The 144,179-nt window shown below is 40.8% G+C and overlaps 1 protein-coding gene and 4 long non-coding RNA genes across 11 annotated transcripts; 3 read left to right on the top strand and 2 right to left on the bottom strand.

Moving 5' to 3' along the window:
* Window positions 1–4,069: 4,069 nt before the first annotated feature.
* LOC118565027 lies at window positions 4,070–23,315 on the bottom strand. Its single transcript, XR_004932125.1, has 3 exons — window positions 23,162–23,315; window positions 8,133–8,232; window positions 4,070–4,110 (listed from the first exon to the last, which is right to left on the bottom strand). It is a non-coding gene; the product is annotated as an uncharacterized LOC118565027 (long non-coding RNA).
* A 4,059-nt stretch (window positions 23,316–27,374) lies between these two features.
* Window positions 27,375–102,459, top strand: LOC105934800 (anoctamin-1). Of its 7 annotated transcripts, XM_012874951.3 has the most exons (25): window positions 27,375–27,667; window positions 34,683–35,012; window positions 39,408–39,506; window positions 40,832–40,983; window positions 46,707–46,761; window positions 47,676–47,724; window positions 50,562–50,617; window positions 51,518–51,556; window positions 57,967–58,031; window positions 59,305–59,439; window positions 65,518–65,678; window positions 66,675–66,757; window positions 67,457–67,468; window positions 70,342–70,416; window positions 70,900–70,968; window positions 71,077–71,278; window positions 82,581–82,692; window positions 82,800–82,857; window positions 88,947–89,047; window positions 90,112–90,254; window positions 91,735–91,887; window positions 92,028–92,080; window positions 96,427–96,611; window positions 98,543–98,648; window positions 101,727–102,459. In XM_012874951.3, exons 1-25 carry the CDS (start codon window positions 27,572–27,574, stop codon window positions 101,982–101,984), a joined length of 2,847 nt encoding a protein of 948 aa, XP_012730405.1. In that variant the 5' UTR covers window positions 27,375–27,571; the 3' UTR covers window positions 101,985–102,459. The 7 variants fall into 7 exon arrangements, 5 of the variants coding, with proteins under 5 accessions (XP_012730405.1, XP_012730406.1, XP_036001354.1 ...); XR_004932290.1 differs by lacking the exon at window positions 96,427–96,611 and having other exon boundaries at window positions 101,727–101,744; XM_012874952.3 differs by lacking the exon at window positions 67,457–67,468.
* An 11,178-nt stretch (window positions 102,460–113,637) lies between these two features.
* On the top strand, window positions 113,638–117,366 carry LOC118565249. Its single transcript, XR_004932289.1, has 3 exons — window positions 113,638–114,024; window positions 114,151–114,237; window positions 114,327–117,366. It is a non-coding gene; the product is annotated as an uncharacterized LOC118565249 (long non-coding RNA).
* A 17,349-nt stretch (window positions 117,367–134,715) lies between these two features.
* LOC105921151 lies at window positions 134,716–136,492 on the bottom strand. Its single transcript, XR_004932288.1, has 3 exons — window positions 136,350–136,492; window positions 135,808–135,931; window positions 134,716–135,373 (listed from the first exon to the last, which is right to left on the bottom strand). It is a non-coding gene; the product is annotated as an uncharacterized LOC105921151 (long non-coding RNA).
* A 93-nt stretch (window positions 136,493–136,585) lies between these two features.
* Window positions 136,586–139,690, top strand: LOC118565246. Its single transcript, XR_004932284.1, has 3 exons — window positions 136,586–136,720; window positions 137,623–137,765; window positions 139,217–139,690. It is a non-coding gene; the product is annotated as an uncharacterized LOC118565246 (long non-coding RNA).
* The last annotated feature ends 4,489 nt before the right edge of the window (window positions 139,691–144,179 follow it).

Here is a 144,179-nt window from a genome sequence, read left to right as displayed (position 1 = left end):
CTCTCTACTAAGCTGCTAAAGAACTTCTACAGAGCTATCATAGAGAGTGTTTTATGTATCAGCAAAACTGTATGGTATGGGAACTGCACAGTCCAGGAGAGGAAGAACTTAGCACAGGTTGTGAGAACAGCACAGAGGATTGTGGGATGACAGCTACAGGATCTGGACTCAATTTATGCAGAACAAGTCCAAAGAAGGGCCAGAGACATCTCCACTGATTCCACCCACCCAGGCAATGGGCTGTTTGCCCCTCTCCCATCAGGTAAACACTTCAGAAGCCTCAAAGCCAAAACAAAAAAGCTTAGAAACCACTTCTTCCCAAGAGCTGTGAGGGCAATCGCCCCCTGATGGGAGACTGCAGTCCAGCGCATTTACCCCACTGTTACTAGCCCATCATACGTTACAATCACCTTAATGTTATTGCTTATTGCACACTATCATCTCATCATTTCTGTAAAAGAAGGATCAATTATCATTGTTTAATAAGCACCTCCTACCTCCTTTTCTTTATCTGTGACTTTCCTGAATGCTAAAAAACACCGTTTTCATTTCATGTTTGTTTGTCAGGTTTTTTTTGCCTTCATCATATGTAATGTGAACTGTAATGTGAACCGGAGTAGCCAAAAGAAATTTTGCTGTGATGACAAATAAAATATTCTTGATTCTTTTTCTTCTTCTTGATTGTTATATATTTGCATCTTAGCCTGCAGCATAAAATTTGAATCCAGTGGGAGGAGGATTAGGAGGAGGAGATCTCGGAGGAGCTGTGGGATGCTATTTGTGTCACGTTCACACTCGTCTCTTTGTGCAAGACATGGTCTTCAGATGTTCTGAAGATTTGCAGTGAGTTTAGTACTGATAAAACTGGCAGGTGTTATTTAAGCTGTTGGTACGAGTTCAACAGTCTGTTCATAATCAAATGTTGATGTTTTGACACCATGTCTTGTATTCAATGTACAAGTCTCGGCCGTGTCCTTCAGAAGGATCTAGGATTGATGGTTCTGTGAAGTTCTTCAAGGGTGTCCTCATCCAGTGGGCACTTGGCCTCAGGGAACACAACTGCACTGTTGTTTTCTTGGAGCACAACACTCTCCCAGTAAATTCCTGGGTCCCGAAGGTCCTTCAAGCCCAGACACAGGAGCAGTAATCAAAACGATGACAAAAGTGATTTCTTTGAATTAGTTTTTAGCGTCTATTTGTGTGTTGTAGAAATGAATGCATCAGAAAAGCACCTACTGTGATGTTTTACTTAATTTTTGTTATTTTTGAAGTTTACAGCATATGACTGTTTTGATTTGTTACATGCCTACATCACCACCGTTTAATTGAAAATAATTATTTATTTTAGATTAAGAAGTAGACCACTTCTTTTCACCTAAAAGTTTACCAGACAAATTGATGCAGACATTGTGGTTTTTGAGCTTTAGACAAAGTATTTGATACAATCACATGTCATCTTAGTTAACCACAAAGTAATTGCATGACTCATCAGATTCAGATCCTTTTTAATACCATCATTAATGTAAAACATGTAAGACACCTGGTTTAGTGTAAAAAAAAAAAATATATATATATATATATATATATATATATATATATATATATATATATATATATATATATATATATATATTTATATGTATATATAAAATGCATTTTTAATCCATTAATTAGTACAGCTATTGAAATTATTAGCATTTACCTCAAGCCTCTCTCCCTCATACTGATAAAACTGGCAGGTGTTATTTAAGCTGTTGGTACGAGTTCAACAGTCTGTTCATAATCAAATGTTGATGTTTTGACACCATGTCTTGTATTCAATGTACAGGTCTCGGCCGTGTCCTTCAGAAGGATCTAGGATTGATGGTTCTGTGAAGTTCTTCAAGGGTGTCCTCATCCAGTGGGCACTTGGCCTCAGGGAACACAACTGCACTGTTGTTTTCTTGGAGCACAACACTCTCCCAGTAAATTCCTGGGTCCCGAAGGTCCTTCAAGCCCAGACACAGGAGCAGTAATCAAAACGATGACAAAAGTGATTTCTTTGAATTAGTTTTTAGCGTCTATTTGTGTGTTGTAGAAATGAATGCATCAGAAAAGCACCTACTGTGATGTTTTAGTTAATTTTGTTATTTTTGAAGTTTACAGCATATGACTGCTTTGATTTGTTACATGCCTACATCACCACTGTTTAATTGAAAATAATTATTTATTTTAGATTAAGAAGTAGACCACTTCTTTTCACCTAAAAGTTTACCAGACAAATTGATGCAGACATTGTGGTTTTTGAGCTTTAGACAAAGTATTTGATACAATCACATGTCATCTTAGTTAACCACAAAGTAATTGCATGACTCATCAGATTCAGATCCTTTATAATACCATCATTAATGTAAAACATGTAAGACACCTGGTTTAGTGTAAAAAAAAATATATATATATATATATATATATATATATATATATATATATATATATATATATATATATATATATATATATATATATATATTAGGGCTGGGCAAGTTAACGCGTTAATTTCGCGTTAATTCATTAGACTATTAACGGCGATATTTATTTTATCGCGCATTAACGCATGTTGCTCACATGCTTTCAGTCAGTGTCAGTCAGCAGGCGCGCTGACTGCAGCCTGCTGTCACGGCAGCACTCTTCCCCCCCCCCCCCCCCCCCCCCCCCCCTCCCCTCTCGTACATGACTCAGCGGCGCCAGCCAATCAGCACGCAGGCTCAGCCTGGCCCGCCCACTCAGCTCTCACACAAATTTAACACACAAACAGCTGAGAGAGACCGCAGCAGCGAAAAAACATGAACAGAGGAAGTAGCACCGTTTGGCTTTATTTTAATACCGTAAATGAAATCAAGCTGTATGTTTTGTAAAAAGCCGGTTCATTTCAGTGGAAACACAACAAATTTATCTAAGCACGTGAAAAAACATGAAAAGGTCGAGCCCCAGAAACGGAGAGAGGAGACGAAACTTCTCTCATTGCCCCGACAGACCCACAGACTGACGTCACTGACTGAGGCGTTTCAGTCCTCCAGGGAACATCCAGGTAGATCAGTGGATGGATGGATGGACGGATGGATGTTACTGGAGCCCACACATAACATGTAATTAAGACCTTGAAAGAACCCAGTACATATATTAAAAAGTGTTATTTAAGATAAGATAACATTAGCTAATCCTTTTTTTATCCCACGACGGGGAAATTTAAAGGATTAAAGCAACAGGCAGGTGCACACAACACAGACAAAATTACATAAGGATTGAAATATATAAGAGGTGGATTAGCGAAAAAACACTGAACATAACATTATTATTATTATTATTATTATTATTATTTAATTGTAATAATAAAATAAAAACCACAAAACCCAAAAGGTCAACAGTTTCATGATACATCAAGCTTAGGATTATATATATAAAATGCATTTTTAATCCATTAATTATTACAGCTATTGAAATTATTAGCATTTACCTCAAGCCTCTCTCCCTCATCTAGATCTTGGAGATGCTCCAAACTCCACAGCTGTTCAGGGTTTAGTCTTCCTTCTGTCAGTAAAGGATGGTTATTCCATCCTTCCATAAAGGTTTCAAGGTTTACCTTCAGTCGTGGGACAAAGATGTAGTGCACACCAAATAGCTGAAGAACATCAGAAGCGTCGAGTACACCATCCTCCTCGAGAGAATGTGATGGTACTTTCTGGTAATTGCAACACAGACATCTCTCCAGAGTCGTTCAATTCTGTAATTATTCATGCGATTAAAATATTTATGTAGCTTTGCATTCCCAACTGTAAAGTCAGTTGATTTTTAGAAAAATATCCTGTGATTATAAACATCCTTTCGAAAGATGAAGCTTGCTCTTCCTGTTCTCAGTTTGGCAAACATAAAACGTGGAATGTCCACATTCTCAACACCCTGAAATGCTCAAACTAAAATAAAAATGAGATTGTATGCCATTTTGTCAGATTTACTGCAGCTTGAAAATATTAACTGCAATGTTGAAGTATATAAATCAGGGTATAATACCTTGATGGTAATCCATAATACTGTGTTTGCTCTGTTGTCTGTTGCTGCATCCAAATACAAAATCTGCAAGAGAATAATATAAAAAAATATGAAAATTTTTAAACCATTATGTTGTAAATCGTTTTACATATTGCCTTGTAGTTAATCCTTATTTTCTGCTAAATTTAATTGTTTTAGTTGATCAAAAATACAGCATAAGGGCTGTGCAGTAGTTGCGTGGTTAGGTACATCTTGGGTAGGTTGCTGCCTCAGCATCCTTTAGATGTAGGTTTTTCAAAAATTACCTTTCCTCATTTCATGTCGGTCTCCACATGTATAAAGAAAGGCAAAATGCTCTCAGCAAAACTTAAAGAGATCAGTTTAAGCCATTGTGATTTGCACAGTCCTGCTTTAATACTTAAAGAATGATACATTTTATGGTGAAAAATTACCTTTCTAGAGTAACCATCCACTCCACCAAAGATCACAATGTTATATCTGTTCCAGGAGGGAGAAGACATTTTCCTTAGTATTTACTACAGTTTATTTTTTCTTAAGCTCAGTTTTGTATGTCTATATCTACTTTACTTAAAATTAGGTAAAAATGGTCTATTGCAACTATCTTCTGTCATTATTATTTACATTATTTACATTATTCATATGCTTATTATAAGCATATGAACTGACCATTAATATTATTGACAGTACACAGGACATGGTTTACTGTAGTCCATGTCCTGTGTTTACGTCGCATACATTGAGCGCAGCACTGTAAAGTGCTTATTTTAATTTCATCACTCATTAGTCAGGACATTATCAAACTTACATTTTTTTCTGTACTAGAATAAACAACTGTGATGTACACATATATTCATTTCTTTAATTAGTCATAAACGGGGAGAAAAGCTGTATTGGCATTGCCAGCTCATATTTTACAGAGACGCTCTCTGGAGCTTGCCACTGTCAATAGTCCTGAAACATTTACTATCAACTCAGCTTTTCACAGTTGGATTTTAAAAACACTTGCATTAAGGTAATAGTAAGGTCTTCTTTTTTGCAGAATTGCAGCAAGTATTTTTCTGCATTTTTGAGAACCTTAAATAAATGCTTCATTTTGAAAGTGTTCGCCACTGATGGTCGTCTCCTCACTTTAGCCAGTTGTAAACATGTTATAGCTGTGGCAAATTGTGATTGATAACTTTGGTATCAAAAAGACGTACTAGAAGTGTAAAATACATTTATTACTAAGTGTATGAATGTAATCACACATTGTGTGTATTGTTCCTAAGATTTTAACCTGACATAAGCATTTTAAAGTTACAGGCCCATTTGTGCTGACAGGAAGAATGCAAATCTTTATCAGTAGGATAGCTATATTTTCATTGTGAAGTGGTTGTTGTCTTTTGACAAACTAATCACTGAAGATAATACATTATACTCATTGGTGAAATTGAGATGGATTGAGTAAATATATTTGTCGACTAAGGATAAAATCAAGGTACAATGTTTTAAAAAAATATATATATTGTATATATTATAGTCTATATTTGCAGATAAGAACATAAGACATGGGCTTTCCTCTACTTTATCTCAACTCACTTTATAATATTCTGAAAGCACAGCTGCACAAGTGATTTGTCCCAGTAGTCACATATTGCTCAGAAGTTGTATCCAATACTCCATTCCTTCTTTGTGCAGCAGGCCCCAGTAACTCTCCATCCTTTCATTTGCTGTGTTTGTGATATTTTCCATGCAATTGGTAATGGATTTGACATTGTAGTATTGTGAAAACCCTAGTTCATGGACATAATTTAATTTAAAGATGTACACATGGAACCCCTAAAGCTATTTATTGGCTATGCTGATGCCCACAGATTTTTAATTTTTTTTACTCCAATGTCTACACCAAGGGTCACCAACATGGTGCCCACGGGCACCAGGTAGCCCCCAAGGACCATGTGTGGTGCCCTCAAGCCTATTCTAAAACTAGCACAACCCGCAAGTGAGTTGCATCTAAAATGTTATTGTAGTCTGTTCTACTTTTGTAATCACACTTGCATTTATATAGACTTAAAAATTACAATAAAAACCCTTTGTGTGACACAGTACCAATGAAGTAGCTCTCAGTTTCAAAAAGGTTGGTGACCCCTGGTCTATTCCTATTCACGATACTGCAACTTACAAATACTTTGAAGAAAAGCAGTTATGCATAAACCAGTGCTTGATGCAAATAAGACATCTCCCAAATTAGCTCTCTGACCCAATATATAACTGCTGTGTTCTTTGACATTTTTCACCCTTTCAGTTTTACATCCATATCCTACTAGCTCTTGACTGAGTACCAGGAATCCAAAGGTATTTCCCACTGATGACTAAAGGCAATCAGGTATAATATTTTCATCTACTCAATTTCTGTCATTGAACCTCCCAGCCAATATGTGAATGTGGGCTACATATGGATTTGCTCAGCTTCTTATAAGAGATCCACTGAAGATGACTAAATACAATCTGCATCAACAAAACCAGCTGTAAACTCAGTGTAGTTAATAGCTGCACCTCAAATGAATATTAAGATAATCGGCTCATGTGCTAAAAAAATTTTCTTTGTCAGACTTCCTCAGCATATTCTCCTTACTGATTAGTATGCTTAAACGTTGTGCAAAGCAAGCTGCAAAATCACTGCCACAATTCTGTCTGTAAACTTCTAACAGGTAAATCACACCCCAGTTTCCCAGATCCCCAAGCCAAGACACATGTAAACAGTAAAACCTCCACATTCTGTGGCAGGAACCACAAACACAACAAATATAACACTGTGAAAACTGTCAGACTTTTTTCCCATTGGATTTATCAGAACAAATATGTCAAAGAAAGCAAACAGATAAAATTTTAAAGATCGTCATGATCAAGATTTCTCCACTTTTATGCATTTAACTGAAGTGGACTGACTGTAATAAATAACGTAGCTCTAAACCTGGGCTGTGAGGCTGTTGATTGACACAGCTGCACAGATTGAGCAAAAAGAAATGTTAAAGCTCAAGTTTATCTAACATGTAAGCAGAAGAACAATGGTAAAGATACTGTTGCACTATTGTTAAAATGTTCTAGTTTTAACTCATTTACTGCTTGGGACTGTTAAGGGTTTTAGTTATTTAAATGTTAGTCCACCATCTAGTGGAGGTAAATGTAAACTGCAGGTGTGTCAAATCCTACAAAATGAAAACAGGCACAGGTTAAAATAAAATATCAAAATAATAATATTGACTATAATGAATATTTATCTATGTGATTTGACTAAAGGTTGAGCTAGAAATTAGTCAGTTATGCATTTCTTATACATGTGTAAACAATATAATGACATGTTTGCTCAAAATACAGCAAATAAATAAAATAACAGGGCAGAAGAGAGGGGCTTCACCAGACAAAGAGGTGTGTTTGTTGCAGGCTGGTCTTGCAGTACACACAGATGTACTGTGTGTATGTGCACGTATGTTTTATTGACATGGTAATTACACAGATGAAAATACTTTTAAGTTAACTGAAAACCACTATATTGTGCTACCATTGTTTTAGTTTGTTAGTAATTTGTTATTTTGTTAGTTGTTTATTTTGTTTATTTTGTTAGTTTTGTTAGTAGGGGCAAGTGCATATTAAATAATTCAAATAATGTTGGTTATGTGTTTAGTTCTATTGCGTTTTTGTGTCCACATGTTGGGACCTATTTGGCATTATCCATGTTTTGATGTGTAGTTTGATGTAAAAGTCAACACATGTCAGGACAGTAGCGTGGAAGTCTCAATGATTTTATTGAAAGCAACATTGTCTATAACGTATTGTTTACTTTTTTAGATTGTATGAATGACTGCTGTACAAACTAAGCCACACTCATTGCATTTCTATTGAAATTAGAACAATAAAAAAACTGGCTTACATTTCTGTCTATATTATATACAAAGTCATGAAAATAGTTTTGTTGTGTATTTGACAGTCTTGCCACTCTACAGATCACCCATGTTCTTCAGCGTGATGTAGTTTTCTACAGCAGCTTCCCATTGAAGAGGTGGCGACAAACCACTTTGTTGTTGCAGTTCCGTCAAGCAAGTTACCTGTTCATCATGACCTGGAGTTGCTGGCTAGGGCAGGAGGACGTCAAACTGGCTCAAGGTTTGTGCAGAAGTAGGGAATCCACAATTTCTGCCGTGTAATCTAGGAAGAAGTATAAAATCAGCATTCACTGAAAATCACAAAAACTAAGCCTACTTTCCTTACATGCACAATTTAGTTCTAATGCCATTCCATCCATCTCCATTGTTAGTCACAGGACAAGGATATGCAGAGACCCTTAGATGACTTCATATTAATTATTATTAGTCATTAGCATCTGAAGTAACAAAACAGCGCACAGTATTACTAATTGTTTTTGTTGTTTGCAAATCTGTAGTTTCAGTGGCAGCAAGGTATTTCAAAGAGACCAAAGACAGAAATGTCCATTCTGGTAGTGTTGACATTCATTTTGGAGTGTTTGCTTAATGGTATGGGGACAAAGACTGGCAGTGCGAAGAGTTACTGCGTGTGTGCACTATGCGTGTGTGCATTTCGGGTTTAACATCAAAATGCAATACTCACCTGTAAGGGAGGTGATACATAGCCTCTGGTTTACCACATGGACAATGTGATTGGCGAACAGGACTTATAGAGTGACTGTTCCACAGCTGCTTGTATTTGTCCAGTTCTCTCTGCAGGAAGCAGTATCGCACCAAAGTTGTGTGTTGTCTGTTGCAATAAAACAGGTCCTTTCCCTGAAGTCAATGAAACGATTCACCCAAAACTGACTTCTTGTTAAAATACGCACATCTTATAATGTTGGAGTTTTGCCATAAGAAAACACTCAACAATGGTTAAAGTTGATTTAAAAATGTACTGCAAATTAAAGAAGCTGTTCTGTGTGAGCAATTTTAAAGTGAGCACAAGTAGTGTCAAGTTGATGCTTGTGTATATGATAAAGCACCATGTAATTGTGAGTATAGCTCAACAGTACAGTCACATGCAATAAATACAGAAATGTCAAGTAAATGGAGGATAAATCAATGATAACTTAAACAATGAAGGATTGTTATGTGACCGAAACCTTTGTTTCCGAAAGTAGGACCACCAGCTTTCAATATGTTACCTGGATGTTGAAGTACCTTACATTCGACTTTTGACTCCCGTAAATGTGTCTGTATGCAATGATCTCAAGGAACAGTGCGTAACTGCCATCAGTGCATTTTCTGTGCCGCAATCTGTGCAGAGGCGCATTGGAAAAACTCAGAACTATAATATATATTTCATGTAATTTTGAGCAATGATCCTAGGATATTTATTAGACTTTCCACATTATTTTTCTAGAGAGCCCATCAATGCAGCCACTTATTGCAATTCATTAGGGTGTTAATTTGTCATACCCATTAATGTGCCAGATTCCTTTGGATCCCACTGAATGATCTGCTCTGCGGACAAGTCTTCATCTATGAATTTCTACTCCAGATGTATCCAATTCTCGCATTAGGCGCATCACATCCCCTCTTCTATCTACAATAGTTGCTTCTGTTTTAGTGCCTGTCACATCCTTCGGTAACCCAGGAGTTGGCCTTAAGTTGATCAGAAATAGTTGCCCGGCCGCACAGTAGCAATTGCTGTGTAATTTGTCCTCCTGGCCAGTCCTAAATCTTGTAGCCTTCTTTTTAAAGTGCTAAGACTCAGTGAAATATTGTGTTTGGCTGAAAGGAATTCTATTATTACATCATAACTGTGGCCCTCTGCGAAATACTTCAAGATACGTTCATCTGTCGTTGTGGTTTCAGCATCTGAAGGGAAGGGATGAGACACTAGATCTAAGAATAGAACATGCACTGTATTCTGAACTTTGTTTTCATCTATATTTACTAAATGGTGACTACATAGCACAAAGTCAGTAATTTATATAATATCACCAGCTTTCAGAGCAAAACATACCTTCAAAACTGAATATTTCTTCCACATAAGCCACAATGTGAAAGAACAGGTTTAAGGTTTCCACCACAAAATGGACAAAACATGAGCGGATAAAAGACGAAGCAGTCACTCTTTAGGCAATCTTTGCATTATGCAGTTGTACTGGTATAAAACCCACAGTGTATTTGCAACATGATTATAAATAAGGTACACCATAACACTGAATTCCATCTTGGCTTAAAATCTTGTGTTCCGTACATGGCACAAACCTGATTTATAAGGCACTTAACACACAAAGGAAAAAGTTGCTTTCAATGAAGACGCTGGACTGTAAAAAACAACACAGAGAGTCTGTGGTTACCATGGCTTCAACAGTTTTGCCAAAGCATACAATGAAGTTGAACTTCGAAGCGAACAATGAAGCGATCACATCTGTTTTGTGCTCCGTACTGTCACTCAGCTAAGTAAGTTATCAGAAATGGCTTAAGTCATTTCCCTGGTAACCATTGACTCACAAATTGAAAACACATTGTTTCCCGCTTCCCAGGGTTAAACATCTTGCAGTGTTTATAAACCCACTTTGTCAGATAGTAGTACACCTGTATCATCATTAGCTAAAGAAAAGTATTTCTCTTACTTACCAAACAGGCAAAACTAAGCTCTTCTTCCCACAGTAAAGTATTCAGTCCCTCTGAGTCAATCTTTTTTTTTTTGAGTCAACCTTTTTGCTGCAATTACAACTGCAAGTCCTTTGGGGCAAGTCTCAACTAGCTTTTTATATCTAGTGATGTTTGCCCATTCTTCTTTGCAAAACAGCTCAAGTCAGTCAGATTAGATGGAGAGCATTTGTCAACAGCAGTTTTCAGATCTTGCCTTTGATTCTCGATTGGGTTTAGGTCTTGACTTTGACTGGGCCATTCTAACACATGAATATGTTTTTCTTTAAACCATTCCATTGTACCCCCGACTTTATGTTTAGGGTGGTTGTCCTGCTGGAAGGGGAACCTCCGCTCCAGTCTCAAGTCTTTTGCAGACTCCATCAGGTTGTCTTCATCTCCATCCATCATCCCATCAACCCTGAGCAGTTTCCCTGTCCCTGCTGAAGAGAAGCGCTCCCAGAGCATGATGCTGCCACCACCATATTTGACAGTTGGGATGGTGTGAACAGAGTGATGTGCAGTGTTCGTTCTCTGCCACACCTAGAGTTTTTAATTTTTACAAAAAAGTTAAATTTTGGTCTCATCTGACCAAGCGGATGTTTATGGTTTTCTTTTAACAATGTCTTTGCTTTTGCCACTCTTCCATAAAGACCATGTTTGTGCAGTGCATGACTAATAGTTATCCTTTGGAGAAATTCCCCCACCTGAGCTGTAGATCTCTGCAGTTCACCCAGAGTCACCATGGACCTCTTGGCTGTATCTCTGATCAGTGCTCTCCTTGTTGGACCTGTAAGTTTGGTGGAGAACCTTGTCTTGGTAGGTTTACAGTTGTGCCCAACTCTTTTCATTTCCAGATGACAGATTTAACAGTGCTCCATGGGATGTTCAAAGCTTGAAAAAGTCATGCTCACAGAGCAGCTGTATTTGTAGTGAGATAAGATTATACACAGGTAGACTCCTTTCAGCCATTAGCAATCATCCGGCAAATATTGAAGGTGACTGGTTGCACCACAAAAGGGGGCTGAATGCTTTTGCACACCACACCTTTTTATTTGGATTTTTTTTTTTAAATCATGTATAATTATATTTCTACTTCACAAATGTATACCACTTTGTGTTGATCTTTTACATAAGATTCCATTGAAAATATATATTTTTTGTGGTTGTATACTTTTGGATGTGAATACTTTTGCAAGCCACTGTATAACACTGTTCCAGACACCCTTTCTGGAGCTCCATTTAGCCGGTGTGCAAGATCTGCCTTTTCAATAACTGCTTAACATAGATCTTCCCAATTAAAAGGCCCCAAAAGAAATGCCAGAATGTCAGATTCTGTATCAAAAATTCTAGGTTAAGGAAGAGTTTGCGTGTCTTCACAATTTCTTTCCAAATTAAGGAAGAACTTATGTATCATGATGTGACACTTCCTTACAAAACCTCTTACCAACAATGCATAACTGACAGATTTGGTATTACTTCATTGAAAATCCTTTCTCTGGTCTCCAGGAAAACAAAAAAGCCCTCAGACAACTTCTAAACGTGGTTTACTATCCAAAGTTAAGCTGGGGTGTCCAAAATTGTCAAATGTATCAACAAGCTGTGATTGGAGGAAGATAAAGGAGAAAGGTATATTGGTCCCTGAATCATGGCGCAAATAGGCGGACTTTGTGGATTGCAGCAGATCCATACATATTTTTCTCTCCGCGTCTACGCACCAGTCTGGAAAGTGAGAAGCACTCACTGCAACAATAAAAAGCGAGGAGATGTATAGAACTAGCAAACTTCTAGATGACCATTTAAGCTACTGGCATAATTATGCAATACAGAAAATACTTTCTCACCTCTTTATGTTATTTGTAAAGTTCTTCACTTTTTATCCATAATTATTCAATATTTTTTCTAATATTTATTTATCCGCAGTAAAAGTGTGTTACAAGAGTCAGGCTGTCAGGCTGATGAAACTAATTAATTTCCGTCTACGGGGATGATAAAGTTTATGCGTTGCATGACTATTATAAAAAAAAATATGTGTTCATTTCCTCCACTGTTTAGGTGGTGAATCAGCCAATCAGTTCTCTCTGCTTCCACCATCTTCCCTTCTTAAGACACTCAGGGGCTCACTAAGAGTTCTCCTTACTACTCCTAACATTTTCTTTACTTTAGAAGCTCTCTTAAGGACTAAGATGCTTTGTAAATAACTTTTATCTTACCGAGGTATAGTTGTAAAATGAATAAAATAATTCTTTATGAATGTGGGCACTGGACTTTCATTCTTGTAGTTGGAAACATTTCGCACTTCATCCGAAGGGCTTTCTGAAATCAATGCTAGTGAGTGAGATATTCCAGGCTTGTAGCTAAAATGTTTTCAAGTAATGAAAGAATAATGGTTAATGAAAGAATTCAGATTTTTTCAACTTTTCCATCGCCTGTCAGAAAATTGTCAAATTTGGTCCCTGGCTGATTGGCTAGTGCATTAGTAATAGCAAAGGAACTAAACATTGTTTATTAAACAATGACTTGAAAAGCACATTAGGGCATGTTATATTTAATTATCTATAACTAGTTATAATAAAGTGTCATCACATCACGCTTCATCCATTTAATGGTTATGACACACAGAACTCAGAGTCAATTGCCTTTTTCACATGGACTGTTAAAGGATTCCCCAGGAAAACTGTCAGACATATGTTTCAATCTATAAACAATCGAGGCATGTGACTACAAAAGGTTTAGAAGATGATGTCTCATCTTCTAAACCTTTGCATGTTTGTTCATTCTAAATTTAATAAGCATCTACAACGTAAATTATTAAATGTGTATTTTGACAACTGTAAGCAAAGCTCGAAGAGCTGCTGTTTGAAAATTTAAGGAACTGTATGTGAACACAAACACAACTTTGTTTACTCCACTGTGAGAATTGACTTTTGAACCCTCAATGTTGCTTCTAGTCAAACATATGTTATCCTTTGGGAGCCTGACAGCCTGTGCTCCGAGGTCTCCACTTCCTTCCTTTGCATGATTCTTTAAAAGTCTAAAAATATACTGACAAGCGGATGTCTCTGCTGTGTTATATAAGCTTGGAGGATTAAAGTGTTAAGAAAGAGAGGTTGCACAGAAATTTTCTGGATATTGTTTCTTGTAAAATAAACAGTCTTTAGCAAATGGAACAGTTTCCTGGAACTGTTTCACAGAAGAGAGTTTATGTCGTTTAATGTTTTGGTCACTTTTTAATACACTTGAGGAACGTGTTTTTGGTTTCTCATGGTTCCTTTCAAAAGCTAATATAAAAAAAAATGTTGTCACTTGCTGACATTGTCACACTAAGGAAAAGAGCATTGTAGTTAAAAAGCAAATTTTCCTCATAATGTCTTCACAAACTCTTTTTTCCACATTCTTTACCAATGTGGGGTTTGTTTCATAGTACTGCTGTATGATGATGTCTTTGTATGTCTTTTGTAACAACTAAATATTAAGGACATATTAAAATGTGGTGCATGTAATTAAATCAAGAAGGTTCCCATTTTGGCTTACAGTCATGTGAAAAATGAGAACACCCCAAACCTTGACGTCAAATCTTTGCTTTTATATATCTCTGGGAAATAAAGTGATTTAACAGTGGATAACCACCAAAAATGACCCCTATTTTAAGCAAAAGACATCTACAAAAAAGTGTTTCCTAGTTGAGGAACAAATCTATCCCCTAAACTTGTGTTATCCCCTTTGGTTGAAATAACTTTAGTGACAAGCTTCTTGTGGCTATTTGCCAGTATCTGACATCAGTCTGAGCACAATTTGTCCTACTCCTCACTTTGAGCTGGGAGATATTAGAGCCCTTTCTTACATGTTCAGTCTATTTCAGGTCAGACTTCAGTATCACATTTAAATCAAGATCTGGACATTGACTCAGCCCGAATTTGTATTTCTCACAATACTAGATTCAATATCCAAACTTGAAACTGGCCCCAAGAAAAACACTAGATAATCTATGCCATATTTGATACCACAACAGCATATTTTGAGGGCACAAGGTTAGCTGAGAGCAAAAAGTGTGATTAATTACAATAAAACATATTTTTTACTTTATTGATAAGGGGGAAACCAAAAAGTAGAGGACAATGCAACCCTTGTTTAGAGAAATAGATTTATTCATTTAAGTATCACGTCCCTGTTTGGCTAAAAACAGCAGATAACATTATAAGTGTTAATATCCTTTTATTGAAGTATGGTCCTCAGTTGTGCAATTATTTTATTTTATTATAAATGCTTATATTTAGTATGCAACAGTGTGCTTCCATTTGCCTTTCAAATTGCTATTGATAGAAATAAATGTTAGTACTGAGGGACAAATTAAGACTAATTCTAAACTAAAATAAACAAAACAAACATGGATCTGGAGCTTACAAAACATTTTTCACAGCGTAACTAAGGATCTGGTCCATGCAAATATTATCAGCAATAGCACTTGTAAAGTTTTTGTCTTTCTAGTAATTTTGCATTATGTTTTCTTTAGTGATCAACTACAACAGACAAACTATGACAAAAGATTAGTTAGGGAGTTCGTCTTGCAATTGGTGTGTTGCCGGTTCAATCCCCTTCAACTGTCTCAGTCAATGTGTCCTTGGGCAAGACACCCAGATTGCCTACTAACAGTGGTCCTGGGTGAATGGCTGACTGGAGCGTAAAGCACTTTGGGGTCGTCGGGCTAGATACAGCACTATACAGGTACAAGTCATTTACCATTTGGCTGTTGTTGCTATGTTAGTTTAAAACTTCTAGCAGTAGTTAATTCTATTGAGCAGTTACAGGGAGGGGAGTCTCTCTCATTCAAGTCCTATTGCAGCACTCGCTGGAAGTGTAACAATTGGGGCAATGCAGATCTGGAGACTGACTAGGCCACTCTGGGACCTTGAAATGCTTTTTTCAGGAGTCACTCCTTTGTTGCCCAGCATTGTGTTTGGGATCACTGTCATGCTGGAAAACCCAGCCATGTTCCGTCTTCAATGTTTTCACTGATGGAAGGAGGTTTTGGCTCAACATCTCTTAGTCTGTGTCATTGCTCTCATCCTAGCTCCTTGCATTTTCAGTGTCCTCTTTAACTTTTCAGAACGTGATTTTGTTTCTGCCTGAAGGCATTACTACTAATGCTTGCTGCTCTGCTCCTGATTCCAACAACGCAGACATTTTCTTCTCTTCCTTCCTAAGCCTTTGGGAAGAGATTTATCTCTAGCAGCTGTAAGGAGGTCTATTTCCTGTTTATTTTATCCACAGCCTCTTTGAAGTAAAACACTATACAAATTATTTTTATTTTAAAGCTTAAGGTTATTCACTCAAGGTGTTTAAGATTTACCTTATAATTTTTGACCTTTTGCCCTGTTTTACTAATGACCTGTTAGCTAATTACCTAAATTGTGATAACCAGATTAATGTGTTTTGTCTCACAGAAACCTGGCTGGAGCAAGAGAAACAGGGCCATTCTGTGTCTTTTTGCTGCTCCGGTGAGACGAACAAAATAACACAAAGAGCCAAGAACTGGAAGCCACGTCCTCAAAGACCCTGCTGATAACTGATGAGACCTCCTTAATCCCACCAACACGTCTTCCATTGCGGAAGCAGAGCCTGAGGACTCTGGGTCGGGTTCCCCCATCTCTGGTGCTGAGGTTGCCGAGGTTGTTAAAAAGCTCCTCAGTGGCAAGGCTCCGGGGGTGGATGAGATCCGCCCTGCGTACCTTAAGGCTCTGGATGTTGTGGGGCTGTGTTGGTTAATGCGGCTCTGCAGCATTGCGTGGACATCAGGGGCAGTTCCCCTGGATTGGCAGGCTGGGGTGGTGGTCCCCCTATTTAAAAAGGGGGACCGGAGGGTGTGTTCCAACTACAGAGGAATCACACTCTTAAGCCTCCCTGGTAAGGTCTATTCAGGGGTTCTGGAAAGGAGGGTCCGATGGATTGTCGAATCTCAGATTCAAGAAGAGCAGTGTGGTTTTCGTCCTGGCCGTGGTACACTCGATCAGCTCTACACCCTCGGCAGGATTCTGGAGGGGGCATGGGAGTTTGCCCAACCAGTCTACATGTGCTTTGTGGATCTGGAGAAGGCATTCGACCGTGTCCCCTGAGGGATCCTGTGGGGGGTACTCCAGGAGTATGGAGTACAGGGCCCTTTAATAAGGGCTGTCAGGTCTTTGTACGACCGGTATCAGAGTCTGGCCTGCATTGCCGGCAGTAAGTCGGACTCGTTTCCGGTGAGAGTTGGACTCTGCCAAGGTTGCCCTTTGTCACCAATTCTGTTCATAACTTTTATTGACAGAATTTCGAGGTGCAGCCAAGGTGTTGAGGGGATCCGTTTTGGTGGCATTAGGATTGCGTCTCTGCTATTCGCGGATGAGGAGCTCCTATTGCCTTTCATCAGGGCGTGATCTACAGCTCTCACTAGAGCAGTTCGCAGCCGAGTGCGAAGCGGCCGGGATGAAAATCAGTGCCTCCAAATCCGAGACCATGGTCTTGAACCGGAAAAGGGTAGAGTGCCTTCTCCGAGTTGGGGAGGATGTGCTGTCCCTAGTGGAGAAGTTCAAGTATATTAGGGTCTTGTTCACGGATGAGGGGAAGATGGAGCGGGAGATCGACAGGCGGATTGGTGCAGCGTCTGCTGTGAAGCGGGCGCTGTACCGCTCCGTTGTGGTGAAGAGAGAGCTGAGCCAAAAGGCGAAGCTCTCGATTTACTGGGCGATCTACGTTCCTACCCTCATCTATGGTCATGAACTTTGGGTCGTGACCGAAAGAACGAGATCCCGGATACAAGCAGCTGAAATGAGTTTTCTCCGTAGTGTGTCTGGGCTCTCTCTTAGAGATAGGGTGAGGAGCTCAGTCATCCGGGGAGGACTCAGAGTAGAGCTGCTGCTCCTCCATGTCGAGAGGAGCCAGTTGAGGTGGCTCAGGCATCTGATTAGGATGCCTCCTGGACGCCTCCCTGGTGAGGTGTTCCGGGCACGTCCCACCGGGAGGAGGCCCAGGGGAAGACCCAGGACACGCTGGAGGGACTATGTCACCCGGCTGGCCTGGGAACGCCTTGGGATTCCCCCGGAGGAGCTGGCCCAAGTGGCCGGGGAGAGGGACGTCTGGGCCTCCCTACTGAAGCTGCTACCCCCGCGACCCAACCCCAGATAAGCAGAAGACGACAGATGGAGGTTATAATCAGACTATAGAGAATAATAAGTATATGAAGAGTATTTACGAACAGGGGTTGATTACCAATACTAAGTACATTATCTATACAGTATTTACAGTAGTTGTGAGCTAACAGGTAGAAGTGCAGGCAGGTAGTTGTAAGCGGTGGTTAAATCCAGTGGTGGCTGGCCATTAGATTTCCCTGCCTAACCCAGTAATAGTAATAGTAATATCACCTTTATTGTCATTGAAACATACATTACAATGAAATTTGTTCTCTGCTTTTAACCCATCACCCTTGGGGAGCAGTGGGCTGCCATGTGCGGCACCGGGGGAGCAATCTGGGGTTAAGGGTCTTTCTCAGGGACCCAGAGTGCAGATGCTGGGGATCGAACCGGGTACTTGCATGTGTCCCCTTTTTGGGCTGCTCTTTGTCTGGTCCCTCACCTAGGACCTGTCTGCCTTGGGTGACCCTACAAGGGGCTTAAAGGCCCTGACAGCATAGCTCCTAGGACCATTGGGACACTCACACCCGTCCACCACGGTAAGGTGGCAGCCCAGGGAGGGGGCTGCCACCTTACCGTGGTTATAATCATAAATATGATTATAACCATAAATCATAAATATGATTACAACCTTTCATATTCATATCCTGTTCATAATTTGTGCATGCTTAGCCTGTATATATTCTTACTTACAGTTATAGTACACTCATAGCCTCCATATATTTATATTCATTTATATTTAGGACTATAGCACAATCACAATGTTGTTGTGCACTACTGAAGCCCTTGTGGGTGGATGCAAACTGCATTTTATTGATTATACTTGTGACATGTGCAATGACAATAAAGTTGAATTCAATTCTATCATATTCTTTAAAGCACAATCGAAGACACAATAATGTTCTATACATCCATAGAAATCCAATTTAATCTGGAAAAATAGTCTACAGTAGAGAAAGTATCTGCAAAGCTAGAGCAGCATATTTTTCATCATTAATAGAGGACAATAAGAATAATCCAAGGTTTTGTTTTTAGTATAGTTGCCAAACTAGCACATTGTCATAGTTCTGTTGATTCATCCATTCCTCCAGCTCTCTGCAGTAATGACTGTGGAATTATTTATATACAAAATTGATTCTATACAAAATAGAATCAGCTGCTTCTCCCTGAACATGATTATTTCATCCTCAGTAGTAAGGCAGGATTGAAGGTCTCTATAGGGCCTGATCTGTGCTTGGACTTTTGTGATCCAGTTAAACTTTACTTTTTTAACATGTCCTGTCTGGTAGTGTAGCACTAAGAACTGCTTTCTTAGGGCCAAAGAGAGCCTAACATATTTACTTTCACAAGTTGAGCATTGCTGCTTTCACAATAGAGCAGTTGATACACATGCAAAAAACTTTATTTTGGACATTATTTTGGGATTATTTCAAGTTCAATCGACAGAAAAAGAAAGGTAAAAGAGAATGAATGTAAGAGAGAAAGGTGAGGCAAAATGTTAAAGGGAGAGAAGTGGACAAAAATAAAATAGAGGTAAAAGAGAGTGCAAGCTAACATCTTAGGAGTCTGCTTCTACACCTGCAGAATGGGATATAAAGAGAACAGCAAAACAAACTGATAAAGTATTACAGGTACAAACAATAAGTGGCTTGATACCATCACTGTATTAAATATTACACATTATTATTTAATACAGGATGTATAAAGTGACAGCTATAGCTATTGATGGGGGGTTTCTGTATAGAAGTGAACCTGTAAGCACCTGAATCCAACCACCTGTAGGTGTTTGCGAAAGTGCACTTGTGTATGCAAGGTTTATCCCAAAGAAAATTGCCCTGTAGTGGTTGTGAAAAGCCAAAGGAGGCAGACACACATGAAACAAGAACCCCAGATGTCATTAAGCATACCCAGAGCAAAGGTGCCCAAGAGGGACCAACACAGATATAGCTGCCTCTCCCATTGCAGGGGAGAGCAGAGAGCAGCCCCAGGGCCCCCCACCCCCAACAGCCACAATGCCGAAGCCCCTACAAGCTGTGGCGATGAGACCATGGGCTCCACCAGCAGTCAGCTACTCTGCAATGTATCCAACCATGGGCCCAGAGACCTGAGGTCCAGGGGCGCCCTGCCCCCTGGCAGGGCCCCGACAGGGGGGAATGGGCTCTACACTTGGTGGAGCCCTGAGATGTTCCAAGCTGCTCCACCTCCTCTCTAGTCCTGGTCGTGTCGTCTGCAAACTTCACAATGTGATTGGTCGTGAACCCGGGGACGCAGTCGTGTGTCATCAGAGTGAACCACAGGGGGCTCAGGACGCAGCCCTGTACTGAGGGTGATGACATCAGAGGTGTTCTGTCTGACATGGACTGACTGAGGTCTGTTGGTGAGGAAGTCTAGCAGCTAGTTACAAAGGGGTGTGCTGAAGCCCAGATGTTCCAGTGTTCTTCTCCTCCAGGTGTGCCAGGCTCAGGTGAAGAGCAGAGGAGATGGCGTCCTTAGTGGAGCAGTTCACTGGAGACCATTTGTTCTTTTACTAGCCTTTCAAACCACTTCATCATGATGGGAGTCAGTACAATAGGCTGGTAGTCATTAAATGAGGTGACTTAAGGTTTCTTTGGCACGGGAATGATGGAGGCAGAATTAAAGTATGCCGGCACGGTGGATTGGTCCAGCGAGGTGTTAAAAATGTCTGTGAGGACACCAGCCAGCTGACCTGCACAATCCCTGAACACCCGCTCAGGTATGTTGTCGGGGGCCTGGGGCCTTCCACGGGTTGGCTCTTCTCAGGGTGTTCAACACGCCGATTGTGTCAAGGCAGAGTGCCTCCTCTTCCTGAAAGGGAACAGTTTTCACTGCTGAACTGCTATTTTGTGCCTCAAACCTCCCAAAGAAGTTATTTAGTCCATTAAGGAAGTCAGCACCAACTGCACCCACCGGGGGGGAGGGTGTGTTGTAGTCTGTAATCACCCGTGCCTTGTGCATGTGCCTTGCCACATGCTCCTGGTGTTGCTGGCGTCGTGAAAAAGATCCTGGATATTTCGACTGTGGCTCTGCTTTGCTAACCTGATGACACGGTTCAAGTTGGCTCTCGCTGTCCTCAGTGCCTCCTTGTCACCAGAATTGAAGGCTGAGTTCCGTGCTTTTAGTATTTGTCAAACCTCCTCAGTAATCCAGCGTCGTTGGTTGGCCCGGGTGATGATGTTCTTAGTGGTACTGATGTCCTCAGCGCATTTGTTGATAAAGGTTGACACAGACATGGCATACTCATCAACGTTGATCTTGTTTTCACATGTTGCTGCAGCTTTGAACGTGTCCCAGTCACTGGGACTCAAAACAGTCCTGGAGTGCCTCCATGGCCCCCTCAGTCCACACCCTCTCCTGCCTGACTGTAGGTTTTGCTCCGAACAACAGGGGCTTGTATGCAGGAATTAGCATTAAGATAGGTGGTCTGACGAGCCGAGGTGGAACCGGGGGGCTGCTCTGAATGCATCTTTTATATTGGTGTAAACCAGGTCCAGAGTGTTCTTTCTCCGAGTTGCAACCACGTGTTGGTTGAAATGAGGGAGAACAGTATTCATATTAGCCTGGTTAAAATCCCCAGCAATGATGAAAACACCCTCCGTGTGTGTAGATTGCAGCACAGTGATAATAGGATAGAGAACACTCATAGTCTCTTTAGTATTAGCGCTGGGAGGCACATAAACAGCAGTGATGCTAACAACAGTAAACTCCCAGGGCAGGTTGAAAGGTTTGCAGTTAACGGTCAAAAACTTGATGTCCGGACAGCAGTAGCTGGCGAAGGATCTAGCATTTTTAGAGCAGTTGTTGTTGATGTAAACACACAGCCCGTCAACTCGGGATTTGCCGCTGAGACCGTTGTTTCTGTCAGTATCGATAAGTTGAGCCATGTCTCCATCAGGATGAGAGCACAGCAGTTACTAAACTCCCTCTTTGCAGAGAGTTTGTTATGTTCTGAAAACGGAAGACCCATGAAGACAGCCAAAAACGTTAGTGGCGTTCAAACACGGATTTTATTCACACAAAAGAAGAGACCGGAGCAGCGAAAAAACATGAACAGGGGAAGTAGCACCGTTTGGCTTTATTTTAATACCGTAAATGAAATCAAGCTGTATGTTTTGTAAAAAGCCGGTTCATTTCAGTGGAAACACAACAAATTTATCTAAGCACGTGAAAAAACATGAAAACGTCGAGCCACAGAAGCGGAGAGAGGAGACGAAACTTCTGTCATTGCCCCGACAGACCCACAGACGTCTCTGACTGAGGCGTTTCAGTCCTCCATGGAACATCCAGGTAGATCAGTGTTCATCTTCAGCAGCAGTTCATGTTAACTTTCAAAGTAGATATTATCTATCATATGTTACTGGAGCCCACACATAACATGTAATTAAGACTTTGAAAGAACCCAGTACATATATTAAAAAGTGTTATTTAAGATAAGATAACATTAGCTAATCCTTTTTTTATCCCACGACGGGGAAATTTATAGGATTAAAGCAACAGGCAGGTGCACACAACACAGATAAAATTACATAAGGATTGAAATATATAAGAGGTGGATTAGCGAGAAAACACTGAACATAACATTATTGTTATTATTATTATTATTATTATTATTTAATTGTAATAATAAAATAAAAACCACAAAACCCAAAAGGTCAACAGTTTCATGATACATCAAGCTTAGGGACTGGCTAATATACAGCAGGTCAAAAAAGGCCATATTTTGGCTGCAGTGCTTGCTGTTCTCTTATGAAGAAAAGATCAACTAGTGCACTAAATTCAATAGATGGGTTGAAAATATCCAGTATAAAATAAGATAAGTGCTACAAATGTTACAACACTTTTGTTCATAGGGCAGCAGAACATTAAAATAAAAGTGCTCTTTACACTACTTTTGAATTAATTCTTAGAGTTTGCGCATACAATGCGATTAATCATGATTAATCGGGCAAATTATGCGATTAATCGCGATTAAAAATTGTAATCGTTGCCCAGCCCTAGTTTTGGGTAGTGCTGACAAGCTTCTTAAACCTCTCCATTAGGATCTTTATTCATTCTCCACATGCAGAAGAGGCTTCTGATCATTCATTTTCTGTTTTGTTGTTATGCTGCACTCAACCCATTTGTCATGATGCAGCCTGTTCTGCTACACCATGCACAGACTCAGACACTTTCCACCTTCCATACAGCTCCAGTCTCCGGTTCAGTAATCATTCACACCTGTCAGCTACTAATCAGCCAGCATTCAGCACACCTGTCAGCCTCACTACTTAAGCTCACTGCAGTCTGTCATTCCTCGTCGGTTCGTTCTGTTTCCCTGCTTACCTCTGTTTTTGCTGCTCACCTCATCCAGTCTCGTCCAGTCCATAGTTCCTCCATTCTCTGCCAGCCTGCTGTAGTTCTGGTTTCAAGTCTCCATTCTGTCGTGCTGTGAGTCCAACCTGGTTCCAAGTCTCCATTCTGTCGTGCTGCTGGCCCAGCCTGGTTCCAAGCCTCCATTCTGTCGTGCTGTGAGTCTAACCTGGTTCCAAGTCTTCATTCTGTCGTGCTGCTGGCCCAGCCTGGTTCCCAGTCTCCATTCTGCTGTGCTTCTGGTTCTGCTGCCTCCATGCTCTGTCTCCGTCCAGCTTGCCAGCCTCAGCTACTAACAGCCTCCTACTTCTGTCTGGTCTGAACTCTGGTCTTCATCATCTTCAATAAACTCACTAAACAGAACTCTGTGTGTGGTTGTGTTCGGGTTCATCATAAAAACATGACACCATTAAGATGTAATCCTAGACAGGATAAATACATTTTGACACACTTATAATTAATAAATCCTTAAAAATATTTTTTGTTGAGGAGGTGGTTAAATATTTGTGATTGCCACTGTATATTAATATGTCTTGTCATGATGTGAGATTTATTGTCAACTTTCCATTTGTGTTTGTGTGTCTCAATTTAACATTAGCAAACTAACATTGTTCATTGTTTTTACAGAGAGGGGTTTGAAAGATGACCACATACAATGCACAGTTGGAGTCTGCAAAAACATTGTGGCATCCTTTTCATACTCTTGGAAGAAAAGGGGGGACCTGGCCATGGCTCAGGATGAGCTCGGTCTTCCAAAGCACATACTCACAACTGTGACACCCACCATGTGGGGATCACATTAGACGATGATACAAAGAATACTTGAGCACGAGAGAGCAATAAGTCAGGTTCTGAAAGCTGATAAAAAAAGTTGACAAGATATTGATGTCCTGGAGGCTGTCAACAAGGTGTATGGATGTTTTTTTTTCTTTTATGTGCTCTTCTTTTTACAGTTATTTTAAACATAGCTCTTTTTTCTATTAATTTTCTAATCTGCAGTGGATGCACTTGTTTAAATGTATTGTTATGGACATAACAGTATTCTCTCTCTCTCTCTCTCTGTCTGGCAGGTGTTGAGACCCTTTCATGGATTTCACAGATGCCCTGTCTGGAGAGCGGTATGTCAGTATGTCCTACGTCAAGCTGATAATTCATATGTTCAACACCACCATTCTTGCTGAGGAAGAGAACAATACTAAACTAACCAAGGATGTGAAGAGAAACATTCTAGCCTACTTGAACAAGAAATACTCAGATCCAGACACAGATGACCTGCTCGATATTGCATCTCTCCTTGGTCCATGATACAGAACCACCTACACAAAGAAAGAAAAGATGGAACACATAATTTCCATGGCGAAGAAGTCGAAGAGATCAAGTCCCTAAAGGATCGACAGCAAGACCCTTCCCTAGGGCTTCCTGGTGCCGCCACAGCTGGGCCTGTTGCTCCACCTAAGGAAAAAAGGAAAAAGACCTTGTCCAGCTTTTTCAAAAAGCACAGCATCAGCAGCATGGGTGGCAGTGGTGAACCACTCTTGAGCTGAAAGTCTACTTGCAGACCACAGAGATTGATATTGAAACAGACCTTTTAAATTGGTCGAGATCTCATCGGGCAAATTTCCCCCATGTTTTAAAAGTACCTCGACAGTATTTATGTATACTTGCCTAAATACTGTCAGGACTCAGCCGGCAGGGCTGTGCAGATCGCTGCTGGTCCTGCCGCCTCTGCCTTTTCGCAGGTGTTCGTGGTTGGCTGGTGGGCGTAGCACACACAGCTGCTGGTGGTTCTGCAGCACCGAGGCCGCGCTATAAAGACTGCGCTCGAACAGTGGGAGGATGCCAGAGTGTTACCGTTGTGGTATGCCTATTCAGCTACGGCCTCTCGCCAGTTTTTGCTCTCACGCTAAAACCAACCATTTTGTGTCTCTCAGGTTACCTCCTCGTGCTCCGACGATTCCTCTCGAGCTTCAGTGTCACCTCTCGTGACGGCTCCTTACCGAGTTCCTCTTGTTCCTTCCGAGTCGGTTCCCTCGTCCCTGGACACAAGGCTCCCTCCGACGTTCCCCTGGTTCCTCCCGCTGTTCTAGATCTCTGGATTCCCCGGTGCTGCTCGGACCCACCCTTGCCTCGCTCACTGGTCTCCCGGACATCTGCCGCCATCACCAACAGGCTAAGAGCTGAGTCCACACTGCCTTCCTCCCCGGTCGGGTTGTCTGCGCTTCGTGGTAAGCTTACGCCCCTCGGTTAACTCCACTAGTCTCACCTCAAGGACTAATCATCTCTCTCACCCCTTTAGACTGATCCGGTCCCCTGGTTCGGTGCTCCCGCTCGAGCTGTTTCCTGCTGATGCAGATTCGCCCTGGGACCCCGCCTTTATCCTGAGTCAAATAAACCTTTTGAAACTTTATCTGTTGTCACCGAGTGTATTGTGCATGTGGGCCCGACATCTTAAGGCAAACATGACAGTCACGTGCCACAGAGCTGCACTTAAACCAGATGCTATGGGCCGTCTGGTTTTCCTTGCTCAAAATTTGTAATTGCTGAGATGCTTAACTTGTTAAGCTTGTCTATAAAGTTTAGACGTGTACATATTGTTTCTATGCTATAGGATAATCCTGTAAGAGAAGTTGCACTTGTTTTATAGCTCATTACTTGATTACTACGTACTGTGCCTGGGCTTGAGCAACAGCATTACTAATGCATGCAAGTTGTATACTTTTAGTTTAGGCTACTATTCATTTGTTTATCCTATATATATATATATATATATATATATATATATATATATATATATATATATATATATATATATATATATATATATATATGGTACATTTCTTTCAAAGTTGACTCCTTTTAGTTTCAGGCCACACATTCCACTATAATCATCCACTGAATTCAGAAACAGATCTGATTCCACATTTCTACATTTTACTGAAAAATAATCAAATTCTGACATGAACAAGAAAAACTGAAACATAAACCGAAAAATCGGAAGTCGGAATAGTTTTTCACTAAAATTAACTTGGAGATTACAGCAGGCCAGTAAAGCCCTGTTGTAATGGCAGGCATTAAAAATCCTAAACATGATACAAACAAGAGCATGCCTTTAAAAGTGCATACATCTTATATTAAATAATACTGCATATTTTGCAGTGATGTTATCAAAGGTGTTGATTGTGTGTAACTGTGATACTTTTTTGGTTAGTCTTGCTGTTCTTTTTATATCTCTTTCTGGTGGTGTAGAACCAGACTCCAAATATGCTATATTGTACTCTCTTTTTCCTCTGCTTCATCTTTGTCATATTTTCTCCCATTTTAAAAATCCAACCCGGCTATCATTGCAAACAATGTTTTAGCTGATAAATGGAAATAAACAGTAATATTACTTTTGTAATATTTCTGTCTTCTTGTTAATCTTGCAGTGCAGCACATACATTTTTTTCCCTACTGCTTGTCAGAGAGTGACAATATTTATTTGGTCATGTGGATGACTTTTCCCCTGCATGCATACATAATGTGTTATTTTGTGAGCAAACTGAATGCTTTCATCAACAGAACAATTTGAGGAGATTTCTTTTTCCTCTGGAAACTGGGGTTTGGATGTTTTGCAGAAATTACTTAAATTAATAAATTTTTCTTTTACCATAAATTGGTAAATTACACAGTAATGTATCAATGTAATTGGTAAATTACAATGTAATGTACCAATGTAATTGGTAAATTACAATGCAATGTACTATTACATTGTAAAGCAAGAGAGACTTTATTTAACAGTTGAAAAAATGCCTCTTTTAATCCAGCAATAAGATCATTAAAATTAAAAGCAGTAAACTTGCATCTTGTATACCCTTTTTGGGGTAAGGATTCTTCCCTGAAATTTATATTTATTCTTCTTGGGTTTTAGGTTCAAATAGCTTTTTAAAACATTGTGGGTTTTAGTGGAATTTCTTTTGAAAGTGATGCTCACATCCGACATCCCATTTGAATGACATAAATTCACACAATGAAGGAAGTTAGCTTTGAATTAAGGTGTTCGATCCTTTAATTATTAGGCTGAGAAAATACAGAGAGACTGAAGGAGGGAACTTTCTGTTCAGAGGTTTATCGTTGTCTAAGTTTAGATCTTGGCTCACAGACAGTGTCTCAAGTAACAAGGCAGGAGGCTCACTTCTGCGACTTCACATTCCAGATGGAAACACAGTCACACGGAGAGCTAAAGGGAGACAAGCACAGAAAAGTTGCGAGTCAGAAAAAAGGGAGTACTTTTCATGCACGATACTGTAACTGGATATTTTACACGGGTGACACATCAAGCACAACATAGATTATATGCTCTGAGACTCCTTCCTGTTGGGTTTATGACTCTATGTTGCCTTAACTATGGCAGAGGAACCAAACTCAGAACTTCAGCAGCCTTCAGCCTCTGGGTACAGGCAACATTTTCTACGAGATGTCATCTTTCATGGCAAGTTTAGGGTGAGTATCCCTTTAAATAGTGAGAACAGCAGCAATGGTGTTAAAAATATTATCCTGTTATTTTGCTGGAAAAGGTTCAATATGACAAGGGCTATTTTGTTGTAATACAATTTTCTCCAACTTGGTTTTGTTTATGAGTAAACCAGAGTATTCTTTTCTCACTCATAGTATGTCAACAAATGGATTACGGTTTAGTATTTTGTTATTTTAAGTCCAAATCTCCTAGTCCAACAAATTTAAATCTAATCAGAAAAGTATTAATAATGCATTTTGTTTATCATATAACAAATACAGTAACAATTTACTGAGATAGATCCTTCCTCTGAAGAAACCTGCCCTTAAAACCCTGTTTATTTAATTTTTTTTAATTTTTGGCTGGAATTGAACATGGCCACTTCCTGGTCATGATAGCTTTCCACCACTGCAGCCTCAGTCAATAAGGTTTGATCTCAGATGTTCTGTTGTCACACTTCAAATACCTGCAGCCAACCCACAATTCTTGTCAGACCAGGCAAAAATGCTTGGATTCCAGCTGCAGCTACTGATAGTCAGGGACATTTCCAAATGAGAGGGCACACCATCCTTTAAGTATTTTAAAACAAGGAAGCATAGAATTCATGCTGATTCTAAAATGTTTTTTTAGACTAAATATAAAAATGTGACTATTTTTGGCAACCTACATGCAGTCCGTGTCTGTGATTTCTCAAAGGAATCACCAAAGGAGTTCCGACAGACTGCATTTGACCCTACTAGATGAAAACAGCTCAGATTTTTAAATTGAGTGAGTTTATTGCCTTTTGGACATTCACATAAAATATTTGCTTGATTTGAGAGGGCAGCTAACGGGAATTTTCACAGTATCCACTAGATGACCAAAGCGTACAGGATTGGACAGTAGTTGCTTTAAATGGCATGTTTGGGTTATTTCTGTGTGATCCAGTTTCCTCTCACTGTCCAAAAACGTGTTAGGAGACAGATAATTTGGTTTTAAAACTGGCTTTATGGGTGACTGTGTACATGCATAGTTGTTTGTGTTTACCTCATACTGCACTTTTCAAAAGATGTTATACCCCTTAAGCTTTTTACATTAGTCATGCAAAAAATTAAACAGTTTTAAAATGCTTTTGCAAGTAAAAGTCTAAAATGTCTGGCTTACACTTGTATTCAGCCCCAGCATCAACACCACATGTCACTACAATTAGAGTTTCACGTCATTTGATGTATGATGTATGTTTTTATCAGCTTCACAAATCTAGAGTCTAGAATTTGTTACTATTCTTCTTTGTAAAATAACACAGACCCAGTCCAATCTAATGGAGAGTGTCTGGGAACAGTGTAGTACTGTTTGAGTCTTGCCACAGTTTCTCAATCAAGGTCTGGACTTTGACTTGGCAATTCTAATGCATGAACATGCTTTGGTCTAAACCAGCTCATTGTACCTCTGGCTGTTTATGGTTGTTGTTTAGGTGGAAGTTAAATCCTCCATCCTAGTCTCAAGTTTTCCCTATAAAATATTTGAAGATTCTGATTCCAACATAACAAGATCCATCCAGTCATCCATCCATCTTCCGCTTATCCGGGGTCGGGTCGCGGGGGTAGCAGCTTCAGTAGGGAAGCCCAGACGTCCTTCTTCCCAGCCACTTGTGCCAGCTCCTCCGGGGGAATCCCAAGGCGTTCCCAGGCTAGCCGAGAGACATAGTCCCTCCAGCGTGTCCTGGGTCTCCCTCTGGGTCTCCTCCCAGTGGAACATGCCCTCTCGACGTTGAGGATCAGCGGCTCTACTCTGAGCTCCTCACCCTATCTCTAAGGGAGAGCGCAGACAGACTACGGAGAAAACTTATTTCGGCTGCTTGTATCCGGGATCTCGTTCTTTCGGTCACGACCCAAAGCTCATGACCATAGATGAGGGTAGGAACGTAGATCGACTGGCAAATCGAGAGCTTTGTCTTTTGGCTCAGCTCTCTTGTCACCACAATGGACCGGTACAGCGCCCGCTTCACAGCAGACACCGCACCAATCCGCCTGTCGATCTCTCGCTCCATCTTCCTCTCATTGGTCCATGACATTTTTGTCATAGACCAATAAAGGTGAGCCGTGACTGATCTCTTACCGGCCATTCATGAATAACACGAGTTGTGAGTTTCCTAAAAAATATGTCCAGCAGTATGGAAACTTTTTGTATAGTATCGCACCATGAATAAAATCTTCATATGTCCCCGCACACACTCTTTTCAAAACAATATGGCAAACACATTCAGTGTAACAGTGTGTTGGTGTTTTTGGATTTTATTTATATATCTTAATGTCTTTATCTTCTTGTCGAAAATGTCTTTTGAATCTTGTTTTCCTTGTAAATCCTGCGGTTGACTAGGCACACAATACACATGTTTATTACCCACAAAGCCAGCTTGCACATACACAGAAGACACAGAACACACAGAAACACCAAGAAGGCAACTTAAACCTGCTTTGAGGTATTTTGTGAAAGGGGATAGTGTTCTAACCTGACTCTCGGCAGATGTATGTCGCTCCGCCTAGCTTCACTCACATACATCTGGGACATCTCCCATAGAGAGTGATTTCTCCAACCAATTTTACTGTCTAGCCAATCAGGACGCAGGGCTGGAGTTTCATAGATGTGACGTAGTGGAGAAGCGACCGTGACGTGAGGCTGTTTTGATAGCAATGCCGGCTCGCATCGAGGAAGCAAGCATTAACATTGATGCTGCTATTTCTTCCGTGTTGTCCAATCTACCTAATATTGTTTCATTAAAAAAAACATCAGAGAACGGCTCTGAAGGCTTTTGTTGGTGGAAACAATGTTTTTGTCCTTCTCCCGACCGGATTTGGCCGGACGCGCCCCGAAGCGAGTCCGGGGCGCGTCCGCTGCGGACTCGCCACGGAGCGGTTAGCGCAAACCATGTTAGGAGGCCTTTAGTCCTCAATGCGGTCGGCCCGGGATCGACTCCGACCCACGGCACTTTGCCGCCTGTCTCCCCCCTCTTCCTGTCAGCTCACTGTCAATAAAACGTGTGCCACTAGAGCCGCAAACAAAAATTTTTCCTGCGTCGCTCTCACAGTGTCACGGGTTAGCTTCGGTGTGAGTGGTTGAAATAGCACGTTGATAAAGATGACAGACAAGTGGCTTATCCAATCATATGCAAGGATTTTTGAGTAGTCAAGTATATTAGAGTTCATGCCCTATAAACTAGATAGCGCCTCTGTTTCTCTTTTGGGAGTTCTTTGTGCCAATGATTCACACTCTGTGGGTGGGAGTGTTTATCTCTAGTGGACTCTGAATGAGAAAGGTCACCCTGGACAATTTGCTATTCCATCACAGGCAATATATGGGTGTTTGTCCTGAAGACAATTTAGAGAGGGCAACAACAAAACAGTCATGCGTCTGAACTGAGGGAGGAAGCAAGAGTACCCAGAGACAACCCATGCATGCACTAGGAGAACATGCAAACTCCATACAGTTTTGAACCTGGGATCATCTTGCTGTAAGGCAACAGTTGCAACCACAGTGCCACCTTGGGTGTTTCAAACATACATAAGTCGAATTATTGAACCATCTGACACCAAATGGTTTTCAGCACTTAGTTGAATATGCTAAGATTGGCTGAGGCATCACCATCAGGAGATGTATGAAAAACATGTGAGGGTATCTTGGTGTCCCATGCAGCAGAATGCTAGTTGCTGATATTTTCTTCCCTAGATATTAGGGTCTATGTGGTGGGGTCTTACTTATAAATGCTATCAGATTGCTTTCTCAGTGGTTTCACAGACGTGGTAAACACTTTAGACTGCGATCCAAGCAGCCAGTGTTAACCAGCTGCTGTCATGTGGGTATGACTTGTCTTCAGATGTAGCTTTATATTTAGAAATCATAAAGTAAAAGCCAGAAGTTATGACAGCTCATAATTTACCTACTATATATGTCCTAGAATTTCTAGGAAGAGCCATGCCAGACATGATGGATACCTTGACTTATTTGGCACGACACTGCTCTGCAACCTCTGGAATCCATCAATTCATGTTGACTATATCTTCCATCCACAATCTAGTCATATTATTTAGAAGATGTGAAAAAAATGTGCAATCAGTGTCAAATGTGGGATATTTATGAAACCAGAAACACTTAGCTCTACGGGTTGTTTATTTTTTTTCTTCAAAGACTCCCACTAATTTTCTACATTGACCAGATATCAAGACTGTTTTATCACATTTAACACGTTCGAGAACATATTGGATTTCTGACAGGCTCTTTGATTGATTGGATACAGCTTTTTTACAGAGGAAATATCCTTATGGGCAAAAGTATAAATTAAAGGAGCTTTCTCAAGTTTAAAGGCATCTCCTGGTCTGTTTTTGCTATTTTTCAAACACCTTTCACATAACTCTGTGTCCAGCTGAATTTCAAGTAAAATTGAATATAGGGTCCCATTAAGTAAAACAGAGATGAAATTAATTATTAAAGATAACATCAAAATATGGCAGGAAAGATATACAGAGGGAAAAGGATGGCATTCATATAAACTACAAAAGGAGGTAAATGCAGGAAGATGCAGTATGATGAAGAAGCAAGAGGAAGTATGGATAATACCATTGAGGATTGAGCACACAAGTTTAAATAGTGGGTTAAATATTACAGTTAAGCATTCATCAGTGGCCTGTGTACATTGTGGTGAAATGGAAGGTGTGGAGCATTTTTTTGTAGAATGCAAAAAATATGCAAGAGAAAGAGAGGAATTGAGAAGTGCGATAATACTTCCAATAAATATTAATATATTCAAATGAGTCACATTCTACAGGTTATTCCAATCAGAAAATGAAACGTATATTAAATTAATTTGTTACACACAGTCTGATTTATTTAAAGTGTATATTAGTTTTAGTTTTGATCATTATAACTGACAACTAATGAAAATCCCAAATTCAGTATCTCAGAAAGTTAGAATATTACTTAAGACCAATAAAAAAAAAAAAGGATTTCCAGAAATGTTAGCCAGCTGAAAAGTATGAACATGAAAAGTTTGTACTGCACTCAATACTTAGTTAGGACTCCTTTTCCCTGGATTAATGCAGCAATGCGGCGTGGCATGGAGTTGATCAGTCTGTGGCACTGCTCAGGCGTTATGAGAACCCAGGTTGCTCTGGTAGTAGCCTTCAGCTATTCTGTATTGTTAGGTCTGGTGTATTGCATCTCTCTACTCACAATCACCCATCATTTTTTCTATGGGGTTAAGGTCAGGAGAGTTTGCCGGCCAATAAGAATCGGAATCTCATGGTCCTTAAACCAGGTGCTGGTAGTTTAGGCACTGTATGCAGGTGCCAAGTCCTGTAGGAAAATTAAATCCGCATTTCTATGAAATTGGACAGGTGCAGGGAGCATGAAGTGCTCTAAAACCTCCTGGTAGATTGCTGCTTTGAGCTTGGACCTTAGCAAATACAGTGGATCAACACTAGTAGATAACATGGCACCCTAAACCATAACTGACTGTGGAAACTTTACACTGGACCTCAAGCAACATGGATTCTGTGCCTCTCCTCTCTTTCTCCAGACTCTGGGACCTCGATTTCCAAAGGACATGCAAAATTGACTTTCCTCTGAAAACATAACTTTGGTCACTCAGCAGCAGTCCAGTCCTTTTTTTCTTCACTCCAGGTAAAACGCGTCTGACGCTGTCTCTTGTTCAAGAGGGGCTTGGCACAAGGAATGCGACAGCTGAAACCATGTCTTCCATACGTCTGTCTGGTGATTCTTGAAGCACTGACTCCAGCTGTAGTCCACTCTTTGGGAATCTCCACCACATTTCTAAATGTTTTTTTTTACAATCCTCTCCAGGGTGTGATCATCCCTATTGCGTGGACCCTTTTTTCTACCTCATCCTTTCCTTCCCTTCACCTTTCTCTTAATGTGCTTGGACACAGAGCTGTGTGAACAGCCAGCCTCTTAAGCAATGACCGTGTCTTGCCCTCCTTGTGCAAGGTGTTGATGGTCGTCTTTTGGACAACTGACAAGTCAGCAGTCTTCCCGATTAGTGCGTAGCCTACAGAATGAATATAACATACAAGTCTCCCTTTTTCAATGGTAATTACTGAAAAAAAAAGGATATTCGAATGATATGATCAGCACCTGTATAATTAAAGGACTAGTAAAGTATTTAAGGATACACAACTAGCTGAGGGAATTTGATTTTTTTTTTTTTACTATTAAATGTAAATTAGACTGAAGGTTTTATCTTTAGTGAAGTACACCTCAGTCTGACAGAATGCAGTTTTGTACAGTGACTGTAAAATAAATAATACAATGTTCAGGAGGCCAGTATGTCTTACATTTGCTGAAGGTTTATTTAGTTAGGATTTTGAGCCTAGGTTATTGGTTTGACCTATTTTATTGTCCTGCCTGTCCAAGTGTTGTAGTTCTTAATAATTTTTTTATATTTTTGTGTAAATAAATACCCACCTTTTGAATTATACACCTGTATCCACTATGCTTAATGGCTTGGTCCCTGACACCCTGTGATGGACTGGCAAAGTGTCCAGGGTATGTCCCGACTCTTGCTCAATGAGTGCTAGAGTTTGGTACCAACCAGCCAGTTCTAAATATTGGTAGGATGCAGGTACAATTTTGGATGTACTTCTGTTGTTGCTGGGGTTTCTTCCTTTAATTTGTCTTTGCAAAATGAAGGAAGAAATTTATAGAGGACATGTCCTGCTTTTAAGTTATACCTTTTCACATTGAAATCATTCAGTTATGGTCTTTATGAAGTGGAACTTATAACCCCCACATTCCCCCTTTTGATCCCTGTTCTGAGGTGGCTGTGAGTGCAACTCATTTTGGTGCAGTCTTCTACTTCAGTGCACTAGCATGATTCTCGTTTTACTCTATCCTTGTAATATTTGAAAGAAATTCCTTTGGCAACAAACTGAAAAGAATAAAGCTGCTTTTCTACTATATGATTTCTGGAATGTAATGTCTTATCTCTATCATTGTGTTTCTGGATTTTAGGCTCTCAGTTCAGAGGAAAGCACCAGTTGCCATCATGGACTTTTTTTCCTGGATGGTCAGCGGCGCGTCGACTACATTCTCACCTATCCTTTGAGGAAGTCAGGTGGAGGGCGCTCCAGTCGTCAATCAGACCAAAGTCTCACAGAGAACCTTTCTTCGTGCAACCTAAGTCACAGCAAGCAGTTCAAAGGTGGATCCACAGTGGCTGACGTGGAAATGGGATGTCTGGGAGAAACATTTAACAGCCATGAGGATCAGAAAACATTTAGGAGGGAGGAGTTTGAGAAACACCTGAAAGACATGGGACTAGAGTTGGAAAAAGATGAGGAAGTGAGTTTACATTTTTACTTTTACTATGTAATTGCTCACATTTAAATAACACATTATGCATGCATGCATGCAGGGGAAAAGTCCTCCACATGACCAAACTTTACTATTTATACAAGTGTTAATGCTGTATTCTCATCACATGCTTCATTTTACGGAGGTAAAACAGCCATTAATGCTCAATCAAACATGCAGAAAGATTCCCACTTAGCAATAAGGCTGATTTATATGTTGAAGCTGTATTTTCAACATTAACTCCATACTTACTAGATAAATTATCCACTAGATAAATTATCCTAAACTAAGGGTAAAATGCAAAAATAGATAAAATAATAACTAATAAACTGACTGAGAAATTATTAACTTTAAAAGCAGCAACTATAGACAATTAGGAGATGATGAACTAATAGCAATCTTAGAGATAAATCAACTAATGAATAAATAAAACTGGACAATGAGGAGCGCACAGTAATGGGCACAGTGAGGAAATAGACTGATGAGGCTGAAGAAGCCCAGAGAGCCTGTTTCAGTTCCACTGCATGGGATGAACTATGCCATCCTCATAAAAAGGACATTTTCATGAGGTTTGACCATCCACCCCTCCACATGAGAGTCAAAAGGGCTGTAAGAAAAAATATAGAAGCGTTTCCATTACAAATGTGCGCAAAACATTGTTCATATTCCGCTAATTTCAATAAAACACATTTTCGCAATTGCGGTGTTTCCATTAAATAAGGAATGCAATTAAAATCAACCCCGCTTCCTTCATGGCCGCTTCAACATCTTGGTAAATGCTCGCATTTCTTTGTTGTTTTGAATCTATTATGTTGGTAATACCCCTGTCAGGAACTAAATGTAAAAAAACACGCAGTCTCCTTGTGAATCCAAACATGCCGCACCATCATCCTGCTACTACTTCCTGTCATCTTCTTTGTCTAGTTCACCAGTAGTAACATCCTGTTGTTAATCAAGTGACTCGTGTGAAAAAACTATTTCCATTGCAGTTTTGCGAAATATACCAATTTCAATATGGCTGAAAAACCACCTCATCCTAGTGCAAAAACCTTTTATCGAAAAATAGGAGTATTTTGGAAATTGCCATGTTTCCATTTAACAGATTTATTTTCATAATTACAATTTGTGCAATTTGTTGGTCAATGGAAACACGACTACTGACAAATTCTGTCTCCCACCCCATGCATAGAGCTGTTGCAGACATGGAGAGTTTTTCAGTGACCCTATATGCTCAAAGAAGCACTTCCGCAAGTCCTTCCTCCCAACACACTCAATAAGCATTTACAACATGCTAATGGTTGCACAGGCTCTGATTTGATCATAAGTCATTTAGATTGTCTTTCAGATGCCGATGTCTATCTGCACACTTTTTGGTTACTCCGAGATGTTGCTGTACAATCATGCATGTTGCATATTTTTCTTACATTGTGTAAATCAGCTATTGTTTTTCCTCTGTTTATCTTGAATATAAAATTATTTATCTGAATATGCCACATTATATGCCATGCAAATCTTTCTCTTGTCTAATTTTACTTTTTTGACCCTTCTAAATTCATACTCTGTTGCTTTAGAACTTCCTTTTAGATTAGATTATCTTATTATTTCATTCCTGATTTAGTGTGTAACCCTGTATGTGTTTTTGCCACTGTAATGCCCAAATTTCCCCATTGTGGGACATTAAAATGTTTTATTTTGTCTTTAAAACAAAAAGAGCAACCTGTAAGGGTTTGTTGTGGTAGTGTTTGTGTCTTTCATCTAGGTGTTTACCGCAAGGTGCAGTTGAGCCACTTGTGCTTGAAACCTTCCATGCACCTGATCTACTTCATAATCAGCTGGAGTAAAAGAGGAGCTGGCTGCTGGTCATTCGGCACCTGAGTGTTCTCTTTTGTGGTCCCTTAAGCTCCAGAATCATTCCTATGATTCCACCCCTGCCCCCCCTGATTTTGCCTGGTCAGTTTTCTTCCATCCTGTTAATGGTATCTCATGGACCTGTTCCTGGTTTCCATGGCAATCTGCCTGGTTTGATGATTCACGTCTCCTATTCAGGAGGCCAAGACCCTGGACTTGGACCTTCAAAACTCCTCTCTCTCCTGCCTGTGTCCTGTCCAGCCTTCAGCTCCACCATCACACAAGCTTACCCTGCTGCCTTGACTATGCAGCTCCTCTAGAAGTGTGCAGGCATCCTTGTACTGAACACTGACGGAGTCCAGCATTTCATCCAGAGAGTTCTTGTGTATCCCCACAGAGGCTTTCAGTGTTTTATTGAAAGGATTCTGGGGGTTTGTCTAAGTTGATCAAATGAGACACTTTTTCACCAACAATGTAATCATCCGGCTGTCATGAACGTGAATCAGGCAAACCCAGTATTCAACCAAACAAGAGAGGTATAGGCAAAAAACAGGATTCAATAATAAAACAGGGACAGGCAAGGCTCAATGGCTATGTCTCCAACTACACCCACTGTAAGCAACCAGCTCCTGATTCATTTTCATAAATATCCGTGCTGTTACTCCCTGATTCCTGGAAGAACTTCCCTGAAAAAAGCACAAACCTCAATGCAATTGTCTTGCATGTGGGTCATAAGCCTTAACATGACAAAACTGCTCTTCAGTCGACTTGAAAGTGGAGGAAATACCGTCTGCTTGGTGAATCTGTGTTCAGATTCAATAACTTTGGATGGCAGACCGCTATTCCAAATCTTTTTGTCTGGGAATTAAATGCGTTGGATGCACAAACAGCAAGATTACAAAGCTTTCTTAAGATTCTTATTGAAGGAAATGAAGGGAGATACACAGATCTACCAGGTACATGAACAGCAAGATTCTTAAAGCGTTCTTAAGGTTGTCCTTCAAAGGTTGAAAACAAGGAGCATGAACAAAAGTTGCTCAGAAGTCTGTGAACTACACTCTGAGATATTCAATCAGCCAAGTCAGCAGCTGAGAGGAAGTAACGTTGTGGATGCACTTCTATATATAATCTCAGTCCAGGACATCAGAACCACAATAAATGCTGGGAGGTGTCTTTTGTCAATCTGTTCTGGTTAGATGGTCCCACATTAGAAATAAAATAAATAAAGTATCCAAACTTTCCTTTCATCATTAATTATCATTTCCTACCAGAAGCACCACAGTTCAGTTCCGTTTTTCTGACCCTGAGCTGCTCCTACTGCACAGTTCTTGAGCAAATCTGTAGGCCACATGAAGTTTGGAGATCTGTAGCGACTGTCACTGCAGAAAATCGGTGACCTCTGTACAGTATGCTTCTCATTATCTGGTGCCCCAACTCCATCAGTTTGCGTGGCATTCTTTTGTGTCCACTTTGTCATAAAACCCCCATCAGGCTGACTAACTTGTCTTAACCATAAATGTACCACACACATACTTACAATTTATGTTGAATGAGAGTTATTATTTGTAAGCAAGTTTCATTGGTTTAATGTAATTTTCTATCTGCTGATCCTCCTGTGCCATTTGAAGGTCCAGTGAAGATACAGTAAACAGTATGTAAGGTCACTGCAAGCACTTTAACCTTTCTAACATGTAAACATTACATAAACAATATGTGTTGGTTTCAGAAGCTTTAGGTTGTGGCAAAGTGTGATTTAGAAATGTGGGTTTCTTCAGCTTGAAGTTGTTATTTTTTTTCTATTCATCCAATGTCTTTACTCAGGGGGGTAGGTGTCTATCTCCAGCTGTCACTGGGCAAAATGTGGGGTAAACCCTAGACATGTTGCCAGTCCATCACAAGGCATTGTTTCCAAATATGTTATTGTTATTTTTTTTTGTTTATCATGAATTGAATCACATAAAATCAAACACAGAATTAGTAGTGGAGTAGCCTTTTAACAAGATGTTTTTTTTACATGAGTATTTTTTTCACTTCAACTTGAAAAATATTTTGATTAAATTGTGGTGTAATTTTCAGTAGAGATGTCGCACTTAGAACACTTAGTTTTACATGTGTCTCTGTATGTATTCCCTTTAAAACAGAAGCCCTCACTCCGAGTGTTGTCAACATTTTTGAATGTATAATTTCCTCCCTTCAGACATTACAGACAGAATTTAAAAACAATGCATAGATGAAAGAACACAAGAAATATGTGAGAAACTAAACACAAAAGAACGGAACTATATGCCAAAACCCTATTCACAATACTAAACAACTGAATATGACACAACCTTTCTGCTATAACAAACCTAGAAATGTTTCAAAAGGAACATTAAATAAAACCAAAACACCAACACCCAAGAATCAATAGAATAATAGTGTTTAAATTAAATTAAGGCATTCTATTTTGAAACACAGTTTTGATTAGTTTTCAGCAATTTGGACTGAGTACTGACTGGTTAAATGTAGAAACTAATTTTTTTGTTTGTGTGACAGGCTATGATTCCCGGTTTGGGCTTTGTAATGATTCATGCACCCTGGAACGTTCTCTGTCGAGAGGCTGAATTAATGAAGCTAAAGATGCCCACCAAGAAGGTAAGATCAACTTATTCCTAAAGTCGATGAGTTAGTGACACTTCTTTCACTTTTTAACAAAGGTTAAACATCTCCACAACATTTCCACAAGTAGTTGTTTGGAAATGAGATGGAGTTGACTAGATTCACTGTTCCTTCCAAACGGGGCTATAGTTTCTGTTCAGGACTCAGGGATAAATCTAGTTTGGCACGACACCTTCTCAACCGCCTACATCCGTGTCCATGTGTGCCACTAACTGAAACACATGTTCTGTCTGTGTCCACACGACAAATAATAAAGTCAGGAATTACAGTGCTGTAATCAAAAAAGTTGATAAATACTCACTGGTAACCATCTTTGTTGTGACGGTGGCCAGTAGCATATATATGCCATTAATGCGGTCTAACCAACCACTAGGCAGAAGTTGTGGTTTTAAAACACACCCCCTCCTTGTTTTCATGAGGCAAATAATGCATACAACAATGTAAAAACGACAGTCAGATATAGTGTTGAAGAAATAGAGTAAAAAAATAAATAGGAAGAATAAAACAGAAAAAAATTAAAACTTTAAATTTAAAATTTAAAACTGAGTAATTAATAAAGTAGAAAATTATTACAGTAAATAAATTAGGTAATTATTACAAAGGTGAATAACTAAAGGAGCTAATCAAAAGATATATATCATTACCGTGATGAGGATTAAAATGTAGATGAACCAATAGATCAAAAGCTTGACCTCAGCTCCTTCCTTGCCATGACAAAAGGGCGAAGCTCCCTCATTGCGGATGGAGCAAAAACCTCTTTTGCTCCATCCTTCCATTCAACATGTACAAACACATAAAGATTATTTAAATCCTATTTTGAGGCAGTGACTCACACCTCACCTAAATGAGCTCTTCACCATTTTTTCTTTCAAAGAAAGGCCATGGCTTCAGATTTTAATTCAGCAGATGCTTGTCTCAGCTGTTAACAACACACTTTCCACAGTCTACCTTCTATTTAGACTTTGTAGGAAACAGATTGAGGTTGAAGTAATTTTGAAGGTTGTTTAAAATGGGTACCGCAAAAGGAAAACGGTCTGAATGAATCTTTCTGTTTATAGTAAACTCCCAGAACCAAATTCACATATGTCAGTCATCTTTAATGCGAATGATTATAAATCCCTAGTTGTGAGACACAAAAAAAAGAAGTGCCCATAGTTTATTGGAGTCCGATGGCTAACAAGAACAATTTTGGTTTATTATGACACTGGAGTTTTCTCTCTAAGTTGTAACATGATATTTGGGAAGCACTGTTTGCAACAATATAACATTGACTGAGGTGTGTGGTTTTTCTCAATTTCTAGGTATACGAGGTTAAAGAATCAAGCAGCATGATGAAGAAAATCAGCTCACTGGTCAATAAAGTGCTGGAACCACTGCACCCTAATGTTGAGGAACATCATTTCAAGAACATCAAGCACCTGTCACACTCTTTCTCCAGGGAAAAGCAACACTTGTAAGCCCACCTTTATGTCAGGTCAAAAGTCAGCTAAGAAACGATTTTTTTTTTCTCAGTGAAGGCTCATAATAAAACTTTGACAAACAAAAGTGAACCAAGAACTAAGTCATACGTTGTTTGGTCACTTTGAACATTGCAGCATACACAATGTTATCACCACACCGTTCTGACTGTTACATATTCTACATATGTTACATATAAATATTTTTTTACACATGTTCAAAACATCTGCATCATAAGCACCACAGCTTTTCCACTATTAGTCTGATCTTAAAAAAGGTTTGTACGTATTAAAAAACGTGTAAACTAAGCATGTTCAAAGCTGATCATCTTCATATTAATTCAGAAGGATGAAGATGGCAAGCAGGAATGGCTGGAGATGACAGGAGACGATTGAAGCAGGTTGTTCAGGTGAAGATGGCAGAAACAGGCAGATAACCAGATGATGTGGGCAGAGACAGGTTTGACCTGGTGAAACTGGCAGGAGCAGGCACATGTCCAGACTACACAACCGAATGAATCCTCAGAGACGGCAGAATGGGCATTATTTGCACAGGAAAACCCAACAGTAGGCAGAGCACACAAGCAGTAGAACGTAGAACCAGTGAGGGCAAGGCGAGTACAGGAAAAGCTTGATAAGCCGGTAGCACACAATCACTGAGGCTCGTCCATGTAGGCAGGGAATGAGAGATGTTCAGGCACTGACTGGCTGAGAGTTGCAGACATACTGTATATAGGCGGAATGCCAGGTGGAAAGACTTCATGATAATTAGTGGCACCAGGTGATGCTGATTATGGAGAGTGAGTAGTGGCTGAGATGGGCATGAAATGTGGGAAGAGCAATCAGTCCCAAAAATACAAAGAAACCCCCAAAGCATGACAAGACTTTTTCAGTTTCACTGTAACAAGCTTCATCACTAACATTCAAAGGTAAATGTTTCTATTCATACATTAACAAACATACAGAGAATATAAAATCACAGTACTTAATTGTTTCTATTCATAATAACAAATAAACTAAGTAAATCCTTGGGGGTTTCTGATCTAAATATTTTTTTCTAACTTTTCTAAGAGCTACAATTAACTAGACTAACTAGACTTCTGTGTTTCTTTGTAGTAAAAATAAACTAAGTAAATCCTTAAAGCTAGAACTTAAGGTCTCTGATCTGACCTTTCTGACACTACAGCTAAAACAGAAATCAGGAGCAAAGGGAGAAGCACAGCGAATGCGGTGGGTGTACAGGTGTGTTTTAGTGTAATCATGTGTGTATGCGTGTTAGTTTAGTTCCATGAACACTGCCACAGATAGCCCCCGCAACCATAGTCATTGATAGTAATGGAACGTTATCAGGTATTTCAGTGGCATCTGTTTCAGGTCACTGATGTCATAGAACGTGGTGGCAGAGCATCTTGTTTACATAACATCCAGGAGAAATTGAGATTGCATGCCTTTCAAGGCCGGCAAGGCAGTCTGCCACTTTTTCTGTCTGCCTTAAAGTCTCACTGGTACATTTCAGATGGCAAATCCAAACAGCTAAATTTGTAGTCATTTTGCCAAAGCCGAGCTTTCAACTTCTCCAAGATCTATTCCATCCCACCAGCGAGTCTGAGCAAGATTGCATCCAGTTTGCAGTTCTGCTTGCACAGCATTTCAGTCTGAGTGTTGAATGCACAACATATTCCTTACATTGTTCAGGCAGCCTTGATATGGGCTGTAACAGCTACCGACGTTTTTGGAATTTCTCGATACTCCAGGTTACCACCAGCTCCCAAAAGCAGAGCTCTTTTTATCATAAATTAAATTACTTATGCATTTTCAACATCCTCAGCCAACAAAATGGACAGACACATGGTCCTTCTCCCAGGAGTCCACCATATGTCCAGCTGCAAATGTCCCAAAGGGGCACGAGGGCTCTCCTTTGCCCAGTCTTCTCATTGATTCACTTTCGTGAATCACAAACCCAGCAGATGAAAGGTCTCTTTCGGTAGCTGGGCTTGATGCCAGAATGGCAAGCACATTATGCGCTATCAGTACTAGGTTCGGGAATATTTTTCCACAATCTTTCCACCAAAGCAAAACATCCAAAGCCTCGTCTTCTGGTGTCATGAATTCAGTGTAAGGTGCCATTTTATGCAGAGGCTGACTTTTGTCACTGGAGTCTTCATCGTCAGCCACATAATTCGCTGTTGATTACTGGCAGTGTATTTTCTATGGAGATGGGTCTGCCACTGTGACACCTTGCATTGAGCTTCCTTTTGTTCTTGAAAGTAAAGGAGAAAATCAAGATCAGTATTAGTTGTAACGAAAAAGCAATCCATCTTTACTAGGAAGCGGGATTAAATCTGCAAAAATAGTACTCTTGAAACCTTTGAAAGCATAGTTCTAATAAGCAATATTATTTAAAAATAACTAATTAATTTTACAAATCCCCCACAAGACATAAATTGTGTAGGAAAATGGATGGATGGATGGGTGGATAATTCATTTTACAAATGATCAATGTTTTTGCTGTCTTGTTTAATGAATGTGTATAGCGATTTACATGGTGCTGGTATTGTACTGATGGATCCGTTATTGGGCTTATTATCTCACATCCAGACAGCATCTTCAGAATGTAAATGAACTATTAAGTTTGAAAAATGTGAGACAACATGGATTTTGCCCTGAGCTCATTGCTGAACGTTAGAGTGTTGTACTGGGCCACAAGTGTGCTATCACAATGACTTAATTAGAGCTGATTTGTTGTATTATCATATTAAATAACCAAACAAGCATAATTAATTTTAAATGTTCAAAAACTGAATATGAATGCATTGTTTTACAAAGAATCTTGATTATTCTTTGTTTTTGCCCTTAAAAATGGATATCAGAGCAGCTATTTTTAACCTTTAATAAGACACCGTGCTTCACTGTGAACCATCATCACATCACCCTGGTCAGAAAGTAGCTTGAGATTTTTTAGTTTGGGCTGCAGAAACATCACAAGCTTGTGCAGAAGATGCAGTTGGAATTTTTCCATCAAGATTTAGAGACATTTTTCTGTCAATGATGACAGAGTATAACTTTCAGATGATGATGGCTGCAGATGGCGCTTTAGGCGGTCCAACCAGGCAATGGTGAGGTGGATGGTCAGGATATTTGATGCCTCCAGAGCATCGCTATTAGTTTTGAATGGTGACAGAAATGCAATTTCACGAAGAGTGTCTATGCTCAGGATACTGGGTCTGGCTCCCTATCCTCACTCCTCTAGAAGTGTGCAGGCATCCTTGTACTGAACACTGACGGAGTCCAGCATTTCATCCAGAGAGTTCCAGTGTATCTCCACAGAGGCTTTCAGTGTTTTATTGAAAGGATTCTGGGGGTTTGTCTAAGTTGATCAAACGAGACACTTTTTCACCAACAATGTAATCATCCGGCTGTCATGAACGAGAATCAGGCAAACCCAGTATTCAACCAAACAAGAGAGGTATAGGCAAAAAACAGGATTTAATAATAAAACAGGGACAGGCAAGGCTCAATGGTCAAAATTCAAAATATCCTAAGGCAGGTCCAGGTCAGAGAAACAGGTAATCAATCGTACAGGGCAGGAAAATCTGGTTCAGGTATCAGGCTGGCTCAGAAGTCAAAAAGGCAATCCGGGTAATAACAGGTTAATCAGAGTAAGAACGCTGGACAAAACTCACCGAAGGCTCGTTAATGATCTGGCAGATTGCAGAGGTTTGTGACAGGACTATATAGGGGAGTGAGCAGGTGAACAGGAGTGAAGACTAATTACTGACATGGGTGGAGCTTGTCAGGAACAGGGAAGTGACTGGAAGAAAACTGACACTGATTGGATGGTGACTGGAGAAGAGGAGTGACAGGGTGTTGACAACTAGGTGAACTGGCAGATAGCTGGCAGGTGATCTGAGTGACTGATTAAAGGCTGGATACAGAGAAGTAAACAGAGCAGGCCAAGTGAAGTGATAATAAACAAAATCAAACCACAATAAAATCCAAACTAGACCATAACCCAAAACAGAACCTAAACCTAACACTAAACAGAACACAAGCTAACAGAAACCAAACAAGAAAGAACCCGAAACCAAAACTGAGCTTAAAAGCTGGAGAGTTTAACTAAAAATAAACAAACAGTCAAAACAAAAACCCAGATCCTGACACCGGCAGTTTTCCAAGCGTGGTATAAGCATCGGGCATAAGCTGTTGAGCATCCACACAGCCAGCTCTGGCATAAATGTCAATCAAGTCTTGAGCAAGTGCACTAAATTCCTCTCTGCACAGTCTCAAATGATCTAATATCCAGACACACAAATACACCACTTGGCATCTGCCCGCCACGGCCTGAGTTTACCCTCCAGTTTAAGTTGTTTGCCTTGTCATAACTGAATGTCAGTGTCCTTGTCCTCTTGTTTGGGGGTTTGAGGGCTGTGTCCATAGAGAAGTGATCTATATTCCTGGAACCTGTGTTCTTGCAGCTGTTGATCTGTTCCCTCACTGAAGATGTATTTAGATTTTTGCTATCAAAATCTAAAAGCTGTTATAATTTTTTACAAGCTACAAATCCACTGACAATGTTGTTCTCCTGGTCTTGAATGAAACCAAATTCCTCCCAAACATCCGACTTGGTCTTGGATGATGTATTGTCCGTTATTTGGTAGTCACCGGTGACCACTATTTTCGTCTCAATTCCCTTCATAACACACCTGCTACACTAACTGTCCACAGCGCATCACGCTAAACTAATGAGTGATGTAATTGGCTGATGTAAAAAGTGAAAGGTAGCCTTGTGCATGCATAAAGAATAGCTATTATCTATTCATACTTGAATGAATTTGCGCATAAAATTTATATTTAATAAATAATAAAATATCAATAATAACTTTCATTTACATTGTAACTCGTTTTATGCTACCTTCCCTCAATGGTGAAATGGAAACATTACATTTTCTACTCGTACTTGAACGTTTTCTGCGGGTACCTGTCAAGCTCCCACTGTCATCTCTGACGGTTCCTGTCTGCTGCGATGCAACTTCCTTATTAGGTCTAGGAAAGTAAGACATGGAGTGCCATCTAGTGTTTGTATCTACAAATCCAGGCTGCAGTCAAAATTTAGAACAGAGAGTGTCAAATACATTACGCTTCAATTTAGGACGTCCCAGCTAAAGTAGGACAGTTGGCAATCACTGTAAACTCAGTCATAAAAATGACCAGTGGTCCAGGTCCGTCGGCCAGCCTCCTTCATTACACAACAGGGTTTGCCACAGAGGACACGGCTCCATTCACTGCAACAGAGTAGCACACAGAAAACAGGGGGAAGTGTGATAAACCTGGCTGAAGTCAGTGGTAAAACCTGAAAAATGACTCAGAATGACCTATTTGTAAGTGAAGATAATTTGTAATTCATACAGCAAGTCGTAAGGTGAAGGTGGTAACTCTGCACTTGGCTCTGCTGCTGCAGCAGTAAATGCAGCATTTAAAAACAAACTAATTCATAAATAAAGTTGACATTAATAATGGAAAATAAATAAATGAGGCACTTATTAAAGAGCAATAAAGACAGTTAATTACTGCTTACATTTATTTATTTGCTGTTTTTCTGTGCATTTATCGTTTATTTATTTATTTAGCATCTTTTTATATTTAATTATGTCAAAGTTGGTCCATAATAAAGAACATATTGCTGATAGGGTGTGATGTTTTCATGGTTCTTTGTCTACAGGTTTGACCTCTCAGACAAAGATAACTTCTTTGACAGCAAAACAAGGAGTTGCATAGTAAGTCCCCAACAGCAAGTTCACACTTGACTGTTCTTCAAGAAATATGCTTGTTTTACACATAAACTGTAAATACAAAGCAGAAAGTGAGGTTAGTAAATCAGTCAGATTTACCTCAATTGGCTCTCACGATCTGAAAAGAAATTGTCATGTTTAGTAAATGTATCAAAACATTTACCTTTTGTCAGTTTATAAATGCATCAACAAAAAGCATATTCTTTAAAGGAGCAATAAGCAAAATTTCCTTATTTTAGATAGAAAGAACTAAAAAATTGGTATGTGAAGAACTAACGGTAATATTTCAGATGAACAATGGTCTAATGCCACACCATTATCTTTGTGTTGTTCTCCAGTCTCTGGTTTACACTGCCGGGCCTACCGTTAGTGTGTGTCAGTGCACGTGTGTGTACGTGCATGTGAAGAGCTGCCGCTCAGGTCTTAGCCCCTCCCTGCTCTAAATTGCCAACTTTAGAGCAGCGTAGCATTGGAGCAACATGGCGTAGAGCACCCCAGCAGATCAAAATGTTCTGTTGCTAACAGCCTTGTAAAGTTATGAGTTACTTACTTCTTCACTAGAAACGTTCCTCCGAAAGGTGAGGTTGTTTTGTTATGTTTTAACCTTTACAGGTTAAAACATAGGAGGTGACACGTGAGAAGGGAAAAGAAGGGACCGAGCTGGAGCAGGGTAGAGAAAAGTGTGGCTTGTCACACATCTTGTTTTGGTCTACAGACAGTGCTCAAGCACCACCTAGTGGTGAAATATTTCTTATTGCTCCTTTAACTTAAAGATCTGATAAAAGTTAATAAACCTTCTCTGTCTTTCTCTATTAAAACCTTACCAGTTGTATAAGTGTATGTAACATCGTTACTGTTTTCAACACAATGCTTATATAACTCTGTTTACTTCATGTCAGGTATTTGAAATATTAAAAAGAACCAAATGCAAGGCTAAGTACAGCATGGGTGAGTCTGAAACTATTTCTGTTCTGCTTCACAACACTAGTCATAACCCAATATTTTGGTATTATATTTTTTAATGCAGGAATTCACAACGCTGCAGTTTTATCATAAAAAATTGAGAGGTTTTAAATTTGAACAACAGAGTCTGCAGTGTATTTTTAAATAAAGTAATGTTGGGCAAAGGAGAATGATAACAGCCTTGGCATTTACAAGAAGCCATACTGACTCACTGACAACACTGACACCATCAAACCGATCATGCAGAACAATGTTGTAAGCAGTATAAAGTTCACCATACCAGTGACCCACTGGAGATATATTTGTAGGACTTTGGCAGCACTCATCCTGTTCCTGCTGGCACAAAGTAGCAGATACTGGTCCTGATGATAGGTTAAGTAGTGTAACACACCTTTCTTTTGTTTGTACAGTAAGAATGATATAGCCAACATGGAGAATTCAAAGAGATTTTGAATTCTGTCCCCATCATGGGACAGAGGTGCCAGGGAGTCTTTTGATTTGAACCAATAGGGCTTGATCTAAACCATTCTGTTGTAGTTCTGGCTATATAGGCTGCTCAAAAAATAAAGGGAACACTAAAATAATACATCCTAGATCTGAATGAATAAAATATTCTTATTAAATACTTTGTTCCTTACCAAGTTGAATGTGCTGACAACAAGATCACACAGAAATTATCAATGGAAATCAAATGTATTAAGCAATGGAGGTCTGAATTTGTATAACCGTCCTACAACGCCTGGGCATGGTCCTGATGATGTGGCGGATGGTCTCCTGAGGGATCTCCCCCCAGACCTGGACTAATGCATCCACCAAGTCCTGGACAGTCTGTGGTGCTACTTGGCATTGGTGGATGGAGTGAGATATGATGTCAAAGACGTGCTCAATTGGATTCAGGTCTGGGGAACGGGAACTGCAGGACCTGCTGACACACTCCAGCACATGAGGTCTAGCATTGTCTTGCATTAGGAGGAATCCATAGACCTATTGTGAGACCATATACTTGTGTGGTTGGCTGAGGATCTCATCTCTGTACCTAATGGCAGTCAGACTACCTCTGGCGAGCACATGGAGGGCTGTGAGGCCCCCCAAAGAAATGCCACTGCACCATTACTGACCCACTGCCAAACCGGTCATGCTGGAAGATGTTGGAGGCAGCAGAACGTTCTCCACAGCGTCACCAAATTCTGTCACGTCTGTCACATGTGCTCAGTGTAAATCTGCTTTCATTTGTGAAGAGCACAGGGTGCCAGTGGCGAATCTGCCAATCTTGATGTTCTCTGGCAAATGCCAAACATCCTGCACTGTGTTAGGCTGTAAGCATAACCCCCACCTGTGGTCACATCACCATCATGGAGTCTGTTTCTGATCTTCTGAGATCAGAAACAGAGGTCCTGCTAGAGCCCTGCTAGAGGTCTTTTTGCAGGGCTCTGGCAGTGCTGCTCCTATTCTTCCTTGTACAAAGGCAGAGGTAGCAGTCCTGCTGCCCCCCACGGCCTCCTCAATGTCTCCTGATGTACTGACCTTTCTCCTGGTAGTGCCTCCATGCTCTGGACACTACACTGACAGACACAGCAAACCTTCCTGCCACAGCTCACATTGATGTGCCGCCCTGAATGAGCTGCACCACCAGAGCGACTTGTGTGGGTTGTGAACACCATCTCATGCTAACACTAGAGTGAAAGCACCACCAGCATTTAAAAGTGACCAAAACATCACCCAGAAAGCACAGGAACTGAGAAGTGCTCTGTGGACACCACCTGCAGAACCACTCCTTTATTGGATGATTGTCAATCAGTGTTGCTTCTTAAGTGGACAGTTTGATTTCACAGAACTGTGATTGACTTGGAGTTACATCGTGTTGGTTAAGTGTTCCCTTTATTTTTTCAGCAATGTATTTAAGGTATGGTGAATAGACATATATAGTGGTCTTCTACTCATACCAACTACTTAAATGACCTGCCCAAAGACACTTCAAATCACTGCTTTTCCCACTGAAACACAGCTGTTGTCTTGGTGGAAGGCAAACTCGAAGGTAAACTTCCACTCCAGTCTAGTCTTTTGCAGCCTCTCAAAGGTTTTTTTTTTTACAGACTTTCTCCCATATTTAGCTTCATCCATCATCCTATCTTAGACCAGCTTCCCTGTTCATACTGAACTTGCAACCACCAGGTTTCACAAAGGGCATGGTATGTTTAGGGTTATTTGTAGTGTTAGTTTCCAACTACACATAGCATTTTGCTTGTAGGCAAGACAGTTAAAACTTAATCTCATCTGACCAGAACACCTCTTTCCAACTGTTTGACGGGGCTCCTACAAGGCTTGTGACAAACTGCAAATAGGAATTATTGTGCCTGTCTTTAGCTACACCTTTCTTCTTGCCACTTTAAAGTCATATATGTATTTGTTTATGAAAAAAGATCTTCATAACATACAATAACATTTGTGGTTGTAATTTGAAATAATGTGGAAAAGACATTAAAATGGTAGGAGTGTAGGAGAAACAAAGTAGAAACAGTTATCTGGCAGAAATATATTGATAGTTTGCTATTATTTCTTTAATGGATTTCAGTGGTCATCATGTTACCCTCTCTTGTCTTTGTCTTCTGCAGTGAATTCTGTAGGTGAGATTTTCACAGATTTTTTCCAGCTGTTCTGATGTTTCCTATTATGCTAATTTGGAGAATGACAAAAATTGGTTAAAGATTTTTTTATAGATTGATTAGGGAAAAATTAAGGTTGAACATGTGTGGCGTTCGTTTCATGTGATTGTCTTAAATATTTACTTTGAGATGGTTTTCTTCTTTGTTTTTCCCTGACAGGGATCACCAGTCTCCTTGGTAGTGGGGTTTATACAGCAGCCTATCCTCTTCATGATGTAAGCAGTGCAAATGCAAGAAAAACCTTTATTATAATTTGCTTTGGAATCCAAATCAGGGGTTATGCATTTATGGAAATAAGCAATGAAGTCCCTCGGTGTAGGTTTTTTCCTTACAAAAGACCTGGCAGAAATTAAGTTTTGTCTCTCCTGTGATTCCAATTTTCAACAGATAAATTTAAGTTTCTAAATACATTTTAAAAGTCTACCAATTACTTACAATTTGCATTTTTCTTTTGATAATGTTTAATCTGCATTTACCAGTAAGTAAAGAAAATTGAGCAGGTCCTCTGAACGAGTTCTTTGTTGAAACAGTTTGTCTCTTCTCCAAGAGACTTCTTCAGTCTGTAGAGTTGTACATAAACTCAGCCTTATAAGCAGAACCTTTACATAGTGGGTCAAGAAGTTTAATTGTGAGAATCAAATCTGGTTGATATGGTTCACCCCAAAGTCCAATCCCCCAGCACAAACTGAGCAATGCTGTTGAGTGCCAAGAAGACTGTGACCAGCTCTACATAGTAGAACACTGGTTTGAAAGGGGGTGTAAAGGCAGCCATTTTTTATGAAGAGAAACCGCCTGTCGTCAAATACGAGTGGTGGCCTGTGGGTCCAGTTGTCGCCCTCTGACAATGCTGTTGATAACAGTTAAATATGTTGATTCACTACGTAAAGGTGCCGATTATAAGGCTGAGTTTACCTACAACTCTACAGACTGCAGAAATCTCTTGGAGAGAAGATGAAATGTTTCAACAAAGAACCCGTCCAGGAGACCTACTTACATTTCTTTTCAACCTGGAATATTGAGATGCATCAGGACATCTAAACAATAAGGGTCTATTAATCTAGAGCATCTTGGGTGGTTAAATAATGCCTTCAATGACTACGTCCATTTTTTCTTAGGGAGCTATTGAGGAGAGTGCGGAACCCAATGACAGAAAGGTAAGAATGTTATAACATCTTAGATTAGGTTTTAGGTAGATTTTGTACTCCCAGAACATTCATACACCTCATGAAGACATGTCTATTATAGTAAGGGTTCAAAATTCAACTTTTTTTTGGCTATGGAGTGACATCTCATAGGTTTGTAGTACCTGTTGATCTCCAGAATGAGCAATACTACAGCTTCTCTCACTGTCACATGTGAAAATCAGCAGTGAACTGGTTGGCAATGTCCTGTAGTGAGGTATATTTATATAGCGCTGCTTCACAACAAATGCCATCTCAAGGCACCTTGCAAAAATAAGAGATCCACTGTCTATAATCAGTTCAATCCAATAAAAAGGGTAACTAAACAAACTGACAGATTTTTACACCAATCCTTCCTGAAGGAGCACGTGGTAGCAGTGTTCAGTTGAAGGCATTGAGCCCCTGACTGCAATTCCTGACATTGGGCAATGCAACTCCCTATCAACAGGAGTAAATGTCCAGCAGAACCTGACACCATCTGCACTGATGGACTGGAAGTTCAGAAACAGAGCATATATAGAAAAGTATATATATATATAGAAGCTGAACCCGAAATTCAGCCAGACACGGGAGAACGTTAAGGAGGTTTATTTAAGGAACAAATGAAGGGTGAGGTTGAAACATACAGAAACATACTTCAGGAGAGTCCAGAGGGGAGACAGGCGGGATAAGCTGCAGGAAGCAGCAGCAGACCGGGGGGAATAATCCAGGGGAGAGGCAAAGCTTCGGTTACAGTCCAGACCGGGGACTCCAAGACTAAGGTCCACACCAGGTCCAAGTTAACTGGCAACTCAGAAGCAGAAAGGGGTTAGCAGGCTTGGCAATTTACGGACAGGCAAGGGTCAGGCTCACAGGTAGACAATCCAGGTACAAACAGAGCAGAAGTCCAGCAGCAGATCTGGTCTGATTTCTAGGCAGTCAAAACAAAATCCAAACAGGGGTCGGGCAGGCTCGATACCGGGAAACAGACACAGGTCAGAAACACAGACAGACAGACAGACAGGCATGCTGGCAGGCAAAGAAATTGCTGGAAGTTCACACTGAAAGGATTGAGACGTTCTGGCAGGGATGTGGCAGAGGAGGCAGGCTTAAATAGGCAGGAGAACAAAGGTGAGAGAGTGACCTAATTAGACAGAAACAGGTGGAGGTAATCAGGGAAAGGGAAGTGGCTGAAGGATAAAACAAGCTGACAGAAAATAAGTGGAAGGGGACAGAAACTAAACTAAACCAATCCAAAACATAAATAACCACAAAGACCAACCCTAAGATAGAAACCCAAACTAGGACTAAAACTAAGACAAAGAACTATATTTATGCCTGTCCTTTTTCTATTTCTGTGTGCATTTCTGTCCTATTATTCAAATGAGGAAGGGCGGTCTTAAAGGGAAAACTGTTCCCTATTGGTTGGCTTAGCATCAGCTTTCCGTAGTTAGAATCTCAAAACCCTGCTGCCATCAACCCTGCTGCCATCAGAGAGAGAACCAATAAGAGCACCAGGCCTGCACACTAGATATTTGCGCTTTGTGTACAACAGCCAATGACCTTTCTAAAATAGCAATGTCCCTAAGGTGATTTATCTATTATTTCGCTGGTGGGATTTCCGGGGAAATCCATGAATGTATTATAGTCTTCTTAGCGGCAGTTAGTCCTGCAAAAATAACTTTGCTCAGAGCCAATCTGGTATTGCCACTAAGAACAGAATCATCATTGAATAGGAGCAGGGGGAGATGCATAGGAATGGGAATTCCTAAAACATTTTTAAGGCAACTATGCACCTTGGACCAAAGGCCATATACAGGGGACACTCCCGAAAATATGAAGATATGTGCCAACAGTGTTCTGATCACATTTTGTACAGTGGGGATCATCTGTCAGTTTCATGATAAAGTGTCTGTATGGTGTGACATACCATTTTTGCAAACTTGTAATGAATAAGGGGATGTGCTGGATTCCTTGACCCTCAAGTTTAAGATTCCAAGAACTGATCACTTCCAAAGGTTTAATGCCCTTAGATAGCATTTCATTGTAGAAAACTGACTCTAATCCAGTAGAGGGCGTTTAAGAGGAAATGCCAATGTCCAAGAGATGAGAGGGTAAAGGTGAATTCCATGGGACTCCATGGGCACAGATTGAAGATCTCAACTTGAGATACAGAACCCAAGGAAACCCATGTAGAGAAACCCAGGAAGAGAATAAAATAATACCATTTAAAAAATATTTGCAATGGCTGCAGTAACCTGTAATGTCATTTGTAAGCCTTCAGAAATATCATTGACGCAAGCATAAACCTGTAAAATAAAATACCATCCACATTACCTATTTTGAGTAAATCCAAGTCAAATACCTAACAGTCGAGAGGAGAGTAAGCAGCATGAAACCATAAGTAATTTACTGTTTGGGTCAAGTTACAGCGGGGAAAATGTCCGCCGGGGGTTCCTCATTGGGGGGGTTGTGGCTCTGCACCCAGAGAAGGATGCAAGTACCTGGTTCAATCCCCAGTGCTGGCACTCTGGGTCCCTGAGCAAGACCCATAACCCCAGATTGCTCCCCGAGCGCCGCACATGGCAGCCCAGTAGTGCTCCCCAAGGGGATGGGTTAAAAGCAGAGAACAAATTTCGTTGTAATGTATGTTTCAATGTATGTTTCAAAGGCAATAAAGATGATATTACTACTATCACTATTACTATCATTGTCTAGTATGGTTGATAGAGAGACGCGAGGCCACGAGTGCCGGCCTCAATGGCTGACGAGCAAGGGCTCCGGTCAAGCCTGGCCATAAACACTACAACACTTTCGAAAAAGTGCTGTGAGCCGTTATGCCTGTCCTTCAGAGTTGCTGGATATCTCAGGCCACAGACCTCTGTTCGTAACCTGTTTTCTCACCAGATCAAAGGCTTTTTTTCTTTGTGCTGTATCATTGCTGTAGTCACGAATTTTCTCCCTGTCCACCCACCGCTGATTGGTGGGTGGATCAGATGTCTTTATTAGTTGGGCAGGTTGCGGTGTGCATCTTTGTTCTGGACTCCGTTAAAGAAAAAATGGCCGGTCCACCCGAAGTAGAAAGCTGCTGCTCTTAGTAGTTATACCTCACTCTGTCATACTCAGCGTTTCCAGTTTTAGAACAGCCAATATCAGTCAGGTAACTAAACACAGCGTCCGATCATCCATGAGTTGAATGCGAGCAGGAGCATGAAAAAAGCCCGGATCAATGGATCGCAGTAAACATGATTCACCATGGCAATGGCAGGAATAAGCAGCTTCGAAGTGGCATTTCCCACAAGTGGAATTAGAAATATTTAATGAAGGTATATGGAGAATATTAAACCATAAGAAACGATGCTGTTGCAGCAGAAAGAGCAAGTTGGTGGCAGAGAATGCTGTGAGAATTATTTGATGGAAAATTAAAGCTATTTTCTCACACTTCACTCATTTAACACAAATAGGAGGCGTTTTGGGGTGGGGGGCAGATTGATTAGAAAAGGCATTGAAAGGACGGTGCAGCAAATGATGACCAAGTATGAAAATACAGTTTAATCAAGTAAGGTTAAGTTATAAGATTTTTATGTGTAAAAATGCTCAACTAAAGCATTAATTGACTATATTCAACAAATGCAAGTAATGATAGGATGTTGTGAGTTATCACTGATATGTTCATCTTTTTGCAAGCATTGTTCACCCATCCTTCTACAAATGAGTTGACATTAACTGACCTGTGACAACCACACTTTATATTAATCATATAGGCTATATGTATAATTCCAGCTGAAGTAAAGATAGTGTTATTTAATGTTAAATGTAGAAATGTTAAGCAGTCCTAAAATATATGCATAGTAAAGTAGAGCTGGAATTGCCCAAATTTTACACGGAATAAATTATTGCTGTCATTCTGTAACGTTCTGTTATTAATCTTGTGGGTGTCTGACTATGGAACACCTTTAAACTATAACTGAGTTTAACAGTAACAATCCTGACAGTACGACATACAGCTGCCTCTGAAAGATTTTCTGTGTCTCCTACGTTATTAAAAAGCTGCCGTTGGCATAAAAACAAAGAGCAGCACAAAGATTGTTCAGAACTGAGAACATTCCCTTGTTGTGTTAGAAAAGCAATGTGTGGCTGAGAATATTTAAATAAATCATCTGAGGACCCCAAAGCTTTTTACACTGGTCAGTCATTCACCCATTCATGGACACATTCACACCCTGATGGTGGTGAGCTATGTTAGTAGCCACAGCTGCCCTGGAGCAGACTGACAGAAGAGAGGCTGCACGCAGCACTACATGTTGGTGCTAAATCTCACCGCAGAAAATGTAAATAATTTAATAGTAATAAAATTGGAACTCTGAAAGATATGCACATCTCTAAGTTGTTCCTTATCAGGACCCTACTCTGAAATGAAAATATGACAAGATTTTTGTCTTTTTCATGTAATCTGGCTAAATCAGTTTTATCTAAACTAAGTAATCTAACAGAAATCATTGCTGTAACTTGATTCTTTTAGTAAGCCATGTAGCTTGATATAATCTCAGGTCTCGGACAGCCGTAATGTAGTCTCAGTGTGCACGATGTTGCTCAAAGAGGTCAAGTGATCGCTCAGGGAGTTTGTGTGTTTGCTCAGACACATGAAAAATTAGGGGGAACATTGGCCCTGATTCTGCCTTGGATTTCCCCCTGGATTCTCTCTGGACCTCGGCTCACCTGGCTGGGACACTGGACCTCACCTCGGATTGCGGATTCTGGAAATTCTCCCTGAACATCCTGCCTGTCATTGTTATCACGGTTCTGACCTTCTGGCTGTCCCCTGACCACCGAGTAACAGCCAAGATCCACCTGAAGGCTTCCCTGACCATGACGAGGCTCGTCAGCGTTCCGACAATCCAGCCGGAGCCAGCACTCTCTGTCCCCGCAAATCCCTGGCACATTAGAAAGTAAGTGACCGTTACATCAGTAACCAATCTGTCCCGTAAAGTCTGTGTGGTCACTAACCTGTTGTCTCTGTTTCCAGAGTCTCCTGCCATAGACGCTGATGATAACCCTGCGACCTGCTGCAGTTTAACTTTAAATAAACTGTCTTTAAATGTTAACTGCTTGTTTGTGTTGAATTCTGGGCCCTCTGTTTCTGGTCATAACAGAATTTACTACAAGTGACTTTAGAAAAAAAAAAGCAGATATCTCTCTCTCCCACCTCCAAAATAAATGCCCATTCATGCTGCTGCATTACAGACAGTACACATACACACATTACTCTCTTTCTCTCTCTCTAGCTTCTATGAGAGTGACAGTGCGCTGTAGCTGTGGGGTTTGGAACACATAGATTGCAGCTAATATTTATGATAGTGCTATATTCAAAAAGGTCCTGTAGAAAAAGCGCCACTTCAATATTCACACTCAGTGATATCTTTAGTACCTTTACAGAAAAGATATAATCAATAGTGTAAAAGAATACAAGCGCAAAAGATCAATTGATTTACATGGTTTTGACATGTCATGGGTAAAAGATGTCATTAATTTGACATTAATTAATCTTATCAGGAAATGAAACTGGTTCATTGAAAACAGCCAAAGACATCCCAATATACCAACATATAGATAAGCATCAATTTTCTAACTACAGACCTACTGTATATCTCTGCTACCACAATTCTCAATGGTATTAGAAAAAAAAAGTTTTTTAATTTACTGGAATTTATTTTTTTGAAAAGCATAAATTAATAATCGAAAGTCAATATGGTTTCATATCAAAATTATCAACAATAGCCATACATGAATCTATTAAAGAAATTACTACAGCTGTTGACAATGAAAAAATTGCTGTTAGTGTGTTTACTGATATCAAACAACCTATTCACACAATAAATAATGATTTACAGATAAAAAAAATCTGGAAAGCTATGGGGTCAGGAGACTTGAGTAGGTTAAACGTTATTGTGACAGAGAACAGTGAGTAAAACTAGGAGATGTGGGCTCTGAATGTTTGGACATTGTTTGGCATTGATAGAGAAAGCAACAGAGTGAGCGGCAGAAAACACTTGATAGTTATAAAGCTAATGCTAAGTCAGGCCCCTTAAACACATTGAGAACATCCCTTGGAATATGAAAGGCTGAAGTGGAGCAGCAGCAACCAAATGCTTTTATCCAAAATATTAAACATGCTTCAAAAGACATGACATGACTTTGTTCCAAAAAAGGTGCTTAATTTCCTTTTATTCCCAACTGCATTGCACTTTACCAAGTCTGGAGTGGTTATTTTTGCACTGAGGATATAAAGATAATGAACTGTAATAGAGAAGCCAGGGATGAATTTGTGACGTACAGGTAAAATGAAAGAAAAACATTACAAAAATGTTAAAATAACACAACTAATTCCTGTATTATCACGACAGCTTTTGTACGAGGAGTGGGCAAACTACAGTGTCTTCTTTAAGTACCAGCCCATTGGACTTGTTCGGTAAGGAAACATTTTATTTTTACAACTTAATTCTTCCTGCTTTGTTGTAGAATAAGTGAAGCCGATTTTTGCCAGTTACACAATCATCGTTTTACAAAAAAAATCCCAAATTACAGTGCTTTTCCTTTGGGATTTCACAGAATAAGATTATGTATAATACACAAATAAAGTCATTGGTCATAGGCAACCATATGCAAGAAAGAGGAAAAATAATGTCAGTTGTAATCAGTAGTCCAATACATCCTTATTAACCAGTATCTATTCCAATTGGACTACCTTACATTATGCAAATCATATTTGAGCTGCAAAAGGTATGTTACTTTTTCTAGCTTCTACAACAATTTCAATTTTTTTAATAAGGCATTTGTCACTTGATATTCCCTGTAGGATCACCCAGAAAAAGAGTTGTACAAAACATCAGTATGGCTTTTCCCAGGATATTCTCTAATATTTTCTTAATACACTTGAATTCAGGGACAGCTACAAAAGATTTGAAGGTGTCCAACTTTTAATTCTCTACAACATCTACAATACAAATGCTTTATTGGTTTCACTTGAGACAGTAATTTTGGGTCGATAAGGATATAAATGATTCTGTAACACATTTTTCCAACTTAATTCACACCAGTACATCGAGCAAATCGTGGTTGACACTGTCTGACACATATTGTTTCATTGCTAAGGAATAGTCATTGGAGAGAGTGCCTTCTCTCACCTTTTTAATACCTAATGTGTTTGATCCACTGTTCTTTAAGAAGCTTTGAGATACATTTTTGAATTGCCATAATAAGCAATCTTATCTAAAATCAAACTGATCTCAATAATGGTTCCCTTTGTTACAATGTCATTTATGACATAATGTCCAAATTGAAGATACCTAAAAACGTTATGTTTCTCTATATAAAAATTTACCTTTAATTTCTCAAATGGCGAAAAAAGTTTTTCATTTTTGACAGCATGTTGGAGCAGCTTGTTTCATTGCTAATGCCGACCATACTTAATAAAAACAACAAGATCAAGAAGAATTTATTTCTAGTTGGAGTTCAGGAGGCTTTTCCAAATAAGCAAGACATTCAAATAATTCCACTTACATTGACTTTTTTTTTTGTCATTATTGGAACCCCAGGTTTGAAGAACCAATACAAAGCCCAGTGAGCTGTGTGTTCAACACATCAGCTATGTGTTCTTGTAATGGCTCCCCCATTTTATGTTTTTTTGAGAAAATACTGAAATATATGAAGATTTATAATTGCTTCTGCTTTGTGTCATGTAGGAAATATTTTGGTGAGAAGATTGGCCTTTACTTTGCATGGTTGGGACTGTACACCCAGATGCTCATTCCTGCCTCACTAGTTGGGGTCATTGTGTTCCTCTATGGATGTGCAACGGTTGATGACAATATACCAAGGTAAGCTCAACCACCCTCCAAAGAACAGAAATTATACAAATGAAGGTATGTTTGTGAGCTGGTCACATGGTGTAGACAACTTTATGAGAGAGGATATGATGTGAGTGTTGGAGATGATAAATGTGGAGGCAGAAAGGTTCTACTGACTTCATCACCAAACCTTCCTTAGAATGACAGCTTAAGGAAGGTTTCTTACTAACAAATATATTGGCCAACTGCTCACTTACTGTAACGGTAATGACTGCCTAATCTACCACCACCAATGGGTTTCAGTACCAAACTTTCGCTAGTGCTTGCTTAAATCCAGTTCTGCTTACGGTCAAAACGACTTCTTTCGTTGCACCGAACATTTTGCTGGGCCAAGTTTAAACAACTGCTTTTAAAATTTAAAGAACTCCTTTTGTCTGGTGTTGGAGGAAGGCCCATGTAGACCTACAGCAAAAAATGCACCAAACAGACATTTTGTTGCCAATTTTCAATCACCAATTCTAGAAATATGTCTTTCTTTAAAAAGACTATTTAAGACTAAACTATTTTTTTCTACATTCAGGGTAATAAAATGCAACGTTCTGAGCAACAGAATGTTCACAGTGAAGTACAATGATTTAAAAAAAAAAATACAGAACAAAGTCAGGTAGAGCTGCGGCTAAGTGAATTTCTAGTAGTAATCAAGTATTCTATCAATCTGATGATTAGTCGAGTATTCAAATAGAAAATTGGCACATTCTGCAGATTTTTTATTTTATTATACCTGAAAATTACGGCAGCCGAGACGTGCAAACACACTGCGAGTACATAAATGTGCTGACACATACATACATGCCATGTGTGCAGACAGAGAGGGGCTGTGCCCTATTATATTATCAGTTTAATCTGACGTGTGATCCAGATATTTATCCCGGTGTATTATTTTAATCAGAATCAGAATCAGAAATACTTTAATAATACCAGAGGTAAATTATTTTCATTACATGCTCCAAAAATACAGATAAACAAACATATATATATATATATATATATATATATATATATATATATATATATATATATATATATATATATATATATATATATATGTGTATATATATAATATGTGTGTGTGTGTATATAGTTATAGTTATAGATCTAAAATAAAGTGATAGTGACTGTCAGGGTTCAGTTTTGCACACCTCACATACAGCCTCATCTCCACTCACCTTGATTCCTGCCTCCTGCCGTCCCTAATCAGCCCGGACTCATTATACTTGTCAGTCAACATACTTAAGGACTCCTCTGTCAGCTCACCCTTGCCGGATCGACTTCATTCATACCTCGACCTGCCTGTGTTTGCTTTCTCTATGCTCCTTACGTCTGCCAGCCCGTGCTTCCTTCGTCTGCCTGCCTGACTGCCCCCCCTCCGCCAGTAACTCTGTCAGCTGTGCTGCTGGTTCTGCTGCACCCCTGCACTCCAAGAACTCTCAGTGCTGTGCTGCTGGTTCTGCTGCAACCTTGCGCACCAAGAACTGTCTCAGCTGTGCTGCTGGTTCTGCTTCAACCCCGTGCTTTCAGAACCCTCGCTGTGTTGCTGCTCTCCCCGGGAATTACTGCACTCTACCTACAGTCCAGAAGACTGCCAGGTTCCTCAGTGCAGCACACACAGTCCTCCAGCTCCTTCCCGCTCTAGCCATCACATCCACCTGCTCCTGTCCAGTACAGACTGTTAGCTTTCATCTTCCACTACTCATCCAACCTTCAATAAACCTTTTAAGCCGAAGTTCTGTGTGCAGCTGAATTCGGGTTCAAACTCCATATACCGTGACAGAGACGATGTGCAAAAACAGTGCAAAAGAATGAATAAATGTCAATTACAGAGCGGGGTGTCTGAATCACTAAGGGAGGCGTCGTAGAGATTGATGACCACAGGCAGGAATGATTTTCTATGGTGCATCTGGGTAAGAGGAGTCTTCTGCTGAAGGAGCTCCTCTGCTGGGCCAGTGTGACATAAAGAGGGTGTGAGACATTGTCTAAGATGGACTGAAGCCTGGACAGCATCCTCCTCTCTGCCACAGTGGTCAGTGTCCAGCTCCTTTCCCACGACATCACCGGCCCTCCTGATCAGTTTGTTTAGTCTGTTGTTGTCAGCAACCTTCAGACCACTACCCCAGCATGTGACAGCAAAAATATGCAAGACAATCTTGCTTATACAATTATACAAAAATTGCGTATTTTGTCTTTGGAACAATACATTTTTATTGTTTACCATTTCTCGCAGATTTCTTTAAAGTGTTAATGTTGCCAACAAAAAGTGGGGCCGGTGGCCTGGGGAGCGGGGCAGAAAGGACGGGGCCTAAAGCAACCTCCAGGAGGCGTTTCCCTCTTCTAGGCATTTTTAGGCTGGTGTAAACTCAAACCACACAGAGTAAAACTGAGTGAGGCAGGGCAGGCCTAACCGGCCCGTAAAATGTTAATCAGAAACACTGCCTGGGGATAAAAACTGGCCCGTTTCAGCTATCTTTAAGGCCAAATTGAACGTAAAAAATCTGAATGACCTGTGACCAGGATGTGTTGGGTCGACAGCTATGTTAGCTGACCTTTTACTTGCCCTGGACCAGTACAGGTCATGGATGGAAGGTCAATCCTGATGATATCCTCTGCAGTTCTAATTGTTCGTAGCAGTTGGACCTGTCTAGTTTTATTGGATGAGCTCAGCCACACAGAGATGGAAGAGCACAAGACAGACTGAATGATGACCGTGATGATGATGATGATGATGATGATGAGAAGGTGATTAGTAGTTCCTGAGGAAGGTTGCACTATTTGATTTGCTGCAGTAAGCACTGCAATAAGCACTATATATATATATATATATATATATATATATATATATATATATATATATATATATATATATATATATATATATATACACAACCATTTGTGAGGAAGAAGCTTCAACATGGCTACATCAAGTAGATATTTTTATGCTGCAGTAACTAATGCTTCAAAAGTTACAAGTCACATCTGATTTTTCTGCCAGATAATCATCTCAGTTAGCTGGTCTTTTAGCTAACGCTGATAACATGGTGCTTTGTACACAGTTGTTGACTGAAGTCAAGCCAGCCTTTTTACTCCTCTTTTTTTCTTTTATCTTCAGTGGCCCTAATACACAGTCATAGTAGTTTCTTTTCTGCTTGTCTGCCTGTTTTTGTTTTTGTGTTTTTTTACACAATGCGAGCATTGGGATCAAAAGTCAACTGCCTACCCTAAGTTGCATTTAGGAGCAGATGATCTGTTCTTTTTGTGTACATTTTGTGAAAAATTATTATTATCAGCTAAATCGTTCCTAATGTGACTGGACAGAGTTAGTACTGAGGAATGGTACTAACAGGTTTGATGAATTAGGTCACGCTTCCTCTACCTGCTCCTCATCACCTACAGGATGTTATGACTTGTGCCTAGGACATTTTTTCAACTGGTGATCATTACTCTCCATCTGCTCAGAAGGATGGTCAGCGTTAAAAAAAAGATAGTAATAGAAAACAGACCTTCCTTTTTCATTGCAGTTGTCAGAGTACTCAGGCTTAGGAAATTTCTGTATTTTATAACTGGGCTTTAGAAACAAGTTTTTGGAAACAAGGAGTCTACATTCAGGTCACAGTTGTGAAGAAAAAACCTAGAAAGTGCCATTAACTTGGAGCTCCATACCTGAACAGATCAGATACCAGTCATCAAAGATGGTAAATGTTAAATGTATTTAATAGTGTCTCATCTATGTAGGTGTAGTTTTACTCAATGAAAGGACTGTTGAAAATCATGATAAAGAAGATTTAAATTAGAGTTTGGCTTATATTAGTAGATCTTATTGGTCATTCAGTAAATCTCACTAGTATGATCTCTGCTACAACACATTGACAAGAATATGTGTCAGGGATCAGTTCCTCCTGCTTCACCATGGATAGTTCCGGATCATTCCACTCTGCTCAGTTCCACTCCAAGCCTGATCTGTTTCACCTGCTGCTCTAGTCATCCTGTATGGCAAGCTGATGAGGCCAATTATCGTCCGTACAATAACGCGCAGTTCCAACCCGTATTTTACGCGGTGACGTAAAAAACGGGCGCTCGCGTAAAATACAGGTTGGAACTGCGCGTTATTGTACGGACGATAATTGGCCTCATCGGCTTGCCATACAGTTGTGGGACTTTTTCTACGGGGACAGGGACGACCTCCTCCCATTATGGTCCTCGCAGCCTGCGAGGATGGGGTCTACACCGCCGGCCGCCGAGGATCCTCAACCTGCGCAGCCGGCTGTCCCAAGGGTTCCTGCGGTACACTCCACGGCCCAAGCCTGCGTGGGTGTGCACGTTCCTGCATTACCGGCCGTCTCAAGGGTTCCTGCGGCACACGCCATGGCCCAAGACTGCGTGGGTGTGCACGTTCCTGCACTGCCGGCCGTCTCAATGGTCTCTGCTCAACCGGTCACAACAACGGTTCCTGCTGAGCCGCCGTCAGCGTCAGCCTACGCTCCCGAGTCCAGAAAGGGGGTCCAGGGGGACCCGCCTCCAGTCACAACTCCAGAGTCCAGAGAGGCGGTCCAGGGGGACCCGCCTCCAGTCAAAGCTCCAGAACCCTCCGAGGATCCTTCAGTGGAGCTCCACGTCAGGAGAACCAAGGCGAAACTCCACTGCTGGCCGCCTGAGACCCTTCTGCTTCGTCGCCGAGGTCGTCCTTCGCGACGACCACCACTGTAGACCCTGCTACTCCGCCGCCGGATGACTGCGCCTCGCCTAGGTCGTCCTCGTCGCCGACCGCCTCCAAAGACCCTGCTGATGACTGCGCCTCGCCGGGGTCGTCCTCCGCGAAGTCCGCCACCAGAGACCTTGCTGCTTCACCCCCTGCCACGCCCAGGCCGTCCTCCGCCGACCCACCTGGCCACCAGTCATCAGCCAAGCGTCCTCCCGGCGCATCGAAGCAAGCCGCCGTCCAAATACCCCAGTGCCCTCGAGTACCCCAGCGCTCTCAGTTCTCCTAAGCCGCAGCTCGTGGTCTCCAGCTCTCCGCAGTGGCTTGCAGAGCTTTTCCGTGGCCGTCAACCCCCTGGTCGGCCACCTGAACTTCCTCTTGTTTCCCCTTTGGCCAGCCGACCAAAGCCTCTTGCCGTTCACCCTGGTTGGGTAGTTTTTTGCTGGACTCTCTCCCTCCGTCCTGTGCCTCCCTCCGCCCACCCTGAGTGGGTTGTTTTGATGTTTGGACTTTATTTTTCTTTGGTCGTCTGGGATCCGACCTTGGGGGGGGGGGGGGGGGGGGGGGGGCTTAATTGTGGCTCTGTGTGTGGCTGAATTCGGGTTCAATCCACAAAACCTGACAATATGAAGCTCTAAATAAATACAAGTTTACAAGCATAAAAAATACTATAATGAAATAACCCCATAGAAATAGACTATAGAATTTCTCAGTAACATTGATCTATTGTGGTGTCTTTCAAGTTATGAGTTTTAAGTTATGAGTATGTTTTTTTCACTCATAACTACCCAAACACAGTACAACACAACAGCAACACCACCGTCATTACTTATGTGTATATCTAAATGAAAGAGTTTTTTTAACATTAATATCCTCAAGCTTATCAAACCTCCACTTACCTGTAACTCTGAGACTGCCTGTCTGACTGTCCTTCCCCCTCTGCATCCGGCTCTGTTCTCTGCTGCCTTGCCTAATATCACCCTGATGAAACAATCCCAGGAGTCCTTCAGCTCCTTTTTTTTGAAAGATTGTATCAGATTGTCTTTATAACACAGGTGGTCTCTGCTAATTCTGCACTTTACTGCATTTAAAATTATCAGTAGTCAATTTAAATTTTTTCTGCCATTTCTAATTATGTATTTGGCTACTGAACACCCTGAAAACAGTGATGCTACACAGAATGTTGAGTTGCAACACCAATAACTCATTTATGTGTTATATTGAGCAGAGGCAAATAGAGTTAAAATAACTTATATGGCCTCTCATTTTTCTACAGTTTAGGAACTAGATAACGTTTTTAAAACCTCCAAATTAAATGCAATACATTTTCTGTGTGCTTGCTCGTGTTTAAATTCCAGCATGGAGATCTGTGATCCAAAGAACAACATCACCATGTGCCCTCTGTGTGACAGAGTGTGTAGCTACTGGAAACTCAGTACAGCATGTGGAACTGCTCGTGCCAGTCACCTGTTTGATAACCCGGCCACGGTTTTCTTCTCTATATTCATGGCCCTGTGGGGTGAGTGAACGGATCTGAGCATACAGGACTGTCTCAGAAAATTAGAATATTGTGATAAAGTTCTTTATTTTCTGTATTGCAATTAAAAACAATGAAATGTCATACATTCTGGATTCATTACAAATCAACTGAAATATCGCAAGCCTTTTATTGTTTTAATATCGCTGATTATGGCGTACAGCTGAAGAAAACTCAAAAATCCTATCTCAAAATATTAGAATATTTCCTCAGACCAAGTAAAAAAAAAAATATAACAGCAAAACAAAATCAAACATTTGAAAATGTCCATTAATGCACTCAGTACTTGGTTGAGAATCCTTTTGCACAGATTACTGCATCAATGCGGCGTGGCATGGAGGCAATCAGCCTGTGGCATTGCTGAGGTGTTATGGATGCCCAGGATGCCTTAATAGCGGCCTTTAGCTCATTTGCATTGTTGGGTCTGGTGTCTTTCAGCTTCTTCTTCACAATACCCCACAAATTCTCGATGGGGTTCAGGTCAGGGAAATTGGCAGGCCAATCAAGGACAGTAATGCCATGGTCAGTACACCAGTTACTGTGAGAATCTTATGTCGTCTCTTAACCACTACCATTTAGTTTACTGAACCAAGCTGAGTGTTTTTCAAGGCTCAGGAAACCCTGCAGTGTTTCGAGTTAATTAGACGATTCAAGTGATTAGTTGAATAGCCTACTAGTATACTTTTTCACGATATTCTAATATTTTGAGATAGGATATTTGGGTTTCTTAAGCTGTAAGCCATAATCAGCAATATTAAAACAATAAAAGGCTTGCAATATTTCAGTTGATTTGTAATGAATCCAGAATGTATGACATTTCATGGTTTTTAATTGCATTACAGAAAATAAAGAACTTTATCAAAATATTCTAATTTTCTGAGACAGTCCTGTAAGGCGTTAAAAAGCACAAAAATGATAATGCTGTCCTTATTAGGGCTACTGAGTTACAGCTTGTTGCACATTTCATATTTTTTATAGCTGCCATGTTTATGGAGCACTGGAAGAGGAGGCAGATGAGACTAAACTATGAGTGGGACCTAACTGGGTTTGAAGATGAAGAGGTGATCCATCCATCCATTTATCCATCTTTCCACCTAACCATTTCTCTATCCAGACTCAATAATAATTTATTTGCCCAATAACCTATGAAAAAACTGTTTTCTAACCCAAGCCAGGAACTGGAACATGCAAACCTGATTTGGCTGGAATCCCAGCTTCAGTCCACTATATATCAGCCATGTGTGAGCACTTGGTTTTGAAAATGAGGGCTCAAATATAAAAAAAAAAGTAATTTAATTTGTTCTATGGTTAGTTTGTACTGCAGAAGAAGCACCCTTTGGGATCCTTTGGACGCCTTGTAATATGCACACATTATATTTAGTCCTCTAACTTTTTTCTTAACTGGCAGAAGTTCACAGTTGCCTTCTATAGCTAATGTGATATTGGATAGTTAGATGGGCCTTTGCTAAAGCAATGAGTCATATGACGCTAACAGGAGCCTTCTATTTATACATTAATTTAAAATAACTGTGTTGTAACACAACATTGTATAATGAGCTGATGAGAACATCTCTTATAAACTGAGATTACAATAACAGCTCTGCTACAGATAAGACACTGGCTGCTTGTACCTTGTCTACACATTCCTAAACCAAACAGAAATTAATTACTCCATTAAGATGAAAGCATACCAAGGTTCTCCGTGTTATATTTTATTGACAATATTTTTTGTCTCTGTTTTTGTATGTGTTGTTCCACAGGAAGCTCTGAAGGTTTGGAAAACTTTTTTTCATTGGTCACTAAATTTCACTCTTTTCACTAGAAAGCCTCTCTGCTACCACTGCAAAGCAACTGTCCTGAAATTCACCACTATGTCTGTTTTATGCCAAGTGTTTTTACCTTTTTCCTCTTCATACAATGTACAATATGACTGCAAAACAACAGATGAATTCTCCCTCTCTCTCTCTCTCTCTCCCGCTCTCTCTCTCTCTCTCTCTCTCTCTCTCTCTCTCTATATATATATAATATATATATATATATATATATATATATGTATATATATATATATATATATATATATATATGTGTGTGTGTGTGTGTGTGTGTGTGTGTGTGTGTGTGTGTGCATGTATATATATCTATATCTATATAGATATAAATAAATAAATATATATATATATATATATATATATATATACACCAAGACAGATAGGCTCAAGGTATGTGAAAGGTAGGTGAAAAAAAATTTTTGGAGTAGTGTGGAGGACTTTTAGCGAGCACAAGTGTGTCTTAACCAGAGAAGATGGTGGAAACAAAGAGCTGATTGCCTGATCCACCACCCAGGGGTCACCAACATGGTACCAGATAGCCCCCAAGGCACCAGATAGCCCCCAAGGGTCATATGTGGTGCCCTCAAGCCTGTAAAAAAAATAGCACACCCTCTAGTGAATTGCATCTAAAATGTTATTTTATTTAGTTGCTCTTCTTTTTTAGTCATACTTGTATTTAAAAGGTGAGTACAGGTAACCCTTCGTATCACACAGTACTGATGAAGCAGCACTTAACTTCTAAAAGGTTGGCCTTCTCTGACCTAAACAGTGGAGGAAATGAGCACATAAACTTCTTTAACAATCATACTTAATACATTAATATGTAGATAAGATAAACTTTATCATCCCCAAAGACGGAAATTAATTAGTTTCAGAGGTCCCACGGGTTAAAGGTGTGGCTCTAGTAATGTAATGTTATTGAGGAACAAGGAACAAAGAAAGTTTTGTAGTCTGATGGGGTAGCCCATTTAGTAGAGGCAGACTGGACCCTGCAATAAGAATGTATACTTTGTATTTACCCGGACTCGAGCTACTGTTTATTGCATTTTTGTTTGGATTTTCTGTAGTAGCAGCCGTAAAAGATAAGAAGAAATAATGAATTGCATGATGCCAGTTAGAAGATCCTCCCTCAGGGACTGTGTATTGCTAATTTTAATTTCTGAGCTATTGCTGTTTGCTGTGCATTTTCTCCTTCCCTTCATAGGTTTTCACTTTGAGCATGGCTATATATGTTTCTCAAAGTGTTTTGTTAAACCTATATCCAGACAAGTCTTAAAATTAAGATTTATTGTAATGTAACATGTTCCAGGTGATGCTACAGCTGCTGATATGTTGCACAGTAACTTCTAGAAATGTACTATTTTCCACAGCTCTTATCTGCCATGTTTTACTGAACTACTTGGTGTGTGTTATACTTACAGGAACTCTCATGTCAGTATGATGTGATCTTCTGAGATACTGATTCTCAAAGAAGCTCTTTCACTGTAGGTTATTGTAATGAATCCTGTTTCCCGTCTTGCACAAATGACAGGAGCGCAGCCCCTTCAGCTTGTCTGATGGATTATGGAAAGGGGTGGATGAAAGGCATAATTGTTCATGTCTGAATTAAGTCCATCAATGTCCATACCTGCTTACCTGTGGAGGGCTGCTGGGATACAGAGTTCATATCCGAGAGGCGGGGTTCACCCTGTACAGGTCACCAGTTCATCACAGGGCAACAAAGAGACACACAGGACAAACAACCATGCATGCTCTCATGGCTAAGAGCAATTTAAAGTAACCAATCAACCAAAGAGCCATGTTTTTGGATTGTGGGAGGAAGTACCCAGAGGAAGCCCATGCATGCACAGGGAAACATGCAAACTCCATGTGGAAAGACTCTGAATTAAGTCTTGCTTAAAATACATATGCAGTTAATTTCTCCCCTGAAGTAGATAGCTCTCCAATCTCAAAAACACAATACTGGCTTATGTAAGTGCTATTTGAAGAACATTTAAAATTTTCTTGTCTGCATTTCAGCAATAAATGGTTGTTTATGAACCTTCTCTTTCTATGGAGCCACATTTTCCCTGGCAAAGAAAATTACTGAAAAGAGGAATTATGCCTTTTACTTTTTTGCTTTGCTTGATTATGGAGATGTAATTTCAATGAATGTGTTTTTACAGTGCTTAAATGGCCTTGATGCAATGTTTCACAGAAATCTGAGTTTCATCACAAACCAGAGCTGACTGATAGCTGGTTGGATTCAAGTTGGATGGTCAACTTTTTACTTTCCAAAGATGGATCAAACACCCAACGTTTGAAGAAACTCATATTAACAAATATTAAAGTTTACATAGTCAAACATTTAAGTGCAACGATTTTCATTGATGGGTTATTTAATTATCCAGTAGAACAAGTCACTGTATTTTAGTTTAGTGATTGTTGTAGTAGTGCTATTTTGAGCTGCTACTGTCTTGGCCGGAAGCGTTTAAGAAAATGAGATTTCAAATTGTACTGGGTCTTTTATGGTTAAGTGATGTACAAATAGATAAAAGACGAAGCACAACTTCAGTTCAAATGTCCATAATTATCTCTATAGTGTAAACATGACCAGTATCAAATGAGATTTGTTCTGTTGATGATTCAATAGAGATTGAATTTCTTACATATTTGGAATGCAAGATCTTAACAGGCAAAGCTAAGATGACTGGTAGTAGGCATGAGGGTACAGAGTGAGGGGGCTTAGAACAGTCATTGATTTCTCCTGTAATCAAATCTGATAACATGTTATTTCTTTATGCTTTTATCTTTACCTCTGTTGATCACCATCACAGGATCATCCCAGGGCGGAATATGAATTTAGAGTGATGCAGAAGTCTCTCAAGAAAGACAAAAAATCCCCACTGAAGGTAAATTAACACATGCTATGAACTTTAGTTTAAAACACATACATGTGTTTTATATTGTTTGTAGAAGAGTTTGCAGTCAGTTATGCATTTAAATAAAATAAACTTTCTGATTCAGTTCCCATGGAGGCCTGGAACTAAACAGACTATGCTTTGTTGGCTTGTTGGAGGTTTTGCATGAGTTGGGCTCAGCTGAGCATCTTATAAAATATTATGATTTCCCAAACAATCCCAGCCTCACCAGAACCTCTGCAAGCCATTTTCTTAACATTGAGTCACTGCATTTGCTGCCATCTACTGGTGCCAGAACACACACTGCAAAAAATATTACTGACACAATATAGACATCATGTTCCACATCAGTCCTGGGACATAATTATTAGAACAAACATAATCCAATGTAATGTTAGTTTTGGGTTTATTTGGGATCAGTGGTGCTTAGAACAGCTGGTAACAGATTGTAATGTTACTATTCCTTTATTTTAGATGGAAAAGCTCACGTGTAGCGACCGCCTTCCTGCATACATGACTAACATAGTCATGATGCTGCTAATGGTAAGTGATAACTATTTTCAGAACCAATCAAGCTCTCTGTAAAGGTTTTGAAATTTAAACATTACTTATTGATGTCTTGACGGTATTTTTGCAACCGTTTCCTGACAGATTGGTGTTACTTTTGCCATTGTGTTTGGTGTGATCCTTTACCGGATCTCCACCAAAGCTGCTTTGTATATGAGCTCCAGCCCAACCACAAGAAGCCATGTTCAACTGACAGTTAAAACCACTGCAGCTATCATTAACCTCGTGGTCATCCTGATTTTGGATGAAGTGTATGGAGCTGTGGCCCGCTGGCTTACTGTATTAGGTAAGGAAAGGATCTAAATGGCACATGTATGTATGTATGTATGTATGTATGTAGTTCAAGTTCTCGTTCTAGTCTCAAGACTAGAAAACTATAAACTTCAGGCTGTATGTTTAAAAATATATATATTTTAAAGAGTCTGTATCATGCAAAATCAACTTTTTTGAGGTTTCAAATCATTATAAAAGCGCTATTACGCTTGATTCATGCATGTCTGAGTAAGTCTCATGAATTCTGCTTTCTGAGCAACAGTTGCTTCCTGTCCTGGAAAATGAGCAGCCAGCACAGTTCTGCGTAGAACAGTAATTTAGGTACTTTCCATCCAAGAAGTAGCCAAGTGACCGTGCCACCCCTGCCTTGTGAACAACATACCCAACAAGCGGTGATGTCAGGCAGAACGTTACCGTTTCTGCTCAAAGTTGAGACAAAGTGGCTGTTTTAGCACCCAATCTGCACAGCGACAGCAACTCTTATTTTTTATACCATGCTGTAGCAGCTCTCACACAAGGAGAGCAGCACTGCAGTGAATGCAAGCGTCTGTCTTCCGGGTTGGAAATATAGTACCAGAAAACAACTAATATTTCATACAAGATAAGTAGTCTGTAGTGCCAAAGCCAATATTTAATTTTATTTATATATATATATATATATATATATATATATATATATATATATATATATATATATATATATATATATATTTTATAGAGACAATATATATATTGTCTCTATAAAACAAAAAAATATGGTAAAATCATGATGACTAATGATAATTTCTGGCATACAGCAAATGAATAGCTTATGTTTACATGGTCATTTTGTAATGAACTAGACAGAAGACCCAAAATTTTCAGCCAGAAACACAGAAGTAGGACTTAAAGAGTTTATTCTGAACTCTGGACTTCAGGAGTGCATCCGCCGAGGACCAGGGATAACTGAAGGGAGACGTAGGTTAGTGGCTTGAAGTTCAATGAGATGCATGAAGTCAAAAAGCCACTAACCTTTTCAGCGTCCTTCCTTCAGCAGGGGTCGGCAGTTTTAGCAGAGCAGACTGCTCCTTTAACAGATAGTGACGTGGAGCACAGAAGCAGGCTTGAGGTCCTGGAAGCCTCACTCAGGCTTAATATTCAGGGGACTTGGCAAGAGGCAGAAGTCATGGGGCAGAAACAGGGTCGTTGTCCAAAAGGCAGAGAAATCCGACGAGGGCTGGGCAAAAAGGGAAAATCCGTGAAGCGATGGCGTGGTCAAAAACTTGGTCAGGTACATGAAGTGCTGGATACTGCTGGCTTGACGGCTTGCAATTATCTGGCCCTGTCTGCCTGCCACAGGCTGACTTATAACTGCTTGTGAGCAGCTGAGAGGCATGCTGCTGATTGCACTGCAGCAGCTGGACTTGATTGCTCACAGGGAGAGCAGAGCAGGCAGACAGGCCAGAATCATAACAGTACCCCCTCCTCAAGGTCCGGCTCCTGACGGACCCCCAGGTTGGTCAGGGTGGAGGCGGCGAAAATCTCTGACGAGAGTCTGGTCAAGGATGAAACGGCCTGGAATCCAAGTTCGTTCCTCTGGTCCGTATCCTTCCCAGTCCACCAGATATTGGATCCCCCGTCCCCGCCTCCTGGATCGGAGGATACGGCGGACTGTGTAGATGGGGTCACCATCCAAAAAACGGGTGGGAGGAGGGGGATTGGAGGTGGGCCCGAAGCGAGGTGGGACATAGGGCTTGACCCGGGACACATGAAATGTTGGCGAAATCCGCATAGACCGGGGTAACTGGAGGCGAACAGCCACTGGGTTCACAACCTTGGAAATGGGGAAAGGGCCAATAAAGCGGGGTGCCAACTTACGGCTCTCCACCCGCAGGGGAAGGTCCTTAGAGGACAACCAGACCTTCTGGCCCACCTGGTAATTGGGAGCAGGTATGCGATGGCGGTTGGCAGCCCTGGACTGAACCCCAGACATCTTGATCATAGACCTCCTGGCCCTCCTCCAGATACGTTGACACCTGACGGCGGCGGCATAGGCAGAGGGGACTTTGGCCTCTCTTTCTTGAACTGAGAACACCGGGGGCTGAAAACCATGGACAACATAGAAGGGGGAAAGACCAGTAGTGCAGGATGGGAGAGCGTTGATAGCCTGCTCCACCAATGGCAAATTGTGCGACCATTTAGTTGGGTCAGACTCACAGAGGATGCGAAGTTTGGTTTCAATCTCTTGGTTGGCCCTTTCCGTCTGTCCATCAGTCTGTGGGTGGAAACCAGAAGATAAACTGACAGAGATGCCCAGCATGGAGCAAAACTCCCTCCAGAACCTGGAAACGAACTGTGGTCCTCTGTCAGAGACGATGTCCTTGGGCAGTCCGTGAAGACGGAAGACCTCACGAGCTAAGACCCCTCCCATCTCCTTAGCAGATGGCAGTCCTTTAAGGGGCACCAGATGAAGCATCTTGGAGAACCTGTCAATGATAGTCAACAAGACCGTGAAACCATTAGAGGGGGGCAGACCTGTGACAAAGTCCATGGCGATGTGAGACCAGGGACGTGACGGGATAGGGAGGGGTCGCAGCAACCCTGAGGGTGGGCGGCGAGAGGGCTTAGCTTGGCAACATCTTTGACAGGTAGCAACAAACTCCTTGACATCCTTCGTCAGAGATGGCCACCAGAACTGGGACCGGACCACCTGTAGTGTCTTGCTGACCCCAGGATGACAGAAAAGATGGGAGCTGTGGCACAAGTCCAGTACCTTGGGGACCAGACGGTCGGGGACAAACAGTCGATCTGGAGGACACGAAGTGGGAACCGTCAAGTCCCTTGTGGCTTCCCTGACCTCTCCTTCCAGCTCTAGCATGGTAACAGACAACCGGACCGCCTCAGGGAGAATGAACTCCTCAGCCCCACTGGTCACCAACTCTGAGGGTTCATGAATTCTGGACAGGGCATCCGGTTTCATGTTTTTTATTCCAGGTCTGAAAGAAAGGACAAAGTTAAATCGCCCGAAGAACATGGCCCATCTCGCTTGCCTGGAGTTAAGGCGCTTAGCAGACTTTAAGTACTCTAAATTCTTATGGTCAGTCCAGACCAGAAACGGTTCCTTGGACCCTTCCAGCCAGTGCCTCCATTCTTCAAGGGCTAATTTAACTGCCAGGAGTTCCCGATTCCCCACATCATAGTTGCGCTCTGCCTGCGACAATGTCCTAGAAAAAAAGGCACAAGGGTGAATCCGACCATCTGAGGTCCTCTGGCTCAGGACAGCACCTACCCCAGTGCTAGAGGCATCAACCTCCACAATGAATTGTCTCTCAGTATCAGGGGACCGGAGAACTGGGGCAGTGGTGAACAGGGTCTTGAGCTTGGTGAAAGCCTCCTCTGCTTGACTACCCCACACAAATTTAACCTTGGATGAGGTTAAGGAATGAAGAGGGGCAGCAACCTGACTGTAGTTGCGGACGAAACGGCGGTAAAAATTAGCAAACCCCAGGAACCTCTGCAGTTGCTTACGATCAGTCGGCGTGGGCCATTCTAAGACCGCCGTAACCTTGGAGGGATCAACAATAACCTTATTGGGAGAGATGATGAAACCCAGGAAGGAAGTGGTGGTGGTATGAAACTCACACTTCTCTGCCTTGACGAAAAGGTGGTTCTGGAGTAGGCGAAGGAGGACTGACTGAACGTGCTTCTTGTGGGTCTCAAGATCCTGGGAGTATATCAAGATGTCATCTAGATAAACAAAAACAAAATGTCCCACCATGTCCCTCAGGACATCATTGACCAAGGCTTGAAACACTGCTGGAGCATTGGTTAGCCCAAAAGGCATGACCAAGTACTCGTAATGGCCGGTGGGAGTGTTGAAGGCCGTCTTCCACTCATCCCCCTCTCTGATGCGAACTAGATGGTAAGCGTTGCGTAGGTCCAATTTTGTAAAAATCTTGGCCCCTTGAATCTGGTCAAATGCAGAATTCATGAGTGGGAGGGGGTACCGGTTCTTAATAGTGATGTCATTCAGCCCCCTGTAATCAATACATGGTCTTAGGGAACCGTCTTTTTTACCAACAAAAAAGAACCCGGCCCCAGCAGGAGAGGAGGATGGTCGGATTATCCCAGCTTTTAGGGAGTCCTCCACATACTTCTTCATAGCTTGGTTTTCTGGAACCGATAGAGAATAAAGACGTCCCCTAGGGGGTGAGGTACCTGGAAGAAGCTCGATGGCACAGTCATAAGGTCTATGAGGTGGGAGTGCTGTGGCTCTAGATTTGTTAAAAACCTCCTTCAGGTCATGGTACTCTGAAGGAACCTTGGACAGATCAGGATAACTCTCTTCCATGGCATAGTCAGGGACAGGAGGGGAATTAGCAGACAATAAGCAGGTGGCTGAACAGGACCTTGACCAGCCCAGGATCTCCTTAGCCTGCCAGTCAATGTGGGGATTGTGCTTCTTTAGCCATGAAGCTCCTAAAATAATGGGTAACAGGGGGGAGTGGATAACAACAAAAGTGATCTCCTCCATATGATTTCCTCCCAAAGTCAGACTAACCTTCTCAGTGACTTCATTAGAGCTGTTTATTTGGTGTCCATCCAGAGCGAGTACATTACGGGTAGAAGGTGCCGGGAGAAGTTTTATGCCATGGTTATTGGCAAATGACACATCCAAAAACTCAGTGTCTGCTCCTGAGTCAATAAATACTGAGACCTGGTGGGAAACAGAGGAGACCGAAATGTTAGCAGGAAAGGAGAGTGAGGAGACAGACATAGAACTACGGCTCAGTAGAGAGCTCCTCACCCCTACTGAGCCTGGCCTTTTAGCGGGCATTTGGCAGCGACATGACCCTGTCCCCCACAGTAAAAGCACAGGTTCAGTTGCTTACGACGAGAACGCTCCTCCAGAGAAACCTTAGTTCTCCCCAATTGCATGGGCTCTGGATCAGGTGTTTGGGCAGCAGGAGGAGGGGGGCTCTTCGGCCAGGGGCGAAATCCTGAGTGAGAGGCTGGGGTAGAAAAAACCTGCCTATGTCGTCTCCCTCTTCTCCGTTCGGAGAGCCGGAGATCAATTTGAGTTGCCAAATCTTCAAGTTCCTTGAGTGAGGTGGGATACGCTTGGGTAGCCATTTGATCCTTGATATCATCATTGAGTCCTTCCATAAAGGCGTCCATTAATGCCTCCTGATTCCAACTGCTGTCGGCTGCTAGCATGTGAAAATCGATGATAAACGAGGTCACACTTTTATCCCCCTGCCTCAAGGAATACAACCTCCTGGCGGCCTCCCGTTTAGGGAGAACAGGGTCAAACACTCTAATGAGCTCCTCAGCGAATGCAGAGTAAGCAGAACAGGAAACAGAGTTATTCTGCCATTCAGCTGTGCCCCATTGTTTTGCTTTACCTGACAATAATGAAATGACGAATGCCACTCTAGAGCGTTCGGTCGGGAACGAGGACGGCTGCAACTCAAAGTGTATCTCACACTGAGTTAAAAAGGCTCGACACTGCTCCGGGTCTCCTTTAAATAACTCTGGAGGGGTCAGCTTAGGTTCCTTAACCATGGTAGATGTGACATGAGGATCAATGGCAGCTGGCTGTGAAGGCTGCTGAGCAGAGACAGGAGACAAGGTGCGTAACATGGAAATAATTTCAGTCATTCCTGCATCAAGGCGAGCGATGGAATTGTCCACACTGCTACGCCACTGCTGTGCTGGCGATGGGTCCATTTTTTGGCCAGATAATTCTGTAATGAACTAGACAGAAGACCCAAAATTTTCAGCCAGAAACACAGAAGTAGGACTTAAAGAGTTTATTCTGAACTCTGGACTTCAGGAGTGCATCCGCCGAGGACCAGGGATAACTGAAGGGAGACGTAGGTTAGTGGCTTGAAGTTCAATGAGATGCATGAAGTCAAAAAGCCACTAACCTTTTCAGCGTCCTTCCTTCAGCAGGGGTCGGCAGTTTTAGCAGAGCAGACTGCTCCTTTAACAGATAGTGACGTGGAGCACAGAAGCAGGCTTGAGGTCCTGGAAGCCTCACTCAGGCTTAATATTCAGGGGACTTGGCAAGAGGCAGAAGTCATGGGGCAGAAACAGGGTCGTTGTCCAAAAGGCAGAGAAATCCGACGAGGGCTGGGCAAAAAGGGAAAATCCGTGAAGCGATGGCGTGGTCAAAAACTTGGTCAGGTACATGAAGTGCTGGATACTGCTGGCTTGACGGCTTGCAATTATCTGGCCCTGTCTGCCTGCCACAGGCTGACTTATAACTGCTTGTGAGCAGCTGAGAGGCATGCTGCTGATTGCACTGCAGCAGCTGGACTTGATTGCTCACAGGGAGAGCAGAGCAGGCAGACAGGCCAGAATCATAACAGTACCCCCTCCTCAAGGTCCGGCTCCTGACGGACCCCCAGGTTGGTCAGGGTGGAGGCGGCGAAAATCTCTGACGAGAGTCTGGTCAAGGATGAAACGGCCTGGAATCCAAGTTCGTTCCTCTGGTCCGTATCCTTCCCAGTCCACCAGATATTGGATCCCCCGTCCCCGCCTCCTGGATCGGAGGATACGGCGGACTGTGTAGATGGGGTCACCATCCAAAAAACGGGTGGGAGGAGGGGGATTGGAGGTGGGCCCGAAGCGAGGTGGGACATAGGGCTTGACCCGGGACACATGAAATGTTGGCGAAATCCGCATAGACCGGGGTAACTGGAGGCGAACAGCCACTGGGTTCACAACCTTGGAAATGGGGAAAGGGCCAATAAAGCGGGGTGCCAACTTACGGCTCTCCACCCGCAGGGGAAGGTCCTTAGAGGACAACCAGACCTTCTGGCCCACCTGGTAATTGGGAGCAGGTATGCGATGGCGGTTGGCAGCCCTGGACTGAACCCCAGACATCTTGATCATAGACCTCCTGGCCCTCCTCCAGATACGTTGACACCTGACGGCGGCGGCATAGGCAGAGGGGACTTTGGCCTCTCTTTCTTGAACTGAGAACACCGGGGGCTGAAAACCATGGACAACATAGAAGGGGGAAAGACCAGTAGTGCAGGATGGGAGAGCGTTGATAGCCTGCTCCACCAATGGCAAATTGTGCGACCATTTAGTTGGGTCAGACTCACAGAGGATGCGAAGTTTGGTTTCAATCTCTTGGTTGGCCCTTTCCGTCTGTCCATCAGTCTGTGGGTGGAAACCAGAAGATAAACTGACAGAGATGCCCAGCATGGAGCAAAACTCCCTCCAGAACCTGGAAACGAACTGTGGTCCTCTGTCAGAGACGATGTCCTTGGGCAGTCCGTGAAGACGGAAGACCTCACGAGCTAAGACCCCTCCCATCTCCTTAGCAGATGGCAGTCCTTTAAGGGGCACCAGATGAAGCATCTTGGAGAACCTGTCAATGATAGTCAACAAGACCGTGAAACCATTAGAGGGGGGCAGACCTGTGACAAAGTCCATGGCGATGTGAGACCAGGGACGTGACGGGATAGGGAGGGGTCGCAGCAACCCTGAGGGTGGGCGGCGAGAGGGCTTAGCTTGGCAACATCTTTGACAGGTAGCAACAAACTCCTTGACATCCTTCGTCAGAGATGGCCACCAGAACTGGGACCGGACCACCTGTAGTGTCTTGCTGACCCCAGGATGACAGAAAAGATGGGAGCTGTGGCACAAGTCCAGTACCTTGGGGACCAGACGGTCGGGGACAAACAGTCGATCTGGAGGACACGAAGTGGGAACCGTCAAGTCCCTTGTGGCTTCCCTGACCTCTCCTTCCAGCTCTAGCATGGTAACAGACAACCGGACCGCCTCAGGGAGAATGAACTCCTCAGCCCCACTGGTCACCAACTCTGAGGGTTCATGAATTCTGGACAGGGCATCCGGTTTCATGTTTTTTATTCCAGGTCTGAAAGAAAGGACAAAGTTAAATCGCCCGAAGAACATGGCCCATCTCGCTTGCCTGGAGTTAAGGCGCTTAGCAGACTTTAAGTACTCTAAATTCTTATGGTCAGTCCAGACCAGAAACGGTTCCTTGGACCCTTCCAGCCAGTGCCTCCATTCTTCAAGGGCTAATTTAACTGCCAGGAGTTCCCGATTCCCCACATCATAGTTGCGCTCTGCCTGCGACAATGTCCTAGAAAAAAAGGCACAAGGGTGAATCCGACCATCTGAGGTCCTCTGGCTCAGGACAGCACCTACCCCAGTGCTAGAGGCATCAACCTCCACAATGAATTGTCTCTCAGTATCAGGGGACCGGAGAACTGGGGCAGTGGTGAACAGGGTCTTGAGCTTGGTGAAAGCCTCCTCTGCTTGACTACCCCACACAAATTTAACCTTGGATGAGGTTAAGGAATGAAGAGGGGCAGCAACCTGACTGTAGTTGCGGACGAAACGGCGGTAAAAATTAGCAAACCCCAGGAACCTCTGCAGTTGCTTACGATCAGTCGGCGTGGGCCATTCTAAGACCGCCGTAACCTTGGAGGGATCAACAATAACCTTATTGGGAGAGATGATGAAACCCAGGAAGGAAGTGGTGGTGGTATGAAACTCACACTTCTCTGCCTTGACGAAAAGGTGGTTCTGGAGTAGGCGAAGGAGGACTGACTGAACGTGCTTCTTGTGGGTCTCAAGATCCTGGGAGTATATCAAGATGTCATCTAGATAAACAAAAACAAAATGTCCCACCATGTCCCTCAGGACATCATTGACCAAGGCTTGAAACACTGCTGGAGCATTGGTTAGCCCAAAAGGCATGACCAAGTACTCGTAATGGCCGGTGGGAGTGTTGAAGGCCGTCTTCCACTCATCCCCCTCTCTGATGCGAACTAGATGGTAAGCGTTGCGTAGGTCCAATTTTGTAAAAATCTTGGCCCCTTGAATCTGGTCAAATGCAGAATTCATGAGTGGGAGGGGGTACCGGTTCTTAATAGTGATGTCATTCAGCCCCCTGTAATCAATACATGGTCTTAGGGAACCGTCTTTTTTACCAACAAAAAAGAACCCGGCCCCAGCAGGAGAGGAGGATGGTCGGATTATCCCAGCTTTTAGGGAGTCCTCCACATACTTCTTCATAGCTTGGTTTTCTGGAACCGATAGAGAATAAAGACGTCCCCTAGGGGGTGAGGTACCTGGAAGAAGCTCGATGGCACAGTCATAAGGTCTATGAGGTGGGAGTGCTGTGGCTCTAGATTTGTTAAAAACCTCCTTCAGGTCATGGTACTCTGAAGGAACCTTGGACAGATCAGGATAACTCTCTTCCATGGCATAGTCAGGGACAGGAGGGGAATTAGCAGACAATAAGCAGGTGGCTGAACAGGACCTTGACCAGCCCAGGATCTCCTTAGCCTGCCAGTCAATGTGGGGATTGTGCTTCTTTAGCCATGAAGCTCCTAAAATAATGGGTAACAGGGGGGAGTGGATAACAACAAAAGTGATCTCCTCCATATGATTTCCTCCCAAAGTCAGACTAACCTTCTCAGTGACTTCATTAGAGCTGTTTATTTGGTGTCCATCCAGAGCGAGTACATTACGGGTAGAAGGTGCCGGGAGAAGTTTTATGCCATGGTTATTGGCAAATGACACATCCAAAAACTCAGTGTCTGCTCCTGAGTCAATAAATACTGAGACCTGGTGGGAAACAGAGGAGACCGAAATGTTAGCAGGAAAGGAGAGTGAGGAGACAGACATAGAACTACGGCTCAGTAGAGAGCTCCTCACCCCTACTGAGCCTGGCCTTTTAGCGGGCATTTGGCAGCGACATGACCCTGTCCCCCACAGTAAAAGCACAGGTTCAGTTGCTTACGACGAGAACGCTCCTCCAGAGAAACCTTAGTTCTCCCCAATTGCATGGGCTCTGGATCAGGTGTTTGGGCAGCAGGAGGAGGGGGGCTCTTCGGCCAGGGGCGAAATCCTGAGTGAGAGGCTGGGGTAGAAAAAACCTGCCTATGTCGTCTCCCTCTTCTCCGTTCGGAGAGCCGGAGATCAATTTGAGTTGCCAAATCTTCAAGTTCCTTGAGTGAGGTGGGATACGCTTGGGTAGCCATTTGATCCTTGATATCATCATTGAGTCCTTCCATAAAGGCGTCCATTAATGCCTCCTGATTCCAACTGCTGTCGGCTGCTAGCATGTGAAAATCGATGATAAACGAGGTCACACTTTTATCCCCCTGCCTCAAGGAATACAACCTCCTGGCGGCCTCCCGTTTAGGGAGAACAGGGTCAAACACTCTAATGAGCTCCTCAGCGAATGCAGAGTAAGCAGAACAGGAAACAGAGTTATTCTGCCATTCAGCTGTGCCCCATTGTTTTGCTTTACCTGACAATAATGAAATGACGAATGCCACTCTAGAGCGTTCGGTCGGGAACGAGGACGGCTGCAACTCAAAGTGTATCTCACACTGAGTTAAAAAGGCTCGACACTGCTCCGGGTCTCCTTTAAATAACTCTGGAGGGGTCAGCTTAGGTTCCTTAACCATGGTAGATGTGACATGAGGATCAATGGCAGCTGGCTGTGAAGGCTGCTGAGCAGAGACAGGAGACAAGGTGCGTAACATGGAAATAATTTCAGTCATTCCTGCATCAAGGCGAGCGATGGAATTGTCCACACTGCTACGCCACTGCTGTGCTGGCGATGGGTCCATTTTTTGGCCAGATAATTCTGTAATGAACTAGACAGAAGACCCAAAATTTTCAGCCAGAAACACAGAAGTAGGACTTAAAGAGTTTATTCTGAACTCTGGACTTCAGGAGTGCATCCGCCGAGGACCAGGGATAACTGAAGGGAGACGTAGGTTAGTGGCTTGAAGTTCAATGAGATGCATGAAGTCAAAAAGCCACTAACCTTTTCAGCGTCCTTCCTTCAGCAGGGGTCGGCAGTTTTAGCAGAGCAGACTGCTCCTTTAACAGATAGTGACGTGGAGCACAGAAGCAGGCTTGAGGTCCTGGAAGCCTCACTCAGGCTTAATATTCAGGGGACTTGGCAAGAGGCAGAAGTCATGGGGCAGAAACAGGGTCGTTGTCCAAAAGGCAGAGAAATCCGACGAGGGCTGGGCAAAAAGGGAAAATCCGTGAAGCGATGGCGTGGTCAAAAACTTGGTCAGGTACATGAAGTGCTGGATACTGCTGGCTTGACGGCTTGCAATTATCTGGCCCTGTCTGCCTGCCACAGGCTGACTTATAACTGCTTGTGAGCAGCTGAGAGGCATGCTGCTGATTGCACTGCAGCAGCTGGACTTGATTGCTCACAGGGAGAGCAGAGCAGGCAGACAGGCCAGAATCATAACACATTTTTATTATTTTATTCTGTCTTTCTCAGATAATAACATAATTATTTTCATCTTCTCTTTCAGAGGCCCCTAAAACTGAGAAGAATTTTGAGGAACGGCTAATTTTTAAGACTTTCATTCTGAAGTTCTTCAATGCTTTTTCCCCGATAATCTACATTGCTTTCTTCAGGGGAAGGTTGGTACTCTCATGTGTTTTACTCATGTCTTAGTTTTCATTCTAAGTATATCATATTATTATCATCAGCTGAATATTCATTTTTCTTAATTTCACTTTCCTTCAAGATTGGTGGGCAGACCCGGCAGATATTTATATGTCTTTGAGTCTTACAGAATGGAGGAGGTAAGGTTCACATTTCTATGCATCTGCAGATAAATCTTTCTCATCTAAGCCTTGAAATTAAGATTTTTCTAAGACAAATTTCAAAACTATTACACCAAAAGTGAATGATTTCAAGGTTCATTCTGACATGTAATTTCATTCTGAATTATTGTATTTTTATTATAACACATTAAATTCAGTATCTTTTGTCGACATCTATCCATCTATTGTCTATACCCTGTCATCCGTCCTAATCATTGGAAGGGCTGGTGAATTACTCCAGCAGTCATTGAGAGCAGGACGATGCACACACTAGACAGGATACCAGCGTACGCTACCACAGAGCACCACCGAAAAAAATAGGACACTCATTCATTCCAAAGGGAAATTCCAACAAAACATTTATCCAACATGCATATTTTTGAACTGTTGGAGGAAGCTGGAGTACATAACACATACTGTATGTGCACAGAGAAAACATGCAAACTCAATGCAGAAAGATCCTATGCAGGCCAGGATTCAAACCAAGGACCATCTTGCTGTGAGACAACAGTGCTAACTATCACACAGCCATGCTGTCAACTTGATCATCTTAATTTATACAAAGTGATTAATTTAGGGATTTTTCTGCTTTTCTATTTCCTTATCCATTGTTTTATTGTTTTTTTCATAGAGTTGCATGAGCTGAAGGGAACAAAGAGACTGGATTTTGGAGTAAAATATAAAAAAGCTTTTTTATTTTATTTACTGCCCACTGTGCCCTCAGGAACACAGTTTACTATGTCTTGCTGACTATCTTTTACAAATGCAGTCAGGTGACCTGGTGACCTGCAAGGTTGGATTTAAGTCTAGATGTCCTATCAACTGTCAAACACAATCATAACAAGTTACTGGTCACTGAAACATGGGCTGCTGGTAATGAAGACCATGCTTTAGCAAAGTACAGCCCAGAAGTGTATTTAGATTCAAGACAACTTTGATCAAACGTTTATAATTGAATTTGTAATTCTATCACTAGACATGAGGCTGATGATACACCAGCAGATGGATCATCTGATCACAATCTGGTGGAGAGTTGGAACTGCTGTTTCTGAAGTGTGATTACCAGGTAGTGAGCAGTGCAGGGGAAGTGACTGTCTGCAGCTCCTGTGTGTCAGACCCTCCACTCACACATCCGAGGGTTTAATTATTGGTTCCAATAACAATAAAATGATATGAAGTTATTGAAACCCATGATGACTTACTCAATTTTCATTGCTTTTAAGCTCAGACATACATTTTTACCCCTTACATTTACACAGAATGTGATATTTTTAGCTTTCCTGTCTTAGCCAGAGTATCTGCATTGCAACTATCAATTTTCTTAAGGCGAGAAGTAAGCTGTTACGTTCAGAGATTAAGTACCCAGAATTCAACCAGAACAAACAGGTGACGTTTAAAGTTTATTGACTGGTAAACTGCAGCAGGCCGCGGCATTATCGTCGGCGTCTATGCCAGGAACACCTGGAAGCAGAGACTCCGGTTAGTGACATCACCAATTATTCGGGACCAATTGGTTAAGGGAGTCACTAATCTTACGGTCCAGGGACTGGTGGGAACAGTGAGTGCTGGCTCCGGCTGGTTGATAGGCACGCCAACAATTCCCGTTCTGATCAGGGAAGTCCTGAGGTGGGCTTGGGCTGATACTCGTGGTCAGGGGACAGGCAGAAGGTCAGAGCCGTGATAATGATAGCAAGAAGGAGGTTCAGGGGGAATTTCTAGAATCTGTGGTCCGAGGTGAGATACAGAGTCAGAGAGAATCCACGGGGAAATCCAAGGCAGAGTCAGGGTATAGGTCCAGGTCCGGTAACAGGCAGGTAATCTGATCAGACAGGGGTCAGACAGGCCGCAATTAACTCCTTAATATCTGACGACAGATTAGGCCACAAAAACTGGGACTGGATAATGGTCTTAGTGACCCAAGGGTGAAAGAACAGACAAGAGCTTTGGCACAGGGTAAGCACTTTCTTAATCAGGGGGTCCGCAACGTACAGATGATCCTTCGGGTAAGTCTCAGGAACACGTTTGTTATAGAGGGCTCCCTTGACCTGCCTCTCCAAGTCAAGCATAGTGATGGAGCATCTCACAGATTCCGGGGGAATGAACTCCTCAGCACCAGTGGTACTCTCCTCCCCCACCTCATACACCCTGGACAGGGTGTCAGGCTTCACGTTCTTAGTCCTGGGCCTGTAAGACAACAAGAAGTTAAATCTTCCAAAAAATAGTGCCCACCTGGCCTGTCTGGGGTTCAATCTTTTGGCAAGCTTTAGATATTCCAGGTTCTTGTGGTCCGTCCAAACTAAGAAAGGAAGCTTAGCCCCCTCCAGCCAGTGTCTCCATAACTCCAGAGCAAGTTTGACCACCAGAAGTTCCCGGTCCTCCACGTCGTAATTGCGTTCAGCAGCGGAAAGGCTCCTGGAAAAAAAGGCACAGGGATGAATGCGACCATCTGTAGCCTCCTGACTCAAGACAGCCCCAACTCCAGTACTTGAAGCATCCACTTCAACTATTTCCAGGTCTGGTGATATTAGTACAGAAGCGGAAGTGAACAGAATCTTGGGTATTTTAAAAGCCTTATCTGCTTGGTCGTTCCATAAGTAGTTGACTTTTGATGACATAAGAGCATGAAGGGGAGGAGCAACCTGACTGTAGTTACAGATGAACCTCCCATAAAATTAGTAAGCTGCTTTTTATCAGTAGGGGTTGGCCACTCTGTGACTGTCTGAACCTTGACCGGATCCATGGAAATCTGATCGGGAGAAACAACAAACCCAAAGGAGGACATGGTGGTGACATGAAACTTGCACTTCTCTGCCTTGACAAATAACTGGTTCTGGAGCAGCCAGAGGAGAACTGATCGGACATGTTGTTTGTGGGTTTTGATGTCTTTTGAATACATAATACTGTTATCCAGATATACAAAATCAAACTGGCCGAACCTCATTAACTAAGTTCTGGAAGACTGCTGGGACATTAGTTAACCCAAACAGCATTGCCAGGTATTCGTAGTGGATGGTTGGTGTGTTAAAAGCTGTCTTCCTTTCATCCCACACTTTGATAAGAGAAGATGGTAACGCTTACCAAGTGGTACCGAGATCCAACTTGGTAAGCGCTTTAGCCCCCTCAATCTGATCAAATGCAGTGTTAATGATTTCTTTACCGAAATATCATTTAGTCCCCTATAATCAATACAGGGCCTGAGAGAGCCATCCTTACTCCCCACAAAGAAAAACCCTCCACCTGCGGGAGATGAGGAAGGACAAATTATTCCTGCCTTAAGTGACTCATCAATATATTTCTGCTTAGCCTGAGACTCTGGTAAAGACAGCGAATACAGACGACAACTAGGGGGAGTAGTTCCTGGTAATAATTAAATGCTGCAACCAAACAGACGATGAGGGGCCAGTGCTGAGGCACTGGACTTGTTAAATACCTCCTTAAGGTCATGATAATCCAATGGAATATTGGATTAATCAGGGTAAGGCTTCTCAATGTCATTCTCAGGGGTCTGGAGAGGTTGTACGGAGAGCAGACAAGTCTCTGAGCAAGTAGGTACACATCCTAACAACTCGACCTTCTGTCAATCAACCTGGGGATTGTGTTTCTTAACATATGTGACCCCTAACACAATGGGAACCTGTGGGGACTCAATAGTCATGAATGAAAGTTTCTCTCTATGATTTCCTCCGATTAGAAGTTTGACTGGCTCCATAATGAGATGAGAGTGATTTAGTTGATGTCCATCCAAGGCAAGAACGTTATGACGTGAAGGTCCCAGGAGAAGTCTTATGCCCGACTTCCTGGCGAGTCCTTGATCCATAAATTCAGTGTCAGCTCCAGAATCGACAAAGACAGAGAGATTGTAGGATTTGCAGACACCGTCAGAATCACCGGTAGCATTAGGTCTGGAGAGATGGAGCATTTGGTACGGCTCAGTAGAGTTCTCCCCTTCTCTACTGAGCCTGGTTTTTAACAGACAACACTTCACTGTGTCCCTCACCGCCGCAGTAGAGGCAAAGGTTGAACTGGTGCCTGCATAGATGCTCCTCTTTAGACAGCCTGGTCCTTCCTAGATGCATAGGTTTGGGTTCCTCCTTGCTAACAGGAGAAGCAACCACAACAATTGCAGGGGTGGAAAACCTAGAGCTAAACGAAGCTACGGGTCGTCACACTCTTCGCCAGGAAATCTATTCTTGTAGCAAGGTTCTCAAGTCGTTTCAGGGTTTGGGGATAATCTCGGGTGGACAACTCGTCATTTATCCTATTGTTTAAACCAGTAATGAACACATCCATAAGCGCGTCCTTATTCCAGTGACTATCAGCAGCCATCAGATGAAAATCAATAATATATTCAGACACTGACTTATCCCCCTGTTTTAAGGACAGGAGCCACCTGGTGGCCTCCCTGCAGGGTAATAATGGACTGAATACTCGAACTAGCTCTCGAGAGAAGGCATGATAGGAGTGACAGAGACACTAGCTCGTTTGGCTTCTGTAACTGTCCTAATGTTTAATTATGTCATGCCTCTTAGTATCTGGTTCTGTATGTTGGGTTTGTTGCGTGTTTTATGCTGCTGTCTTGGCCAGGTCACTCTTGAAAACAAGGTTTTAATCCCAATGAGTTATTTTCCAGGTTAAATAAAGGATACATACATCCTCCATTTGATTTGAATATGAAGTGATTAGAGTACACTATGGGAGGAAGGCAAGCTCAGATGTAAACAATAAGTTGTTTTTAATCACTACAGATGTCAGAAACGTTGGTCTGTTTTCATTAAGGCAGTTGAGTTTAGTTTTTGGGGGTAGGAATAATGGTAGCTGACTACAAGCCCAACTGAAGAATATATTTTATCAGTGACAGGATTGGTAATCTGGTCAGGAACCCTGACAGCTGGTCTGTACTGTCTACAAGTACTTTCAGGTCCAGCGGCTTTACCAGACTTCAATAACATCAGCATCTTTTATGTGTTGTTCTCTGAATAAATCTTAATGCTGCGTCATACCAAGAGAACCTCTTGGGAACAATTTTGACCTTGCTGTTCTAACATGACTGTGCACCAGTGCACAAATTAAGGTCCATAAATACATTGATGAAGAATTTTAGTGTAAAAGAACTTGACTGGTCTGCACAGGTTAATTCGAACATTAAAAGAGACTGCAAGCTAGGTCTTAAAAGTGTGTGTTCTATAAAAGGTGACATATCAGAATCAGAATCTGACAACTTTAATAATCCCAGAGGGAAGTTACTTTTGTTACACGCTCCAGATATACAAACATTTATATATATATATATATATATATATATATATATATATATATATATATATATATATATATATAATATATATATATATATATATATATATTACAACATTCCACACAAAGTAATATAAATATATACATATATAAGTCAATATATATATACATGTATATATACATGTGTATATATATATATATATATATATATATATATATATATATATATATATATATATATATATGTATGTATGTATGTATGTATGTATGTATGTATGTATAACTATAGATACTTCTGAGCCTCCCCAGAAGAACTGCAGCTGTTTCATTGTATAACATGTGGGATAAGAATGGGTGTCAGTTATGTTCATAAGTGTGTGAAGGCAAGTGACCCAATACTTTTGGCATTTATGGTGTGTCGTTTAGTATCAGATTTACATGAGACTATGAGACAACTCCATCAAATAATACAAATGATGTAAAGAATGCAATATGTTGATATAAGATAGTTCCAGGCCATAATGCAGCATTTTGTACATTATCTTTTATTTTCTAGTCTTTAATGACTGTTAATTTGTAGTACTGGCCTATCCTGCTTCGCTCTGAAGGCCCATTTTTACCCCGGTTTAAGATTTGACAATAAATGAGAAAAACATGTGTTATTCTACCCAGCAACAGGGAGAGACAGTCAACACTCTGCATTCCTCAGCAGCCCCAACTAAGATATTTATTTTCCTCAACATGACCTAATATAGTGCATAGTTATTTTGTGCAGGTTTAGACTTTTTTTTTTTTACTGTGTTCCTGCTTTCCAGTGCTCGGATGGAAGCTGTCTGATGGAGCTGTGTATCCAGCTGAGTATTACCATGTTGGGAAAGCAGCTCATTCAAAACAACCTTTTTGAAATTGGAATACCGTAAGTTGATGGTTATTATTTCATGAGGGGTTTTTTATTTGAACGAAGGATCTGGCATCTTTTTTTTCTATCTTGCTACAAGGTTTAAAAATAAAGATCTGTTTTTATGATTCAGGAGAGGTTTTTTATTTGAATGAAGGATCTTGCATCTATTTTTCTACCTTGCTACAAGGTTTAGAAATAAAGATCTCTTTTTATGATTCAGCTAATAACGTGTATTACTGCAAAAATCAGGTTTAAAAAGAAAAGAACGTGTACTTGTAGTATTCTGCTTATCCTGGAATGGGGGAGCAGACTTCCTTCATTCCAGACACCTTCTCCAACTCCTCTGGTAAAATCCTGAGATGTTCCCAGGCCAACTGAGAGACATCGTCTCCCCATCTTATTCTGGGGCACCCTCTGGGCCTCCTCTTGGTGGGACATGCCTTGAACACCTCCCAAGGAGGGCATCCAAGGGGCACTCAGAAAAAATGCCCAAGCCACCTCAGCTGACTTCTCTTGATGCAGAGGAGCAGCAGCTCTATGACGAACAGCTCCTGGATGGGCATGCTCCTCACCCTACCTCTAACGGGAGGAACCACCATGCTGTCCACCATACCGCTTGTATCTGGAATCTTGTTCTTTCAGTCATTACCCAAATTTCCTGATCATAGGTGAGGGTAGGAATGCAGACCAATTGGCAAATCGAGAGCTGAGGCCTTTTGTCCCAGCTCTCTCTCTTCATCGTAACAGATCAATGCAGCATACGTGCTGCTGTGGTGGCAGCATCATTGCTCCATCTCCTAATCCCCTGCTCCATTCTCCCCTCATCCCCAGGGTCTCATCCTTGCGGCCCAATTTACCCCCCCCCAATCAAAAAAAGGAAGAAACAGGAGTGGGAAAGCCACTCTTTTCCTTTAAACAGGAATGTTTTAAACTTTAATCTATGAAATTTGTAAGTTGTTATTATCTTTCATGATAGCTCATAAGAAAACATATTGAATTTGTGTGTGTGTGTGTGTGTGTGTGTGTGTGTGTGTGTGTGTGTGTGTGTGTGTGTTTGTTTGTTTGCTTACATTCCTCAGCAAACTAAAGAAACTGATCCGATACATTCGGTCTGAACAAGGAGCTTTTCAAGAGGAAGAGAGACAGAAGAAACTGCGAAGATATGAAACGGATCACTTCTTGGAGCCATTTGGGGGACTGACACCTGAATATATGGAAATGAGTCAGTAGCAAACATGAAATCGTTGCATGCAATCATTTTCTGCAGTGTTATATGTAAGCTAATGTATTAGCTTTTACTTTATTATATTGAAACCTATCCAGCAAAAGTTTTGTTCTATGTATAGTTTTACATTCTGAGTGGTTGCTGAGTTTTGCTTTGTTTTTTACTAAATCCCCAATGAGCAATAGACATGATTTTAATAGACATGGTAAGTATTCTCATCAAGCTCTGTAAACCACGTTAGGACCCTAATCAAGGTTTTATTGCACTGAATGTAGTGCAGATTTAGACCTGCACGGGTGTTCTATCATACCGCACACAGAGGTTATTCAAAGATGTGTACTTTGTCCTCTACTCTGCTCTTCACACCATTGACATATTTATAGTTACATTGTTGTAGTAGCTGATGGCTTTTTAACAAACATTTCTTATTAGCCTATTTTGTTCATTAGGGGGATAAATCAATATATTACATGTTTAATTGGTAACGGAATGAACCAGGGAATGAAGGAGGCCTTTTATTTAAGTGATGGATTTAAAAGAGCACCATAAACAGTAGCTAGAAGTGGTGAAATATATCTCAGTTAACCCTCATTGTATCTTTTCTATCAGATGGAGTGTTCGGAGTAATTATTAGTCAAGTGTGTGTCTTCAAGTTTTAGTTTTTTAATAAACCTGGTTGTTATTTCATGATGTTTTTTTCACCTCATGTGTAAAGGGAGTGATTTCCTTTCCACTATTGCCACATACTTGACCAAGATTAGGGATTGCTGCAAGTCAACAACTCAGTGAAAACGGTGGTACTACCATACCTTTTCACCAATTTGCATGCAATAACTAGCTTAATTTAACTGCTTGTATTATTCTTTGGACTGAATTATATTATATAGATTATGTATGGATGAATAAATTGGCCTAATTTCAATTCTATCTGGATTCAATTATATTGTGTATAGTTAGCAATAAATTGGACCTTTTGGGTGTTAAGTACTTTGAAATGGCTTGTGTTGTGAACTGAAATTAATTAAAATAAAGTGAAACAGTTCGTTATTAGCACAGTTTTAAATGCAGTGCTAAGAAGACAATCTTATTCTAAATTAATTATAAAATACGGTAGTTATTTATTAACCCATCTGGTTTTAATATATTAAATCAACTTAAAAAACTGCTGTATTATACAAGTAATTAGAGAAATTGGCCTTTTGTCTAGTTTATGAATAATTATTTGAAAGCATCCACATTTAAATAAATATTTACATTTGTGTAATTGTGTAACATTTGCATTGTTGCTTTACTAGTACAGATTAAGAGAGAAAGGTTATCAAAATGTCTGATCCTTGAGCTGGATTACATAAAATTAGATTAAACCTAAATCATGGTATTGGACTCATGCAAACGGTTTTGAATTTGACAAGGTGACATAAGATAAGTTATCTTGAAATAAACTAAATTGAATTAAATATTTGTTCTTTTTTCCCAGTTATCCAGTTTGGCTTTGTCACATTGTTTGTGGCATCCTTCCCTCTCGCTCCACTATTTGCTCTGCTTAACAACATCATCGAAATACGACTTGATGCTAAGAAATTTGTGACAGAGTTGCGTAGACCAGTGGCAGCAAGAGCCAAAGATATTGGTACGTTAGAAAAAACACATTTTCCTATGATGTGGCTGAGTTACTGTATAACAAAATGATGGCTGTAAGGTTAATGATATCACTATAAAAAAACAGGTAAACTGTCCACTGACTCATCATTCTTATTTTTATGTGCGCAGGTATATGGTATGACATTCTGAGAGGAGTAGCAAAAGTTGCTGTCATCATCAACGTAAGTAAAAATAAACGCATATATCTGTATAATAAATGCTTTGTGTTATATTATGATAGAATTTTATACATTTGTATAAGTGACCAGTGGTAACCAGAGACCTACTTGGTGTAACCTCGATACTGAGTTTGTCATGTAATTTCCAGCAACAACATCAGAGATCTTTCTTTGAAAGAGTAGATTCTTGAATGCTCTGGTTTCCTGGAAAACGCACCAGAGCAAGCAGCTGTGGGTTGTCATACCATAAGGGATAAGGGTGTTGCTCTACACAGTATCTTGGACAGCTATCTCAGTGACTGAGAATGTGCTGAAGCTGCTGTCCCAGTTTGGGTGCTACAGTCCTGAGTGCTCCAATGAATCCTGGCAACACTGTGACCTCGACTTTCCGCAACCTCTCCCATTGCTCTCTCAGACCTTGGTATTTCTTGAACCTCTCCTGTTGCTTTTTGATGTTGCTTTCAGTTAGAATTGCTATGTCTCTAACAACTGTTCTCTTGTCTTTGTCCACCTTTTTCCTTAGTTTTGCAATAACACGTTTGTGAATACTTTAAATTGAATGTCTTATTATATGAATGTTGTTTGTAGAATGTGCAACAGGGGCTGCTTGAGGGGTCTGTGGGTGAGTTACGTGCATGGAAAGGTTTCCAAGTCTTCCTCTGAACGTGGTCTTTTTCAAGCAGTTCTTAATCAATCTGGATTGCTTACCTGTAACAGAATTTAGTAAAATCCAAGTGCAATACAACACCCAGTAATAGCTGTTACTGGCAAGTCTGAACAGACTCAGTAAATTGAACTCCTCTAAATGCCAGAATATGTTAAAGTCAGATGTACAACCATTTGTCCAACAATGGAAACTTGGTTAAGATTTGGTTGCCAATAGTCAATGACGACAAACACAGTAGTAAATTTACAAGAGAATGTCTGGAGAAGAAAATAATCATATTGTTGCAATCGCTCAGTCAAATTCTAAGGCTCAGGCTGTCTGAAACACTGTAGCAGCACCTTAGGTAGCTGGATATTTTTCCCAGTCTTTATGAGCTGCAGTTGTCTTATAAAGAAAGCTGGGCCAAAACTTGCCCCACAATAGGTACTCTTCCACTCATAAAAGTAATCAGAATAAATGGCCGATCAGAATACAAATGCGTCATGTAAACACACTAATCGGGTTGTGATCAGAATCGGAATGAAATTGTAATCCGAATGAGAGGGGTGGTTTATGCCAATCGACATGGATGTAAAAACTTGCCCGGATCAAGTTTTTCTGAATGACACAAGCTGACCTGAGTGCGCATGTTTACTCCACGTCAATGGGATTTAAATCAGTTTTGAGTGTCTGAAATATGTTGGGGAGCAAAACTGTTGCAGTTCCGATACAACCTTTCTATTGGAAACTTTAAAGGAGCTCAAAATTATTATTTATTCAATAACATTTCAACCGTAATTACAACCTGGTGCAAGTCCAACCTGGGTGCTTGAATGACAATGTATATTGTAAAGGTATTTTCTGTCCAGCAACAAACAAATAGCTTCAGCAACAGAAAATAGCTTCTTCTGGTTATTTTTTTCTGTTTTTTTAGGGATATTTGATAACTGTGCATGTCAGAGACTATTCTGAATAAAGCCAGGTGCATATAAACACACATCATGAGCGGATTAGTTGATTGTGTCCTCACAACAACAGTACAATCTGATTATTTTTTGTTATTTTAATCCAAATACATTTCAATCTGGTTGAGAAATGTTGTGCATGTAAACAGAGCTAATGATGTGAGAGACTGATACAACAGAAATTACTTATATTTATTACTGCTAAAGGTCGTACAACACATGACTGTATTAATGGTCATTGAAACTTTTTACTACTTACTGTCAGGGTTCAGTTTTTACCTGTTTCACCCTGGACTGTTCCAGCACTTTCCATCTCCCTTGGAGCCCAGTTCTCATTCCACCTTCTCATTAGTTCCACCTGCCGTTCCTAATCAAACCTGGACTCAGTTCACCTGCCATCCTCCCTACTTAAGCTCTCTTCAGTCAGCTCTTCCCCTCTGGATCGTCTTCACCGAAACCTTGTCTGCCAGTCAGAGCTTTCCATGTCTGCCAGTCAGAGCTTCTCACGTCTGCTAGTCAGAGCTTCCCACATCTACTAGTCAGAGCTTCCCACGTCTGCCTGCCAAAGTTTCCTTTGTCTACGCCTGCCTGTCCGCCTGCAAGTACTCTCTCTGCTGTGCTGCTGATTCTGCTGCTACTCCAGTGCTCCAAGTACTCACTATGCTTCGCTACCAGCTTTACCTCCTACCCCAAGAGCTCCTAAGAACTCTCTCTGCTGTACTGCCAGCTCTTCTCCAGCCCCGGCGCTCTAAAAACTCTCTCAGCTGTGCTCCCGGCTCATCCTCAACCCAAGTGTTCTAGAACTCGCTCTGCTGAGCTACCGGCTCATCTTCAATCTCAGTGCTCCAAGAACTCTCTCTGCTCAACCCAGCGCTCTCTCGCCTTTGCTGGAGGCTTCCTGGTTTCCAGCGTTCGCTTGGCTCCACAGCGCAGCACCCGCAGTCCTCCAGCTCTCTCCAGTCCTACGGCTCCGGCACCCACTCACCACCTCCTCTAACCGTCGTCTGTTTCCAGCCCGGTACATTCTTCTGGCCTCCATCTCCACGACTCACCTTTTACAATACAAGCTCTAAAACAAGGCTCAGTGCGTGGTTGTGTTTGGGTTCGTCAAGACACATCCTGACACTTACTGTATACAGTGCAGGATGTTTTCCACATTTCGTGAACTTGTTTGTGGATGTAGCAGTAGCCCCAGAATCTCATATGGCAGGTTCATATTGGCCTTCAGGGCCCTGAGACCGCTTCATCTGTACTTCCTGAATTTGCTTTGTGCCATCTGACCGTTGGAGCCTGGAGGCAAAACTTTCTTTTATAGTGCATGGTTATACACAATTTTTGTCAACTCATTAAACATTAGTTTCTGTTAACTAGACAACTTAAAATTGGTTCAATCTGAGTTAAAAATCCGTTGACTCTTGTTATTCATGTTGGTGTTTTTAATTGACTCTCACCTGTATTTTTAGACTAATCTCACTACTGTATTTTCGGACCATAAGGTGCAACGGATTATAAGGCACACTATATATTCTTCCCAAGTGTGTAATATCACTCCGCCCGTTCACATACACAGCTCTCTCCTGAGAGAGAGAGAGAGAGAGAGAGAGAGAGAGAGAGAGAGAGAGAGAGAGAGAGAGATTTGTCTCTGTCGGGACGACAGAGTAGTAGGACTACACTGCCCTGTTTCTAACGTAAGGCCAAAATAAATGTAACTTTTATATTGAATTAACTTACTAGGTTTATCGTTTCTAGCGCGTACTCCAGGTGCAGCTACCAAAAGGCTCTCACATACTTGGGCGTGCAGTGCACATTCTGTGAGATGCACGGACTTCGCACTGACTCTCCACGGACGTTTTACCCTTCATAGTGGAGCGTACTGTTACCTACATTTCTTGTAGCAAATTCCTACAGTTCCCACACTTTCTGTCAGTGGGACGAAGTGGCGGAACTGATGGGAAAATGTGTGATTAGCTAGCTGAGCATCAAGAGCAGTTTCTTTTTTTTTCTAAACAGTAACTGACCTCCTAGAGTTATTTAGTACGGAAACGGTGGAGTGATGAAGTTCCAGCACTTTTATTGAGAAACAGAGCAGAGATCACATAGATGGAAAGTTATTGCACCCCACGGTCCCGCTGCAGTCTGCGTCTGTCTGTTTCTGCCCCTCCTCGCTTTCGGCTGTCCTTAATACTCAATAGTGGCCTTGGCATGAGAGAGAACAAAGACACTCTATCCTAGACAATCATCATCCCGCACAGTGGCTACGCAGCATTTGGCCTTGCAATCAGCAGGCCCGTGCTCACATGTCTGAGTGGTGTGAGGCCATAGTGACTTCAGATATATATTCCCATAACACAGGCTCCCACCACACACCTGTGAGTGAGAACAGAGAAGGACTGTGATGCTGCGCATCCTTACACGGAGTCCGTGCAGGCTGCCTTGAGTCTAACTTGAGTACGCGCGGACCTCCAGAGTGAACTACACCCATTTGTAGGGGCCTTTACATGAATGTACTTCTAGTTTCGACATTACAGTCAGGCAGTCTTGTAGAATATTGGTCAGTAAGCACAACTTTAATCATATATAAGGCACACCAGATTATAAGGCGCACCATACATTTTTGAGAAAATTTAAGGATTTTAAGTGTTCCTTATAGTCCAAATAATATTTACTAAACTATTAGCTAGCATTAGCCTACAACCCTTTGGTCTAACTAAAATCTGAACTTCCACCCCCTCTGCTAGGCCTTTGTCATCTCCTTCACATCAGACTTCATTCCTCGGATGGTCTACCTGTATATGTACAGCCCTGATGGTTCCTTGCATGGATTTGTCAACCATACTCTGTCCTACTTTAATGTCAGTCACTTTGAGCATGGCAAAGAAACTATGGATCCAATGCCTTATGGATATGCTGTTGAAGTTTGCAGGTAGGTATCAGTCTTGTTATACATATTCACAGTAAACATTCAACCACCTCCTTTGTTGTTTTCATAATTTCTCTTCTGAATTTGTGTAACTATTTCCCAAGATGTGTCTACCATTATGATTGGTTAAGGAATTATACATTAACCAACAATTCAATTACACTGCAGTGTGAAAAAAGGAGGCTTTTATCTGTGATGTATTTTAGTGAGGCAGTGCATTGCTACTCCTATTTAGTGCAGTCGGTAAATGAGTATGAGCCAACACGTAGGCCAACATTTTATGCAAAGCCTAGTTTATAACACTGAAAGGCCTGCAGGCTGCTGTAACATTTTTATCTCAAAATAAATTTCTACTAATAAAGTTTTTTTAGATTTATGCAAGCCAACGTTATATCTAAAGAGAACAAAACACAGGACGAAATATGTATGAACTATTTTGTCTTATCAATGCCTGAAGTTCTGATAGTCAAATTGGTCTCTTCCACAGCACGTTTTATTGGGATTTTACAGTAATATGAAAAAGAAAGGACACCCTTTCCATGTCTAGGTTTTAGGTATTCAGTATTAATTGAAATGTCATGGGCCACATGTACCAAGGCTTGCATGAATTTCCCACTTAAAAATGGTGTATGGAGCCTGCAATGTCTCAGACAAGAAACATGTAGAGAGAGTGGTGAGGTCAGTAGAGATAATCATCGTGACAGCACATCCCTCTATGCATGACACTGATCGCAGACGCTGCCTGACCAGGGTTCAGACAACAATGAAAGCCCCCTCCTACCCTCATTGCAGACTGTTCTCCCTGCTGCCCTCTGGCAAGAGATTCAGCAGCTTCAAATGCCGAACCATCAGATTCCACAACAACTTCGTCCCACACGTCATAAGACTGCTAAACCCCCAATAGAATGACAATACCTAACAGACTTTGAGTTATTTGATAAATAATAAATTACCTAAAAGCATGTAACTGCATAACAGAAGAAAAATAAAGAACTTACAAAGGAATGACATACAGGGGTTTTATAATGGAAATGCCGACAAATGGGGAGAATGACCAGGAGGCTTATATGAAGCGGAAGAGATGAAAGAAAAAGCATGGAAAGCAGGTGCAAGTCATCAGACAATCATGGGTGACCAATGAAGGTAAGGAACTGAGGGAGAGGGAGAGTAATGACAGAGCAGCAGGGTAAGAAACACAGAAAGAAATACATTAATACTAAAATGATACAGAAAGCACAAACTAAATCCACAGGGTAAAAATAAACAAAGACTAAAGGATAATAAACCAAAGAAGGCATGATCCAGGAACTTAAATAACTAGTCCAAAACTAACACCTGGAGATCGTGACAATTATATTTCTACAGTGATGATTTTAAGGTACTACTTTTACCAGATAAGTTAATTGACTTTTACCTATGCACTTTTCAGAGCTGCTTATCCGTTATACATCCATTCGTTTGCATTCTCAGAATAGCTGTCTGTTGAGTTTCCTAAAGATTTGCAAAAAAAAAAAAAAAATAGATATTCATCTTATATGCTCACTTAATGGTGAGTGAGTTTTGAAAGGCTGGTATTTCACTTTGTCATTTTTTTACTGTTTTTATTCTATTTATCCATATATTTGCTTTAATTGTTTCTTTATTATTATTATTATTATTATTATTATTATTATTATTATTATTATTATTATTATTATTATTATTTTGTTTTAACTATTCGATCTGTATTGTAAGATGGAGCTTTAAATATCAGGGCTTAATATACATCAGACAGAAGTGAAATATTACATTCCTTATGAAAATAGCACTTTATGAGTAGTAGAAGCAGAAGCAAATACAAATGTATATTCAATAATTTGTACAATAATTTGACAAGAATACAGCTTGTCCAGAGACAAATAAGTTATATTATTGTTATTGTTTGTGTGTTCCAGGTATAAGGATTACAGAGAACCTCCTTGGTCTCCAACACCATATGAGATTTCCAAGGAATTCTGGGCAGTGCTTGCTGTGCGACTGGCCTTTGTCATTGTTTTTCAGGTAACAAGAGATGTTCATGGGCCCGTTCTTCATTTGTTGCTTAAAACATCCGAGATCAAATGAGACATCCAAGATGTTTTCATCCGGCTAATCATGATCCGGCTAATTGGGTTCTTCAAAAACACCTGTTGTTTATGATTAGTATGGCTGGATTGAGTTATCTGAGATAACTGCGCGTTCATGCGTTTGTTTAAAAGGGGAAATGTATTGATAGTAGAAACATTGATCATCAACGCTGCTATTGGCTGTTCAGCATGGCCAAAGAACGGCCACAGTTTTTCTCCCAAGCAGAACACAAGCTTTTATTTGGAACGTTATGCCAAATTTGAGTCATTAATTAAAACGACAGGGAACACCTCAAAGTCTGCTAGAGCCAGGAGAGAGGCCTGGCAAAAAGTAGCAGACAAAAATACTGTCCATCGTAAATGTTTCTATCACTTTCTACAGTATGAATTTTTGCATTTTAATAATTTCATATTTACTTTGTTCTTTTATGTCAAAGCCTCCATGGGACCCAATAGAACGTGGGGACAAGTACAAGTGAAGTACAAGAATATTCTACAAAATGGTTGCCTTTAATTAATATACTTTATTTTAAAAAGGCACTTGTTATGTCAAAAGCTTGAAATTTCAGTGCCATTACTCAGACACTGGAAGTAAAGGACGCGTGCAAACCGGTAATTTTAACAATAAAAATTCTTTATCTATAAAAAATTAAGTTTCTCCTTTTCCAAGTCATCCACAGTTTACACGGTAAAACTGTATTTATGAGGTGACAGTTCTTGGCACAGTTTTGGCACATTTGCCAAAATTGTGCCTCAATCACAGGCACATCACCTACACAAACCTTTGCGGAACAAATATGTTGCAGGTGATTCAGTAAAGGTTGTCTGCAGTTATAGACAAGATGTGGATCTGTTAAGTCTAAGGGTTCTAAGGGGTTTTAATGGGTTTTGCAATGTTCATTTTGAAAGACGTTTTGTTGAAGTTAATTTTTTTAATCACCTATAGATCAAACAGTGACTTTTTGCAATAGTGGATCCTCTGGAAAAATTAGAAATTATTTGCATTTACACATCATAGCCGAGGGGCTGTACTTGATTTATTAGGGTAGGAGACACTACTCTCAGGGAGCAACAAGCAACAAGCTACAGCATATAAGATGCCTAATGCCACCACAGAGTCAAAAAAGGTTTTCAGGAGTGCCCACTTCTCTCCAAAAACATCAGTCTCCTTAGCAGGTAGAGTCTGCTTTCACACTTCCAGTAAAGAGCGTTATTGTTGTGATTATTGTTTAGTTTATTGCTCAGGTGAACACCCAAGTACTTGTAAAAGTCCCAAATCTCAATGCCAGTCCCATGGATGTTCACTGGTGTCATTGTGGTGGATCTGTCCCAGCAGATATCCACCACCACTGCTACCAGTCCACTAAGTCCTGTGGCAACTGTGTGTATTCTGAATCTTCCTCAACAGTGATAGGGCTGATGATGGATGAGGTTTCAGAGAGCTTTGGTAGCCCAGAGAGTTGATGGAAACGTCTCTAGTGCAGAGGGTCAAGAGGAACATTAACACATTTCCCTCCTGGTCCCCTGTACTACAGACAAACCTATGTCCACACAGTATCCACTGGAACAGATAGTGGTCCACTCCTGACAGCTTCACCTTCTCCCTTAAGAGACCCAACTAGAGGGTATTAAAATAACTGGAAAAACCAAAGAATATGATGCTCACAGGGCTTCTTAGGGTGGGTCAGAGCTGGGTGCAGGAGGTGTCATAATCCACCCTTACACCAGGCTGCCAGCAAAATGCAGCAAATCTAACAAAGATCCTCACCAGAGGGTAAAGGGAGCAACACGCACTGTTATCACAATAATGTGTGTACACTCCTGCTGTAGATAGTATGGCCTCATACCAACATCTGACATTTCTCTGTTACTGCAGAGCATCTCTTTCATTTAAATGAAAATATTTAAATGAAAAGAGCACCATCTATTATTTACAAATACAACAAGACTCATCCTCTCTTCTTACTTATGTCCTGGGTTCTGTTGGTCCAGAGTAAATAAAAACAATCTATGCGTGTGTCCGAAGTTAGTACGGTTAGCCATGTCTCAGTGACCATAACTAAGCTGCTGTCCAAGAAGTATCTCTGTAGCGTGGTTAGCGCCACCAATTCATCCACTTTGTTGGAAGTTATCTCACATTTCCCATGATAATGGACTGCATGACTGGTCTGTATGTACTCCTTGGTTTTTGATTTCCAGCAGGGGTCCCTCATCTTCTCCTTCTCAGCTTGCAGGTAATATCAGGTTGTTTAGTAGGAGAAGGCACACTGGAGCTATCCAAATCTAACAGTTGCTTTTGTGTAAACAATGAGAGCATGGTCCTTGAAGTGGTCTCTGAACTCAAATGATGTAAAAATACAGTCTAAATACAGTTGTTCACAAAACTGTTAGCTCCATAACGTGTACGCGAAAAGGGGGAAAAAACGGAAACACACAACACATCTAAAAAATAGAAATAAAATAGAAAAACTCAGGATTGAGTGGGAGCTGTTGAAACCAGGGTGTCTGCTTGTGCAGTGCTGGAAGTATGCTGGAGAACCCTCAATGGTGGCTTGATTAAGACAATTCAGCAAAGAACAGTGGGCCATAATTCCTCAACAGAGATGTAAAAGACTCATTCCTAGGTATCACAATCCCTTGATGGCAGTTGCTGCTGCAACGGGTTGCACAGCCAGTTGTAGGGTTTAGGTTATCCAAATCAACCTGGCCCTGTTTCTTATAGGGCCCGATTGGTGTTGATACCATTTCTATATTTTTACCCTAATATATGAAGCCATCATTTGAAAACTGCTTTTTCTATTTACACAGTTTGTCTTTGTCTGATATTAATACTTGTTTCCAAAATATTAAAGTGTGACAACAAAGCAAAAACAGAGGAATTGTGTAAGGGGGTAAATACTTTTTTGTAGCACTGTATGTATCTGACAATCTTTGCTGACTGATAAAATTATCATTTTGATGAGGAAAATTATGTTTATCTCAGTAATTAATCCCTTGCATTAATCTCTGCCAGAATGTTGTGATGCTGATGAATGACATTGTCGACTGGCTAATCCCAGACATCCCCAAAGATATCAGCCAACAGATTCACAACGAGAAGATTCTGCTGGTTGAACTTTTCATGAAACAAGAACAAGGCATGATCAATATACCTGAAAGGGGGACCTCATCAAGCATCAAGGAGACCCACAGAAGAAGCCACAACAATAACAACAGCACACCAACTCCTCCTTTCTCCAAAGAGCAACCCAATGGCACCAACAACTTCTGACCATAGCAAGGATGTCTTCATTACTCAGTCTTAGCAAGTCAATGTTTGCATAGTGAACCTTAATTCACTGTTTCTGTTTATGTCTAAAACATTCCAACATCTTTAAGAGCAGCTGGCCTATCAGGTGTGAAAAAAGTAAACTTGTGCGTCAATGTTCTGCATTTGTGAAGGTTTTGTGAAAGAGATTCTTAAGTCATAACTGTTTCCTCTGCTTTTCTTTGCTCCTTATATTTGTATACAACTTTGCATGCATGGTAACATACAGACGTTTGCATTTTAAATCTATTAATGCTCATGAAAAAAATCACAATATGTTTGTATAGAATTTACAAATATATTAATAAAAGAAAATATAAATTTTAATGTTTAAATATAAATGTGTTGGAAATGGTTTGTATTCATAGTAAATGCTAAAACGCTTAATGTTGTAAGTCACAAATTTATATATGCTATAAAGGACTTTCTAAATCTTCTAGCCACTTTGTTGGGTACACTTGTTCAAATGCTTTTGGGCACTGTTTGGGCTTAACAGTGAAAATTGCTAATCACGCAGCAAAAACCCAGCGCAATTTGGCATCTTACTTAGGTGAAGAAGACCTGATGAGATATGCACCAGAATGATGAAAGGAGATTTAAGTGGCTTCGGCTGTTGAATGGTTATTACCAGGTGGGCTGCTCTGAGTGGTTCGGAAACTACTGATCTACTGGCATTTTCACACACAACCATCTCTAAAGTAACAGAAAATCCAGTGAGCTGTGTGATTTAAATATAATGAATCAGTTACAACACTGACCATGCTTTTTTGATTATAAATAAATATGCAGAAACAGCCCACTGACATAAATAATCAATATTTTTAAGAAAAGCTTAACAATTCTGATGCAGAATATATTTAAAAAATAAAAAGACAAAGCTCTGAATGTGACTCTGTGCATGACACACTTTGTTTCTAACAAAGTGTGTCATGGAGGACATTAATTACAGGGATGGCCATAGACAATGCATCAACCGGGTTAGCTGGCCCTCCAACCATCAAATTCTGGTCAAAAATATTTTTGTCTTTTCTATTTTAAAAGAAGGCTTGTTTGTTACTTAAGTTACTTTTTTTTTTCCAATTGCCCTTGCTGTAGTGAGAACTTTCATAGGAGATATACTCAAAGGTATATGTAGCCTTCATAAAATTAAAAGAAAAATGTGACAAAGATAGCTTAAGTAAAAAAAGTAAAAAGCCTATAACCCAGGATGACTTTACTAGAAGCCCTCGTGTTCCAGATCATTTTAAAATCATTTTAAATCAACAACTGTAGTATTTTTTTCAAGGTGAAAATTAAATACAACAAATATGAATAACTGAAAACTATCAGAAGTGTATCCTGAGTGTCAGTAGATCTTATATGCACAGCAGACACAGACTAATGTCAACCAGTGAAGCACTAGAGCAGTTTTGACAGCTGCAGCTTTGCAAGATCAAGTCAGTGGTTGAACAGCATAACGCATCAAGGTAGGTCAAAACTCACCATCTAAACTCTTAGACCTGACCACTGCTATGGACACTTTAAAAACTTTGAACAAATGATTAATGCATTAATTTTGGTGCATTCATGATTGAATACAAAAATGTGATATGATTCATAATAAAATATACTGCCAAATGGTAGCTTTAGCAACTTTGGTCACAAGGTGGCAGCATTGTAATAAAATGCTGTTCTCCCACACAGCCTAATTTTTTTCAGTTTTACTGAGGTAAACCTAGAAATGCAGTATTTTATATTGTGTAGAGTGTAGAGTTTTTTTTTTTTTTTTTTTTTTTTTGTAAAACATAAATGCACTGTAGTGTAATATTTCTCCAACTGTCCGCATCAGAGGTTGCATGTATGTTTGGTGTTTCCAGTGCATCACACATGTGGTACTGCTTACAAGGTGACAGCTGTTATTTTTCTCTGTTTTGATTTAAATGTATGATTATGTATTTTTTGTATTAAAAATACATAATTCAGAAAATGTTATGCGCAAACATAACATCTCTTATTTACATTAGATATTAATATCCCAACTAGCACAATTGAAAATGGAATATTATTTTTATTATTTTTATTTTTGCTATTTCATCTGCTGTAAGACTGTCTTGTGTTTTATTTAATCAAAAACCTTAATTCCATCGTGTGGCTTTCAAGATACTATCAGCACTTTGGTCCAGTGAAAACCTTGCAAAACATGACAATTTAGCCTTGTGTTTTATATGTTGAAAAAAGAAATACAAATTGATGGTTGAAATGTAAGTTCTTTGTGTAAACTATATTTACCACCAAATCTATTTCACAATGTTAAGCATAATAATAGAAGGTTGAGATATAGTTCCATTAATATATACTGTTGCTTTTCTGTAATACATAATTTTGGAGAAGGTCAAATATAAAATTTAAAAGTAAAGTAGAATCCATTTGGAAGTTACAGTTCACCTTTTTGTCTGTACTGAGGTTTAGAAAAGCTGAAAGTTCTGGACATTTCATTGATGCAGTAAAAATCTACTTTTAGTCTCCATTTGTGGACGTATTTTTTTTAATATGTCCTTAGTGCATCAGAGAAACTACTTCATGAGTTAAACACAACATTGGGTTTATAAATAAAGGAGGTTGTATGCATAGTGTCTACAGTAGAAACTTTGATTAATTCAAATTAAGCTTGCCTCAGAAAATCAGAATCTCAACATAAAACATAAGCAGAGCTGCAACATGAACTGAATACAATAAGCACAAATAACCTGACAAAGATAGAGATACATAAATGGGGGAAAACATACGTATGTAATGTTCTTTACCATTTCAATGAATCAAAGCTTTGTTATCCTATACTTTATCACTAAAAACATGACACACATAAACAACTTGAATATTACTTTTATATATTTTTCAGATAAAAACAGATTAGAGAAAAGATGAAAAGTGTTATATTGAGGAGTTGCAGGGATGTCAAACTCATTTCTATATTGGGTCGCATTGGCATCATGAGGTCTTTAAAAGGCCCGGTTGCCCCTTTCTAGATGAAAGTTTAGATTTCATAGTTACATTTACAAAGAGCACATTGCTCTGATATAATAACTTTACTCCCATTTATTTCAGGTTGTAAAATAAACCTTAACAAATCAATCAAAGAACAATTTTTTCAAGTCAAAACCCATGATAAATATGAAATACTTTTTGTCACATTTGAAAAAGACAACAACAATACAACAAATGTTCTTCTTTAACACCTCTTATAAAGTTGGACAAATGTGCAGTCTCCGTATTATCTGTGCTTTCATCAATAGATGACATAAAAGCCAGGAAACTACACCTCTGGTCAGCTTTACTGTAATATTTTCAGCTGCTGAGGCAGTGGAGGACAAGATGGGTGCAGTTTTGGTAAAGGGATGTTAGCTGCATCATTGCTGACATGGGCTAATGTTCGGTAGTAAGAGCAGGAACAAGCACTAAACACTCTCAACCAAGTCTCCCAATGCTCACAACTCCAACTCCTGGGTTTCACTTAATGTGAGTGAACTGGGAGCGTGACTGTGTGAAAGGCTTTCATATCCAAACCTTGGCCATGATGATGAAAGCTTGTACCGTTTGAACCAATAGGAAAATGTAACTGCAATAGCCACTTTTCAACCTTAAGAGAGCGGCACTAAGACAATCCAAATAAAAAAGGGTTAAAAACAACTGGACTTAAATTCTGAAGCTTCCAGTCCAGAAAGCTTTCTCAATTCAAAATGTCTGGAGTAGTGTGGAGTACCCAGCTCTATAAACCTGCTGGCGAGGCCTCATTAGAGCTTAGATTCGCACGTAGATTCACCTGGAACTGATCTCCCCTACAATGGTGTCATGATTTGAGTTTTGTTATGGTTTAGGTTTGTTATTTGATTTAATTAGTTCACTCTCCTGCCTTAAGTTCAGTTTCTGCTTTGAGTTCTTTCTTGTTTAGATTCTATTATAGCCTGTGTTCTGTTTAGTCTTAGTCTTGGTTTTGTATTAGTTTTGGTTTATGGAATAGTTTGGGTTTTGATTGTGGTTTAATTTTGTACTTTGTTTAATGTTATCAGTTCTTCTGGCCTGCTCCCATCACTTCTGTCACCAGCCTTTATGGCTTTGTATGTAAATAAGACTGCATATGCCCATCCGTATTTCTTTTGTATTTTTTTGTATCCTTTTTGATCCATTGTATAAATGAAATCTTCATTTATATAACTGAATTCACTGTATATAACTGAATGCACCTTTCCTACTCTGCACCTTCTTGTATGAACCGATGTGGCAAGTGAATTTCTCCATTGTGAGATCAATAAAGCCTATCTTATCTTATCTTATCTTATCTTATCTTATCTTATCTTTATTCAGTTCACCTGCCAGCATGCTTTCACCTCTTAGTCACCACCCTGTCACTCCCCTTCTCCAGTTACCATCCAATTAGCTTCAGTTTACTTCCAGTCACTTCCCTTCCCCTGATTAGCTTCATCCATTCCAGTAATTAGTTTCACTCCATTCACCTGCTCACTCCCCTACTTATACTTGCCCCCTGCAATCTGCCAGACCATTAATGAGCCTTTTGGTGAGTTTCTGTCCAGCATTCTCTTTTCTGATTAATCCTGTTGATGTTAACCCAACTGCAGCCTTTTTGACTTCTGAGCCAGCCTGATCTCTGAACCTGATTTTCCTGCCCTGTCTGAATGCTTTCCTGTTTTTCCGACCTGGACCTGCCATGAGATATTCTGAGTTTTGCCTTACCCCGGTCTGTAGTTCTGCCTGTTTTTGGACTGCTTTTCGTGCACCAGATTTTGGACTGCCATTCTGACCATTGAGCCTTCCTGTCCCTGTATTTTCACTATCTGTTCATTAAATCCTGTGTTTTCTTATACCTCACTTGTTTGGTTTGAATACTGGGTCGGCCTGATTAACGCTTCTTGACAAATGGGGAGTCGTTAGGCTCATCGTTTGCCTGGTTCACAGGAGAAATGTTGTGGTCACATGTGTGGAGCTGTGAACTGGGATGACTTATCGCTGTGTTGTAAGTTTTTGAAAGTTGAAACCTAAGCCCTCCCCCGCTGTTTAAAGTAATTTTTTTCTCGCTTTACATAAATGGCTTCCTTCACCCCTCTCTCAAACCATCTGTCTTCTCTGTCCAAAATGTGAACATTTTGGTCCTCAAAGTTTCCTTTGTCCTTGAGGTGCAGGCAGATAGCAGAGTCTTGTCCTGAGGACGTAGCTCTCCTGTGCTGAGCCATGCATCAATGGCAGGGGCCTGCAACCTTTACAGTCTAAAGAGCCATTTTGGAGAGGATGTTATTTGTGGATAATGATGTAAAAAAAAAAAATCAGTTTCCAACATAATGAAATAATATTGATTTAAAATTAAATATTACTGGCACCTTTTGAATCATTCTGTTAAAATTAAAAGCAATTATTCCAAGACAAAACAGCTAAAACCAGCATTTATTATCATTATTACATTTAAATACCATAATAAAAATATAATTTGTAGCCAAAGTTATTAAGACCCTTTGTGGAAGGCCCAAAGAGCCACTTGCAGTTTATACAGTTTATCTGCAGAACAGTTGAACAGTTGGGGTGAGTTAAATTTTAAACTCTCATCATTCTGCATACATTTTTCTTTTTGGACATTTCTTGGTTGTTTTAATGTGTATGGAAAAACTGACATCTAGTTGCAGAATGCTGCTGCTACTACACAGTTTAAACAAATTCAACCGAGTTTTAGCCACTTTATACACCTTTAAAGAGGACATATGCCTCTACTTTATGACATGATATCCCTTTTTTGGCTCTTGCGGGCAGAATAAATTGTATTGAGTTTGACAAATGTGATCCAATGTTTTCCGTTCATTTAAAACAGAGATACAGCATTCCCATCTTATCCAGTGTTAGACTTATTTCTATGTAAAAGAAGCAAACAAAGGAAATTAACTGACAGAAACACACACCACCAGCTGATCTCTGTGATTAATAACTAAAATGCATAACAACTTGTATATTGTTAAAAAAAATAATAAATTTCAAAGCTGAACAAGAAAGTCTGATAAAACAATGAGCAACAACATGCACAGAATGGAATGAAACAGTTCAGTAGCAAGGAAAAACACCCAGCCGACATCAGTTTACCTGCCCATGACAAAGGAACCACATAAAAAAATGCAGGAAGGGGAGGGCAGTCAGCTAGTTCACACATGTGCTGAGCCTAACCCTCAACAAAATCATTCCATTCTCTGCTGAATTATATATATCCATCCATCCATTTTCCGAACCGCTTTATCCCTCATGGGGTCGCGGGGGTTGCTGGTGCCTATCTCCAGCGTTCACTGGGCGAGAGGCGGGGTACACGCTGGACAGGTCGCCAGTCTGTCGCAGGGCAAGAATTATATATATAAAAAATGTAATTAACATCTTACAAACATGTTTACTGACAGATTGCCATGCTATGGAACTGCCTGGACTGCACTGATATGAATATTTTTGAAGGTGATGATAAACTATGATGTGATGACATGCAGGCTCCATCTAGACTTGTTCCACACAAATGGCTCTTTTCTCTCTGCCGTGTCCGCTAAAGTCTATCGTGAAGAATTTTGAATGAGGTCTAATTGGCTTAAAACTTTTTTAGAGTAACAATTAGTATGTGTTAGAAATCAATTTACAATGTTAATCAAAGAGGTAATTAAAATATTGTGATGACATAATCTTTTAAAGAGTGATTTAACAAATTAGAAATAACCAGGACATTTGGTTCTTAATACCATGTAATTATTCCTAAGGGAATAATTCAATTCAAATTAAAAAATATTTTATTAATCCTAACGGGAAATTAAATGCTGGTGTGATTCTTAGGGGTTTCTTCAATGACTTGTAAATGGTGATGGCTGCAGGCAGGAAGTAGCTCCTGTAGCGGTCTGTTTTACAGTAGAGCTGGAGAAGCCTCTGACTGAGGACACTATTGATGCATGGCAGCCTAATGAAGAGGATGCTCATGTTTAAAAAATAAAATAAAATCCAGGTGATTTGTGTCTTACGCTTTGCTTGCAACTGAGGCATGCGCAGTGTCTGAACTGTTTAGAAGCAGTAGAGCTTTCTGAGCTATCTAAAATTTTAGCTTCATCTATACCTTCTACCTCTATGTTAGACCCAATGCAACCAAGTTGTTTAAAGAGATATTCCCTCTGATCTGTGGCTCAATTTTAGACATGATTAATCTATCCTTAGTAAATGGATATGTACCACAGGCTTTTAAAGTAGCTGACTTCTTTGGCTACACGGAGGCTTTGTCATTGGTATACATTTATATATAAGGCTATTCTTGGTGCGCTTTCATCTTATTTATGTTCACTTCTTATGAAAAAAAGTACTGGTCATTACTCTCTCCGTTCCCAGGCTGTTGTCTTGTTTTCTGTCCCACGTGTCAGTACTGAGGTGGGTAAAAAGGCCTTTGCTTACTCTGCTCCCTCTACATGGAATTTGCTGCAAAACAACTTGAAACTTAGTAAATTGGTTCCTTTGAGTATTTTTAAGCTGAAAATTAGATGCTTTGAGTTGGACTCCCTCACATGTCAATGTTTTAAATGAGATTTTATTGTAAGTGCGTATTTGGCTTTTCTTGTGTGTGTCTTTGTACGTATGTAATGATGTGATGTAATTTTGATGCCTATCTTGGCCAGGTCTCCCTTGCAAAAGAGATTTTTAATCTCAATGGGTATAACGTGGTTAAATAAAGGATAAATAAATAAATTAAAAAAATTAAACCTTTACTTAAGAAACCATCTCTTGATCAAGATGAGTTAGTAAATTACAGACCTATATCTAATCTTTTCTTATCTAAAGTTCTTGAGAAAGTAGTTGCTAATCAACTTTGTGAACATTTACAAAGTAATGACCTACTTGAGGAGTTTTAGTCAGGCTTCAGAGCTCATTATAGCACTGAAACAGCTCTGGTGAAGGTCAGCAATGTTATTATCATGGCCTCAGATAATGGACTTCTGTCTATACTTGTCCTGTTAGATCTCAGTGCTGCATTTGATACAGTTGATCACAATATTCTGCTACAAAGACTTGAGCATACTATAGGAATTAAGGGGAAAGCATTAGGCTGGTTTAAATCTTATCTGTCGGACAGATTCCAGTTTGTTCCATCTAAAGGATCTGCCTCCCAATCTACTTTTAGAGACTGTAGGAATCACCAGTAGACCTGCAGTCTGAGAGCTCTGTTAGGAACATATGGAGCAATCTTATCTCTGATATATGATGGAGCTGGGATTGTCACCATTTAACTTGTCGATCCACTATTTGAAGATACTGCTTCATAATGCTGCACAGTGACGCAGTGGGTAGCGCTGTTGCCTTGCAGCAAGAAGGTCCTGGGTTCAAGTCAGCCCTGGGTCTTTCTGCATGAAGTTTGCATGTTCTCCTTGTGCGTGGGTTCTCTCCGGCACTCCGCCTTCCTCCCACAGTCCAAAAACATGACTGTTAGGTTAATTGGTCTCTCTAAATTGTCCTTAGGTGTGAGTGTGTGCATGAATGGTTGTTTGTTCTGTTTGTCTCTGTGTTGCCCTGCGACAGACTGGCGACCTGTCCAGGGTGTACCCCGCCTCTTGCCCAGTGAATGCTGGAGATAGCCACCAGCACCCCGCGACCCCATGAGGGATAAAGCGGATCAGAAAATGGATAGATGCTTATAAAGCTAAGTTTACCTTTTACTCCCCAGACTGAAGAAGTCTCTTGGAGAAGATAAAAAATGCTTCAACAAAGAATAACCTGTCCAGATTACCAAACATTTGTATGATGGGACTTGATTATTAAGGGCTTTATATGTGAGAAAGAGAATTGTATATATATTATTCTGGGTTTAACAGGGAGTCAATAAAAGGAAGCTAACTTTTGCTGCAGCATTTTGGATAAGTTGAATGCTTTTGATTGCATTTTGTGGATTTCCTGATATTAAAGCATTGTAGTTGTTTTCCTCTTGAAGATTTGTTTTTTTATTTCGCACAGTGGAAAAGCTGATTTCAAATTATTTTGTGACCCCATTAAATGTATTAACAGAATTCTAAGGTGCTACAGTCTTTTCTCTGAAGGCTTCATCGAATCTCACCATGAAGTTCTCTCTGATTTCAATTGCCAGGAGCACCAAAATAAATACCTCAGGTCTAAACAGTACAAACCTTCTTGAGAATACTGAACACACCTTATGTGATAAATATCTTTGATGGTATTTATTTTACCTAGGAAGTATTTGTTCCTAATCAGAAATAAGAAAAAATAAATAATGTTTCAGAGAAAGTTTTAAGATGTTTTTTTTCTTGAGTTATCTTTTGTTAATATTTCTTAAAATATACTGGTATTGTTAAAATGTATGTTAAATATCCATGCGTCTAAACTTGCAATAATACACAGGTCATTGTAGGGTGTCTTCATTCTTCTCAAAGGACTGTATATCATTGGAAGTTGGAACTGTGGAAATAACCTGAACTTTACAGGATTTTATTGAAGCTCTTATACTATTATACCACTGTATTGTTTAAAGGAATAAAGGCAGTAATTTAGACACCCTACAGGCATCACTGACATCAGTCATCATGAGTAGTTTCTAAAACAGGAACAGGTGTAAAGGGACGTTACGGGGCTCCATTTCTAAACAGGACCAACTGACTGTCACATGACTGGTAGAAAAAGAATCATTACTGTCATGGAGAGCAGATCATTGGCCCTGCAATTACTGTTGCTGTCAAAGGTCTGCTGCATCTCTGTAAATGAAGGGGGATTAATGCTTTGCTTTTCATTCATTTATAGTTACTGAAAGCACAGACAGCAACCACTTGACCCCAGCTGACAAAAACACTTGTCAACACTACGAGCTCCCCTTCTTTAACTCCTCACAGCTCTTTACTCCTCCCCCATATATTCTCCTCTTTAACCTCTTGTTTTTCTAAGTGCTGCTGTCGCCTCCACTGCACCTTTCCCCTTCCAACTATTTCTTAAATTCTAACTTCCTCCCCCTGTATTTCTTACACACTCAGGTACACCTAATTATAGGTAATCGTCTAAATGGTCAGTAATTACTCGGGGGGTGGGGGGGGGGCATTTATGTAGAGTTTATCATTGCTATATTTTGAGGTGGTGCTTTGCATTTCCTTAATTTAGCAACACTGTACATAGCTCTGTACCTTCTCTCTCTCTCTCTCTCTCTCTCTCTCTCTCTCTTTCTCTCTCTCGCTCTGATGAACTGCAAAGTGAAGAGCTCAAGAGCTCATCTGTTAGACACATCATAAGCATAGTGTATTCTATAATCCTGCTCAGGTGCATTGGTTTAATTTGTATCCTCTTCTTTCAGCTTAATAAATTGACATGCATAGGAATTGTAACTTAATTTAAATGAATAGAATGGAAGGAGTTAAGTAACACTATAATTAGCTTTGAAAATAAAGTTACAATTGAAGCCATCATAATCTTTGCGATGTCATTCCAAAGTTAGATTTTAGGTTTTTTTTGCTGTTCATGTAACGTGTCATTTCAGATGAAATGAGAAGACAGTGAAAGCAAAGCTGAAACATTTTAACTACCACAAAGGACCAAGTGTTTAATCCAATCCAACTGTATTTGTAGAGCACTTAAAAATACTGTCCCGGACCAAAGTGCTGTACAGAGTTGAAATTAAAAATGGCTTAAACAGGACAAAAATACAATTTAAAACATGAGTGAATTAAAAACAACAGACAAAAAAATCAACACAGTGACATACATAAAATCTGATACAAACCTCAAGAAAGAAAATAAAATAAAACAGAATAAGATAAAATAGAATAAGCTTGTTACAAAGACAATAGATGGGTTTTATGAAGAGATTTAAAACAATACACACCTTAAAGGATCACCCCTCCTTCCCTCCACCCACCTAAGTGACAACTCTTTCCATACGCGAGAGAGATGTTAACAAACTCTTCAGAAGACAGAACCCCCGGAAAGCTGCTGGACCAGATTCTGTCTCTCCATATCCACCTTGAAGCACTGTGCTGATCAGCTGTCTCCAGTGTTCACTGACATTTTTAACACCTCACTTGTGATATGTCACATGCCAACCTGCTTTAAATCCTCCACTATCATCCCTGTTCCCAAGAAGCCAAGGACCACAGGACTTAATGACTCTAGACCCATCGCTCTGACCTCTGTGGTTATGAAGTCCTTTGAGCGCCTTATGCTTTCACACCCAAAAGAAATCACGACCCCCTCCTGGACCCCCTATGGTTTGCCTACAGGGCCAACAGGTCTGCAGACGACGCTGTCAATCTGGCCCTTCACTACATCCTCCAGCACCTGGACTCTGCAGGAACCTACACCAGGATCCTGTTTGTGGATTTCAGCTCTGCCTTCAACACAATGATCCCAGCTCTGCTTTAGGAGAAGCTCTCCCAGCTGAGTGTGCCTGACTCCACCTGCAGGTGGATTACAGACTTCCTGTCTGGCAGGAGGCTGCGGTCCATCAGGACCAAAGCCTCACGCCACAAGAACAGTTTTTTCCCATCCACTACCAGCCTTATCAACAAGGCCAAGAGACTTGACACTGCCTCTCTCCCTCCCCCGTTCAGGACCTACAAGCTACACCAACATAGCATCTCCATACCTTCCGCGTTACATTAACGCACAGTCTACAGTGTATATAGCTCTAGATTCTGTATAGATGTAGCTGGGTGGTAAATGTTGGTTGAATAAGTGTACTGTTTCAAAGTGTTGTTTTTCTTTTGTATTACGGTAGCAATGCTATTGAATTATTTTGGTTCAGTTATGTAATTGTATTTGTTTTTTTTTATTTAAATATGTTCAAGTAGTTGGTCTCAGGCTTTGCACATTTTGACCACCAGAGAGCAGTGTTTCAAGGTATTTATTGTTTCCCAAGACGGGAAAGGAAATGCATCTTGTTCTCTTCCTGTGTTGCTATGCGATGTGCTGAACTTGGAGGTGAACTGTACGTGTTTTATATGCAGGAGATAGTTTTGGCAGAAAATCGGTAAATATATACATCACTTGTTGAAAATTTTGTTACATTTTCATTTATTTGATAAGCAGTCAGTATTTTAATAAGATGGTGTATTTCTGAAATGGATGGTTTAATGAACCTGTATGTGCGGTGCAGGGCGGTCATTTCCTGCACGTGACAATAAGGTGTGTGATCATTGGTGTGCTCCAGTATTAAGAGGGAACTGAGACGTTACTGTGGAATGTAAGTGTTGATAAAATAAGTCATATCACAATTTCATGTGCTCTAAATCAGTGTGATGTAATACAGCTCTCTGTATGTTGTTTGTGCAGCCAGAGGCCACTGCCGGATTTCTTTTCCTTGTCTTTTAAATATTGTAATTTCGTTTTTTGGGCATTTTCTCTGTTATTTTGGAGATTGCCACATCTCACCAGTAGTTACCCAATGTTTGGTACATATATGTTCTGATTTTAGAACAAAAGTAAGAAATAAGACAGCTTTGTTTAATCTGTCTCAACTGAAAATAAAATGTATTGCACATTAAGAACCCCAGTTATTGTATCCTCTGAGGCTAAGTATTTCCTGGGCTACACATTTTGGTACCAGAAGTGGGGTGTCCAAAAAAAAAAAAAAAAAAAAAAGATTTAAAATCTTAAAGTAACCGACTACTGCACAGTGGCATCTTATGTACGATTAATTAAGAAATACGGCAGTGGTTAAGACTACGGGGATTAACCACCACACAGAGAGGACGTGCCGAGGTGCTGATTTCACAACGTGACTGGAGCTGCCTTGGAACGGAACGCATCTGGATCCCCTCACTGATGTCCAGCCAGCAGGATTTAATGGTGTTTCAAACCACAGACTTTTCCCCATAGTATCCTTGTTATTGCAAAACTTCACTGAGTCTTCTGTTGGACTAAATTCTGGACTGAATCAAACAAATCGATCACATCATGTCGACCGTTCCAGGTGCTGTGGACAATCTTAGCGGTAGTGATTCATCCAATCAGAGTCCATTAGAAGCGGCAGGGCCAAGCAGAGTTCCAGATGATGTGATACAAAGTCAGCTTCAAGAATTCGCTAGGTTGCATGATGATCTTGTCAGGCTAAGTGATGAAACCAGGGCTCAAAGAGACAACTCTAGCCGTGCCCTCACTCGTTCATACATTTATGTCCCACGTGAACGCAAGGTCCAGTTCTTTTGTGGGGAGTGGAAAAAGGATCGGAGATCTGTTGGGGAATTTATTGAAGAGGTTGAGAGGGTCATAAGGACCAGAGAAAAGACAACTGAGGAACAGTGTGATTTCATACTTTCATTGTTACGGGGACCAGCACTGCAGGAAGTCAGGTTGTGTATGGGGAATAGATCAGTGGGGCCTAGTGATTTATTCTCTTTCTTGAGAAATGCTTTTGGGGAAAGACGCAGTGTTGCACAACTTTTGCAGTCGTTTTACAATCGTAAACAGGCAGATGGAGAAGACCTCCGTGACTACTCTCATGCACTGTCCCAGATACTGAGTTCTGTAGTAAAACAGTCCACAAATGCTGTACCTGATGAGAAAACAGTTCCTAGGGATCAGTTTATTGAAGGTTTAAGGCAGGTCCCTCTGAGACGTGAGCTAAGGAAAATGGTCGGAGAGAAACCAGACTCTAGTCTGCTAGATGTGAGAAATGAAGCCCTCCTCTGGGAAATGGAGGATAACCGAGCCCATTCTGCTAAAGGAGTAAGGAACAATATGGTTCAGTCAGGAGCATCCGAAACCCAGTGCTCTCTGACTAAAATAACTCACTGACCCCTCTTCAGCTTTAGATGAGGTGCAACGGGCTGTTGCCCACCAGGGGGAGCAGTTAGCTGAGTTAGGGAAAGCATTGACTGCCCTATCAACTGCTGTAGGTGAACTGCGTAAACATGGTAATTTGACTTCACCAGAACCCAAACAAAGAGTTAGACCACAGCCTGCATTTATACATGATGGTCAGCCTATCTGTTTTAAATGTCAAGGGGTTGGACATATTGCGAGAAAATGTCCACAAAGCAAAGTTGTTTCTACGGATGCTGCTTCCGTTCCTCCTGGGGCACAGGGAAACTAGAACCCTCGGTTGTCATGAGCCAAACAATTCAGGGGGAAACAACTGGCTCATTAACAGAAGCCTTGAACAGAGATATAGTTTTAGAGAGAGCAGTCGGCGAATGTAAGACGGTGGAAATAAAACTACAGGGTGTGAAAGTTTCATGTGTTCTTGACACTGGCAGTCAAGTAAGTACCATTTCAGAGGGTTTTTTCAACAAGCAGTGGTCAGCAAAAGACAGCATCATTCATCATATTTTTGAATGGCTAAAAATCACAGCCGCCAATGGACTAGAAATACCTTACAAAGGTTATGTCGAGCTTGAGGTTGAGGCGATGGGTCTGACAATTCCGGAAAGAGGATTTCTTGTAGTTAAAGATTCGGCACAGTCATCCTCTGTGCCATGTCTTCTTGGAATGAATGTAATTCATTCCAAGAAGAAAAAGTGCCAGGAACTCATACATGGCAAATTTGAACCCACGATGCATGGTAAACTTGACTGTAACTGAAGGGAGGCTTTTCATTGAGTACAGACAGTTAGTTTATCGAACAGGCTCTCATTTGTCAGGATTGCTGGGAAAGAGGCAGTTCATGTGCCAGCCTCATCTGCAGCTACTGTTAAAGCATAAGGACTTAGAACTTTCAGTGAAAAAGGTCCTTTAATGCTTCTAGAACCTGGCCATTCCCCTTTACCTGGAGGTTTGGTGGTGGTGCCAACCTTGGTGACATCTGAGAGCCATGTTTTTCCTGTCCAGGTCATGAACTTATCTGATGAGGATATCTGGTTGCAACCCAGGACTAGACTTGGACTTTTGACTGAAGTTGACTCTGTAAACAGTGACCAGTTGTGTAAAGTTCAGTTTCAGAGAATTGCAGCCGATACAGATGAAGTCAGCATTAGCAGACAGCCCGAACCACCAACAGATGTCCAGTCTATCGTCGATAAATTAAAGGTTAGTGGAACTCCAGAGCAAGAAGTGCAGCTAGCTCTGCTGCTGGGGAAATACTCAGTTGTGTTTGCAGCAGAAGATGAAGACTTAGGTTACACAAAGTACAACATGAAATACACCTCACAGATGACACACCTGTGACACAGCCTTACCGACGGATACCCCCCACACAATACAATGAAGTGAGGGAACACATTGGCAAGTTGTTGAGGAAAGGAGTTATCAAGGCAGAGAATAATGGATTAATTATCGATAGTGATGGACTTTCATGGATTTATCATCATCATCTTCAGCTCAAACACCAACCTTCAGCTCAAACGATGGCTTGAGTATCGAGGGCTTAAAAAGACCGGAAAACGGGCCGAGTTGATCGAACTGTAAGCTTTATTTTTTTTTTCCTGCGCGGCGTTCATGGTGTCGTCGGCCATTTTTTTTTGTTTGTAATCACCGTCCAGGAATCGGTATATGTTAAATGTTTGTCTTATTTGAAATGTTTTTGAGTAGGCTATCCTGGTAGCAGGGTATCATGTTAGCGCCTGCTACCATGATAGCCTATATGCTATCATGGTAGCAGGCGCTTCATTATTAACATGTCGGCCACCAAAATACTCTTACCTGTTCACTACTTGATGTCGCTGGAATTGGGTCAGGATGTTCTTCGGTTGGGCCCTTTCCTCCGACAAAATGCTTGCTACATATGTAGGTGAATTTGGTAACTTTTTCCGGGTTGAACTGTTGTGTAGGCCGACCGCACCGGTGAACCCAGCGCACACATTTCTCCTTGGCAGTCTTGAAGAAAACATCCTTCATATGCGGCCGATCAGCGTACCTCGAGTCGCTGTTGCACGTTCCACAGCAACAATGTTTAAAAACCATGGTCTTAGACGCGGAAAAAGCAGTCGTTTACCGAGTAAAACCAACGTCTCTTTTACAGCGAAACAGCGGCGGACTATGCAAGTTTGCCCTACTGCGTACCACCTGATGTGACGTCATTGTGACGTTACGTTTCTAAAAATAGCTCGCTTGCGGTGCGCGATTTATGCCGCGCCGGCGTCACAGTGCGTTCTAAATGACAGGTACTGGCTTTTAAACATAATTCTATGAAGGATGTTTAAAATTTCGGGCTCTTTAAAAGATACTTTTGGTCTCCAAAAGGTGGGTGCGTGCGCCCCCTGCGCCCCCGCCTGAATCCACGCCTGCATGGTCTCGAATTTGGAGGCACTGATTTTCATCCCGGCCACTTCACACTCTGCTGCGAACCGGTCCAAAGAGAGCTGTAGATCACGCCCTGATGAAGCAAATAGCAGAGACGCAATTCTAAGGCCACCAAAAGGGATCCCCTCAACACCTTGGCTGCACCTAGAAATTCTGTCCATAAAAGTTATGAACAGAATCGGTGACAAAGGGCAACCTTGGCGGAGTCCAACTCTCACCGGAAACGAGTCTGACTTACTGCCGGCAATGCGGACCAGGCTCTGACACCAGTCATACAGAGACCTGACAGCCCTTATTAAAGGGCCCAGTACTCCATACTCCCAGAGTACCCCCCACAGAATCCCTCGGGGGACATGGTCGAATGCCTTCTCCAGATCCACAAAACACATGTAGACTGGTTGGGCAAACTCCCATGCCCCCTCCAGGATCCTGCTGAGAGTGTAGAGCTGATCGAGTGTTCCACGGCCAGGACGAAAACCACACTACTCTTCCTGAATCCGAGATTCGACTATCCGACGGACCCTCCTTTCCAGAACCACTGAATAGACCTTACCAGGGAGGCTTAAGAGTGTGATTCCTCTGTAGTTAGAACACACCCTCCGGTCCCCCTTTTTAAATAGGAGGACCACCACCCCAGTCTGCCAATCCAGGGGAACTGCCCCCGATGTCCACGCAATGCTGCAGAGCCACGTTAACCAACACAGCCCCACAATATCCAGAGCCTTAAGGTACTCAGGGCAAATCTCATCCACCCCCAGGGCCTTGCCATCGAGGAGCTTTTTAACAACCTCTGCAACCTCAGCACCAGAGATGGGAGAACCCGACCCAGAGTCCTCAGACTCTGCTTTTCGCAATGGAAGACGTGTTGGTGGGATTAAGGAGGTCTTTGAAGTATTCCGCCCACCGAGGCACGATGTCCCGAGTCGAGGTCAGCAGCACATCACCCTCACTATAAACAGTGTTGGTACTGCACTGCTTCCCCCTCCTGAGACGCTGGATAATGGACTAGAATCGCTTCGAAGCTGTACAGAAGTCTTTCTCCATGGCCTCTCCGAACTCTCCCTGTGCCCGAGCTTTTGCCTCAGCGACCAGCCGAGCCGCCTGCCGCTTCGACTGCCGGTACACATCAGCTGCTTCCGGAGTCCCACAGGCAAAAAAAGTCTGGTAGGACTCCTTCTTCAGATTAACGGCTTCCTTCACCGCTGGTGTCCACCAGCGTGTTCAAGGGTTGCCGCCGCGACATGCACCGACAACCTTGTGGCCACAGCTCCGACTAGCCGCCTCAACAATAAAGGCGCAGAACACGGTCCATTCAGACTCGATGTCCCCCGCCTCCCTCGGGACGTTTCAGAGTTCTCCCGGAGGTGGGAGTTAAAGCTCCGTCTCACAGGGAACTCTGCCAGACGTTCCCAGCAAACCCTCACAATACGTTTGGGCCTGCCAGGTCTGACCGGCTTCCTCCCCCACCATCGGAGCCAACTCACCACCAGGTAGTGGTCGGTGGAGAGCTCCGCCCCTCTCTTCACCCGAGTGTCCAAGACATGCGGCCGCAGATCAGATGAAACGACAACAAAGTCGATCATTGAACTGCAGCCTAGGGTGTCCTGGTGCCAAGAGTGTTAGAAAAATGTGAATGTAATCATTTTATTTCTATCAAGTTACAGGTATTTGGTTTGTTTTAAGAGTTTGCTTTCAGGAAGGTTCTGTTATATTTAACCTTAGACAGGGAGAACAAATGGTTCTCCCAGATAAGGCCGCAACAAAGCTTGCTCCCATGTTTGTTTTCCACCCCCATGCTGTAAATTCCTGAAACCTTCTGACCCAACGCTCCTGACCCCCTCTTTGATGTGTGACAATAAAGACAAGAGGACAGAAATGACCTGACGCAGACGATACCAAACTTTCAGGGAGTGAAGTTTTCCGTTTGGGTATCCTCTGTCCTTTTCTATAGAAATGTCTAAAACTTGTGTTGTGCGGTTTTCATTCTAGGATAAAAGGGGTTATCTTTAATAACCCAATCAGCCTGGTGCCGTGACCCGGATCCCAACATATCAGCTCGCTGATGAGAGGAGCGGACACGCTGAAACCCACCGGTGGTCTGAGTCAAAGTCTAAAGTCCCAGGAGGTAACTTCCTCGCTGGGCCAGCGTCATAGGTTAACTCCTTTCGCCAACGAGGGATTGACAGGATCCGACCGGGAGAAAAGCACACCACAGCAGGTAAGTTTTAAAGCGATCGGTTAAAGTCCAACGTTCAGGGTTTCGGGTGATTAAAAGTTCCCCGATAAGTTGTGCAAGCGGTTTTAGTCCCTTGTAACGGGTGATTAAAAAAAAAATCCCCGAAAAGTTAAATCGAGAGGTTTGAGTCCCTCGAAGCAATAAGACCGGTTTTCAGTCCGTCGTAGAAATAAAGGTAGCTAAAAAACTCAGGTTAAAGTCCTGAACGCTACCTTAAAAGAAAAAAACAGGATTAAGGTCCTGGAAGGTAGATAAACACAACGCAAAAGTAATTAGGATGGGTTTAGGACAAAGTAGAAAGGGAAATCCCAGAGGGGATGAAAAGTTTGTGTATCCAAGGAAAATTTAAAATGTTATTGCAATAAATATTATCATATGATACTGCAGCGGCGACTACAGCGGCGACTGCAGTGGCGACTGCAGCCGGCTGACAACCTTCCCCCAACACCTGTTGATCTCCCACAAAATTAGGCTCTAAATAAAAAAGAACTCGCCAGAACAATACTTCAGTTACGCAAACTATGGTAGCAACGGAAGAAGACAGACCACCACCGTATAATCTCTTAAACCCCCCCACCCCCCAGGGATATTTCAGATATGTATGCAGACCTGGATGGACTGAGTAAATCAGATCATTCGTTATCAACAGACCCGTCCAAAGGATTGTATCCTATGGTGCAGGTCGCAAATGCTAATGTAGGAACACAGCAGCCTCAAACAATCCTAGTTTTCTGTCCGTGGTCGTTAGAAGAAGCCAGAAAGGCTGTAGAAGCTGTCATTTCTCCACAGGAAGATCCAGAATTATGGATCCAAGACATGGAGGGAATTTATAAATCATATGGTTTAAATGGACATGAGTTTGGACAAGCCTTACAGTCGTCAGTGGGAAAAAACATTGGGGTAAAATAAGGGCGAATTATACAGGCAAAACCCCACAAGGCGGAATATTTGAACATCAAGCGTAAATGGGGAACAGCAGCAGACGCCGTGGGAGCAGTTTTCGCAGGAGGGTGGATAATTGGAAATTTGGGATCCATAAAACAATAAAAATACTTATATTTGTTAATGGAAGGTTTCCAGCCGCATATATCTGCGTGGGTTAAAAACACTTAGTTACACTGAGAACATCTAAACGTAACCACAGTTATGGAATAGGTCTATGTGCGTCACGCCAAGAAACACGCTAAAAAGGGAGGTGGTGACTCTGGAGGGGGGGGGGGGGCACATTTTCTGGGCAGATCCTTCATGTGACCCAGACGAAATATTTTCTTTCCAAGCCACTGGACCCCTCGACAGCGTCGAGGAGGTTTCCGAGGAGGCAGGGGCGGTCCTAGCGACCGAGGGGGCTTTCAGCCCAAATCAGTAAAAACAGATGGGAGGGTGCTGAAATTGCGGGTCACCCGACCATTGGTCCAGGGAATGTCCCAAACAGATACAAGCACCTCATCTGCGGGGACAAGGAAGAGGCCGCAGGGGCGGTTCTTCATATGAAACGTGACTAGGGGTGAAAGCAAATGGGGATCCAGAGCCATTAAAAACAGTAGATGTGTATGGAGCATGGGAGCTATTAAATGCATTAAAAGAAAAAACATACATGCTTACAGTTAATGGACAGCCAGTTACTCCTTTAATGCAATTCATGAGCCTATAAAACATGTATAAAAGATAATCTAGGGGTAAAGTCATCTAAAATGTCCATTTTTGTAAAATCAGCAAATGGTCAAACATCCCAAGAATGGATGTTAAAGGCATTAGAAATAAAAGACCCTCAAACAGGAAGAAAGGTTGTATGCTCCTTTAGTAATGTCACCAACTTGCCCCATTAATCTGTTAGGACGGGACTTAATGGAAAAATTAGGCATTGCAGTTTTCCCAACGCAGGATGGAATGAAAGCTGTCCGTGTGGAACATGATATGTCGTTGCAATAAAATCCTCCTGTGTTTTATGCACTATGCTTATCGTCTCTGCTCTAAATAAAAGAAAAAAGCAAACTTATGCAAAATGCTAGAAGCACATTGTCAAATCCAGAGGATGAAACTCGGTTAGCTGATCTACAAACCACTATGAATGTGTGCTTAACCTCAGATGAAAAGTTTGAAAAACAGGAAACTACAATTGTGGCTATACAAAACATGTACACAGATGGGAGTTAATTTGCAGCAGTTACTGTTATGCTTTCTACACAGATGAAAAAATTGTATTCCTTACCATGGGAACATTTAAAGAGCAGTGGAGGACACAGCATTTAAAAGCTGCAGAAAGAGCATCTGATTTTCAGCTGTGTCCACACAAAACAGGCTGGCTTTATAGCCCTAGTACAGAACTATGGAAAACAGCCTTACAAAGTTCTGTTCGATGCAGAACCCCGTGTCCAAGATTAGGCATGAGACAAAATAATCCAACATTCTTTGCTATCAGAATCCGATGAAAATTATTTAAAAGGTGTTCCAAATGTTTTGTGGTCTATAGGGCCAAATGATGTAGGATTATTGACAACTGTAGAACCGGTTAAAATAGTTCCTAAATTAAAGTACAGTCTGCAGATAAAACAGCTAAAATATGAAGAACAGGAGGGTATAATGCCAATTATAAACATTTCATTAGACCATGTCTAGATTCCCAGTTTTGGTTTGCTTTTGCTTTCAAGGAAGAGAAAATATATACGTAGACACGCCTGTCACAGGGATTTGTCGACAGTTCTACAATTTTCATCCAGACCATTTTACCATGCTTAAAGAGCTTTAATCCAAAGCATGGAAGTAAAGTATTAATGTACGTAGATGACCTTTTAGTTGCATCTAAAACAGCTGAACAGTGTAGGGCAGATTCTTTGCAGCTGCTACATCATTTTGGCTAAAATGGGAAATAAAGTTAGCAAAGATAAAATACAGTGAGTGCAAAAATGAGTCCGTTACAGGCCATGTTATCTCAGAAGAAGGTAAAAAGATACAGGAAGTGAAGAATTGCTATAGTGAGTGAGCCTAAAAAACAAGTGATGTCTTTTTTAGGATTGTGTAATCGCTGAAGAGCTTGGATTCGACATTATGTAGAGAAAACTTAGCTTCTCTTAAATCTTATTCATGACACACTGATGGTCATGTCAGAGGCAATCCAGTGGACCTTAAAAGTAGAGCAGCAATTCACAGAGCTAAAAGTAAAACTTATCTCAGCAACTGTCTTAGCTCTAGTTTTACGACTTCTGTGTTGTTTACAGCCCTGTGGTGATAAGCTCAAACCTGTAGCAGCAGCGCTACCCCCATGTCTGCTAGCAGTTTGAGCAACTACCATGGCTGTAGGAAGTTCAGCTGAAGTGGTCTGATTATATTCAACCACTAGACCCCCATGTAGTAGATGTATTACAATTTGGTCTTTCTGATATTTGCCTAGAGCAAAAAACAGAGCAAATCATTGTTCTAGAAGTGTTGTTAATTAGACAACCAGTGCCAACTGTAGAAAAACAAATATGGGTAAAAAATGTAGCAACAATGAATCAGAAGGATTCTATAGTTTGTAACAAAGCAGTTCTCCCTAAAAGCTTAGTCCAAGCAGCAGCTATTTTGAGCCATGGGCAATTGCCATGTCTCAAAAAGGGAGGGATAACTATAATACAGCAACATATGGATTTAATTCATAGGATTTAATTTATACAAAAAAAATATTTTTTTGTAAAGCATGTACGATCTGTGTTAAAAATTACCCTCACGTTAATTTTATATCAGAACATTTAAAGGTTTCCAGAACTAAAGGAACCTTTTGAAGTGATGCATATGGATTTTATTGAACTGACACAAAGTGGCCCTTACAAATACTGTTTGGTAATGATTGGTGCATTTTCAAAATGGGTTGAAATAGTTCCAGCAACGCACACAGATGCACTGACAGTAGCTAAGGCAATATGCAAAAGTTTGGCATACCACAGAAAATTTACAGTGACAACGGTCCACATTTTCTGAATCAGGTGATTCAGCAAATGGCAAGCAGGTTACAGATAACCTTAAAGAAACACTGTGCCACAAAGTGCAGAACTTGTGAAAAGGACAAATGGGACATTTAAATCCAGGCTTAAAAAGTGCATGGAAGAAACAAAGAGGCCATGGCCAGAATGTCTGGACCTAGTAAAACTGTACATGACTCCATTTGAAATAATATATGGCAGACCATATAAATTACCGCTTTTCACAATACAGACACTACCTAAGGAGGAAGGAAAAACTCTAGCAGACTATATGAGAGAAATGATGCAGTTTAAAAAAGTGTCCAATACAAATTTACTGCCAGGAGAACCTTTGTCTCCACAGGATCCACAAGCAGTGAGACCAGGAGACTGGGTGTTAACTGGGCGAGCCAAAGGTGGGAAGGACCATCCCAAGAGCTCCTGACCACGCCAACAGCTGTGAAGATTGCTGAAAGACCTTCCTGGATTCACCTCAACCACTGTAAGTTACAGAGAATGTTAAACGCCTATGGTTGAAACAGTGGGGAAGTCCGATTTACAAAGGGGTTTGGTTTTTTAGGACCACTCGTCTCAACGTCAGTGAAGAAATTAACTGATCCCTGTTCTTTAGAGTCCTGGGTAAAATTAACATCTCTGGCTTCTTTTGCGTTGTGGTTGTGCGTGCATTATTTGTTTCAGTCTAGATCCAAGGAGTGAGAGGAAAAAGAGGTTTATCCACTCCACTGCCATGAAGATTTGGCTGGGTGATATCCCAAACCACTACGATGACAACCTATGCAAGAACTGTAGTCCAGCAGTATAACAAGACTGATTGCTACGTGTGTTCTGTCATGCCTAAAACTACCAAGCAGCCTACCTTGTACATAACTCCCATGAACACCTCACAGGCTATTTGTTTTGCATCATATGCATTCCAATTTATGCCTGCTCAATTGATGAACGCCACGACTGGGGAGATTATGATGGAACAAGTGTGCAAAGGAGTAAAGTCGTCACTGTTCTCTTACAGTAATGTTACAGGCTATCCCACCAAGATGAAGGCTGTTATGTCTAAAGGAATGAAACATCCAGTGTGTATTCACTCACCTAGAGGGAACGATACGGTGAAGGTAGGACATGCAGCAGGATGCCAGAGTACCATCACTGACCTTTACTCTGACTTTGTCTGCGGCATCGTCACTAATGGAACGTACACCAGCTGTTCTACTTGGAAACCACAAGTTAACTTTCCTACAGAGGGTGACTGGCTCCTGTGTGGTGGAAACAACATTTATCCATTGTTGCCTGTAAGCTGGTGAGGTACATGTGCACCTGTTTTTGTTTCTGACCACACTGTCATCATCTCAGCTCAAGCTGTGAAGGAAAATCATCCTTCTAACAGGAGGAGAAGAGCGCTCCAGCTCAGTTTTCCAGCCCCATGATCCCATGTGGGGTTCCTACGTTCCTTCTGAACATAAACACTGGAGCACAGCAAATAAAATAGGACTTTCACTTTCCCGTGGTTTGGAGTTGGAAAATCTATGCTGATGTTTGAGACACTGGACTACAGAATGAAGACCCTGGTAAACATGACGATGGACATTAATAGAGGACAAAACAAACAATTAAGTGAAATGTGTTTAATGGTACTGCAAAATAGAATGGTTTTGGACATGTTAACTGCTAGCCAAGGTGGCGTATGTGTAATGATTGGAATTTCCTGCTGTACGTACATTTCTGACGCAAATGAAACTCATATTACTGAAGCTCTGTCTGCTTTGAAGAATCTGCAACAAGCAATGTCCCTGGATGTTGTTCCTCTAAGTATAGACTTTCTCTCCTGGTTCTTTTCAGGATCGTGGTGGCATCTCTTGCTGAAAATAATGACACCTATTATTATTGTTCTTATTATTATTTGTGTTTTTACTGCTTGTGTAATTCCATGCCTAAAGTCTATGATTGCTAAGACTATGGGAAATGTAATGTTTCAATATCAAATGCTTTCACAAATCCCTCTTGAAGAAATACACCCCGTAGTTTAACTTTTCCCTTGTTAAATGCTTAACAAAATAACAGTCTCATTGAAAATGCAGAATGCAAGAAAAGAATACTTGAAGTAGGTTAAGTTAAGCTTTCAATAAAATTGTTAAAAGGGGAGAAATGTTAGAAAAATGTGAATGTAATCATTTTATTTCCATCAAGTTACAGGTATTTGGTTTGTTTTAAGAGTTTGCTTTCAGGAAGGTTCTGTTATATTTAACCTTAGACAGGGAGAACAAATGGTTCTCCCAGATAAGGCCGCAACAAAGCTTGCTCCCATGTTTGTTTTCCACCCCCATGCTGTAAATTCCTGAAACCTTCTGACCCAACCCTCCCGACCCCCTCTTTGATGTGTGACAATAAAGACAAGAGGACAGAAATGACCCGACGCAGACGATACCAAACTTTCAGGGAGTGAAGTTTTCCGTTTGGGTATCTTCTGTCCTTTTCTACAGAAATGTCTAAAACTTGTGTTGTGCGGGTTTCATTCTAGGATAAAAGGGGTTATCTTTAATAACCCTATCAAAGAGCACATGTGGACACCCTTATGCTTGAACATGGTGTTTGTGATGGACAATCCATGATGAGCACAGAAGTCCAACAACAGAACACCACTCGAGTTCAGATCAGGTGGGCCATTCCTCACAACCACGCCCCTCTAGGTCCCACTGTCATTGCCCACGTGAGCGTTGAAGTCCCCCAGCAAAATGAGGGAGTCCCCAGGAGGGGCACTCTCCAGTACCCCCTCCAAGGACTCCAAGAAGGGTGGGTAATCTGAACTGTCAGAACCCGTCCCCCCACACTAATGCGGAGGGAGGCCACCCTCTTGTTCACCGGGGAGAACCCCAATGTATGCCCACCCCAGCTCGGCGCCTCTCACCGGGGGCAACTCCAGTGTGGAAGAATGTCCAGCCCCTCTCAAGGAGACTGGTTCCAGAGCCAGAGCCATGCGTCAAGGTGAGCCCGACTATCTCTAGTCGGAACCTCTCAACCTCACGCACTAGCTCAGGCTCCTTCCCCACCAGAGAGGTGACATTCCACATCCCAAGAGCCAGCTTCTGCAGCTGAGGATAAGAACGCCAAGGCCCCCGCCCTCTACTGCCACCCGTTGCACAATGCACCCGACCCCTTTGGCCCCTCCCATAGGTGGTGAGCCCATCGGAAGGGGGACCCATGTCAGCTCTTCGGGCTCAGCCCGGCCGGGCTCCATGGGCAACGTGCCTCACCTCCAGGCCTGGCTCCAGAGTGGGGCCCTGGTGACTCGTGTCCGGGCGAGGGAACACGAAATCCATTTATGTTGCTCATCATAAGGGGCTTTTTGGGCTGCTCTTTGTCTGGTCCCTCGCCTAGGACCTGTCTGCCTTGGGTGACCCTACTAGGGGCTTAAAGCCCCTGACAGCATAGCTCCTAGGATCATTGGGACACTCAAACCCCTCCACCACGGTAAGGTGGCAGCCCAGGGAGGGGGCATTCACCTCCCCGTTTGGTCTATATGAGTATGTAAGGATGCCATTTGGTGTGTGCAATGGGCCGGCAACATTTCAGCGACTTATGCAGGCTACAATGAGTGATCTCGTCTTTCAGATACTACTGGTGTATCTTTTAGTTTTTTTCTGAGACATTGGATGAACATCTTAAGAGGCTTGAAACTATATTGAGACGGTTAGCTGAAACAGGCCTTAAGGTGAAACTTGAAAAGTGTGCGTTCCTTCAAGACACCGTGAAGTTCCTGGGCCATCAAGTGTCAGCTAAAGGGGTTGGGACAGACCCATCCAAGGTGTTGTTAAAGACTGGAAGGTCTCATCCACAGTCAAAGAGCTCCAGTCATTCCTAGGGTTCTGTGGTTATTACCGGAGGTTTATCCAAGGTTTCTCACAGATTGTAGGGCTATTACATGACTTGGTGTTTAATGTTTAAATGCAAAGAAAAGTGGGTGGGCAGGCCACCATTTTAAAGCGATGTGGACTCAGGAGTGTAGCTCAGCTTTTGAAAGGCTAAAGGAAAAACTTACTTCAACTCCTATTCTGGGTTTTGATGATTTCACACAGCCTTTCATATTAGAAACAGATGCCAGTCAGCATGGTCTAGGGGCTGTTTTATATCAGCAACAGGATGATGCTAAAGGGTCATAGCCTATGCCAGTCGCCGGTTACGCCAGGCTGAAAGGAATGACCGTAATTACAGCAGCATGAAGTTAGAACTGCTAGCTTTAAAGAGGGCTGTTGCTGATAAATTCAGGGGAAATTTACTTGGTTCGAAGTTTGTTGTGTTTACTGACAACAACCCACTTTGCCATCTTAAAACTGCAAAGTTGGGTGCAATAGAGTAGAGATAGGTTTCACAGTTGTCAGTCTTCGATTTTGAGGTAAAGTATCGACCTGGGAGCAGTAATGCAGCTGCAGATGCCCTCTCACGGCAGGAGATTGCAGGGGAGCCTGAAACTGATCCAGATTCAGATTTGGATGACTGTATTGCTGTCTGTAACCTAATAAGACAAGGGACTGCTCTGGAGCCAGATCTGGTGGATAAAGGTCTTGCACGCTATGAAGTGAGACAGATATGGGCAGTAGAGTCAGGATCAGAAGTGATAGCAGGGCAAGGTAACACTCCTATGCACCCAGCCTACACCAGGGAGGAATTATTAGCTTTTCGGAACAGCGACCCCATTATCACAGGTTTCAGAGCATTTTGGGATTGTGGAAGGAAACCTAGTCCCAGGGAAAGGACAACTCTATCCAGCCTAGTGAAACGTCTCTTAAAACAGTGGAGTTGTATTCAGGAGAAGGAAGGTTTACTGTACAGGGTTGTTCCAGAAGCACTCTATGGGTCGATCTGGCAGTTACTTTTACCTATTTGTCTCAAAGGCCAGGTAGTGGAGAGTGTCCAAAACAAAATGGGACATCAGGGGTGTTTTGTTATGAGTAGAAAAATATCATTAAGTTAATTTTCAGAAGTTAAATATGCTTTACTTTTAACTGTCAATGCAGTTTCCTGAGGTGTTTCTATTTTGGTCATGTTCACGCGAGATTGCGTTGTTGTAAATGTACCATGACTCGACCCGTAGTTAGGAAGTAAACACTCAACTCACGCATTTTCAGCGATTTGTTTTAGATTCGTGCATATCCAATCGCATCTCTCAACATCTTGTGTCTGGCATAGCATCGTCGGTATGTATACTTGTTTTTGAGATTGTGTGGAGATATTTATCACTTTCAAAGTCATTTTTATGTTTGAAGAGCCTTTATTCGTGTGTAATCGAGGTTGAATGGCATGGCGCTAATTTGTCCTTGCCTTTTGTATGTTGCAGTTTCACCTTTTCTCTAACTCCAATAAACCTGTGGAACGAACTAGAATTAATCTTCAGAGTCTTGGTGTGAGAAAAAGTTTAGCTGGCCGTCAGGATATTGGTAGACATATCGAGGACGGCAAAAGGGGATTGAGCGTACCGTGAACCTGCTCAGAGGGTGGTGTTTTTGGGTAGGTTTATATAAATATGTGGAGAACTGGGTTAAAATCTGTGAAAGATGTGTCTTGTCTAAGATGCAACAACCCAAGATTCATGCCCTAGTACAAGCCTTTCTAGCATCCAGACCGTTAGAGGTCGTTGCTGTGGACTTAACAGTCATTCAGCCAGCGTCAGATGGGCAAGAAAATTTGTTAATTGTGACCGACATGTTCACAAAGTTCACACAAGCGTTTCCTACTAAGGACCAGAAAGCTGACACCACCGCTAAGGTTTTACTTAGAGAATGGTTCATGAAGTATGGAGTGCCGGAAAGACTCCATTCAGATAAGGGGAGAGACTTTGAAAGTGAAGTCATAGTGGAACTTTGCAAGTTGTATGGTGTGAAAAAAAGCAGGACAACTCCATACTCGGTGTGAAAGATATAATAGGACACTTCATGATTTACTGAGGACGCTTCCCCCTGAAAAGAAGAGAAAGTGGCCAGAATATCTACTTGAGCTTGTCTACGCTTATAATGTCACCCCTCATTCAACAACAGGGTATTCTCCCTATTATCTTTTGTTTGGTGTTGAGTCCCGCCTTCCAGTTGATGCACTGTTAGGCCGAGAGTGTGTGTCAGATAACAGTCAGAACTGGCTCTCTTTTCATCAAGACAGACTCAAAGAGGCCCACAAACCAGCAAGGGAGTATTCTGAGCAAAAAGCAGCAGAACAGATTTATTTTCAAAACAAAAAGGTTTATTGTCCCCCAGTCAACATTGGGCAACTGGTGTTTCTTCGCCATAGATCTTTGGGGAGGCGCAAAATCCAGGATGCTTGGGGTCCCACTATTTACAAGGTAGTGGAGATTAAAGACACCACACACACTGTTAACTCGTTGGAAGGAGGCCCTGCAAAGAAGGTTCATAGGTCAGAATTACGACCCTGTTAAACCCCAGTTCCTACGCTCAGGACTAAAGCAGTTATTCAGATCAATGATCGGCCAGTGGAGAGGGAAGAGTCGATGGCACCTGAACCAGATTTTATTGTTGTAGAGGAATTGAATATGTCCGAGAGAGATGATCTTCCAGCGTCAACAGCACATGCAGATGGTGCTGGGCCTGATGTGCCTGATGCAAGTTTTCCTGACGTGACTACCAGAGACACAGACTTGAGGACTATTTCTGATTCTGGATTCACTAACTTCCCTGATGCCGACTGCATCAGGTCAGAGACCAAGTTCAGTGATGATGTGGAGTGTAGCAAAGGTTCAAAGCCCATTCCTGCGATTAGGAAAAGCAAGCGAAATACAGCAGGGTCAAATTCAAACCCATTTCACTTGCCCAAATCAGCCTGCAATGCTGTAACAGTTAGCACAGATATGGTATCTCAGGTTTTAATAAGTCTTGGTACAGCACTGTTTGAAAAAGCGTTGCAAGAAGCTTTTCAGTTTGTTGAGGTTTAGTAGTCACCGGGGTCGTCGACTAGTTGCACGGGAGGATGTAGCCGGATGGTAAATTTTGGTTGAATAAATGTACTGTTTCAAAGTGTTGTTTTTCTTTTGTATTACGGTAGCAATGCTATTGAATTATTTTGGTTCAGTTATGTAATTGTATTTGTTTTTTTTTATTTAAATATGTTCAGGTAGTTGGTCTCAGGCTTTGCACATTTTGACCACCAGAGAGCAGTGTTTCAAGGTATTTATTGGCCGTTTCTCAATATGTGTTCTTGAGCGTTCTCGTGTGCTCGTGACACGTCATCAGCCTCAGCCCAAGCACTGTTCCAGTGCCGAGAACGCCAAATCGAGAACGCGCCGAATTCCCCGGATGTTGTTCTCGCCCGCCCTCTTTATCGAGCATGCATCAGAGCAGACTTGTGCGTTCTTCAGACTGACCGCTTGCCCAGAATGCACCGCGGCCGCAGCTTGATTCGAGACGGCGCAAACAGAGCTCACAGCGGTAAGTTAAAAATTCCCTTTTCTGCTGCTGTTGTTGTTCAATAGTATGTTTTAAGATCGTTTGAGGCGAGAACATTATACTTTTAAGCTTTCTCTATGTGACCTGTTTACAGAGTTAGTGCGTAGATAAAAAAAAGGAGTGTGCATAATACCGCTGGTTATGATTTATTTGTTTTGTGTTTATCTGACTGACGTGTGTTGCTTTATTAACTCAATACTTGCTGGAATAAATTGTAAATGTCTGCCAAGGACGACAGCAGCATATAAAATAAATAAATAAATAAATTCTATAAATGTTTTTCCCATCTAAGTGAGTTTATTCTGAGTCAGGACACGGATAATTGAGAGGAGAAAGAGGGAAAGAAAATAATAGTAATAATAGTATATGAAAAAACAGACATTTATTTTATACAAATGTTTAATCTTTGGAAAAGAATGAAGGTGTAATATATTCAACAAATTATTAACAGTTATTAACATGGTTTAAAACAAAGAAATAACTCCTATTAAGATCTCATACAAATAGACAATGCTTATAAACTTACAATTAAAAATAGTTGGAATGGAAATTATTTAACGATTATTTAATGTATTTTCACAGGTGGTGAAAAAATCAAATGAAGCAGCATGTGAACATGACTCCAACTGATCTACATTAGGTCAGGTGTAGTCAGGTTCACTTAAACATGCAGCCAGCTGGAGCCGCTCCCTGTCTTCAGCCGCTGGATGGTCATCCTCCTCTGGGTCAACCTCCTCATCCTCCACGTCTAGCTGGTCCCCTGCCTCTATACTAATATTGTGGATGATGCAGCAGTCGGCGATTACTTTTGGGGCAAACATCAGGCGGACCTCCAGCACCCTTAAGAAGATGGAACGCCACCGTGTCTTCAGAGCACCAAAGACACGCTCAGTGATGTTAATCAGCCTTGGCATGGTGTCTGTTGTAGCATTCCTACACTTGACCTGTACCAAATATAAAATTAACTTGTAATTTAGGTAATATGCTGATATGTCTTAATCTTCTATCCAATTTATATAATCTATGTATCAATTGTGTGTCATTGCTGGAGGACTGGAGGATTTAAGGACAAGAAGGTAAGAGATCTTACTGGCAAGCTGTTTCCCTATAGGATGCACCACAGGCCAGCCAGTAGAGGGTCACCAGCACCTCTATCTCCTGTGGCCATACATGGACCTTCTGGATGGGCAGCAGCTGAAGGAGGAGGACGATGGTGGCTCTGTTTAGCTAGAAGGCTGGTTTCAGGTCCCCTTCATTAAAAAATATTTGGAGGATTGGCACAGAGATGTTTATCCTCACATATTTTGTTTCTGTTTCTTCCTGTAAATAAAAAATGCCAAATGTTACCATCATTGTTTTTTTCAATTCTCATCTTTTCACACCATAAAACTATAACTGCTTAACATGCAGAAATTATAGTTCTCAAGAAAGAAAAGGTTAAATGTATAGTGCTGTAAAACTAGTCAAGTACCATTTCACTGAAAAATGAGCTGAAATAACTGCACATAATTTATAGATTAATCACTGTAAAGGTGGACAGACGTAAAAATGTGTTTTTTTCCCTTTCTTAATGATCAATGCTGTGAAGGTCAGTAGGTGCAATAAAGTAGCTTAACTTTACTGTCATACTGTTTCTAATGTTAAAATTGGGTCTTCATTTTATTTATTTTTAGAAAAATAGTCACAATTTCAACCTGTTCACGTTTTTAATACCATCTTCAATGTCTTTTTAAAGATAAAAGTAGGAAATAGGCTGTCAATGTTGAAATGCCTACCAGTTGGCAATAGATGGGTGAGCAAAGCCTGCCTTCTAAGCCTCCTTTGCCGCATCAGTCTTCTCCTTGCTCGGATTTGTCTCCTCAGCTGCATCACCTCCTCTTCAGCCTGCTGGTAAAGCTGACCAACGAGCAATATTGCTCGTATCTCTCATTTTGCTTCTACAAAGTGCTGATTTTTAAAGAAGATTCAATCGCCTCAGCAACTACAACAATTACAACTCCCCCTATACCCACAGTTCTGTAATTTTTTTAGATATTTTATTAGACTATTTAGAAATTAATTTAAAAAAACGTTTTCAATAAGATATGATGGTGTAGTGTATAAATAGTTTTGAACGTTAAAGGTATACTATGCAACCAGGGTTGATTTTCCAGCGAGGCTCCCCCCAGAGGGCGAAAGTAAAAGTGCACTGTCGTAAAGATGCTCAGCTGGGGTCCGTTCTTCGTACGTCGCTAACTCAGTTAGCAGGATTTCATTGTTGACGATTTGGCATGATCTTGGATCGTTTGATTCTTCGAAAGACATCTCGCACTTGTTGTCATAGCAACATGTGCGCCAGCTTAAGCCTGCTTGAGAGCAGGCTTCCCTTAGCAAAACGTAGTTTATAGAAGTATACTAAAAGTGCACTAATTTTATACTTAAAATCAGGCAGTGCACTTGAAGTTTACTTATTCTAAACTATATTTCATATACTTAATAATAGTATAGTCAAGTGTACTTGACTAATACTGAGAAGTATAAAAAAATTCTAAGAGTAAGTATATTATTACTATAGCTATACTTAAACACTGAATCTTGTACTTGTACTGTTTTTTTTTCTTTTTTTTTTTCCTTATTTCTGCCTCAAGGTACTGATACTACATATGTCCTAAATCAGTAAAGAATGAAAGATGAAATAATTGACTTATGCTTACATTTGTATTTTTTACTACTTTTTGCTTTCAGGTATTAACCCTATTTTAAACTTTGGATCTGATGATATTCAAGATCATAGTGCTGGTGTTTAAAAGTTTACAGTAAATTGATTTGTATTTGATTCACCTTTGTGTAACGTAACTTAAAACACGCAGAGACAGGGAAACATGTGACTGACTTTATTGGACAAGTTCTAGTCTCTTTCACAAGCATTTGGCAGGCAGTGGTTTTATGTACACAGCACTATCTCTTTCAACAACAACACATTTGGTTAGAATCATGTCAGGCTTTTTAACCTCAAACAAGAAAGTACTTTGTATATTGATCTGTGAATCTTTACATAAAGGTCTCTCTGAATTAGCAAATACTTCAACTAAAACAAAACATAGTCTGGCACATGAACACAAAGCAGAAATTTTATTTGAACCAGTTTGTTTAAAAATAACCAAGTCATTAATTAATCATGAAGGTGAATTACCAGAAAGTAGAAGTCATTTTTTAAACTCCTGTTGGCCTAAAACGCTGTGTTGCAAAGGTTACAATGATTGTAACAGTGTGCACTATTGCCAAGGTATACAAGGCATTTTTCACAATAAAAGTTAACTTCAGATTATGATGAACCTCTAAATTCTTTGTGGAAATGGGTAAAATCAGACCTGGAAACTTTAGGTTAAACATTTCCAATAAGTGAGTAACTGCTTTGCTTGTTAAATTGTGTCGCAGCACATATAACATGAGCATCAGTAGACTTTCTCCCTTGAAAAAAGATGCACCAGGATATAGGGGGTTGTCACCATCTGCTTGGTCTTCAGAGCCCTATAGATACAAGGAAAATATGTATGTATGAATGAAAATGAACAGCAGCAAACTTGAGCAGTAATCTCCATCTAGCATAAACTATTTGCCTATAGCAAAATTAAAAACAATTGTTGCATAGCTTAGAAAGAAACTCCCCTAAGGGTTATACAAACTATTGTAATTTACCAAAAACATAGTTCGATAATGATTATTTTTAAAATTGGAGGCAACTGGAGATTAGCTTTTTTTGTACATATGGAGGTGGAAATTTCATTTTCCTTTAATACCTCTCCATAAGGCAGATGAAAGTAGCAACAATTTTGAGACTAGTGCCCTGCTAAGCTTAAATACGTTGGCGACTACCCTGTCATATTTCAAGAATTAAATGCATTTAATAATTTGAAAAATAAACATTTCGACTTGAGAATAACACTGGGTCATTTTGTATTTACCTGTTGAAAGGCAATGTCCAAAACCCTTATAGTGGAGGAACTCCTGCTGTCAACATCTGTAACTTCTCTGCGGGATGCAACAGGGTGACTTATGTGTTCTTCTGTGTAGTCCTGCAGTTCTGTCCTGGAAAGGTGGAATGCTGAAATTATTTATGACAACTCAAGGCATTTTATTATACACAAGTATACTGAGTGGATTTTTAACATTGTATTTCACATACAAATAAGACTGTAACTTATGTAGTCCATGGGTAGCTACTGAAAAAGCAAAGACACTGAACAATAAATTAAAAAAATAATAATCATATTGATAATAATAATAATAATAATTATTATTATTATTATTATTAATATATTATTATTATTTATATAATATATATATATATATATATATATATATATATATATATATATATATATATATATATATATATATATATATATATATATATATCGATGAGCATTTACCTCACATTGCCAGTAGCCCATTTCTAGCAAGGAGCCCTAATCATAGTAGTCTGAATTCATTAACTCTTACTTACTTTTACTTTCCATCTGTGCTTGGTACTCCTTGGGATCTCTGCTGTGTAATCCTCCAAATATCTTTAATAAGGCGAACGACGTTTGGCCATGTTAGCTCTAATGGGCTCATTCACAGGTTTTCTTCTCTACCGCTCCTCCTGACGTCACGTGATTTCTCTGGACCTTTCCGTCCATGTTCCCGCCTCCCTACCAGGCAGCCAATAGGAAGCCCCGTCGCAAATTCCCGCCCATAGCGGCGTTAACGGTTTTTTAAAAAAAAGAAAAAAAAGCTCCTGCTCTCAGAACGTAAAGATGGATGGAAAATGAAGATGGATGGATATAAAGTGGGACATCAATGGGAGAAAAAAGTTAGACAGTCCAACTTTTGATGGTAAGTTGTTGATTTTTTTTCTTCCTATAGTTATCTTTATTTTTTTTTTGTTTCTCGCTTTGTAATAGCCCAGTTATGTTGATTTTTATTAAGCTAATCTACAAGTTAGCAAAACATGCATGACTCAACGTTTTTTTCAAAGAAGGTTCGTTCATTCATAGAGTCATTACTTCTATTCGGTGCTATATGACCACTATAACATAATATAAAATGTGTTTATTTTCGTATTTTATTTAATCGTGGACTTTTTAAACCACAAGAAAATTACTTTGGTCCAGCTCAGAATATCATGCTGTCCTGCGTATCAAATTCTCTGCACAAGTCAATTTCAAATATTTTGTTAAACAGTATTAATTTAACAATTAACAGTGAAATAATTGGATGAGGACTACTATGAACAGTAATATTTAAAATTATTTTTCAAATTACATGATGTATTTCTATTCCTAATTTGATTTTGTAAATAATTAAAAGGGGACATGGTAGTTAAACCATGTTGCACTCAAAAATGATTTACTAATTTTAAAATATCCAATTCTATGTACACATATTTTTGGTAGAGGGAGGTCAGACGTTTCTGATGAGATTAAAATAATAATAATAAAAAATAACAGCCCACTACAACACAAAATATAGCACATTTCAGCAGTTGGGACTTAAAAGGAACAGGATAATAGGAATGACACACTAAATTAACAGAGCAGGTATTACAATTTGCTCAAATGAATTAATATTGCAACTTAAACCCACATTCAGTAATGGCTGATCTACAAAGCCTGTTGACTTTATCGTGTTTTTCATGTTTTAATAGTTTATTTAATATAGCTAATTCACAACACCTGTCATCTCAGTGTACTTTAAAATCCCTCTGTTTTTTTTATTTGACAACGTCTCTTACACAGACAACTACAGTGACCTCTGCAAGAAGAGACAGGAATTCATAAATGGTGAAGACATCTGGCGAGAAGCACCCAAGAGGAAGAGCAAACCAAACAGCAAGTGGAAAGATGTGGCAGAGGAGGACCATGAAGTTCAAACAAAAAAGGTAGCAGCCTGGATAAATAACACTGCATGAGACCAGTCTATTGTAATCCAGAACCTTGTAAACAATTAACACTAAAACTTCATCTGAGGACCACCAAAGGCAGCGTAAATAACTAAACTGCCACTTGCACAATAGTTTGAAACCATGGCATTTAGCAAAGGGTGATCACTTTTTTCTCAAGTGTGTGAACACTTTTCCTCAAAGCTGATGTGTTAGAAGTAGGCAAAAAAAAAAAAAAACCCGAAAAATGAGCAAGTTTAATAATTTGGAATTGAGTTGGCTCTATAACTGGGTAAGGAATCTCTAAATTTGCAGCTATTACGGAGTGTTCCTAATCTGAACTTGCCCAAAACCAGAAACAACTGTTTTGAACTGGTGATTGCAGCATGGACATTAATGCATCTGAGGAGTGAAGACTGGTCCATGTGGTTTGATAAAATAAATGAGGCACTGTAGCTCAAATTATTGGTGGTTCTGATAGAAAGAGGTACAAATACACAGTGTACTGAAGTTTATTACACATTTACAGCTGCACATAATCATACGAGCTGGACCATATAAAGATGGGATGAGGTTATTTAGTCTGATAAATTCAGTTTTCCTTAACAGGATGCATTCGGTAAGCCAAGAGGGTCAGTTTGATGCTTTTGGCGATGCTTTGCTGGGAAACCTTGATGCTCTATTGTCTCAGACCATCTTTAAGCTTTCATGAGAGCAATATTCTACTATCAGTGTACTCTTTGAGCATGATAGCATGGCTTGCCACAGAGCAAAATTACACTAAGAATAGTTTGACAAGCACATGAAACAGCTTCAGAGACTGATTTGGGCTTCTTCCCCAGAAGCTAATCTTATTGAGCAACTTTGTGCGCCATATTTTAAACCAAACATCAGACATTTTTGATGGAGACTTGTGAGAGATCAAAGCACATCATACTGCTGCTATTACAAAGGAAGACACGTGTTTGACACTACTTATGTCAACAAGTATTAAACCATTTTTTCCTACCTATTAGATTATGTGACTATGAAGAGCTTTACCAATTTCACATATTCTGATTGACCCTGAGTCTGCAGTGAAAGGCACTAGAGTCACGCAATCTTTGAAAAATGGTCTTTTGGACTTTTTGCAGGAGTGAATTCTGCAAAGTTGATCACTGAATGCAGTCAGCAGATAGAAAATATTTAACAATTTGTCTGTATGATATGATTGAATTGTCTTTGTAAAGTGTCTTGAGATGAATTGCATTTTGAATTGCCACTTATAGAAATAAACTAAATTGAATTGAACTTTGTTAACAACACCTTTGCTTCTTTACAGTTTCTGTAAATTATAGATTATTTCAAAATGTAACTAATAAACCATCCTTTATGTTTGACATGTGTGTTAAATGTGGCTAAATGTACCAATAAGTAACGTTTTGTTTGTATATTTGTTTTCACACTCACAGTCTATGCCCAGGCGAAGTTCCCCGACACCTCCATGCAAGATGTCAGACGGATCATTAGAAAGAAATGCAACAAGAGATGCAAAACAACTAAATGAAAAGAAGTCATAAAAGTAATGTTTCTGTCAAGATATTTTTGTTCCGAAAATGTGCACTTTTTTCATCTTCTTTTGACAACCAAGAACTTCAGTTCTCAGTTCTTATTTTGTTCTGAGCTGAAAACATACTTTTGTTTAGATTTTTGATGACAATTGCAGTTTTTCTTGTTCCATTTTTCACAAAGAATGACTTCCTTGTGTTTACATTTTCATATGTAAATGTGTTTACATGTTCATTTCAATATTGAAAGCTAAGAAGGGTTTAATTTCAGAGAAATACATTTTTTATTTTGAAATGCAGTCTGTAATAGTTTAAGCTGACATTAAAGAAACTGCACATTATGTTCTATAATATATAAATAAATCAAAGTTATCAAGATTCTGTCTTGTGATTGTGTAAACACATTGCATTGTACCTACATTATGAGGTAACTGTAAGAATATGTTATTCATATGATGTGCTACAAGATGGTGAGTGAACTCAAGTATACTTAGAATATACAAATTAAAATATCAAAAATAGTATTGTAATTTTAGTAATTCTTGAATGTGTAATTAAACTAAAATATGGACTAGCAGTATATAACCAGTACATTGGCAGGATATTGAAGAGTATACTGGTGGTATACTTTAAATATACTTCAATAAACTAAAATGTGAACCACAAGTATACCTTGTAAACGTCTAGTATATAGATTAGTGTACTTGCTTAATACTTTAATGTATAATTTAGTGAACTTAAAATGATCTTGGAACAGTATACTTTAAGTATACTTTTGTAAACTAAAAAATGTCCCAATTAAGTCCGAAGAAGTATTACAATAGTATTACTTCAAGTGCACTATAAGTACATGGTTTGAGTAAACTTTCTAAACTTAAACTTATACTTAAGTATTCCTAATAAAATGTACTTCAAGTAAACTACTTTTTGCTAAGGGTTATTTCATGTAAACAAGATTAGATCACGGCTGTATACGCGGAGGAGATGGGAAGTCTGTCGTAGCCATGTCCATTTTTACGACTGCAGCCTGTTGCGGAAGGTGCAAGAATAATTTGCAGAGTTTTTTGAATTAATCGCATATTGCGCAATAGACAGGATCCTTTAGCGCAGCGCGACAGTGAAATTGTAGAGAGATTTTTCTTGGTGGCTGTTATAAACAGACAAATACATAATTTAACAGTGGCTTTTAAATAGGAAAAAGTGGTGTTGGACCCATAAATCGAAAATATTTAAGTTATTTGTATGATGGTTTGCTTTTTATTTTTATCCTATTCAGTAAGAAGATTTGTTCGGGCCATTTTATTGTGAAGTTTAGTTTACTTTGAAAGGCTTGCTTCCTGTCGAGCCGTATATTGTATTAGAAAAAACTATGGATGGATTATCTAGACACGGAGCAATACAGTTTTACCCTGTAAACTGTGTATGACTTGGAAAAGGAAAATTTTAATTTTTTATGGATAAAGATTTTTTTTTTTTTTTGTTAAAATTCCCAGCTTGCATGCGTCCTTTACTTTCCGTGTCTAAGGAATGACACTGAAATTTGGATCTCTTGACATAACAAGTGCCTTTTTAAAATAAAGTATAATAATTAAAGGCTACCATTTTGTAGAATACTCTTGTATTTCACTTTTACTTGTCCCCATGTTCTAGTGGGTCCCGTGGAGGCTCTGATATAAAAGAACAAAGTAAATATGAGATCATTAAAATGCAAAAATTCATACTGTAGAAAGTGATAGAAACATCTACCATGGACAGTATTTACGCATTAATTTGTCTGCTGCTTTTTGCCAGCCCTCTCTCCTGGCTTTAACAGATTTTGAGGTGTTTTAATTAAAACGACAGGGAACACCTCAAAGTCTGTTAAAGCCAGGAGAGAGGGCTGGCAAAAGCAGCAGACAAATTAATGCGTAAATACTGTCCATGGTAGATGTTTCTATCACTTTCTACAGTATGTATTTTTGCATTTTAATAATTTCATAAGTACTTTGTTCATTTATGTCAGAGCCTCCATGGGACCCACTAGAAAATGGGGAAAAAAGTGAAGTACAAGAATATTCTACAAAATGATAGCCTTTAATTATTATACTGTATTTTAAAAAGCAACTTCTTCCTCTTTTTTAAAAGCCACTGTTAAATTATGTGTTTGTCTGTTTTTAACAGCCACCAATAAGAAGGCTGAAAAAAAAATCGGGTTCTTTTTACTTTACATGTTTAACCCTTTTTCTTTTTTCTTTTTTTTTTCACAAAATGACCCAAGGTGCCATCTGTTCCCTATATTAACGACATCTTCAACAAAAGAAAAAGTATTTTGACCTGAGAAAAAAAAAATACAAATTAAGAAGAGAAATTGAACTCCGCAACGTGAAAAAGAGAAACTGCACTAGAGATCGAGTTGCTTCAAAAGGACCTTCAGAGTAAATTCTAATCCATTTTACACATAGTAGTATTACTGACTTTACATAACTATCTCTTACTGCAGGCAAAAGATGACTTGCTGACTTTTCTTTATAAATAATTGTTTAAATAAAACGACAGGAACAAAGCATTATTTGTTTCGTCTTTTATTGAACATAAAAAAATGGTGTTCCACAATTCTTTCCCTTCCTCTGCCACTAGGTGGTCCAAGTGCACTGGCTAGACAGACTTCCCTATCTCCTCCGCTACGATCTAATCCTGTTTACATGAAATAAGCCTGCTCGGGAGCAGGCTCAACTTTGCGCACATGTTGCTATGACAGCAAGTCCGGGATGAGTTTCGAAGAACCAAACGATCCAAGATCATGCCAAATCGTCAACAATGAAATCCAGCTAACTGAGTTAGCGACGTACGAAGAACGGACCCCTGGTTCCTCCGTCAAGCCAGGCGCAGTTGTTTTGAGCTTAGCAGACAGGCGAACGCAACGAAAAGTGGAAAAACGGCAGTACAAACAATGACTAACACAGTGAAGGTATGAACATCAAGCTTCTTGCAGCGCTATCTTGGCGCGGCGGCCGCCTCGCCAAGCCGCGGCCGCCGCCTCGCCAGCTTTATTATTATTATTATTATTATTATTTATTTATTTTTTTTGTATGTTGGCGAGACGCTACCGCCACCGCCTCGCCAAGCCGCCGCCGCCGCGGTAGCGTCTCGCCAACATAAAAAAAAAGAAAAATAATAATAATAATACTCGATATGCTTGCATGTTTATTTGACGTTAACACGCGGTTCTTTGTTGTTGCTTTCGCGCGTGCATATAGTGAATGGCAGGGCAAAAACACATGGAGTTCTCGCTGTAAAGCGAGACTTCTGTGTGTGCAGGCCGTGAGCTCTTGCAATTGCAAGTGCGGTATTTCCCCCACAGACCACCAGGGCGGCCGAGAAAACCTTTGTTTGACCTGAAATGACTCATTTAATCATCCAAATCGGTATGGAACACATTAATTAACTGAAAAATGTTGCATAGTATGCCTTTAAAGAAATGCTCAAGAGCTGCGGGTGTGATGACGTCACGAGTACGCTTCTGTTCCAATACACAATACGTGCTGCGTGCTCGCGTTCTCGTCAAGTCCGATCTTCCTGTGTTCTTACCGAGAACAGACTTGACGAGAACGCGAGTCCGTACTCGCGTTCTCGTGAATTGAGAAACGGCCATTGTTTCCCAAGACAGGAAAGGAAATGCATATTGTTCTCTTCCTGTGTTGCTATGCTATGTGCTGAACTTGGAAGTGAACTGTACGTGTTTTATATGCATGAGATATTTTTGGCAGAAAATCGGTAAATATATACATCATATTTCAGTACATTCTCATTTATTTGATAAGCAGTCAGTATTTTAATAAGATGGTGTATTTCTGAAACGGATGGTTCAATGAACCTGTATGTGCGGTGCAGGGCGGCTATTTCCTGCACGTGACAATAAGGTGTGTGATCATTGGTGTGCTCCAGTATTAAGAGGGAACTGAGACGTTACTGTGGAATGTAAGTGTTGATAAAATAAGTCATATCACAATTTCATGTGCTCTAAATCAGTGTGATGTAATACAGCTCTCTGTATTTTGTTTGTGCAGCCAGAGGCCACTGCCGGATTTCTTTTCCTTGTCTTTTATATATTGTATTTTCATTTTTTGGGCATTTTCTCTGTTATTTTGGAGATTGTCACATCTCACCAGTAGTTACCCAATGTTTGGTACACATATGTTTTGATTTTTGAACAAAAGTAAGAAATAAGACAGCTTTGTTTAATCTGTTTCAACTGAAAATAAAATATATTGCACCCCAGTTATTGTGTCCTGTGAGGCCAGTCTGTCGCAGGGCAACACACAGAGACAGACAGGACAAACAACCATTTACGCACACACTCACACCTAAGGATGATTTAAAGAGACCAATTAACCTAACAGTCATGTTTTTGGACTGTGGGAGGAAGCCAGAGAACCTGGAGAGAACCCACACATGCACAGGGAGAACATGCAAACTCCATGCAGAAAGGCCCAGGGTTGGATTTGAACCCAGAACCTTCTTGCTGCAAGGCAACAGTGCTAACTACTGCGCCACTATGCATATATATATTGTCTGCACCATCAACACCAAGTCAAATTCCTTGTAAGTGCAAACCTACTTGGCAATAAACTTAATTCTGATTCTGAAAATCAGATAATGAAGAGGCCTGTCTGAGATGGAGGATCAATTTATTCCACAGTTTAGGATATTGCAGCTTGACTTTGAACTTTATGACAGCAGAAGTAAGATGTTCTGAGGGTGTTTTGTCCTCACCACAAGCAGAAGGAAATTACAAAAACACTCCACTGGTTTAAATCCTACTTAAAGGACAGGGACTTTTTTGTGACGAGATGACAAAAATCACATCTGGGGTTCCCCAAAGGTCCAT

Source organism: Fundulus heteroclitus, chromosome 2 (genome assembly GCF_011125445.2).
Source record: "Fundulus heteroclitus isolate FHET01 chromosome 2, MU-UCD_Fhet_4.1, whole genome shotgun sequence".
NCBI classification, from domain to species: Eukaryota; Metazoa; Chordata; class Actinopteri; order Cyprinodontiformes; family Fundulidae; genus Fundulus; species Fundulus heteroclitus.
The sequence above is the reverse complement of the archived record's forward strand: the minus strand, read 5'-3'. Positions and strand labels throughout refer to the sequence as shown.

Bases quoted from the DNA above. Each gene is read 5' to 3' on its own strand.
- LOC105934800 (XM_012874951.3), top strand. From the start codon at position 27,572: ATGGCAGAGGAACCAAACTCAGAACTTCAGCAGCCTTCAGCCTCTGGG. The intron at 46,762-47,675 runs GTAAGTCCCCAA...ACTTCATGTCAG, and splicing joins GCAAAACAAGGAGTTGCATA to GTATTTGAAATATTAAAAAG. The intron at 71,279-82,580 runs GTAAGGAAAGGA...CTTCTCTTTCAG, and splicing joins CCGCTGGCTTACTGTATTAG to AGGCCCCTAAAACTGAGAAG.